The sequence below is a fragment of the Jaculus jaculus genome, chromosome 5 (assembly GCF_020740685.1).
Source record: "Jaculus jaculus isolate mJacJac1 chromosome 5, mJacJac1.mat.Y.cur, whole genome shotgun sequence".
NCBI lineage: Eukaryota > Metazoa > Chordata > Mammalia > Rodentia > Dipodidae > Jaculus > Jaculus jaculus.
In genome coordinates, this window is record NC_059106.1 from 46,449,122 (window position 1) to 46,571,017 (window position 121,896).

The 121,896-nt window shown below is 49.8% G+C and overlaps 4 protein-coding genes across 12 annotated transcripts; 3 read left to right on the top strand and 1 right to left on the bottom strand.

Moving 5' to 3' along the window:
* Positions 1 to 4,385: 4,385 nt before the first annotated feature.
* Positions 4,386 to 12,502, bottom strand: Kiaa2013 (KIAA2013 ortholog). Its single transcript, XM_004657377.2, has 3 exons — positions 11,470 to 12,502; positions 7,336 to 8,189; positions 4,386 to 5,054 (listed from the first exon to the last, which is right to left on the bottom strand). The coding sequence occupies exons 1-3, from the start codon at positions 12,500 to 12,502 to the stop codon at positions 5,037 to 5,039; spliced, it is 1,905 nt and encodes a 634-aa protein (XP_004657434.2). The 3' UTR covers positions 4,386 to 5,036.
* Positions 12,503 to 23,990: 11,488 nt separating this feature from the next.
* On the top strand, positions 23,991 to 66,463 carry Plod1 (procollagen-lysine,2-oxoglutarate 5-dioxygenase 1). The gene is made up of 19 exons (XM_004657635.3): positions 23,991 to 24,129; positions 34,226 to 34,317; positions 35,656 to 35,789; positions 37,287 to 37,450; positions 39,229 to 39,341; positions 40,129 to 40,192; positions 41,453 to 41,550; positions 43,281 to 43,382; positions 43,901 to 44,032; positions 46,304 to 46,425; positions 49,847 to 49,951; positions 50,264 to 50,389; positions 50,682 to 50,823; positions 54,665 to 54,778; positions 55,355 to 55,420; positions 57,540 to 57,644; positions 60,278 to 60,424; positions 62,900 to 63,025; positions 65,646 to 66,463. The coding sequence occupies exons 1-19, from the start codon at positions 24,054 to 24,056 to the stop codon at positions 65,799 to 65,801; spliced, it is 2,184 nt and encodes a 727-aa protein (XP_004657692.2). The 5' UTR covers positions 23,991 to 24,053; the 3' UTR covers positions 65,802 to 66,463.
* A 4,671-nt stretch (positions 66,464 to 71,134) lies between these two features.
* Positions 71,135 to 105,539, top strand: Mfn2 (mitofusin 2). Of its 5 annotated transcripts, XM_045149618.1 has the most exons (20): positions 71,136 to 71,285; positions 72,663 to 72,802; positions 73,197 to 73,263; positions 79,585 to 79,763; positions 82,396 to 82,531; positions 86,063 to 86,225; positions 86,768 to 86,892; positions 88,670 to 88,778; positions 88,882 to 88,989; positions 90,497 to 90,650; positions 91,357 to 91,424; positions 91,562 to 91,683; positions 95,338 to 95,464; positions 95,732 to 95,836; positions 96,018 to 96,120; positions 96,469 to 96,689; positions 97,828 to 97,983; positions 99,575 to 99,771; positions 101,611 to 101,745; positions 104,074 to 105,539. In XM_045149618.1, exons 4-20 carry the CDS (start codon positions 79,589 to 79,591, stop codon positions 104,141 to 104,143), a joined length of 2,274 nt encoding a protein of 757 aa, XP_045005553.1. In that variant the 5' UTR covers positions 71,136 to 71,285; positions 72,663 to 72,802; positions 73,197 to 73,263; positions 79,585 to 79,588; the 3' UTR covers positions 104,144 to 105,539. The 5 variants fall into 5 exon arrangements, with proteins under 5 accessions (XP_045005556.1, XP_045005553.1, XP_045005555.1 ...); XM_045149620.1 differs by lacking the exon at positions 73,197 to 73,263 and having other exon boundaries at positions 71,138 to 71,285; positions 72,638 to 72,802; XM_004657634.2 differs by lacking the exon at positions 73,197 to 73,263 and having other exon boundaries at positions 71,138 to 71,285.
* Positions 105,540 to 106,421: 882 nt separating this feature from the next.
* Positions 106,422 to 116,190, top strand: LOC101595334 (migration and invasion inhibitory protein). Of its 5 annotated transcripts, none has more exons than XM_045149928.1 (10): positions 106,422 to 106,502; positions 108,760 to 108,920; positions 110,042 to 110,398; positions 110,762 to 110,846; positions 113,647 to 113,755; positions 113,851 to 113,903; positions 114,161 to 114,290; positions 114,411 to 114,507; positions 115,557 to 115,706; positions 115,906 to 116,190. In XM_045149928.1, exons 2-10 carry the CDS (start codon positions 108,807 to 108,809, stop codon positions 115,990 to 115,992), a joined length of 1,182 nt encoding a protein of 393 aa, XP_045005863.1. In that variant the 5' UTR covers positions 106,422 to 106,502; positions 108,760 to 108,806; the 3' UTR covers positions 115,993 to 116,190. The 5 variants fall into 5 exon arrangements, with proteins under 5 accessions (XP_045005863.1, XP_045005862.1, XP_045005860.1 ...); XM_045149927.1 differs by having other exon boundaries at positions 106,498 to 106,615; XM_045149925.1 differs by having other exon boundaries at positions 106,500 to 106,638.
* Positions 116,191 to 121,896: the final 5,706 nt, after the last annotated feature.

Here is a 121,896-nt window from a genome sequence, read left to right on the forward strand (position 1 = left end):
CTCTGCAAACGAACTCCAGACGCATGTGCCCCCTTGTGCATCTGGCTAACGTGGGACCTGGGGAACCGAGCCTCGAACCAGGGTCCTTAGGCTTCACAGGCAAGCGCTTAACCGCTAAGCCATCTCTCCAGCCCTTGAATTTTTTTAATTTGAGAGACAGAAAGAAGAGAGAGAAAGAGAATGGCATACCAGGACCTCTAGCCACTGCAAACTAACTCCAGACATATGTGCCACCTTGTGCATTTAGCTTTAACTGCTGAGCCACCTCTCTAGCCCTACTTTTAAATTGTAAAATATTAAGGAGGGGCTGGAGAGATGGCTTAGTGGTTAAGGTACTTGCCTGCGAAGCCTAAGGACCCAGGTTCAACTCTCCAGTACCCACATAAGCTAGATGCATAAGGTGGCACATGCATCTGGAGTTATTTTGCAGTGGCTGGAGTCCCTGGTACACCTATTCTCTCTCTATTTGCTGTCCCCCCGCCCATCATATATATATTGGTTTTTCGAGGTAGGGTCTCACTATATTCCAGGCTGACCTGGAATTCACTATGTAGCCTAAGGGTGGCCTTGAACTCATGGCGATCCTCCTACCTCTGCCTCCCGAGTGCTGGGATTAAAGGCGTGCACCACCACACCCAGCTTCTTAATATATTTTTTTAATATTTATTTTAAGCTGGGCGTGGTGGCGCACGCCTTTAGTCTCAGCACTCAGGAGGCAGAGGTAGGAGTATCGCTGTGAGTTCGAGGCCACCCTGAGAGTACAGAGTGAATTCCAGGTCAGCCTGGGCTAGAGTGAGACCCTACCTTAAAAAACCATATGTGTGTGTGTATGTGTAATTAAGGAGCTGAGGAGATGGCTCAGTGATTGAAGGTGCTTGCTCCACTCAGGAGACAGAGGTAGGAGAATCGCTGTGAATTTTGAGGTCAGCCTGAAGCTACAGGTTAGCCTGGGCTAGAGTAAGACACTACCTCAAAAAAAGAAAGAGTGAGAGAGAGAAAGAGGGAGGAACGAAGGAAGGGACTCTCATTGAGGCATGGGGGTGTAGTTCAGCTGGAGTTGGTGGAGTACCTGGCACGCATGAGGGCCAAGCCAGTCTTCCTCACCTCCACCTTACCCTTCAGCTTACCAACCCTCCCTGTCATCTCCCAGGACACCTGACGACCAATTTCTGTGGTCCCTGGCAACATCTGGAAGCCAGGGGTCATAGTGTTCTCTGAAGCCAGCAAGACAGTCATTAATCTGAGCCCACCCAGGGGATGTGAGCCCAGCCCAGGTTTCCATACTACCTCACCTGTGAACTTTGCTGGGTCACTCTCTCTTTCCGCATTTGTTGTTGTTGTTTTTATGAGGCAGAGTCTTGCTGTAGCCCAGGCTGACCTGGAATTCACTATGCAGTCACAGGGTGGCCTCAAACTCACGGCGATCCTCCTACCTCTGCCTCCTGAGTACTGGGATTAAAGGCGTGAGCCTCCATACCCGGTCCCAGACAATTGTGTCAAATGGAAATATGAACTGTCCTTTGGTCTTAAGAGTTGCGCACGCCTTTAATCCTAGCACTCGGAAGGCAGAGGTAAGAGGATCGCGTGATTTTGAGGCCACCCTGTGACTATATAGTGAATTCCAGGTCAGCCTGGGCTATAGTGAGACCCTACCTCGAAAAACAAACAAAGAAACAAAAAAGAGTTGTAAAGCTTAAAACTATAACAGTAATCAAGGGGGCACGTTTACCCTCTCATGGCCTCATTACAGATAAACAAGGCCCACTGTCTCCCCTCCTCAGCCCCCTTTTCCCCACAATGCTTCGCCCCAGACAAGCAGGTCTTCCCCCTGCCATCTACTTCCTTTCTTCCTTCCTTTCCTTGTGTGGTGATTTGACTCGGGTGTCCCCTATAAACTTATGTGTTCTGAATGCTATAGTGGTCCCCAGCTGTGGCAATTTGGGAACCGGAGCCTCCTGGAGGTGATGTACTGTTGAGGGCAGACTCATGGGTGGCTATAGCAAGCTTCCTCTCCAGTGTTTGGTTGACTCTCCTGCTGCTGTTGCCCATCTAATGTTGGCCCCAAGGTGATGTCTATCCACCCTTCTGCCCTTGTCACATTGTCCCCTGACATCATGGAGCTTCTCCTCAGGTAAGCCAAAATAAACCCTTTCCTCCCACAAGCTGCTCTTGGTCGAGCTTTTACTACCAGCAACATGAAGCTGACTGCAACACGTTCCTTCCTCCTCGCTCTCCTTTTGGAAGCAGATCTCATGTAGCCCAGACTGGCCTCAAAGTCTTTATTTAGCCAAAGAGGACCTTGAACTTTTTGTATATGTAGAACGTGTGCGCGCGTGTGCATATGTGTGCTAGGTGTTCTTTTATTTGTGAGGAGGAGCGGGGCCTCTTGTTACGAATAAATTCCAGATGCATGTGCCACTGTGCTTCTGGCTTTACGTGGGTTCTGGGGAATTGAACCTGGGCTGGTAGGCTTTGCAAGCAAGCACTGTTAACAGCTGAGCCATCTCGCCAGCCACCTTTTGAACTTCTGCTTTCACATCTCCAGTGCTGGGATTACAGATGTGGACCGTCATGCCTGGGTCATGCAGCGCTAGATTATTGAACCCAGGGCTCGATACATGCTGGGCCTCAAAGTGTTTCTTAGACGCCAAGGACATGGGTTCATTTTCACATTCATAGGAGCCTATGACATACCTAGTTCCAAGTTCAACAGCAAGCTGAGCCATGAGTGTAGCATCTGTTTTCTAGAAGCTTCCAACACAGTGGAAGAACTGGAGGGCATGCCACACTGGGTGTAAATAACACCCAGTTGTACCCCGAAGTTCCCACTCCCTGGAAGAGGCAAGCAGCCCATATCCATGTCTGGAAGGAGATGGTGTCTGGCCTCTGTCCCAACCAGCACTGTGGGAGAACTGTGGATTGAAGCATAAAAACCAAGGCCACTCATGACACAGCCCTATATCCTTGTTTACCCTACGACCATCTGTTGTGGCCAACATGCCAGCTCCTCAGCAAGGAGGTGGGGCTCTGGAGTTGTCACAGGGAAACCACCAAACCCCAAGGATGGTGCCCCAGCGGTGGACGGCGACACTTAGAGCAGTAACCGCTCTCCCCTAGGTAGGGTCTCACTCTAGCCCAGGCTGACCTGGCTCTGTAGTACCAGGTTGGCCTCAAATTCACCACAATCCTAACCTCTGGCTCCCAAATGCTGGGAATAAAAGATGTGCACCACCACGCCCAGCTCCTTTTTTATTACTTGTTTTGGTTTTTCTGAGGTATGTTCTTGTTCTAGCCCAGGCTGACCTATAATTCACCACGTAGTCTCAGGGTGGCCTCGAACTCATGACGATCCTACTTCTGCCTCCTGAGTGCTGCTATGAAGGCGTGCGCCAACCATGCCAGACATTTATTATTTTTAAAACTTCCTATTGACTTAACTTTCTTTTAAAAATATTGTTATTTCCGGCCTGGATAGCCATGGCCTCACAGTGCCGGACACTACTTGCCTAAGACCATCGTAAGAGGAGGAAAAGGTCAAGACATCAAAAGTAAAAGAGAGACTGATTGAGATGGGGAGGGAGTATGATGGAGAGTGGAGTTTCAAAGGGGTAAGTCGGAGGGGGGGAGGGAATTACCATGGGGAAGTTGTTAATCACCCTACGCTTGGGCTCTCAGCTCAAATCTGCTCCTCAGTAAAGTCAGTACACTTGACCCTGTCACACACACACTGAGACACACAGAACTACTGGAGGCCCTGCTGACATGTTGGGTTCTTTTCGCCATTAAAATAATCTCCTGACAGAGCTGGGCACAGTAATGTTCACCTTTAATCCCAGCACTCAGGAGGCAGAGGCAGGATCACTGAGTTTATGGCCTCCCTGAGACTACATAGTGAATTCCAGGTCAGCCTGGGCTAGAGTGAGACCCTACCTCAAAAAAATAAACAAAAATTACAATAATCTCCCAAGGACTTTAGGTCTCCCAGCATAAACCCCCTTGCAGTCTGCCTGGCACACCACATGCTGACTTTGGTGTTTTCATAGCCTTCTTGGTATAAAGGTAAGCAATTCTATTACTAGTATGTCAAATGTTGGGTTATGCTGAGTGCCTCTAACAGCCCCTTTCTGATACCTGAAGTGGGCAGAGGCCCAGCAGAGCTTTTCCGCTGCCATCCTACCTACAATCACCCAGAGCTGGAGGATCCAGACCCTTGGAAGGGAAGAGAAGACCCTGACTGGCCAAGCCAGCAGCCACATGGGGACATGACTGGCACTCTCACAGCATGGCAATGTGGAGTGTCCTTCTTCAGACCATGCTAAATCTAGTGATGGAGGAAGGTGTGATCAATGTGTCCAGGGGTTTCAACCACACACAAACCAATCATGGAAGCTTGAAAGATATTTATTTAAAAAAGAACAAAAAAGCTTTGGTATTTCAAAACCCAACAATCATCCATCACTAGAAAGTTGAATACCTTCCCCAAGGCCAGAAGTACAAAATCACAGGTCCCACAGGCTCAAGGTAAGAAAGAGACGTGCAAACCAGGGGAGGGCAGAGAGCCTCCAGGTGCCACCAAGGTGGCAGGGATCAGCCATCACCACCAACATTTACAATCTAAGGTGGACAAAAAGCCACCCAGCAAAATATCAACAAAAATAAATTAGAAATCCATCAAGAAAGAATACATTAAATTAGGAAAAGAACACAATTCTTCCTAAACTAGTCTTTTTAAAAGAGAGTCTATTTCCTGGGATAGAAAAAATAGGGGAAGTGGAAGGAGTGAGTTCAATTTCAAGTATTTTCCCTACAGGTTCATTTTATTGACTGGAAAGCTTACAGAAGTCCACTGGCCCTCCCTCCCCACTGACAGCCCTTCCAGTGCAAATTCTTGTACCCTCAAGTGCTTCTGCGTCACTGTCCCCCACAAGGCACAAAGGGTTGGTGCTTCCAAAGGATCCCTTGTTCACTGCAGTAGCAGGATGCTCAGTGCTGGCATCGTGTGCCGACGGAGGCCGAAAGCAGGACTCGCAGTTCACTCAAACACTGGGATCTTCCTGTTCAAGGATCGAAACAAGGGGTGTTACTGTCCACCATTAAGCCATGGCTCAGCTATAAAAACATACAGGGAATGAACTTGGTGCGGTGGTGCAGGGCACGCCTTTAATCCCAGCACTCGGGAGGCAGAGGTAGGAGGATTGCCGTGAGTTGAGGCCAGCCTGAGAATACATAGTGAATTCCAGGTCAGCCTGGGCTAGAGTGAGACCCTACCTCAAAAAAAAAAAAAAAAAAAAAAAGAAAACAAAACAAAACAAATAACAACAACAACAACAAAACATACAGGGGAAAACCAGTCATGATGACACATCCCTCTAATCCCTCCACCTAGGAGTGGAAGTAAGATCAAGTGTTCAAGTCTAGTCTCTTCTACCTAACAAGTTCTAGGCCAGCCTGGGCTACTTAAGAAGACTTAAACATACCAAGACAGAAACATCCAGAGAAGCAGGGTATATATGGGGACATCCTGGTGGCATCTACCCCAGCTCACAGCCAGCCTACAGATAATTTGTGCCCCAGAGCCAGGCTACAGTTACCTCTTCGAGCTGATGTGGCATGCTCTCTGGACTCTGGCCTGAATGTGAGGGACATGGGCAGTTCCCCAGGGAAATGGTTTGGCTGGTCTTCCCCAGTCATGTGTGGGGGGAATCAAGGGCACATACAAGAGCAAGTACAAAAAAAAGCCAGAAGCCAGCAGGAGATCTGTTCCAGAGGCTGCAGCAGCATCTTTTCTTCCACAGCTGGCCAGGAGAAGCTACTTGGGAATGCCCACTGTCCTGGGCTGTGAGACAGCCACCTTGCTAGAGCCCACAGCAAGGACCTGACTTCGGAGGAGATGGCAGGGCTCTCAGGGATGAGCTCAAGGGCACAACAGCCATTCAGTTAAGAGGTCTGTTGCTTCTAAGTGCTCAGGTATGGGGCAGGGCAATGGCTCACAGGTTAAGAGTGCTTGCTGCTGAAGCATGAGGAACTGGAAGGGCTTGGGAATGCTCAAGTTCGATTAACCAAGAACCCACATAGAAAAGCAGGGCATGGTCACCCACATGTGTAACCCAGTGGTGGCGGAGGACCAGAAAATTGCTGGAGCTTGCTGACTAAAAAAATAAAAAGGCAACCCAGATTGAAGGAGAGACTCCCTGTCTCAAAGAAGTACACAGTTAAGAGACAGAGAGGGCCCTGGAAGTTCTCCTCTAGCTGCAGCCCCACCCCCACCCTGACGCCACACACACATGAACACCACACATAACTCACTACTACACATACACAGAGGAGGGAGGGAGGGAGGGAGGGAGGGCGGGCGGGCGTGCATGTGTGGTGGCACACGCCTTTAATCCAGCACTTGGGAGGTAGAGGTAGGGGGATCGCCATGAGTTCAAGGCCACCCTGAGACTATATAGTGAATCCCAGGTCAGTATGGGCTAGAGGGAGACCCTATCTCAAAAAAGTCAAGAGGGCTGGAAAGACAGCTTAGCAGTTAAGTACTTGCTTGAGAAGCCTAAGAACCAAAGTTTGAGGCTTGATTCCCCAGGACCCACATAAGCCAGATGCACAAGATGGCACATGCATCTGGAGATAGTTTGCAGTAGCTGGAGGACCTGGTGCACCCATTCTCTCTGTCTGTCTGATGCTCTCAAATAAACAAATTTAAAAAATAATTAAAAAAAAAAAAAAAGAGCTGGAAGCCCAGCGTGGTGGAGCATGCCTTTAATCCCAGCACTCGGGAGGTAGAGGTAGGAGGATTGCCCTGAGTTCGAGGCCACCCTGAGACTACATTGTGAGTTCCAGGTCAGCCTGGACTAGTGTGAGACCCAACCTCTCAAAAAACAAAAACAAAACAAAACAAAAAAAGTGGGAGGGTGTCCTCTATTGCTCTTCTGTCTTGCTTCCCTGAGGCACGGTCACTCATTCAACCTGGAGCTCCCTGTTTTTCAGTCAGTGACCCCACTGATCCAGTCCTTGGCCCCTCAGAGCAGGGGTTATAGGCATAGGGAGTCATAACCAGTTGTAGGTGAATCATGCGTAAGCAGCAAGAACACTTATCCACCAAGCCATCTCCCCGGCCCCCCAGGTTTGTCTTGAATTCACAATCTACCTGCCTCAGCCTCCTGACTACTGGGATGACAGGAACGTGCCACCATATTTGCTCCACTCTCTGGTGCCAAGAGCTGTGCGCACCAGCCTGTAAGGAAGGATACACCATTCCTGCCCACCAGGCCACCCTCCCCAGACACAGGACTGGGAGTGGCAGAGCCTAGAGCTGTAAGGACAGGGGTGGCCTACCTTGCTCCTGAAGAAAGGTTTGGCTCCAGGCCCACAGTACTCGTTGTAGATGAGCTTGAAGAGGAAGAGGTGGAAAAGAGTGATGAGGGAGGCCACGCTGAACCAGAAGAGGAACGGCAGCCCGGGGTCCTGCTGGGCCATGTGCTCATCATGGGCCAGGATGGCCTTGAGGTGCAGCGTGTGCCGCAGATCCTGCAGATGTGTGAGGTCAGTGGAGATGTACAACAGTGGTGTGATGGGCTGTGTCACCATGACTGAGAAGGTGTGGCCCCCTGGTGCTGAGGTCAGCTCCACGGGGTCCTCCAAGCAGCCCGCCTTGCACGCATAGACCTTGACAGACTGGCCGCGGGACTCCACGGACACGTGCAGGTAGGGCTTGCCCGCATCGTCCGCCAGCACCGCTAAGTCGATGTGGTCGTTCTTGTAGCGGATGCCGTGCAGTGCGTAGCTGTTGTGCAGCACGTCAGGGTCGGCCTGGAACTGCAGGTGGTTCTCTGTGAACTGAAGGCCTCCGAAGCTGAGCACCATGCCCTGCAGGATGCCGGGGGCACCCACTTTCACCAGCCCCTTGCAGCCACGCTTCTGGAGAGTCAGCTTCCACAGGTCGGACAGCTGCAGGATCTGCTGCACAGAGGAGAGCTGGCCTGGCCACAGGTTCTCGGCGTGCATGGTGGCGTGGCCGCTGAAGCAGTGGTCCTCGTAGTTGAGCGTGGCCTCCATGTGCTCCCGCTCCTTGTGGCTCAGGGAGGGGCTGAGCAGTGGGGCCGGCGAGCAGGAGAGCATGTAGTACAGCGTAAGGTTCACGGTCAGAGCTGATGGCGTGTGGCTGTCGGTGATCTTCTTCATCTCCACACCTGGAACAACACAAAGGCTACAGCGCTGAAGGGAAGCCGGGCTGGGGCAACATGGAACAGAGGGCACATGCAGCAGAGGAGCGGAGCTTGGGCTCCAGTGCGGAAGGCAGCAGTTGCTGTCCCCTCCAGGCATGGAAGTGTCATCCTGCACACCTAACACGACCAGTTGAAGTTGCAGGGCCTCCTGCCAGAGCTGAAGACTCGCACTTAGGACTGGCCCCCAACCTTGCAGCCTGGGACCACTGCCAGTGGTGCCCTGGGCTGTCCTATACCTCTCTCCAGAGTGCTGTAGCTTTTCAAAACATCGACTTACTGATCTTACTGTATTGAGACGGGGTTTCACTATGTAGCCCAGTGATCCTCCTGAGCGCTATTACTGGCATGAGCCACCATGCTCGTCTTAGAACTGTAGCTTTGGGCCGGGAAGAGGGCTCAGCAGTTAAAGGCTCTTGCTTGTAAAGCCTGCCAGCCAGGATTTAATTCCCCAGTACCTATGTAGAGGTCAGATTCATCAGCAATGACAAGAGACCCTGTCTCAACAAAAATAAAAGCCCAAATATGATGGAGAATGGAATTTCAAAGAGGAAAGTGGGGGGGGAATTACCATGGGATATTTTTTTATAATCATGGAAAACGCTAATAAAAATTTAAAAAATAAAAAATAAATAAATAAAAGCCCGAGCACAGACAATTACTGTGACCTCCAGGAGCACACAAATAAATAAATAGGTAAGTAATGAGAGGCTGGGCTCAGCAGTTAAGGCACTTGCCTGCCAGCCCAGGTTCAATTCCCAGTACCCACATAAAGCCAGATGTGCAAAATGGCCCATGCGTCAGTTTGCAGCAGCAAGAGGCTCTGAGGATCTCATACTCTTTCCTTCTCACTCTCAAATTAAAAAAAGAAGAAGAAGAAAAGAAAGAAAAGGAGCTTTTATGACCCTAAATTTTAAAAATCCTTGACGTGAAAGGCATGGTAGCACATGCCTTTAATCCCAGCATTTGGAGGCAGAGGTAGGAAGATCGCTGTGAGTTCAAGGCCACCCTAAGACTACATAGTGAATTCCTGGTCAGCCTGGGCTAGAGTGAGACCCTACCTCGAATTCCCCCCGACAAAAAAATGATCATCTGGTTTTTTTTTTGTTTTTTTTTTTTGGAGATAGCCTCTGTAGTCCAAGTTGGCCTTCCTCAGGTTGTCTCCAAGCAATTGCTCATGAGCCATAAAGTGAGACCTCCAAGTCCCACTTCCCACAGCCAATCCATGCTCCAGTGGTTCCACCCCCGCTACAAAAAAATATTTTCCCTTACTCTCCATAATTACAGCCAAGCTACCTTCTCCCTCTCCTGGGTTCCTGAGAAACCTCTCATCTCCACGCAGCCAGTTTTGTCCCTTCAGTCTATAGGGCATGTAGGGCCAATGACATCTTTTCAAATGTGCATCCGATTCTGTTTCTCCTATTTCCCATCCTTAGGATAAACCTCCCAATCCTTATCCAGGTCTTCAAGGCCACCAACCCTGCCCTTGCTTCTCCTTAGGACTATCTAACGTGTTCCCTCCTGGGGTAGCTTCCAGCCTGAACACTGACTGGCTGCTTCTTGCCACTCAGGCTTAGTGTCTGAGCATCGGTTCAGCTGAGCCAAGGACCCATCCCATTTCATCACACCATTTCACTCTTCTCCACGGCATGCATGTGGACAGAAGATGCTTGGGGTCTCAGTTCCAGCCTTTACCCTGTTTGGAACAGGTCTCTCTTGTTCACTGATCCAAGCATCACACTCACTGGCCCAGGAGCTTTAGGATTCTCCTGACTCTGCCTCCCATTGCTACAGGTCACGGGATTTATGTTCTGGGGATTCGAACTTGGAGGGCTTGCAAAACAAAACAAACACTTTTTTTTTTTTTTTTGGAGAGAGAGAGAGAGAGAAATAAGTAGGGAAAGAGAAAGAGAGAATGGGCACACCAGGGCCTCTAGCCACTGCAAATGAACTCCAGATGCATGCGCCTCCTTGTGCATCTGGCTTACATGGGTCCTGAGGAATGGAACCTGGGTCCTTTGGCTTTGCAGGCAAGTGCCTTAAACACTAAGCCATTTCACCAGTCCAAAACAAACACTTCCTAAATATTTGTTTATTTGAAAGGAGAGGAAAAGAGAGGAGAGGATGGGTGTGCCAGGGCCTAGAGCCACCTTGTACATCTGGGTTACATGGGTACTAGGGAATCGAACCTGGGTCCTTAGGCTTCACAGGCACGCTAAGCCAACCCTCCAGCCCCCATAACAAGCACTTTTAACCACTGAACCATCTCCCCAGCCCTTCAATGGCACTTAAAACAAATTTTTGTTTATTTATTTGAGAGCAACAGACACAGAAAGAGACAGAGAGAAGAAAGAGAGAATGGGCGCACCAGGGCCTCCAGCCACTGCAAACAAACTCCGGATGTGTGTGCCCCCCTTGTGCATCTGGCTAACGGGGCCCTGGGGAATCGAACCTCGAACTGGGGTCCTTAGGCTTCACAGGCAAGCGCTTAACCCCTAAGCCATCTCTCCAGCCCTTTTATTTTTAAAAGCCATTTTTGTTTAATTTCATGTTCCTAGTCTTCAACCAGAAGGAACAACAACTTGCTCTGCCCACTGGTCCTCCATTTGTCTAACAGCCTCGGGCAGAAGCATGTAAACACCTGTCTTATGATCTAAACTCTCTCAGTGCAACCAAACACCAAAGTTCAGACAACTGCACCTCGGGAAACCAAAACCCAGCCCTATGAGAAGCATTCTCTTCCTCACCAGTCATTCAGGGAAAAGTTTTCACTTGGCATGAACATTCCAACCTTCCCAAGAAATAGCAGCACCACAATGGTAGGGCACAAACACATCTCAGCCTCAAACGTCAGGACAAAAGTCCAGGCCAAGCCCAAAGCAAGCACGGAGGCTCAGGAGCCTGGGGATTCCCTGGTGGGTTTATGTTTTACGAACTGACTCTAAAACACTGCACCTGTTCACCCTTAAGAACCAGACAGACCCAACCTTCACACTCACATCTTCATGAAAACCCCACAAACGTCCTCTGCCTCTGCGGCAGGCGTAGAGGTAAGACCACAAATCCGACGTCACACAGCTACCAAATCATGGGGCACATATTCACCCCCAACCGAACACTGAGACCAAGTTAACCTTTAGCGTTAACTAGCACTCACTTCCACAGACCGTGGTGGTGGGGGACAGGATCTCCACAGGGACCCGTGTGCACAGTGGTGCAATTACACTAAGCCCTCTCCAGGCCTCACCTGGGCTGAACAGCTGAGCCCATAGGTGCTGGTGGTCCTGAAGCAACTCAGCCGCAGGCATCTCCAAGAGTTCTAGCATCTCCTTCCGGGCCAAGTCCTGCAGCGTCTTGAGCTCCTTGGTTGCTTTGCTTTTAAGCCCCTGGGGGCTAAGGGGGCCGGAGACATGTACCACCCACAGCACGGTCTCATCCAGCTGTGTCTTGGGAGCCACTTGGAGTCGGTTCACTAGCTTCTTGGCGGCCACCACGACCAGGTGCACCATGCCCGTGGGAAGCGGGGTGGAACGCCCCGAGTAGAGGAGGAACTGATGGTCTCCGACTTTCTCCAGAGTACTGGCGAAGGACTTGGGGACGGGGCCCGCGGTGGGGCCCACAGTCTGCAGCGCGGCCACGCGCTCCGTGGGGTTGTTGAGCTGGATGCGCTGCGCGTAGACGTGAGGTCGGCCCCGGTGCGCGAGGAAGTCCTCCTGAAGCAGCACGCAGTCACGGCCAGAGCCCGAAGCGAGGCCCGAAGCCGAGGCGGGTCCAGGGCCAGCGGCGACAGGACCCGGGCCCGGGGTCCCCAGCTGCAGACAACGCACCCGACGCAGCAGCCCCTCGCGCAGCAGCAGCGCCGTCTCCCCGGCCTCGGCCAGCACGCTCAGCGGACGCAGCTGCACGAAGGGCACGAAGTCCGGCGCCACGGCGGGTTCCCGTTCCCCGGGTGTCACCCACAACCGGTTGGCGGCCACGTCCAGAGCCAGGAAGCCGTTGGCCACCAAGGCCGGCACGCCGGGGCCCAGCCGCACGGCCTCGCCTCGCTCCCGCAGGCCGCGCCAGGCGCGAGTGGCCGCCTCCAGGCAGCCGGAGGGTTCGGCGGCGCCCGGCTCGCCGCGGGCCCAGGACGGCAGGCGCAGGCCCCCGGCCGCCCGCCGCGCCCCGGAGCCCGCGAACCACAGGAGCAGCAGCAGGAGGCCGAGCAGGCCGAGCAGGCGGCGGGCCCAGCTGCTCGACAGCAGCCCCGGCAAACCCTTCAGGCGCTGCTGCAGCCACATCGGGCCGCCGGGCGCGGGCGACGACGGCGCGGGGGGCGGCCGCCGGGCCCGCCGCCCAGCTCACCCGCCCGGCCGCCCCCGCCTCACTCCCCGGCCCAGACCGCCGTGCCCTACCCCGATGCCCGACACAGCCGCCTCGGCAGCCGCCACCACCGCTTCCTCCTCCTCCTTCTCGGTTACCTCTGCGTCGTCGAGTGACGCCGGCCGTAAAGCGCCGCTAAGTCTTTTGCGACAGATGGAAAAGAGGCGGGCGGAGGGAAGAGCGAGAAGGAGGCGGAGTCGTGCAGGGGGCGTGGTGGTCATAGAGCCTCTGGGGGCGGGGCGGGGCGGAGGCCACAGTTGTGCAGGGCCTTGTGGAGAGAGGTGGTGAAGTCCAAATATGTATATGTATATATACCTTTAATCATGGGAAACTGGGCGTGGTGGCGCAGGCGTTTAATCCCAGCACTAGGGAGGCAGAGGTAGAGGATCTCGGAGAGTTCGAGACCACCCTGAGACTGAATTCTACTCAGCCTGGGCTAAAGTGAGACCCTACCAGAAAAAAAATAAAATAAAAAATCATGGGCTGGGTCAGGCGTGGTGGCGCACGTCTTTAATCCCAGAACTCAGGAAGCAGAGATAGGAGGATCGCTGTGAGTTCGAGGCCACCCTGAGACTGCATAGTGAATTACAGGTTAGCCTGAGCTAGTGAAACCCTACCTCAAAAATCTGGAAAACTAAAACAACAAAAACAAAAAAATCGTGGACTGGAAAGATTGGTTAAGGTGCTTGCCTGCAAAGCCAAAAGGACGCAGGTCCAGGGACCCAAGACAGATGCATGGAGTTCTCTAGCCACTGGCTAGAGGACCTGGTGCACTCCCCCCTCTCTATCTGCCTCTCCCTCCCCCCTCCTCTCCCCCCCTCTCAAATAAATAGATAATAATAAAAACTCTTTAAAAGAGAATATCTTGCCAGTAAGTTAAAAAGGAGACATAAAGGGAAGAGAAAGGAAGGGTACTTAATAGGTTGATATTGTATATATGTAAGTACAATGATTGAGACGGGGAGGTAATATGATGGAGAATGGAATTTCAAAGGGGAAAGTGTCAGGGGGGAGGAAGGGAATTACCATGGGATTTTTTTTATATTCATGGAAAATGTTAATAAAAATTTAAAAAGAAAAAACAAAGAATGTGTTGGGAATCCCACTGTACCCATTAGACTGTACGATGACTGCATGTTAACATATAATGAAGTAAAAATAAATAAAATGAGAATGAAAGGAAAAAGAAGAGAGAGAATATCTTGCTAGGTGTATTGGCACACGTCTTTAACCCACCCAAAACTCAGGAAGCTGAGTTAGGAGGATTGCTATGAGTTTGAGGCCACCCTGAGACTACATAGCGATTTCCTGGTTAATCTGGGCTAGCCTAAAAAAGAATATCTTATTATAAAAAAAAAATCATAGAGCAAGCCAAACTGAACACATGTTGGGCTCTGTTTGCTACTGATGGATTCAACAGCTCCAAAGTTAAAACAATAAAACTATGTTTTTGTAAAACCAATGATCCTAAGAAGCAAAGAAAAAAATGTAACTTGAAGCTTATGGAAAAGCACTAGAAAAGGGGGGGGAAGGATAGGAGAATGGAAGAAGAAAGAGAAAGAGAGAAAAAGAAAAGAAAGAAAAAAGTAACCAGTGAAAACTATTTCCTAAGAAATATTTTGTTAACAACTCTTCCAGAGCTGGCTGGCTGCACATACACCAGATGGGGACAAATCCAGCCCAGCCTGTCCATTTTGGCACCACGCAAAGTCATTTTCTTATTGTCATTCCTGAATTTTACCTTTATTTTTATTTTGGGGTTTTACCTTTCTTTTCTTCTCTTTCTTTCCTTCTCTCTTTCTTTCTTCCTTCTTCCCTCCTTCTCTCCCTCCCTCCCTCCCTCCCTCCCTCTCTCTCTCTCTCTCTCTCTCTTTCTTTCTTTCTTTTGTCTCACTCTAGCCCAGGCTGACCTGGAGCTCACTCTGTGGTCCTAGGCTGGCCTCAAACTCACAAGGATTCTCCTACCTGTGCTCCCCAGTGCTGGGATTAAAGGCATGTACCTCCACTGATGGACAGCTTCTGAGTTTAAACTTTAAATAATATGAGCCATTAAGGTCTACGTTGAAAATGCCTATAAACTGTGAATCATCAATGCAAAAAGAAAAAAAGCAATTTTGCTTTCTGTCCGGGGAAGGAATTCAGTGTGAGCACCAGAGCAGACAAAGGGTGATTGTTTCCACTTTGGTTTCTGGAAATTCCAAAGCCAGACAGCCAGGTAAACTTTCACAGTTGACAACTAAATGGTCATTTAAGGTAGCTTCTTATGGGCTGTGAAGAGACACAGAAACATTTGCTGAGGTCTGGGCCACTGCCCCACTGGAAATTGCTGGTGTGGATAATGGCTACTGTATGCTCATCCTGTTTTTAGTTAATTTAATTTTTTTGTTTTTTAAAAAAATATTTATTTATTTGAGAAAGAGAGAGCAAGCAGCGCCTCTAGCCACTGCAAACAAACTCCAGATGCATGTGGCCCCTTATGCATCTGGCTTACGTGGGTCCTGGAGAATCGAACCAGGATCCTTTGGCTTTGCAGGCAATCACTTTAACTGCTAAGCCATCTCTCCAGCCCTGTTCTTCTTCTTTTATCTTTTGATTTTTTCAAGGTAGTCTCACTCTAGCCCAGGCTGACCTGGAATTCACTATGTAGTCTCAGGGTAGCCTTGAACTTGCAGCAATCCTCCCACCTCGACCTCCTGAGTGCTGGTATTAAAGGCAAGCACCACCACCCCTGACTCTTGTGTATTTATTTTTTATTTATATATATATTTATTTATTATTATTTTGTTTGTTTTTTCAAGGTAGACTCTTACTCTAGCTCAGGTTGACCTGGAATTCACTACGTTAGTCTTAGGGTGGCCTTGAACTGACAGCAATCCTCCTACCGTGTGCCATCATGCCTGGCTTTGTTGTCCATTTATGTTTTGAGACTGTGTCTTGCTGTATTGTCCACACTGACCTTGAACTCCTGGGCTCAAGCCATCCTCCTTCCTCAGCTTCCCTAGTAACTAGGATTGTAGGCATGGGACGTGGAGCTGCCACAGGCAAGTGTCAGCCACACGGCCACAGCAGGGGTCATGAGTAAGAACCTGGTATTGGGCAACATGGATTTGATTCTTGGCCTGACCCTTGCAAGCAAGTTAATTAATTAATGTTCCCGGGGCCTCAGTTCCTCCACCCATAAGATGTGATCATAAGACAGAGAGACTGTTGGATAGGTACATGAATAAGAGACTTAAATGGGATAGGTACATGAAAGCCTTAGCACTGTCGCTTGCTCTGGGCATTTGTTATTTGACTTATTTTGACTAAGGTACATAGAATACCTGTGCATGGTATGTAATTCAAAAAGTGTAAAAGACAGCTGGGCATGGTGGTGCATACCTTTAATCCCAGCACTCGGGAGGCAGAGGTAGGAAGGTCACCGTGAGTTCGAGGCCACCTGACGCTACACAGTAGAGTGAAACCCTACCTCAAAGAAAAAAAAAAAAAAAAGCCTAAAAGACAACTGGAAACGTGTTTTCCTGTCATCATGAGACCTTGGGTGCCATCCCCAGCACCCTGTAAGCCAGGACTAAAGACACACACTTGTAACCCAGCCCTTAGAAAGCAGAGACAGGAAGACCAGGCCAGAGTGAAGGGTGACTTGGCTCCCAGGGCTCAGCCTATCTGACTGCTCCTTTCTCCCTTTCCCCTCAATGCTATCTACTTCTTGGACATTCTTCTAGATATTCTACTTGCTTACAGATATAGACTCACATTTTACCCTATCCAGAAATTGTAGCCTAGGACTTAGACTTGTACCCTCCTTTTTTCACTTAAAGAAAACAGCTCAGAAATACTGCTGTTATAACTGGGGCTGAGTGCCAGTGAAAGGGGACAGTGTGCCTCGTGGCTCAGAGTGTGTCTATCCCACAGAGATTGTGACTCCTTCTCAAGCCAATAAAGGAAAAGAGTAAAAGAACAGGACCTCTCATTTTCCCACACTGTGCCTGGAGCTGTCTCACACCTTCCCAGCAAAGCAGAGTCCTGTGCCTTTAAGCGCCCATGGCACGTGCAGCACGTACTAGAAGCAACATCTGGGCGGAGCTACTTAAAAAGACAGACCTTCTTGGATAAAACTTGGACCTGGTCCAAGTTCTAACAATTTGGTGAGACAAACAAGAAAAGGATACCTAAGACATGAGAGACGGCTTTAGCAAAGTGCATCTTTCCTCCTAGAGAGGTGGGCAAGTCTTCAAGAATGACCCCGTTTCTGAGTTATGACTCTGGAGACGGTTACATACCATTGCCCAGGGATTTTCTTTCTTTCTTTTTTCTATCTATGGTATAACATTATAGAGAAGCACCGTGAACTCCAACAGTTGGAGTAGACTCTGACCTCCCTGAGGCAAAGGGGGCGGGGGAGGACTGCCTGACTCAGGGGTCTTGGTGAGTGTGGAATGACAGGGAGCTTGGAAGACTGACCTAGACAGCACAAGCTCCCTGGATCTTCCTCTGCTCATCCCTGCATTTCCTCCAAGGGTTTGGAACCTCAGACTGCGTCCTGAATCCAAAACATCCGCTGGATGCTGGCACAGTGTTCTGCCCCCAGCTGCAGCAGCTCCCAGCCCAGAGGAGACAGAGTCACTGGATTCAGCTCACACCACTTCCCCAGCTTGCCTTTTTTTTTTATTTGTTTATTTTTATTTATTTATTTGAGAGCCACAGACAGAGAAAGAGGCAGATATAGAAAGAAAGGGTGCGCCGGCGCCTCCAGTCACTGCAGACGAACTCCACATGCATGCACCCCCTTGTGCATCTAGCTAACGTGGGTCCTGGGGAATTGAGCCTCGAAGCAGGGTTCTTAGAATTCACAGACAAGCGCTTAACCACTAAGCCATCTCTCCAACCCCCCAGCTTGCCTTTTGACCTTGAGTGTGTTGTGGAGGTGTCCCAGACCTCATTTCCACCACCTGTAAAAGTGAGTAAATTTCTGTAAAATGAGATGACCGCCAGGCTCCCAAACTGTGCCCATCTTCTAAAAAGAACACGTGGGTAAAGAAAGAAAAGAAAATTTATATTTAATTTTTTTAATATTTTATTTTATTTTTTTAGAGTCCAGAAGCAATTTATTTTAAATCTGTTCTTGGTAATTTAACATCATCTCAGAGTCTATGGACATCCAAATATTTAATGACCATAAGCACTAGAACAGTTACTGATTTAGAATTTAGTTACACATAAATACCAGACTACATGAAACAGAACACGTGACATGACATGGCTGGCCAGCATTAGACATGACAAAAGAGCATGATTAGAAAGCTGTCCTTTTTAAGATTTTACTTATACTTCAAATTAATGAAGACTTAAGTTAATACGATATTTTAAAATTCATACGAGTACTCACTTGTGAGCCAATGTTTTCATATCAGCAATCAGCAATATGCACTGTTTTCAGTTTGAATTTAAAAGTGACCCCCCTTTTTTTTTCATGAGAAGCTGGTGTCACAAAGAACAGCTTATGTGGCCACTGTTAAATGATGGCCCACATTGTGGAGAATAAAATACCAAATGTTAGGAAAAACATCTGAGAGTGACGTGAGTGGGAGAAGACGTCCACAAGAGCTGAGGCGGATGCCGAGGGGTCGGAATGGCTGGGCATGGTGAGGGAGAGGCAGCTGTGGCGACAGAGGGGGAGTTTAGATATAGGTCAAGACTTTTTATTGGAAATAAAGGTTGTCTGAAATAAATTTTTTTTCAAGGTAGGGTCTCACTTTAGCCCAAGCTGAATTTTTTTTTTGGGGGGGGGAGTTTAAATATTCTATTTTTATTTATTTAACAGCATAAAAAAGGCAGAGAGAGAAAGAGAGAGAGAGAGAGAGAATGGACGCACCAAGGCTTCCAGACACTGCAAACAAACTCCAGATGTATGTGCCACCTTGTGCATCTGGCTTACATGGGGAATTGAACCAAGGTCCTTTGGCTTTGCAGGCAAGTGCCTTAACCGTGAAGCCATCTCTCCAGCCTGAAAGTTTATATTTAAAAAACGGAGGGCCAGGAGTGGTGGCACACGCCTTTAATCCCAGCACTCGGGAAGTGGAGGTAGGAGGATTGCGGTGAGTTCAAGGCCACCCTGAGAGTACATAGTTAATTCCAGGTCAGCTTGAGCTACAGTGAGACCCTACCTTGAAAAACCAAATACATATATATATGTGTGTGTGTGTGTGTGTGTGTGTGTGTATACACACACACACACACACACACACACACATATAAACATAAACAAATAGGGGGGCTCTGGGCATGGTGGTGCATGCCTTTAATCTTAGTTCTTGGGAGGCAGTGGTAAGAGGATCACTGTGAGTCTGAGGCCAGCCTGATACTATGTAGTGAATTCCAGGTCAGCCTGGGCTAGAGTGAGACCCTACCTCAAAAAAAATAAATAAATAAAAATAAAAAATAAAAAAAAGAAAGAAAGCAAAAAGAAAAAAAAAAAAGAATGGCTAAAGGCACTTGCTTGCAAAGCCTAACAGCCCAAATTCAATTCCCTCATATCCATATAAAGCCAGATGCACAAAGTGGTGCATATGTCTGGAGTTCCTTTGCAGAGGCAGAAGGTCTTAGTGGACCCACCTCCCCCTCATATAAATCAAAACTTTAAAAAAATTATTTTTATTTATTTATTTGAGAGCAACAGAGAGAGAGAGAGAGAATGGGTGCACCAGGGCCTCCAGCCAGTGCAAATGAACTCCAGACGTGTGCACCCCCTTGTGCATCTGGTTAATGTGGGTCCTGGGGAATCTAGCCTCAAACCGGGGTCCTTAGGCTTCACAGGCAAGTGCTTAACCACTAAGCCACTTCTCCAGCCCCAATAAATACTTTTTAAAAGCCTGGGCATGGTGGCACACACCTTTTATCCCAGCATTTGGGAGGCAGAGTTAGGAGGACTACTGTTAGTTCAAGGCCACCCTTGACCTGGTGAATTCCAGGTCAGCCTGAGCTAGAGTGAGACCCTACCTCGAAAAAAAAAAAAAAAAAAAAAAAAAAACAGGGCTGGAGAGGTGGCTTAGCGGTTAAGCGCTTGCCTGTGAAGCTTAAGGACCCCGGTTTGAGGCTCAGTTCCCCAGGTCCCACGTTAGCCAGATGCACAAGGGGGCGCACGCGTCTGGAGTTTGTTTGCAGAGGCTGGAAGCCCTGGCGCGCCCATTCTCTCTCTCTCCCTCCATCTTTGTGTCTGTCGCTCTCAAATAAATAAATAAAATAAAATAAAATAAAAAAAGAATGGGCGCAAGCTTGCCTTAGCAGTTAAGTGCTCTTCCTGAGGGGTTCCTGAAACCGCCCAAATTCCAATCTCCAAAATCCAAGTAAACAGCTGGGCGTGGCTTATACATGCCATGTACACATAACCCCAGGTACACAAAGAAGCAAAAATTAGGCACTCTCCCCGGCTTTCAAAACGCAGTGAGCACCAGTAAGCTCTGGTAGCAGTAAGAGACTCCTGCTCAAACAAGAACGAGCTGGGGAGATGGCTCAGCAGTTAAAAGCACATGCTTGCAGAGCCTGCTAGCCCAAGTTTGATTCCCCAGTACTCACGTAGAGCTAGATACACAAAGTGGTGCATGCATCTGGAGTTTGTTTGCAGTGGCAGGAGCCCCTGGCATTCTTCCCCCCACCCCTTTCTCTACATATATATGAGATGGGAAGAAGAGCAGTGGATCAGGACATCCTACAGCTGCTCCAGCCGCTACAGGTGAGAGCATAAGGCCCCACAAGAGCACATACATGTGCATGCACCACACACACCACATTACATACACACAGCAAAAATCTGGATAGAAGTAAAAAAGAATTGTCTACAAATCATACAATACGTCAGAAAGGATTTTTAGGGCTGGGGAGATGGATCAGTTTGAGTGCTTGTTGTCTAACATGAGGACCTGAGTTCCAATCTCTAGAGTCCACACAAAAAGCTGTGCATGACCAGGCGTGGCAGGTCATGCCTGTAATTTTAGTACTCAGGAGGCTGAGGGAGGAGGATTGCTGTGAGTTCAGGGTCCACCTACACTACAGAGTGATTGGCAGGTCAGTCGAGATTAGAATGAAACTACGCCTCAAAAACAAAAATAAGGAGGCTGGGGAGATGGCTTAGTGGTTAAGTGCTTGCCTGTAAAGCCTAAGGACCCTGATTTTATTTTATTTATTTTTGTTTTTCAAGGTAAGGTTTCACTCTAGTCTAGGCTGACCTGGAATTCACTATGTAGTCTCAGGGTGGCCTCAAACTCACTATGATCTTCCTACCTCTGCCTCCTGTGTGCTGGAATTAAAGGCGTATGTCACTGCGCCCAGCATAATATATTATTAAAATAAATAACTAAAAACTGAGCTTGATGGCACATGTCTTTAATCCCAGTTTGAGGCCAGCCAGGAGCTAGAGTGAGTTCCAAGTCAGCCTGGGCTACAGTGAGAGCCTACCTTCAAACAAACAAACAAAAACACATACACCCATACCACATACATACACACATGCAACACATTACTTGTAAATTGTATATACATTTTTACATAGGTATAAATAAATTACCACAACCTAGAAATGATCATTGCAGACATTTACCTGTAATTAATTTTGTTTTTATTTTATTTTATTTTCTCTGTGTGTGTGTGTGTGTGTGTGTGTGTGTGTGTGTGTGTATTCACGTTTTGAGACAGGGTCTATATTTGCAAGGTCCAGGACAGCCTCAAACTGGCCATATCAAGAGGTTAACCTTTAATCCTTCTGCTTCCACCTCCCAGTGCTGAGATTACAGGCGTGCCCACTGAGTCTTCCTCCTCCCTCTTCTCTGCTCTATTATCTTTCCATAGGCTCTGGCTGTGTTGCCCTGGCTGGACTTGGACCCCTGATCTCCTGCCTCCACCTCCTTCCCAGGTGCTGAGAGTTCTGGTGTGTCCCCTCACGCCCAGCATTGTCTTTTCTATCTATACCGCTGAGAATCAGAATCTATTTTTAACTGAGTGGAGCTTATTGGAGAGCTAAGCTTTTTCCATTTAACATCTTCTGTGTATAGTCTCCTTGCTAATGGGGCAGCTCCTACCCCACCTTCCTCTCCCCCCAGGCTCTGACTCCCTCCTACTCCCCAACCCTGGCCTAGGGCTGCACCCATCTCCCACTCCTCTAGAGTCTGATCTGTGGGAAAGAGACTCCAGGGTCCCTGCTGAGGTCTCTCCCAAGGCAGGGTGAGATCTCATCCACAGACGGATGCCCCTGGCTAGCATCTGGACCAGAAGTCTTTGCTCTAAAGACCCTTGAGAGGTTTGCTGGACCTTGGGTGTCCGTGAAGAGGCCATGAGAAAAAAAATATGTTATCCATCCATCCCACAGTGAACCTCTGCAGCAGGATTTTCCTCAACTCAAAGACTTTCCTTGCCTTAGAAGTTCAAACTTTCCAGGCTTTTGTGTCTACCTCACAGACAGAAAAGCAGATCTCCTTTCCCAGGGCTGGACCAGGATTTCTGTGCTACAGGGGTCTCCTTTCCTCTGTTCCCATGCCTACCCTCCCTTGCCTATCCCTCACCTCTGGCCTTGGGGGAAGAAGGCATAATGAAAATAAAACCCCAAGAGTTGATTTTGGGGAGCCTACAGGTATGGACATTATTCAGAGTCCCAGTGAATGAATATTAAGTCCCACCCCTTTCTCTTTTTAGGCTTGTGTGACATTTAATACTGCGGTTGCTGAACACATCTCACACTTTCAGGAAAGAGAGCTATAGGTGAAGTGCTCAATGCAACAGTGTTATCTGGAAACAAAACGCTCTGAGAAATATTGCCGGCACTGCGTTCATCAGAAAAAAAAAGTGGTAGTTTTTATAGTCGTTTAAAGTGCTATAACACATGTACTGATACTCCTAGCTGTTTAACGAAATTGGTTGTCTGTTCTAAAATCCCAGTGAGGAGGCTGGAGAGATGGCTCAGCTGTTAAAGCGCTTGCCTGAAAAGCCTCAGGACCCCAGTGGCACATGAGCTAGGAGTTCTTTTGCACTGGCTAGAGGCCTTGGTGTACCCATTCTCTCTATCCCTTTCTCTCTCTAATAAATAAATAAAACGTTTAATATATATATATATTCATAGAATCCAAGTAAACTTGTTTTTTTCCAAATGTATATGATCTTTTAAAAAAATATTTATGAGCCAGGTATGGCGGTGCACGCCTTTAATCCCAGCATTTGGGAGGCAGAGGTAAGATGATGGCCATGAGTTCTAGGACATCCTGAGAATACACAGTGAATTCCAAGGTCAGCCTGGGCTAGAGTGAAATCCTACTATGAAAACAAAACAAAAAAAATTATATATATATATATATATGCGCACACACACACACACACACACACATACATACACACACACACATGCTGGAGAAATTGCTCAGCAGTTAAGGCACTTGCTTGAACAGCCCAAGTTCTGTTCCCCAGCACCCACGCAAAGCCAGATGTACAAATGGCGCATGTACTGGTACTGGAGTTTGTTTTCAGTGGCTGGAGGCCCTGGCATAGCCTCAGTAGTTAAGGTGTTTGCTTGCAAAGCCTGGGTCCAATTCCCCAGGAGCCACATAAAGGCAGATGCACAACGTGGTGCATGTATCTGCAGTTTGTTTGCAGCGGCAGAGGCCCTGGCTCCCCCATTCTCCCTTTTGCTTTCTCTCCTTGCAAACAAATAAATAAAATATTAAGAAATATATTTATTTATTTAAGGTGTGTGCGTGTAAGGGCACAAACATTGTTGAGCTTCTGGGAAATTCTGACTCCAGTGGGCACATTGGGATTACAGAATCCCGCCACAACTTTCAGCTTTAAAACAAGAAACTTTTTAACCTTTATTTATTTGAGAGAGGGAGAGAGGGAGAGGGAGAGAATGGGCATGCCAGGGCCTTCAGCCACTGCAAACAAACTCCAGACCCATGGGCCACCTTGTGCATGTGGCTTACACGGGTCCTGGGGAATTGAACCTGGGCTCTTTGGCTTTGCAGGCAAACGCCTTAACCGCTAAGCCATCTCTCCACGCTGCTTCCAGCTTTTTATATGGGGCCTGGAGATTCGAACTCAGCGACAAAGATGCGCAGCTAGTGCTTGATCCAGAGTCATCTCCCCAGCCCTGAGCCTCACATTTCAGGTGAGCAAACCGAGGCTCGGGTGGCTGATTCCGTGACGCCCTGGCTCAGGATGTGGCCTGGCCTCGCTCGCCTCCCACTTGCTGGGGATGGAGATGCAGCCCTGGGAGCCGCGAGGCGGCGGGGACGGGCCGGCGACAGGACCCGGGGGCCGCGGCGGCGCATCTGCAGGAAAAGCCTTCCTCCCGGCCGGCCGGCGGGCAGGAGCGGACCGCGGCGCCGCCCCCGGGGCGGGTCCAGTGCGTGGCAGCGCCCGCCGGCCCGTCGCGAAGTTTCCAGTCTTGCGAGCGCCACGGGGGCCAGCCGATCGTCCGCGGACCCAGCCATGAGGCCCCTGCTGCTCCTGGCCCCGCTGGGCTGGCTGCTCCTGGCCCAGGCGAAGGACGACGCCAAGCCGGAGGGTAAGGGGCGCGGCCAGGGAGCGGCCCCCGGGCTGCCTCGCTGTGGACCCGGGAGGCTGGGCGGCCTGGGCTGGCAAGCAGGGGTGGAGCTGGCTTACTACGACCAATTTGTCCACTTACCCTCCAGTGACCAAGAAGAATCACTTCCCCTAACGGGGCCGCCGTTCCCACGTTCGTGGAGCAGACAGGAGAGGGTAACTGCTAAGTCCCATTCAGCAGAGAGGAGCCCTATATAATAGAAATGATCATCATAATAACCGACCTGCTGCTGTCTGTGGACCACTGGCTGTGACCAGACATCAGCAGCTAAGCATGCTCACTACTGTGGGAGTGGTTCTATTAGCCCCATTTTTCCAGCTTAGCAAACTGAGGCTTCATTGACTTGCTCAAGAAAACACAGCCTGTGGGGCTTTGGACCAGGGTTCATCCACTCCTCCAAGTGAATCTGGTTCCAGAGCCCAGCTCAGAGCCACAAGGCTGTGTCACTTGAAGGGTGCCTCGGGCCTTGGAGCGGGGAGAGGGAGCGAGGCTTGGCTCACTTTATTAGAGCAGGTCTGGCTTCCACCCGGTGCTCTCTGCACCTTTCTGCCAGGTTGGTTTTCCTCTTCACTTAGAAACTGAGGCCCAGGCCCATGGAATGACTGCCCAGGGGTACCCGCTGGGGAGTGCTTAGTCTGAGGTCTGCTGGACTCCCAGGCCAAGTGCTCATTCTGTATCTTCAGGGCACATTGGGGTCCCAAGTGTGCCCCACTCACATGAGTGGGTGCTCCTGTCCTTCTAGCCCTCCCTGGCATGAGCAAGCCACCTCCAGAGCTGCTTGCTGAGGCTCTGAGAGCTCCCATGAGGACAGACTGTGGGCTAGCCAGGCAGAGCCAAACTGCTCACGCCCTCCATCATTATTATTATTATTATTATTATTATTATGTATTTATTAATTTATTTGAGACACAGAAAGGGAGGGGGAGAGAGAGAGAGAGAGAATAGGCATGTCAGGGCCTCTAGCCACTTCAAACAACAGATGCATGCGCCCCCTTGTGCATCTGGCTTATGTGAGTCCTGGAGAATTGAACAGGGATCCTTTGGCTTTGCAGGCAAATGCCTTAACTGTTAAGCCATCTCTCCAGTCCTTGTGTTTTCTTTTGTGTGTGTGTGGGGGGGGGGGTGCATGTGTGCACATGCATGTAGAAGTCAGAGCTGCCTGCAAAGCCAAAGGACCCAGGGTCAATTCCCCAGGACTCAGATGCACAAGGTGGTGCATGTGTCTGGAGTTTGTTTGCAGTAGCTAGAGGCCCTGGCATGCCCATTCTCTCTCCCTCTCTCTCTCAAATAAATAAATAAAATACAAAAAAAAAAAAAACCCTCTTTGTAAAAAAGAAGTCAGAGGTCAATGTAGGGTGTCTTTTTCAATCACTCTCCACCTTATTATGGAGACAGGGTCTCTCTTTGAATCCATAGCTCTCCAATTTGACTCGTCTAGCTAGCCAGCCTGCCCCAGGATCAGCCTGTCTCCACCTCTTGCATGCTGGAATTACAGGCTGGAGATCCAAACTCAGGTCCTTTTGCTTCCACGGCAAGTGCCTTTACTGAGTGAGCCATCTCCCCAACCCAGGACAAAAAGGCAAGTAGAGCCCCAGGCTCCTGGCCAGTGAGTGGATCCAGCCAGGCCCTTGGCACACACCACCAGCTGAACCCGTGGTTCATACTCTCCCCTACTGGATTTGCTTTGACCTGTCTTTCTTCCCTGGGATGGATTCTCCAGGAAGATGACATCCTCGCACAGGGGAGAATATTTTGGTGCCATGGCGTGGCCTTAAATGGAGCTGAGCTCTGGTTAACTAGCCTCACCCCCAGCTTCCTCACAAAATCTCTAAGAAATGAAGTATTAGCACCCCCATCTTGGGGGGGCTAGAACACCAAACCTTGTAAACACTGAACACCACCAATCTTCCCACTGGGAGGCATGCGGCCCTGTGCACACCTTAGCGCAAAGGTGGCAGGCGTGCAAGAAGCAGTGGTCCCAGCCCTCCCTGGCTGGTGGTCACAGAGGCAGGCTTCTTTTGCTCACACTGTCCACCATCCCCCAGTCATCTCCCAAGTTCTCCAATAGGGTGGGCCCCAAGGGAACTCCCTAATAGCTGAGGATGACCTTGAACTTCTTTCTTTTTCTTCTGTCTTGTCTTTTTTTTGGGGGGGAAGGGTCTCACTTTAGCCCAGGCTAACCTGGAATTCACCATAGACTTAGGGTGGCCTCAAACTCATGGCAGTCCTCCTACCTCTACCTCCTGAGTGCTGGGGTTAAAGACATGTGCCACCATGTCTGGCCTGACCTTGGACTTCTGAGCCTCCTGCCTCCACCTCCCTAGTCCTGGGATTTCAGGCATACACCACCACACCTGGCTTATACAGTGCTAAGGATAGAACCCAGGGCTTTGTGCAACTCTACAACTGAGCTATGTCCCAGCCCCTCTAGATGCTTTTGATAGGTAAGGAGTCATTAGGCCCACTCCATACATGGGAAGACTGAGGCTCTGAGAGGTTAAACACCCAGTCTCAGGTTGCCACTGCTGGCTGGAGGTGCTCTCACGCACTGGACTCCGACCCATAGCTCATTCCTGCTGGCCCTTACTTCTAACTGGGGGACTTTTGTCTGGAAATGCCACCAGGAGGAACTGAGTAACTAGCTGAAGGAGGGCCTTCAGCTAGATGGGCAGAAGGACAGAGTGGGCAGGTCATTTTCCCTGCAGGCCTTGCCTGAGTCACTCACTGGTTAGGGACAAGGAGCAGCACCCCTGCTGCCCTTGGGGAGGCCAGCTCCTCCTTCTAGGTGGTTGTGATGGGCAACTGTTGGGAATGCTTAACAGGCAGGTTCTGGGACCATACCAAGTGACCTGGTGGTGCACAGTGAGGCCTGAGGAGGGGAAGGGGCTTTGCTATGGAGTCTCGGGAAATTTGGTGGGTGGGGTGTTCTTGGCAGTGTGTCCAGCCCCTGAACACCCCCATGGACTTGGCTAGACAGTTTTCCCTTTTGTTTTTAGAGGTAGGGTCTCACTTTAGGCCAGGCTGACTTAGCGTTCATGCTGTAGTTTAGGCTGGCCTTGAACTCACAGTGACCCTTCTATTTCAACCCTCCCAAGTCCTGGGATTATAGGCATGAACCACCATGCCCAGCTCCAATTTTCACTTTTGTCTTTTTTCAAGGTAGGGTAAGGTTTCACTGTAACTCAGGCTGACCTGGAATTCACTATGTAGTCTCAGGTGGCCTCGAACTCACGGTTATCCTCCTACCTTTGCCTCCCTAGTGCTGGGATTAAAGGCATGTGCTACCATGCTCAGCTTGTTTTATTTTTTTGAGGTAGAGTCTCACTCTAGCCCAGGTTGACCTGGAATTCACTTTGTATTCTCAGGCTGGCTTTGACCTCACAACGATCCTCCTACTTCTGGGATTGAAGGTGTGAGCCACCACACCCAGCTTGATTTTTACTCTTTTTTTTTTTTTTTGGTTTTTCGAGGTAGGGTCTCACTCTAGCTCAGGCTGACCTGGAATTCACTGTGGAGTCTCAGGGTGGCCTCTAACTCACTGTGATACTCCTACCTCTGCTTCCTGAGTGCTGGGATTAAAGGTGTGTGCCACCACAACCGACTTGATTTTCACTTTTTGAAAACTTTATTTTTTGGATTTTTGAGATAAGGTCTCATTCTGTAACCCGTGCTAACCTAGAACTCACTGTGTAGCTCAGACTGGCCTTGAACTCACAACAATCCTCTTGCTTCAACCTCCTGAGTGATAGGGTTATAGGCATGTACCACTGTATCAGGCCATTTCCCTTCCTTAGAAGCTCTGGCTGATCCCCGCCTTTTCCCTGGTCCAGGCCTTTCTCTTGGGGTTTGATTTGCTCATCATGAGGGGAGGACAGCTGCTGAGGTCAGAGGCTCCTAGAGGGTTCATCTGGAATTCAGAAGGGTCTCCAAGCTGGGCTGTTCCATAGCAAGTAATGGAAAAATACCAGGAATGGGAGGGATGGAACGGAGGTAGCAGCGGTGAGTGATCAGCCAGACCCAGGCGTCAACGTTGACTTCTTGCCAGGGATCCCCACATCCTGCCACTCTGCCAGACCCTGTTTGGAACTTCAGTTTGAGCCGGGGCAGGGGTGGGGATGAGGAAGGGGAGTGGGTGGATTCCCTCTCCTTCGTACTCTCTAGAAAGCACAGGAAGCGTGTCTTAAGACAAGACCATGTACTGGCCACCTGCAGCTTTGTCTGGGCTCTTGCTGTTGGTGTGGGGGTGTTAGCTGGAGCGCAGCCAAATCGGGCCTGAGTATGCGGCTTTCTCTTTAGGACTCTAGAGACCTGTTCCTCCCCCAAGCCCAGCCTCCAAGGGCTGTGCTCCTGTCATCCTGCTCTTTTTTTAATTTTTAATTTTTAATTTATTTATTTGAGAGCGACAGACAAAGAGAGAAAGACAGGTAGAGGGAGAGAGAGAGAATGGGCGCGCCAGGGCTTCCAGCCTCTGCAAAAGAACTCCAGACGTGTGCACCTGGCTAACGTGGGACCTGGGGAACCGAGCCTTGAACCAGGGTCCTTAGGCTTCACAGGCAAGCGCTTAACCGCTAAGCCATCTCTCCAGCCCTGTCATCCTGCTCTTAAGGGAAGGTGGCTACACCCCAGCCCCAATTCCCAGGACAGCACCGCAAGGTGCATAGCTCCCCCTCTTAGGGAGGTGCCAATAAGGATGGAGGTGCCAGTGCCAACAAGAGCCAACGTGCTGCCCCAGAAGGTACCGAGCTTAGCACTTCATATTTTATTTATTTACTTATTTGAGAGAGAGAAAGAGAATGGGTGTGTTGGAGCCACTTAGCCACTGGTAGGAAGGAGCTCCAAACACATGTGCCACCTTGTACATCAGCATCTGGCTTTACATGGGTACTGGGGAATCGAACCTGGGTCTTTAAGCTTTGCCAGCAAGCACCTCAATTGCTGAGCCACCTCTCCAGCCCCGAGCTCAGCACTTCCAACATCACACATGGAGTCCAGAGGAGGATGTCTGCAGGAGGGCATTAACATGATTCCCATGATGCGAATGAGAAGGCTGAAGCACGAATAGTTAAGTCCCCCCCACCCCCCACTGCTGTCTCCTCACCGCCCTGCTGTTCCTTTCATCTCTGCTGACCATCCATCTGGGGGAATCATTGCTGGACTTTGGGCAGCATGTGGGGAGGGTGCCAGGCCTGACGTGGCCCTGGCCTGAGCCCAAGGTGTCTGGTGAGCAGACAAAGGAGGACTACTGGGCAGGTTCTGGTGCAGTGAAACCCAATCCTCCACATTGACACCTTGTGGGCTGGCCAGGGGTCCCGTGAGCCTGATGGTGGGTGGGAGCGGGTTCCCATACCGGATGTCCTGGAGGAGCCCCAGAAATGCTGGCGTCTGTCTCCAGTGGAGAGTCTGCTGCTCCAGGATATTAGGCGCCCTGCAGCTTAGTAACACCAGTGTTATCTTCATGGTGGTGCGTGTCTGTAATTCCAGCCCTCAGGAGACTGAGGCTGGAGGACTGACCGTTTGAGCTACTTCGTGAGACCCTCTATCAAGAAAGAAAAAGAAAAAAAAAAGATGGGTAGGAGCAGGTATGGTAGCTCATGTTTACCATCCCAGCACTGGGGAAGCTAAAGTAGGAGGGTCGCTGTGAGTTCAAAGCCAATCTAGGCTACAGAAGTTCCAGGTTATCCTGGGCTAGAGTGAGACCCTGCCTTTAAAACAAACAAAAAAAAAACCACCAAGGAGCTGGGCGTGGTGCACGCCTTTAATTCCAGCACTTGGGAGGTAGAGGTAGGGAGGGTCATCATAAGTTCGAGGCCACCCTGAGACTACAGAGTGAATTCCAGGTCAGCCTTAGCTTGAGTGAGACTCTACCTTGAAAAAGTGAAAACAAATAAATAAATGAAATAAAATCAGCTTCCTGGGCTGAGGGGCAGGCTCAGTGGTTAAAGGCACGTGCTTGCAGCAAAAGCTGCTGGCTTGGGTTCACTTCCCCAGTACCTACATAAAGCCAGACACACAAAGTGCTGCATGCATCTGGAGTTATTTGCAGCAACAACAGGCTCTGGTGCACTTAAACTAATTCACTCTCTCTCTTCCTCTCTCTCTCAAATAAATAAAAGCCACGCATGGTAGCATACATCTTTAATCCCAACACTTGGGAAGCAGAGGTAGGAGGATCACTGTGAGTTCAAGGCCAGCTTGGAACCACAGAATGAGTTCCAGTTCAGCCTGGGCTAGAGTGAGTCCCTACCTCAAAACAAAACAAAATAAGAGTTGGCTTTCTGTGTTGCTCCTTAAGACTGGACAGAGCACACCGTGCCTTGGTGCAGGAGAAGAAGACCAAGGAAATAAAGGCTGTGGCCCTGGCCTGGCAGGGAGAAAGGCCGCTTCAGTAGTGCTATCAACGGCTGGGCCAAGCACATGGCTCCACTAGGAGATAAGGAAGGCTTCCCGGAGGAGGAAGACAAGGAAAAGAGTATTGAAGACAGGTGAAGGGAGGGGGTGTAAGTTGGGTTACCAGAGACAGTGTTCTGAGGGTCTTGAGTGTTGATGAGGACCTTGTCTTGAGTTCCCTTGCTAGAAACCACCTCCTGTGCTGCAGTAGAGCTGGGTCAGGGGACCTGGGAGGCTTTGGCCCAGAGGTGCCCAAATGTGGCCAACATCAGAAATCACTCAGGTACCAGGGATAAAACTGGACTCTTCCTGGGCACATCTAGACTGGGGTCCAGGACTTGTAGATTTCACAGCTTCCTTGGGAGGAGGCTAATGTGTGACTTGGGTGATCTTGTGGCATCCTCATGGCCAGGAAGAGGGCGCCTTATCTGGCCCAAGGAACCCAGAATTTGTCAGGGTCCTAGGGTGTAGCAGTCAGGAAACTATAGGACAGGATAGAGGGTGTCTGAAAAGTCGAAGGGGCCTGGGCCCTTCCCTCTAGCCCAGCCAGCCAGTTTCCTCAGAGAGATTGACAACAGAGCCTTTCAATAGGTGATGTGACCACTGTCCCAGGCTGAGCAGTGCACACAGTCATAATAAGAGGGGACATTAAATCTAGGCTTCTTATGCCCAAATCCTCATGCCACTGCTTCCTAGCTTCCTGTAGCAACTTGTATGCCATTCCTGAGTTCAATTAAAAAAGGACTGGGGGCTGGAGAGATGGCTTAGCGTTAAAGTGTTTGCCTGCAAAGCCAAAGGATCCTGGTTTGATTCTCCAGGACCCACGTAAGCCAGATGCACAAGGGGGAGCATGCATCTGGAGCTCGTTTGCAGTGGCTGCAGGCCTTGGCACACTTACTCTCTCTCCCTCTCTCTTTCTGCCTCTTTCTCTCAAATAAATAAATAAAAAGTCAGGGCGTGGTGGCGCATGCCTTTGATCCTAGCACTTGGGAGGAAAAGGTAGGAGGATTGCTATGAGTTCAAGGCCACCCTAAGACTACATATGTCAGCTTGGGCTAGAGACCCTACTTCAAAAAACCAATAAATACATTAATAAATAAAAAAATATTTTTAAAAAGGGACTTAGTGGAAGAGGACTTGCCTAACATAAGGCACTGGGTTCCTGCCCCAGTACTGAAAAGAAAAAAAACAAAAAACTGGTTGTGATGGTGCATGGCTTCAGTCCTATAGCTTTTGGGAGGCAGAAACAGAGGTTTGCTGCAAGTTCAAGGCCAGCCTGGGCCACATAGTGAGTTTCAAGCAAGCCACAGTTACACAGAGGACCCTGTGCCAAAAGGGTAGTGGGACTGGGCGTGGTGGTGTACACCTTTAAACCCAGTACTTGGGAGGCAGAGGTAGAAGGATCGCTATGAGTTCAAGGCAAGCCTGGGACTACATGAGTTCCAGGTCAGCCTGAGCTAGAGTGAGACCCTGCCTTGAAAAAACAAAACAAAACAAACAAACAAACAAAAAAAAGAGCTGGGTGTGGTGGCGCACACCTTTAACCCCAGTACTTGGGAGGCAGAGGTAGGAGGATTGCATGAGTTCAAGGCCATTCTGAGACTATGTAGTAAGTTCCAGGTTCCTGGGCTACAGTGAGACTCTACCTCAAAAAACCAAACCAAAACAAAAAAAGAGGGGGAGGGAGAGGGAGAGGAGGGAAGAAAAAGAAAACGGGCAAAGAGAAAAAATAGAAGTTAGCTCTTATTATTGGTGCAATTATTGGGAAGCAGGACCTTGAGAACAGTACAATGGCTGCTTTAGTCCCCTCCTGCCCCCCACACCTAGCCTCATCCTGTATAGACTCCAAACACACACACACACACACACACACACACACACACACACACACACACACGTGCGCACGCGCACTTTATCCATGAAACGTGACACTCTTCCTGTTCCCCTTTTGGCAAGAGGGCCTCAGAGCTGATGATTGTGATTCTCCTCACCTGCGGGGGATAGCGGTGGAATTTAACTATTAGGACAGGAGTTGGGAGGTTCCCTTCCCCACATGTGACCAGCACCTTACTGTCTGGGACTTTTCAGGTCCCCTCCATAGCTGGCTGTCATATCCCCTCCTCTTGCCTTTGCTTCCTTCCACCCTGCTGGGTCTTAGAAATCCCCTTTGGACCCCCCTCCCCTTCCCGGGGCACTGGGCTCTGCTCTGAGTGGCATTTCAGCCTCAGCCAGCTTGTGTGCAAGCTGGCTGGCCCTGCTGTGTTCTCTCAGAAGGCCCAGACTCCTGACTTCCTATGGTGGAAGGAGGGGAAGATCTTACCTGCCTGCTATTGGCCTGGATGTTTGGGAGAATCTGTTCATTTAAGAAAGTGGGAGTCCTGGATGTGGAAGAGACAGTCACAAATGCCTGGTCTCATTTATTACATTTGCAAACTGGATTCTGCCCCTGAGGTTCAGAGAGCCAGAAGTCAGAGTAAGCTTCTGGGAAGTGATGGTGAGAAAGGATGTCACTATACCTGACCAACCTGGAGGAAGGTTAGAGGAAGGGGACACAGAAGGAGCCCTGGCAACGGGGCAAAGGCCAGCGGCAAGACTTCAGGCTGGGGCTGGAGAGATGGCTTAGCGGTTAAGCGCTTGCCTGTGAAGCCTAAGGACCCCGGTTCGAGGCTCGGTTCCCCATGTCCCACATTAGCCAGATGCACAAAGGGCCGCACGCGTCTGTAGTTCGTTTGCAGAGGCTGGAAGCCCTGGCGCGCCCATTCTCTCTCTCTCCCTCTATCTGTCTTTCTCTCTGTGTCTGTCGCTCTCAAATAAATAAATAAATAATTAAAAAATAAAAAATAAAAAAAGACTTCAGGCTGGAGGAGAGCCCGTGGATGCTGGACAAAATACTCGTTTCTTGGTGGTCCATACCACTGTGTCAAGTCCCCCTAGAGACTTCCCATGTCTGATCTTGTTTAATGAGTCCCTGGGAGGTAGGCACTTTGTTGTCCCTACTTCACAAGGGGGAAACTGCGTCTCACAGAGGCCGGGGCTTGCCCATAGTCACACTGTGGGTAAAGAGAGGAGCTAGCGTCTTGCCAGGCATGCCATCTGTATACCTTACATCTCAGACATCACAACCTTACACTGGGGACGGAGAGAAGTCTGGGAATTCTCAGGGTTGCCACAGATGTAGACAGATGGGATTTCAAATCAGTTTCTACCCAGGTCAACTCAGCCTAAAAGCATGGTGTTGAGAGAATCAGGGTCATTGAGGTTTGGTATGGAGAATTGAGGTGGACTGGTTTTGTCTGCCCTGGGTACAGACATGAAGAGTAGTCGCTTTGGGGCGCTGTTTGCTTTCCTGGTCTAATGCCCAGCACCGGTTTGGAGATCTTCCAAGCCACCCCCAAGTGAAGCCTGAACCCTAAGGCCAAAGACTCCATGCCACAAGGCAGTGTACAGACACGTCTCAGGTGGGTGCTGCCTGATTTACCGGCCAGTCAACAGGTAGAAGGAGCCAGGGGAGGGGATTGGGAGAGCTGAGTTATGTCCCAGCTCTGTCCTTGGCCTGCTGAGTAGACCTTGGCTCAACCTGAACCCTTGTCTGTCACGGGCTGAGGTGAAGACAGGTTGCTGTGAACAGCGAACCCCTTTTCCTGCTCACCCCCTACTTCTCTTTCCATAGACAACCTTTTGGTCCTCACCGTAGCCACGCGAGAGACAGAGGGCTTCCGCCGTTTCAAGCGCTCAGCCCAGCTCTTCAACTACAAGATCCAGGTGAGGGTTTCCTGGGCAAGGGTGAAATTGTGGGGGTGCTGGGAGAGTCCGAGGTCTGGGTCCTTCCTTCCCATGTTACTGGGGGTCGTGAGATCGACTCAGGGACCACCAAGTGGCTTCCTGAAGGCCAGCCAGTGAGCATGAGTCAGGAGGGGGAAGAGCGAGAGCAAATTCTGGGAGGTGAATGACAGGTACCCAGATGTCAGTGAGGGGAGAGGACCCTCTTGGAAGACTAGTTTATAGGGCAGGGGCCTAGGAACCAGTTTTCCCACAATCGCCTAAGGGATCTTGGGTTGGATGTGGTCCTGGAGACCTTCTCTGGGATGTGAACATTGTAAAGAAACATGCTCATCCACTAGGCGTGGGCTTGCCGACCTCTGTGGGCAGTCTTTAGGGCCCAGCCCTACAGGGAGACAGCCCTCTGCCCTGCATTGTTCAGAGTACCTCTCTGCATTAGGCACTAGGACCAAAGTGGTGAATAGGACTGGACATGACATAGAGCTTGGTATGAAGCCATAAAGTATATTAGCTGGGGTTAGAGAGATGGCTTAGTGGTTAAGCGCTTGCCTGGGAAGCCTAAGGACCCCTGTTCGAGGCTCGATTCTGTAGGACCCACGTAAGCTAGATGCACAAGGGGGCGCACACATGTGGAATTCGTTTGCAGTGGCTGGAGGCCCTGGTGCGCCCATTCTCTCTCTCTCTCTCTCTCTCTCTCTCTGCCTCTTTATCTGTCTGTCACTTTCAAATAAATAAATAAAAATGAAAAAAGTTTTAAAAGTATATTAGCTGATATGACTCTACATGGAAACAGGAGCCGGGTTTGGTGGCGCACACCTTTAATCCCAGCACTTGGGAGGCAGAGGTAGGAGGATCCCTGTGAGTTCAAGACCACCCTGAGACTACCTAGTGAATTCCTGGTCAGCTGGACCAGAGTGATACTTTACCTCAAAAACAAAAACAAACAAAAATAAGAAACAGAACTGCCTTAGGCACAGCTGGATCCAGGGTTTCAAGCTGCAGAGGACCTTATCTTTGCATTTCTAGAGCCATACTCTCCCAACACTGTGACAAGGTGACTGTCCAACACAGAGCCCCACAGCAGCCTGTCCTTAATTTTAACACAGTAGTCCCAGGGAAGACTCTGACAGGTCATGCTTGGATCCCATGCTCAAAGCTCTGGCTGTGGGAGAGGCAGGAGCAACAGGACATTCTGATTGGCCACTCATAGCAGCCTGGGAAGTCTTGCAGGATGGTTTCTCTGCAGAGGAGGGCTTAACGCCCAAGCAGGTGGAACTTTAGCTGGAAGGCTAAAGGATGTTAAGGGGTCTTTTTCTGCAGGTGCTGGGCCTAGGGGAGGACTGGAGTGTGGACCAGGGGACATCAGTAGGAGGGGGACAGAAGGTTCGGCTACTGAAGAAGGCCCTGGAAAAGCATGCAGACAAGGAGGACCTGGTCATTCTCTTCATTGATAGGTAGGTGGAATGGAGTTTCCTGACCAGGCCCCTCAGGAAGGAGGAAAAAAGGGAGAAGAAAGGGAAGAAGGGAGGGAGAAGAGAGGAGAGGAGAGGAGAAGAGAAGAGAGGAGAGGAGAGGAAAGAAGGGAGACTTTAAAATCGGCCCTTAAGTCAGGCATGGTGGCTGAGGTCAGAGAATTGCCTTTAGCTAGAGGCCAGCCTGGGCTATAGAATAAGTTCTAGGTCAGCCTGGGCTGGAGTGAGATCCTTCCTATAAATAAATACTTAAGATAGGGGGCTGGGAAATAGCTCATCAATGAAAGGTGCTTGCTTGCAGAGCCTGCTAGCCAGGCTCAATTTCCAAACCACCCATGTAAACTAGATGCAAAAGTGGCGCGAGTCTCTGGTGTTCATTTGCGGAGCTGGTGAGTCAAGAAGCACTGGTGTACACACACACACACACACACACACATACACACTCTCTCTCTCTCTCTCTCTCTCTCTCTCTCTCTCTCTCAGGTGCAGGTAAAAAATAAAATAAAGGGGCTGGAGACATGGCTTAGCGGTTAAGGCACATGCCTTGTGAAGCCTAAGGACCCAGGTTCGATTCTCCAGGTCCCACATAAGCTAGATGCACATGGTGGCGCATGCATCTGGAGTCCGTTTGCAGTGGCTAGAGGCCCTGGCACGCCCCTTCTCACTCTCTCTCTCCCTCTCTCTGTCTCTAATAAATAAATAAAAAAATAAGCCAGGCATGGCGGCACATGCCTTAAAAAAAATAAATAAAATAAAAGGCTGGAGAGATGGCTTAATGGTTATGGCATTTGCCTGCAAAGCCTAAGGACCCAGATTCAATTCCCAATACTCATGTAAGCCAGATGCACATGATGGCACATGTGTCTGGAGTTCATTTGCACTGGTCAGAGGCCCTGGCATGCCCAGTCTCTCTATCTGCACCTCCCCCTCAAATAAATAACTAACTAAAATATTTAATAAAATAAAATGAGACATTCCCTAGATACTGGTAATAAGAATGGCTCCTTCCAGCCAAACTCATCTAAGGTTTTAGGGGGGATCCATAGACCCCAGGATAAACCCAATTGTCCTCCCTCTTGGTGAAAAGATGGGAGGAGTGACCTTGGGGGGCTGTTGAGGTAAGGTCTCACTCTAAGCCAGGCTGACCTGAAACTCACTATGTAGTCTCAGGGTAGTCTTGAACTCATGGTGATCCTCCTGCCTCTGTCTCTCAAGTGCTGGAATTAAAGGTGTGCACCACCATGCCTGGCCTGATAAGCCATATTTGAGTTTGACAAGGACAGGGTCATGGGGACCATCTCTTTGCTCATAGTGGGGTTGAAATATGGCAGGTACGTATGTAGGTTAGAGATGCAGATTTGGCATCCAGATGATGGCCCGGGGCTGGAGTGAGAAGAGGGGAAAGAGCCTGAATCCCTGAGCCCACCTCCCCCTCCCCCCCTTGTGCCTGCTCTCCACCATCCCCTGCTGTGGCCACAGCTATGACGTGGTGTTTGCGTCGGGGCCGAAGGAACTCCTGAAGAAGTTCCAACAGGCCAAGAGCCAGGTGGTCTTCTCCGCTGAGGAGCTCATCTACCCAGACCGTAGATTGGAGGCCAAGTATCCGACAGTCTCTGATGGCAAGAGGTTCCTGGGCTCTGGAGGTAAGGGGGCTGGTATAGCACATGGGCCTGGCAGAAAGCTTACCCCATTGCCTTTGAGAGTGTCCCCTTAGGGGCATGGATGCATTTCACAGGCCTCAACTGGATGGAGCGCCTATATTTCCACCCCACACTTGCCCCTTGGCTTGGGAGTCTTCCTCCCTTCGTCAGCTACTAAGCTGCACTGCCACATCACGTAGTCACCCCTGACTCCTCTTTGTCTCTCTCTTTCTTTCTTTGTTTCTTTCTTTCTATTTGAGAGTGACAGAGAGAGAAAGAGGCAGATATAGAGAGAGAATGGGTGCACCAGGGCCTCTAGCCACTGCAAACGAACTCCTCCAGATGCGTGCACCCCCCTGGCTAATGTGGGTCCTGGGGAGTCAAGCCTCGAACCAGGGTCCTTAGGCTTCACAGGCAAGTGCTTACCCACTAAGCCATTTCTCCAGCCCATCCTCTTTGTCTCTTTCTTGGCACTCCTCCTAACAAAAGATCTCTCAGAAACCTGGTGAGGTGGTTCAACTCCTATAATCTCACCAGCATTCAGGAGGTGGAGATAGGAGGATCAGGAATTCAAGGTAATCCTTGACTACATAGCAAGTTTGAAGCCAGGCTGGGCTGCATGAGATCTCCTCTTAAATAAATACATAAATAATAAAATAAATCTTTGGAGCTGCCCATGGTGGCCATGTGTCTTCCAGGCCCAGAAAGCTAGTTCAGTCCCTGCTCTGGCCTAGCCCTGCCTCAGGGCTCAGAATTCTTTCTTTTTCTGGGCTTTATGTAGCCCAGGCTGGCCCTGAACTCACTGTGTAGCTGAGGATGACCTTGAACTTCTATTAAAATTTTTAAAATTTATTTGATGGGCTGGAGAGATGGTTTAGCAGTTAAGACGCTTGCCTGTGAAGCCTAAGGGTCCAGGTTTGATTCTCCAGATCCCACATAAGCCAGCTGCATAAGGTGGCGCATGTATATGGAGTTCATTTGCAGTGGCTAGAGGCTGTGGCGTGCCCGTTCTCTCTCTTTCTCTCTGTTTCTAATTAATAAATAATAAATATTTAATTTTTTAAAATTTATTTGAGAGAGAGAGGGAAAGAAGCAGATTGAGAGAGAATGGGCACGCCAGAGTCTCCAGCCACTGCAAACAAACTCCAGACACATGCGCCACCTTGTGTATCTGGCTTATGTGGGTCCTGGGGTATTGAACCTGGGTCCTTTGGCTTTGTAGGCAAGCACCGTAACCGCTAAGCCGTCTCTCCAACCTGACCTTAAACTTCTAATTCTCCTACCTTCACCTCCCCAATCCAGGGACTATAGGCATGTACTGGGGGTCAAACTCAAGGCTTTGTGCCTACTCAGCAAGCACTTTGCCAATTGAGCTGCCTCACAAGCCTCACATGTCCTGTTTCTCCTCTATTTGCCTTGTACTGCCTGTACTGTAGACAGGGGGTCCCCCCGGTCTTTCCCTACTTGCCAGCGGTCAGATCCCCAGTGTGCTGTGTGGCCTTGGCCCAGCCTCTGTTCTTCTCTGATCGAAGGTTCCAAGCTTAGAAACCCTCAAACCCACTTCCAGGGCCATAGTTCAAAGTGGATTCAGTTCAGTGGGTATCACTGATCATGGGAATGCATCAGCTGGTTACATGAATTAGCTTGCATCCAACCACTCCTAGTCAGGAGACCTCTGAGAGGTGACAGGGTTGTTGAGTGCGGAAGCAAGATGTGAATGGGCTGGAGAAAAAAGGCCAGAAGCTAATAGTCTATTTTCGGTTCCCTACCACCACACCCAGGCTTCATTGGTTACGCCCCCAACCTCAGCAAACTGGTGGCTGAGTGGGATGGTCAGGACAGTGACAGCGACCAGCTCTTTTACACCAAGATCTTTTTGGATCCAGAGAAGAGGGTAAGAGGTGGCATACGGGCTGAGGAGAGGGGACTTGGGAAACGATGTCCCTAGGTCTGGCTGGCTGGGCTGCAGTAGGGACAGTGCCCTGAGGCCTGAGCCCTTAGGTTAGTGTCTCTGGAGTGCCCTGGATGGGAGTATTGTTTAAATAGCACATACTCTCTGCTCAGTTCTGGAGGGTGGAAGGTTGATCTCAGGGTTCAGCTTGGGTTTTGTTATAAAAGCAAAATTAGACAGGCGTGATGCCACACACCTTTAGTCCCAGCACTGGGGAGGAAGAGGTAGGAGGATCGCTGTGAGTTCAAGACCACTCAGAGACTACATAGTGAATTCCAGGTCAGCCTGAGCTAGAGTGAGACCCTACCTTGAAAAACTGAATTAAAAAAGAAAGAAAGAAAGAAAAATTAGGCATAGTGGTACATATAACTCAGGAGCTTGAGGCAGGAGGATCATGAGTTCAAGGTCAGCCTGGGCTACATAAGTAATTCCAGGCCAACCTGTATGTACCAAGACCCTGTCTCAGAAAACCAAAAGGTAATGAACTGACAGCACTATGGAACTTCTTACAAGGATGTTGTGAGGTTCAAATTAATACTTGCATACTGGAAATTGGGACTGGCGATTGGCAGGCAGTGAAGTGTCTTCCCAGTGTGCCCTGTCACCGTGACCCTACGCCTTACGTGGCAAGGCTGAGTGAGTGTGGGGACAGGCTCTCCCTGTTGAGTGTACTGGGACATGCTGGGCGGGGGGCTCTCCCTGCTGCAGCCCAGTGCCCTCATTCCTGCAGGAGCAGATCAACATCACCCTGGACCACCGCTGCCGCATCTTCCAGAACCTGGATGGAGCTCTGGGTAAGCAGCTTGCCCTAGAGGGGAGGGACCAAAGGGAGTGGAGCCCAAGAGGCCCGAGGGGTTGGGGCCTGAGCAGATGGGATCTGAGATGGCGGGAGGTGTGGACCTGAGGGATGGAAGGGCCAGGAAGGAGTGGAGCTGAGAGGGGCAGGAGAATGGAGTTGAGAATTCCTGGCCGGGCTGGAACCCAAGAAGAGAGCAGTGTGATTCCTTCTTGGTCACTGTGCTAGGCTGTCACTAGCCTCCTACTCAGGTCCCCAGAGAGTCCCTGGATGTTTGAGGGCAGAACTTTGTCTCTGAGCTTGGAAGGAGCTGGTGATGCCCACAGCAAGCACCTGTCTGTCTGGTGCCCTGCATGCCACCTCAGCACAATGGGCCCCTCCCCTCCTTCCCAAGCCCTCCCCCCTTCCAGGTGAAGGGTTCTAAAGCAAGGGTGATTGGCAGGAAGCTGATGGGTCACTCAGGTAAAATGGCCACTTGAATCTGCAGACAGCTCAAGGCTGGTGATGAGGCTGGCTATGCCACAGGTCTTTCCGGCTGACCCCAGCAGGTCGCACATGCCTCAGTTTTTTTAGCTTTAAAAGTGGAAGAAAGTAGGGCTGGGTGTGGTGGCGCACGCCTTCAATCCCAGCACTCTGAGGCAGAGGTAGGAGGATTGCTGTGAGTTCGAGGCCACCCTGAGACTCCATAGTGAATGCCAGGTCAGCCTGGGCTAGAGTGAGACCCTGCCTCGAGATGGCTCAGGAGGTAAAAGTGCTTGCTTGCAAAGCCTGCCAATCTAGGTATATCTGGATCTCATCTGCAGGGATAAGAGGTCCTCAGATCTTTTCATGCAGTCAGCTTCCTCTCCATTCTTTTGTGTGCACATGCACAGCATCGGTCAACAGGGGCCTGGTTGAGGCTCTTCCCACTCAGGCCTCCCAGTGTGACTGGCATAGTCTCAGTGCTACACTGCTTGTCCGACGCTGGGATGTTCCGGTCTTTGTTCCTCCATCCTTGCTTCCTGCCCTGATGAGTCAGCGTGCTAAGGATGAGGGGTTGCTGTGGACTGCTTCTCTCATGACAGCGCATCAAGCACTTCCTGGCCATATAGTCCTCCCTCTACCCCTTGAAGGCTGGATTATCCCAATTTTTCAGATAGGGAAACTGAGGCTCTGAGAAGTGATGTGACATGCACAGGGTTATGGCCTGCTGAAAAGCCTGGGGGTCCCCAGCCTTGGTCCCCTGCCAATGGTTGGCTCCGTGTTTTCTGGCTCCCAGATGAGGTCGTGCTCAAGTTTGAAGTGGGCCACGTGAGAGCGCGGAACCTGGCCTATGACACCCTCCCTGTCGTCATTCACGGCAACGGGCCCACCAAGGTATGGAGGGGCCCGGCCCTTGGGGAGCATGGGGGGAAGCTGGAGTCCCCAAGTCTGTTCTCAGTGTGACGCTACTCTGGGGCCAGGGCTGCCTTCCGGAGCTCCTCTGTGGGTTAAACGCCTCTGCCGTCATGTCTGAGCTTGGCGTGGTGTCCTCTCTCACTCCTGTGGTGGTCGGTGGCACTCTCTCTGTCTGTTCTAGACCATAAGACACTAAGAGGCCACTGTTCCCATCCAGGCCTGGGGTATGCTGTCGGAATCATCTGGGTGCTGTCACTGCAGGGTGGAATTGTTCATTCCCTCGCCAATATTTACTGAGTGTTTGCAGGGGGTAGGGGTGGTCAGTGGATAAGGCGCAGTCACAATGAGGACCGTCCCCACATTCATGGCGGCTGGGGACAGGGCAGATATAAGTGGCCCTTGGGAAATGGCCCATAGCTCATAGCATATTTGTGTTTTCAACCATCTTTCTCAGAGCCTCACGGACACGAGTGGAAGGAGAGCCTACCAAAAATGCTGCTCTCGGGCTTGGCATGTAGCTTAGTTGGTAGAGTGCTTACCCTAGCATTCCTGAAGTCCTGGGTTCATTCCCCAGCTCAGCATAAACTGGGTGTTGGTGGTACATGCCTATGATCCCAGTATTTGGGAGGTGAAGGTAGAAGGATCACAAGTTCAAAGCTACATCTTTGGCTACATGAGACCCTGACTCCTAACTCCAAAAAGGATCACTTGCCCTGGAACCCCTTGAGGGCCCAGTTCAGAAATTTGTGGGTTTTTAAAAATATTTTATTTTGGGGCTAGAGAGATGGCTTAGCAGTTAAGGCACTTGCCTGCAAAGCCACAGGGCCCAGGTTCTATTCCCTAGTTTCCATGTAAGCCAGATGCACAAGCTAGCTCACGTGCCTAGAGTTTGCCATGGCTAGAGGCCCTGGTGTGTCCATTCTCTATCTGCCTCTTTCTCTCTCTCAAATAAATAAATAAATTATTTTTTTTAAATAATATTTTATTTACTAATTTGTCAGAGAAAGAGAGAGTGAGAATGGGTGTGTCAGGGCCCCCTTGTGCATCTGGCTAACATGGGTCCTGGAGAATTGAACCTGGGTCCTTTGGCATTGCAGGCAAATGCCTTAAACACTAAGCCATCCCTCCAGCCCCTTTAAAAAAAAATAATTTCTTTATTTACTTGAGAGAGAGGGTCACAGATAAGAGTAGAGAGAATGGGCACACCAGGGCCTCCAGCCGCTGCAAATGAACTCCAGATGCATGTGCCGCCTTGTGCATCTGGCTTATGTGGGTATTGGGTCCTTAAGCTTGGCAGGTGAGTGCCTTAAGTGCTAAGCCATCTCTCCAGCCCGAATCTGGGGTTTTTTTTTTTTTTTTGTTTTTTTTTTTGTTGTTGTTTTGTTTGAGGTAGGGTCTCACTCTGGCTCAGGCTGACCTGGAATTCACTATGTAGTCTCAGGGTGGCCTCGAACTCTCGGAGATCCTCCTACCTCTGCCTCCCGAGTGCTGAGATTAAAGGCGTGCGCCACCACGCCCGGCTGCGAATCTGGGTTTTATAAGCACCCATTGCCAAGCCCTTCCTCTGCTCTCCTGGGGGTAAAGCATTCTCTCCAACATCTCTAGGAGTGTCAGGGGGCTATGCTGTGGGTCCCAACAGAGAGATGGGGCTTGGTGGCTATGGGTGGGGGGGGCCCGGCCCCTCTCATGCCAAAGCTGTCTCCCAACAGCTGCAGCTGAACTACCTGGGCAACTACATCCCACGCTTCTGGACCTTTGAGACGGGCTGTACTGTGTGTGATGAGGGTCTGCGCAGCCTCAAGGGCATTGAGGTGAGGCTGAGCCTGACATCTGGGGCCCTGATGTGGGGGAAGGAGGAAAGGTGATTTTGAATGGATTTCTGCCTTCGGTGGGAGGTAAAGGGATCATCCTGGGATGGGGGTGGGGTCTCCAGGTGCTTCCTCTTGGAAGCCTCATTAGAGTATGCACAGTCCAGCTTGCCTCCAGATGCCAGAGTCTGTTTTCTTCTGCCTGGCCCTTCAGGCTCCTCCCCGTGCCGTGAGCCCTTGTCCTCACTTACGGTCTACCTTGAACACCACACTAGACAAAACCTCCGGGCTGCATGCCATCCCTGGACCCTCGTTCCGTTGTTCAGAGCCTGGATTTCCACCGTGCCCTCTCTGGGCCAGCCTCCCACCTCTGTGTGCCAGCACAGCCTGTTTGGTGCTCCCTGGCCTGGGCACCTGTCCCACTGAGACTCCAGCCTTCGCCCCAGACTCCCGTTGGGCTATGCTAGGGCCTCAGTGGCAATGCAGTGGCTGGACTCTTGTGCCACCTTTTCCCTCTGCAGGATGAAGCTCTGCCCACAGTCCTGATTGGCGTATTCATTGAGCAGCCCACGCCCTTCCTGTCCCTCTTCTTCCAGCGCCTGCTGCGCCTGCATTACCCTCGCAAGCAGACTCGTCTGTTCATTCACAACCACGTGAGTAGCAAGTAGCGGGTGCTGCGGGGCTCCCTGTGGCTTGGCTCAGGGGCCCGCCCTCATGAGCTGGCCTGAGGTCTGCAAGGATCTGACTGGATTGGGTGTACCTGAGCCAAATGAAGTACCGCGGTCCCCAAGTCACTAGGCTGACTCAGGAGTCCGACTGGCTGGGCTTGAATCCCAGATTTTTCCTGGCTGTGTGGCATATACCTCAACTTCTCTCTGCTTCTGTTTTCTCACTTATAAAGTGGGGGTGGTATGTTAATTATTTTTATCATTGCTGGGGCAAAATAACTGATGAGCAGTATCTTAAGGGAGGCAGGGTTGGTTTGGGCTCATGGGAGAGGCATGGTAGCTGCTCGTGAGGCAGCCACTCACAGTGCGTGCAGTCAGGAGGCAGAGAGCAGGGAATGCTGGTGTTCCGCCTGTGTCCTCCTGTTTATTCAGTCCAGGACCTCCAGCCCATGGAATGGTGCTGCCCACAGTTGCAGTGGGCCTTCCCACCTTAATTAACCTAATCTACAAACCCTCTCACAGACATGTCTAGAAATTGCCTCTCATGGAGTTGCAAAGCCAATCAAGTTGGCCATTAAGATGAACCATCACATAAAAAAAAAAAAAAAAGATTTACCATCACAGAGCTGGGGAGATGGCTCAGTGTTTAAAGGTGCTTGCTTGCGAAGCCTGGGCCTCATTCTCCAGTACCCACATAAAGCCAGCACAAAGTGGTGACTGGAGTTTGTTTCCAATGGCAGGAGTCCCTGATAACACCCACTCTCTCTCTTTCTTACCTTGAAAATAAACATGTAAGGGCTAGAGAGATGGCTCAGTGGATAAGGTACTTGCCTGCAAAGCCTAAGAACCCAGGTTTGATTCCCTAGTACCCACATAAAGCCAGATACACAAAGGCACGTGCATCTGGAGTTTGTTTGCAGTGGCTAAGAGGCCTTGGCATGTCCATACACCAACACACACTCTGTCTCTCTCTCTCTATCTATCTGTCTATCTCTATGCTTGCAAATAAATAAATCAAATATTTAAAAAACCTGCAGAGGGGCTGGAGAGATGGCTTAGCGGTTAAGCACTTGCCTGTGAAGCCTAAGGACCCCAGTTCGAGGCTTGGTTCCCCAGGCCCCATGTTAGCCAGATGCACAAGGGGGCGCACGCGTCTGGAGTTCGTTTGCAGAGGCTGGAAGCCCTGGCGCACCCATTCTCTCTCTCTCTCCCTCTATCTGTCTTTCTCTCTGTGTCTATCGCTCTCAAATAAATAAATTAATTAATTAAAAAAAAAAAGAAAAGAAACTAAAAAAAAAAAAACCTGCAGAGGATGCCTGGCTTCTGTGCTGTCTTGCAGCCAGATGAAGTCTTGCCTCCATCTCTGTTTTGTGGCCTCCTTAGCTATCCAAGTCCTTCCTACCCTGTCTGCAGGGCCCCTGGTCTTCTCTGAGCTCTTCTCAGCCACTTAGTCTGTGGCCTTCCATGGACCCTTCATCCCTGACAGGGCACATCCTGCCTCAGGAACCCATGGTCTTGCATTCAGCCCAGCGCCCTGCTTGGCTCCCTGGTGTTCATTTCAGCTGTGCAATGGGCCCTGCAAACAGAAAGGAAATGGTACCTGCCCTTGTGTGGTGTGAAGCTTCCCTGGAGACAGCATGAACTGCCACTCTGTGTAGAAAGAGCTGTCACGGGCGGTCTTAAGTACCTACTGAGTGCTTGCTTATGGGTACTGGGAGGAACTACTGTGGGCTGGGTTTCTCTCACTGCCTGCTTACAGTGACTGGGAGGGAGGCATGGGTGTCCTCCCATTTGACAAGGGAGGAGACATTGTACCCTGAAACTGACACAGGTGAAGGGATCTGTCCAAGGTCACAAGCTTGTCATAGCAGAGCTAAGGTTGGTCTAAACCTTGGGTTGATCTAAAGACTGCTTTTACATGTGCCCGTGCCAGAGCCCCCAAACTGTTCCATCTGTGATGGGATGTATGACAAAAACATTTTCCCTGAACCTTACCCCAACGATTAGCAGGTTGCTGAATGTGGGGTCTTTGGGGCACAGAGGGGAGGGTAGTCCTGGTGACAGCTCTGAAGAGTCCTGTGGGGTCTGGCCTGTGGAAGGGTGGCCAGGGAAAGGCATCTTGGCAGAGGGTCTGTAGTCAGGATCACAGGTGGTCAGGGGTGTGCTAGAGATGAGGACATAGACTGGTGGTGACAAGGCTGAGGTCCCAAGGGTAGGACCTGTGTCCCCACCTTCACCTTGTCTCCTTGCCCCCAGGAGCAGCATCACAAGCCTCAGGTGGAGAAGTTCCTGGCAGAGCACGGTGGCGAGTACCAGTCTGTGAAACTGGTGGGGCCTGAGGTGCGCATGGCCAATGCTGATGCCAGGAACATGGGCGCGTGAGTTGGGCACCGGGATTCTTCTTGCTGATGGTGGCGGGCAGATGGGTCATGGCGTTGGGAGAGGCAGGCTGGGTGATAGGAATTCACAAGGCTCCGTGGACTCCAGCAAGTTCCTGGCCTCAGAGTCTCCACCTGTGAAATGAGGAAACAGTCTGAGCAGCCATCTTCAGGGCTCCCAGCAGCATCATGTGGTTTCAGGAAGCAAATGAGAGAAAGAAGAAGGGATGGAGGGTCAGTAATAGACCAAGGTAGAGAGTCAGAAATGACCTCTGACTTTTTTCTACATTATAAAAAAGACAAAAAGATGCTGGAGAGATGGCTTAGCAGTTAAAGTGCCTGCCTGCAAAGCCAAAGGATCCCAGTTCGATTCTTCAGTACCCATGTAAGCCACATGCACGGGGGCAAATGCATCTGGAGTTCATTTGCAGTGGCTGGAGACCTGGTGTGTCCATTCTCTCTCTCTCTCTCTTGCAAATAAATAAATAAATAAATAAATTTTTAAAAAGGCAGCCGGGTGTGGTGGTGCACACCTTTAATCCCTGCACTTGGCAGAAGTAGGAGGATCGCTATGAGTTTGAGGCCACCCTGAGACTACATAGTGAATTTCAGGTCAGCCAGGGCTACAGTGAAAACCTACCTAAAAAAAAAAAAGTAACAGACACAAGAATTCATTGGTCTAGGACTAGGGATGCAGCTCACTTGGTTGAGTGCTTGCTTGGCATGCATAAGGCCCTGGGTTCCATCCTGGTACTGCATAAATAGGTGTGATGGCAGAGACCTATAATTCCAGAACTTAATTCAAGGTCATCTTCGGCTACATAGCAAGTTCATAGCCAGCCTAGAAGGCTTCATTGATCTTGATCCAAAGCTGGCAAGCTTCCCGTGAAGGACTGGGTATAGTAAAGTGATCTGCTTGGCGGACCTCTTGTCCTGCTGAGCTCTGCCTTTGTAGAACAAAGGCGGCCACAGATGATGCATAATGAATGAGTGCGGCTGTGCTCCAGCAAGATTTTATTTGTGGACACTGAAATTTAGCTTTCTTAAAGGGAGGCATAATTTTCATGTGCCTTTCAATTCTGCACCCCCCTTGTCATTTAAGAATGGGAAACCATTCTTAGCTTCCCTGGCAACAGCAAGCTTTGGACGAAGGACCATATTTTGCTAAGTCCTGGACCAGATGAACAAAAGGCGTGTGCATGTGTGTGTGTGTGCGTGTTTTCAGACCAAGGCTGGCCTTGAACTCCTAATCCTCCTGCCTCTACCTTTCAAGTGCTAAAATTATAGGATGTACCACCATGCCTAAAGCCATATGCTTTAAAAAATCATTTTATTTATTTATGTATCTATTTATATTTATAAGTAAATATTATTTATTTATTTTTATGTGTATGTGTATGGGCATGCCAAAGCCTCCTACCAATGCAAACACCAGATGCTGTGACTCTGTTTTTGTTTTTGTTTTTGTTTTTGAGGTAGGGTCTCACTCTAGCTCAGGCTGACCTGGAATTCACTATGGAGTCTCAAGGTGGCCTTGAACTCACGGAGATCTTCCTACCTCTGCCTCCCAGGTGCTGGGATTAAAGGTGTGTGCCACTACGCCTGGCACTTGCATCTCTTTCTGCGTCTGGTTTCTGTGGGTGGTTTGAGAATTAAATCCAGGCCAGCAGGCTTTGCAAACAAACACCTTTAACCACTGAGCAACCTTCCCAACTCTGGACTGTTTTTATTTATTAATTATGTTCAGGGCTGGGTATGCCTTCATGCACACCAGGCATGTACCCTATCACTGAGCAACACCCTCAGTTTGCTTTCCTTTCCTTTCCTTTCCTTTCTTTCTTTCTTATTTTATTTTATTTTATTTTATTTTATTTTATTTTATTTTATTTTACTGTGGAGTCAAGAACTCACTGTAGCATAGGCTCACCCACAATTTACTCTGTAGCCCAGGCTGGCTTTGAGCTCATGGTGATGCTCCTGCCTCAGCCTTCTAAAATCTGGGATTAAAAGTGTGCACCAACCGGGTATTGTGGTACATATCTTTAATCCCAGCACTCAAGGCCAGTCTGGGACTATGTAGTGAGTTCCAGGTTAGCTTGGGCTAGAGTGAAACTCCATATTGGGAAAACACACACATACCACACACACACAAAACAAACAAACAGGCCTGGAGAGATTGCTTAATGGTTAAATGCTTGCCTGTGAAGCCTAAGGACCCCTGTTCAAGGCTCAATTCTCCAGTACTCACATAAGCCAGATGCACAAGGTGCCACATGCATCTGGAGTTTGTTTGCAGCAGCTGGAGGCCCTGATGCACCCATTCTCTCTCTCTCTCTCTTTCTTTCTCTTTCTCTCTGTCACTCTCAAATAAATAAATAAAAATAAATTTAAAGCCGGGCGTGGTGGCGCATGCCTTTAATCCCAGCACTCGGGAGGCAGAGGTAGGAGGATCACAGTGAGTTCAAGGCCACCCTGAGACTACAGAGTTAATTCCAGGTCAGCCTGGACCAGAGTGAGACCCTACCTCAAAAAACCAAAAAAAAAAATAAATAAAATAAATAAATAAATAAATAAATTTAAAATGTATCATGGAAGCCAGGCGTGATTGTGCATACCTTAAAAAAAAAAAAAAAAGGTGTTCACTACCATGCCTGGTTCCAGCTTCCTTCCCCCCCCCCCCCCAGGTAGGGTCTCACTCTGGCCCAGGCTGACCTTGAATTCACTATGTAATCTCAGGGTGGCCTTGAACTCAAGGAGATCCTCCTACCTCTGCCTCCTGAGTACTGGGATTAAAGGTGTGTACTACCACACCTGGCTCTTCCAGTTTCCATTTTTAAGGTTGTTGGTGCAAGCGATTGACTTGCTCTTGAGACAAGCAGCACCAGCCCCCTCCCGCCTCTGTAGGCTGTGTGCTCCCCTGTCACGTATTTGCTCTTGCCAAGCCCGGGGCCTTCTTGAGAGCGCAGGAGCTCAGGGTCCGGGTCTTGGTATTGTGAGGGATCTCTGAGTTCCCATCCTGTGTCTGGTACATTGAGAAGACAAACTGGTGATAAATGTGGCATCCTCTGGGAAAGTTCTAGGACCCGGCCTAGCTAACCCTGTGTCCTTCCTCCTTCTCACTGTCCTCTTCTTCATCTTTGTCTTCCTCTTTCCGCTTTCCTTCCTCTTCTACTTCCTCTTCTTTCTCATCCTCTTCCTCAACGTCCATGTCCTCCTCCTTCTCATCTTCCTTATTTTCCTGCTCTTCCTCATCCTCTTCCTTCCCCTGCCCAATGCCCATGGCCTCCTCATCCTCCTTGTCCTTCTCTTCCTCCTCACCCTCCTCCTTGTCCTCCTCCTCTTCCTCCTCACCCTCCTCCTTGTCCTCCTCCTCTTCCTCCTCCCATCCTTCCTCTTTGTCCTCTTCCTCCTCCTTCTGCAGAGACCTGTGCCGTCAGGATCGTGGGTGCACCTACTACTTCAGCGTGGACGCTGACGTGGCCCTGACCGAACCCGACAGTCTGCGGATGCTGATTGAACAGAACAAGTGAGTCTGTGGGTGGTGCTCTGAGCCGCCCCGCCCAGCAAGGCCCCCGGCAGGGTGGGAGCCCTTCCCCCCTCTTCTGCCTCTTTGACCACTCATCACTTTGGGACCCCAGCCCGGCGACTCCAGAGGCTGATGGAGAGTTGGGCCTTCTTGAGGTGGTCTCCAGGGTGGGAGGGAAGAGTTCGTGATGAGCCAAACCCTTGTAGGACGGGTCTGCTCCATCCTGGCGGGAGGCAAAGAAAGCTCTGGACGTGAGTGCCCTTCCCCGTCCTCAGTCTGCCTCCTGCTCCCACTAAAGTGCTCCCTCCTCAGGAATGTCATCGCCCCACTCATGACCCGCCATGGGAGGCTCTGGTCCAACTTCTGGGGGGCACTGAGTGCAGATGGCTACTATGCCCGCTCCGAGGACTACGTGGACATCGTGCAGGGCCGGCGTGTGTGAGTATCCACCACCTCCGTGTCTTCCTCCTGGGACTGCACTATCTCCCTCCTCGGCAGTCCTGTGCAAACTTCTATTGACCCTCAAGCAAGGCAGACTGGAGTTAGACACACAGAAGCATTTCCTGACACGCGTCCTGCACCCAGTGGCCCAGAGTGAGAGAGCCAGACCGGCATCCTCAAATCAACCCGCTCCCCAGCCGTGACCTTCCTTTCCTGTCTGGCTGCAGACTTCAGCTTGTGAGCCCACCTGCCAGTCTGTGACCCTCTCCGTCCCCTCCCTCTCCCCCAGGGGCGTCTGGAATGTGCCTTACATCTCAAACATCTACCTGATCAAGGGCAGTGCCCTGCGGGCCGAGCTTCAGCACCCAGACCTGTTCCATCACAGCAAACTGGACGCCGACATGGCCTTCTGCGCCAACGTGCGGCAGCAGGTCAGTGGTCCTACATGGTCACCAGAGTCCCTTGTGCCTGGCCAGTGGGCCTCCTCCATCTCTGATATGTGTGCCGGGCTACCATGTCACCATAGACCTATAAGCTTCCGAGAGGCCAGCAGGGTGAAGGTGCGTGGGGCGTGCGGCCAGTCCTCAGGTCTGCAGGGACCGTTTCAGTAAACCCAGATTGCACACCACCTACTTTATATATAAATGTGTACACTCATACGTATGCGTGTCAGGCTGACCTGGAATTCACTATGGAGTCTCAGCGTGGCCTTGAATTCATGGCAATCCTCCTACCTCTGCCTCCCAAGTGCTGGGATTAAAGGCATGTGCCACCATGCTCGGCTGGTTTTGATTTTTTTTTTTTAATTTTTTGTTTATTTATTTAATAGTGACAGAGAGAGAAAGAGGCAGATAGACAGACAGAGAATGGTTGCGCCAGGGCTTCCAGCCACTGCAAACAAACTCCAGACGCATGCGCCCCCTTGTGCATCTGGCTAACGTGGGTCCTGGGGAATTGAGCCTCAAACCGGGGTCCTTAGACTTCATAGGCAAGCGCTTAACCGCTAAGCCATCTCTCCAGCACTGATTTTTTAATTTTTAAAGAGAATTGGCTCCAGATGCATGCATGTGCAACCTTGTGCACTTGCATCACCTTGTGCGTCCGGCATATGTGGGATCTGGAGAGTCAAACATGGGTCCTTAGGCTTCACAGGCAGTGCCTTAACCACTAAGCCATCTCTCCAGCTTGAATTTTTAAAGGTTTATTATTATTATTATTATTTTTGAGGTAAGGTCTCACTCTAACCTAGGTAGACCTGGAATTCACTATGTAGTCTCAGGGTGGCCTTAAACTCACAGCTATCCTCCTACCACTACCTCCCAAGTGTGGGGGATTAAAAGCATGCCTAGCTTTTTTTTTTCCTTAGGTTTTTAAACATACTATTTATTTATTTGGGAAAGAGAGAGTATGAGCACACCAGGGCCTCTTGCCCCTGCAAACAAACTTGACTCATGTGTCACATTGTGAGCGCAGGCTGGCAGGCGTGACAAGCAAGGGCCTTTAACTACTGGGCCTTCTGCCAGCATCTGATTTTTTTTTTTTTTTTCAAGGTAGGGTCTTGGCTCTAGCCCAAGCTGTCCTGGAATTCACTATGTAGTCTCAGGCTGGCCTTGAATTCACTACAGTCCTCCTACCTCTGCTTCCAAAGTGCTGGGATTAAAGGGGCGTGCCACCACGCCCGGCTTTGTTTTTTTTTTTTTTAAAGGGAAGGCCTGGTACTTTATTTATTTATTTATTTATTTTTGTTCATTTTTTATTTATTTATCTGAGAGCGACAGACACAGAGAGAAAGACAGATAGAGGGAGAGGGAGAGGGAGAGAATGGGCGCGCCACGGCTTCCAGCCACTGCAAACGAAGTCCAGACGCGTGCGCCCCCTTGTGCATCTGGCTAACGTGGGACCTGGGGAACCGAGCCTCGAACCGGGGTCCTTAGGCTTCACAGGCAAGCGCTTAACCGCTAAGCCATCTCTCCAGCCCTGGTTGTTTTTTTTTTTTTTTTTGAGACAGGGTCTCACTATATAACTCAAGCTGACCTTGAACTCATGATCCTCTTGACTGGCCTCCTAGGTGCTAAGTGCTGAGATTATAGGCATGCACCAGCACCTCTGGCTCCCATTCTATGTTTATTTGTGTGTGTGTGTGTGTGTGTGTGTGTGTGTGTGTGTGTGTGTGTAGGCACACGTGGAGGTCATAGGACAACTTTTGGGTCATTCCTCACCTGCCCACCTCATGTGAGACAGGGTGGATTCTCACTTTGCTGTTCTTTGCTGCTGCCCCAGGAGCTTGCAGGAAATTCTGTCATGCTGTCAGTGTCGGCGTACTGAGATTGCAGAAGCCCACCACGGCTTCCAGGTTTTATTTTTTTTGTTGTTGTTTTTTATTTTTGGTTTTTCGAGGTAGGGTCTCACACTAGCCCAGGCTGACCTGTAACTCACTATCTAGTCTCAGGATGGCCTCGAACTCAGCGCTCCTCCTACTTCTCCCTCCCGAGTGCTGGGATTAAAGGCGTGCGCCACCATGCCTGGCTATTGTTTTTATTATTTATTTTGAGAGAGAGAGAGAATGGGCTTTCAGCTGCTGTGAATGAACTCCAGATGTTTGTACCCCCCTGTGTGCGTATGGGACATTGCATGCTTGTGTCACTGTGTATCTGGCTACATGGGACCTGGGGATTCAAACATGAGTTCTTAGGCTTCGCAGGCAAGTGCTAAGCCATCTCGCCAGCGTGGCTTACAGGGTTGTTTTTTTGTTTTTGTTTTTGTTTTTGTTTTTGTTTTTGTTTTTGTTTTTTTAAAGATAGGGTCTCACTCTATCCCAGTTTTCTGGCTTCCAGTTTTTTCTGTGAGGTCTGAATTTGGGTACTCAAAGCTTGAGTGGGGAGTATTCTCCCCACTGAGTCATCTTTCCAGCCCCTCTTTGTGATTTTTATCCTCATGGTAGGGATCAAACTAAGGGGCTTCACTTCATGATTTGTTTGTGCTTTTTGCTTTAAAAAATATTTAGCCGGGCATGGTGGTGCACACTTTTAATCCCAGCACTCAGGAGGCAGAGATAGGAGGAGCGCTGAGTTCGAGGCCACCCTGAGACTACATAGTGAATTCCAGGTGAGCCTGAGCTAAAGTGAGACCCTACCTCAAAAAACAAACAACAACAACAAAAAAATTGTTGGTTGTGGTGGCACATGCCTTTCATCCCAGCTCTGGGGAGGCAGAGGTACGAAGATCACTATGACTTCAAGGCCACCCTTGAAACTACATAGTGAATTCCAGGTCAGCCTGGTCTAGAGTAAGATCCTGTTTCACAATGCCAAAAAAAAAAATAATAATAATAATTAAATAAATAAATAGAAAAGAGAGAGAGAAACAAAGAAAGGAAGAAAAAGAAAAAACCTTTACAGCTTGCCATGGTGGGTGGCTCACCTTTAATTCTAGCACTCCAGAGGCAGAGGTAGGTGGATCATAGTGAGTTTGAAGCCACCCTGAGACTACATAGTAAATTCCAGGTCAGCCCAGACTAGGGTGAGACCCTACCTTGGAAAAAAAAAAAAAGTTCTTATGTATGTGTGCATACGTGTTTGTATGTGAGCAGGTCACACTTTAGAATTGCTTGGTAGTGCTTAATCCACTGAACCTTCTCCTCAGCCCCTTGTTTGGTTGGTTTGTTTGTTTTAATGTGACAGCATTGGGAGGTTTTCCCTGGGACCAGCATGTCAGGATTAAGTCCACCCTTTAGCAGAGCCCTTTTATGAGGCCCTGAGTTCTACCCAAGTAAAAATAGAAACAACCCTTAAAAAAAAAAAAATTAGGATCTGTTGCTGCCAGATGCTTCCTTCAAGTTTTATATCTAGCTTTTTGGTTTGTTTGTTTTTGTTTTTGTTTTTTCTATGGAGGGCCTTGCTCTAGCCCAAGCTATCCTGGAATTCACTCTGTAGTCTCTGCCTGGCCTCAAACTCAAAGTGATCCTCCTACCTCAGCCTCTAGCATGCACCACCATTCCCAGCCATCTAGCTTTTTATGTGGGTGCTGGAGAGAGGAACCCCCAGACCTCTAGGCTTTGCAACAAGCACCTTTAACCACTGAGCAGTATTCTCAGCCCCAGAGCCCTCTCTTATATTTAGTCATCCAGGAACCCTTTTCTGGGCTGGGTACTGGGAACACGCACCGCACTCATGGGTCCCTAATTTAGGAGCTTGAATCTGATAGTAGAGGGGTTGTCCCACCCATCTCAGGGTACGTGAGGTGAGGGGGGCAACTTCATCCATCCATCCACAGGAGGTGTTCATGTTCCTGACCAATCGGCACACATTTGGCCACCTGCTCTCCCTGGACAACTACAAGACCACCCACCTCCACGGTGATCTCTGGGAGGTGTTCAGCAACCCCGAGGTGAGTGAGGCACAGGATGAATGGGACCCTCCCTGTCTGATCCTATGGCCAGATGCATCTATCTGCTGGTCCTGTCCCTGACCCTTCACCCTCTCTCCCATCTCCCACCCTCTCTCCCATCTCCAGGGACCCGTGGTACCTTCGACACAGCGCCACCTAGGGGTGGACGCACCTCATGCCTCAATCCTTCATCCCGCTCCTTACTAGTATGGGTGTACTTACCCAGCCTGGCCAACCCCCGAGGTGTCATGACAGTCAGAGAAATGACATCTGTGACACTGGGGCTTGTAGATGACATAGGCATTTGCACATGCCTGCACAGACATGTACATAGACACACACTTGTATGTACGTGTGCAAATACGGGCTCCTGTGGGCACACTTGTACACCCAGGCAGTGTGCATATACCCAGCAGGCACAGCCCGCCCTGGGCATGCTCATACCCATTCATGGTTTGTGGGGTCTGGAGGCAGGAGGTCCATGTGGGAGCACCTCGTGTGGCCTTGTGCATGTGGTGAGCCCCAGATGACTCAGGCCAGGCCTGGAGCCCTCATCCTCTGTTCTTCTCCCCACAGGACTGGAAAGAGAAGTACATCCATGAGAATTACACCAAGGCCCTGGAGGGGAAGCTGGTGGAGACGGTAAGTGGCGCAGGTACCCTCAGGAGCAAAGCTTCTAGTACGATGCACACCCCACAGCTGGTGCCGTGGGGCGGGGAGGGGGAGGGGAGTACCTTTCTGTGTGTGCTGGCAGTGCTCAGGGCAAGAGGAGTGGGTGGCTGCCTGGCCATCCTGTATAACAGTTGCCTTCTTGTTGCTGGGGAAACATCTAACCAGAAGCAGCTTATGGAAGGAGAGGGTTTATTTTGGCTTACAGTTTTGAGGGGAAGTTTCCTCAGGGTGGGGAAAGTATGGCCAAGGCAACAGTGCATCGCATCCTGTCACATCAGCTGTGAGGAAGCAGCCATGAGTGAGCTTGTGCGCACTGGCGAGCGGGACTGGATTAATGAATTTCGAGGTCCCCCCTCCCCTGGTGATACTCCTTCTCCAGCCAAGGCTCCATCTCCCACAGGCTTCACCAACTGGGGCTTAAGTATGAGGCTCCATCACAAACCTGTGAGACTGGGGAGTGCTTTTTTTTTTAAATTTATTTATTTGAGGGCGACAGACATAGAGAGAAAGACAGATAGAGGGAGAGAGAGAGAATGGGCGCGCCAGGGCTTCCAGCCTCTGCAAACGAACTCCAGACGCGTGCGCCCCCTTGTGCATCTGGCTAATGTGGGACCTGGGGAACCGAGCCTCGAACCGGGGTCCTTAGGCTTCACAGGCAAGCACTTAACCGCTAAGCCATCTCTCCAGCCCTGCTTTTTATATTCAAACCATCATACCCTATCAGCACTTTCCAGCTGAGGCCTGCAGGGGCCTTGGCAAGGAAGGAACTACAGGGGGTGAGGGGTGCATGCTTGTACTTCCAGAGGCCGAAGCAGGAGTATCAGGAGTTCAAAGCCAACCTTAGCTATATAAAGAGTTCCAAGCCAGTCTGGGTACATGAGAATCTATCTTTAAAAAAATAGAAAAGGGGGCTGGAGAGATGGCTTAGCGGTTAAGCGCTTGCCTGTGAAGCCTAAGGACCCCAGTTCAAGGCTCGATTCCCCAGGACCCATGTTAGCCAGATGCACAAGGGGGCACAGGCATCTGGAGTTTGTTTGCAGTGGCTGGAAGCCCTGGCGTGACCATTCTCTCTCCGTCTGTCTATCTGCCTCTCTCTCTGTCACTCTCAAATAAAAAAATAAAAATGAACAAAAAAAATTAAAAAAAAAATAGAAAAGAAGCCATGCATGGTGGTGCATGCCTTTAATCCCAGCACTTGGGAGGCAGAGGTAGGAGGTGAGTTCGAGGCCACCCTGAGGCTACATAGTGAATTCCAGGTCAGCCTGGGCTAGAGTGAGACACTGCCTGTAAAGCCAAAAAAGAAAAAAAAAGAAAAAGAAAGGTGTGCAGGTAGTGTCGCTGAGCAGTCTAAAAACAGAAAAGAGATTGAGGGGGGAGGGGATATGATGGAGAGTGAAGTTGTGAAGGGGAAAGTGGGGGGAATTATGATAGTTTATTGTCTATAATTATGGAAGTTGTTAATAAAAAAATAAAATAAAAACAGGAAGGAGGCTGAGGTAGGAAGGTCATCGTGAGTTTGAGGCCAGCCTGACCTAGAATGAGACCCTACCCCAAAAACGAAAAGAAGAAGGGACCAGGCATGGTGGCGCATGCCTTTAATCCCAGCCCCTGGAAGGCAAGGGTAGGAGGATTGCTGAGAGTTCAAGGCCACCCTGAGACTACATAGTGAATAGCAGGTCAGCCTGGATTAGAGTGAGACCCTACCCCAAAAAACCAAGGGAAAAAAATAAGAAGAATAAATTTAAAAAGGGGGGGGAACCAGCCCCATATGTGGCCTTGAGCCAGGAAAGAGGAGTGGGCGGCCATGTCCTTTTATTCACATCCACCCCGGGCGTGCGCTTTTCTATTGGCGATCCTGGTGGCTGTAGCTCTGGGACCTTGGTTGAGAAAATCCTTCTGTGACTTCTGCTTCCCCTCCTCAGCGGCTCACTCAACCTGCCCAGCATCCACTGCGTCTTTGCTCCCTGGTGATGCTCGAAGGGTTCCCAGAGTCTCGGGGTGTGGGCTGGTGTAGACCACACACAGGGGCCGGGGCACAGTGCAGGGAGGGCGCCATATTGCCACCTGACTGAGTCCTTGCCCTTCCCAGCCTTGCCCGGATGTCTACTGGTTCCCCATCTTCACGGAGGCAGCCTGTGACGAATTGGTGGAAGAGATGGAGCACTACGGCCAGTGGTCTCGAGGCGATAACAAGGTAGGGCGCCATCCCCCAGGCCACCCTTCTGGGCCAAAATAAATTAATTCATTAAAATAAATAGCAAAACATTTAAAAAAAAAAAAACAACAAGACTTTAGATCTGTGTGCTTCAGATTGGCTGACTTTTGAGCTGGGTGTGGCAGCGCACGTCTTTAATTCCAGCACTTGGGAGGCAGAGGTAGGAGAACTGTTGTGCATTCTAGGCCACTCTGAGACTCCAGAGTGAATTTCAGGTCAGCCTGGGCTAGAGTGAGACCCTACTTTGGGGGGGGGAAGATTGGCTTTTTCCTTCCTTCCTTTTCCTTGAGGTAGGGTCTCACTGTAGCCCAGGCTGACCTGGAATTCACTACGTAGTCTCAGGATGGCCTTGAACTTGTGGTGATCCTCCTTCTGAGTGCTGGGATTAAAGGTGTGCACCACCACGCCCAACAGACTGACTTTAAAAAAAAAATACTTTATTTATATTTATTTATTTGAGAGAGAGGAAGAGAGAGAGAGAGAGAGAATGGGTGCATGGGCCTCTAGCTATTGCAAATGAACTCCAGATGCATGTGCTACCTTGTGCATCTGGCTAACATGGGTCCTGGGGAATCAAACCTCGGTCCTTTGGCTTTATAGGCAAGCACCTTAACCACTAAGCCATCTCTCCAGTCCCAGATTGGCTGACTTTTGACTCTGCAGCTGGACCCACTGAGCTGCTGGTCACCTGCCTAATCCATGTGTTTGGTGGCTGGACAGATCCCCAGCCTTCAGTCACTGGGGTAGCTCATGCATTCTGGGGCTCTTTGTGCTCCAGTGGCAGGGCCAGCCTTAGGCCCCAGAAACTTGAGCTAACTGCGGCCCTCTGTCCTAGTTTTCTGTGCTGCATTACAAATGACCATGGACTTGGTGGCCTGAAACAACGCAGAGCTGGGTTATAGCTCAGTAGCTGATGATTTACCTAGCACTGCCAGGCCTTGGATTCAATTCCCAAAATCAAAACTTGAAAAGCAAGTTTTCCTAATTTCTGCAGGTCAAAGACCTGGGCCTGGCTTAACCAGGTTCTCCACTCAGGGTCTCACAAAGCTGTGACTAGGGTGAGGTGGGGGGTGGGGAGAGAGGGAGTGGGTGTCTGACGTCTTAGATCTCACCTGAGTCTTGTGCCAAGCTCATGTGGTTGTTGGCAGAATTTATTTCCCTGTAGCAGGAGAACTTGGAGCATCTGGCTTCACCATGAGCAGCAGGAGACATGGCATTTCTCTCCAAAATTCTTCTTCAAAAGACTCGCCTTAGGGCCAGAGAGATGGCTTAGCTATTAAGTGCTTGCCTGTGAAGCTTAAGGACTACAGTTTGAGGCTCGATTCCCCAGTACCCACATAAGCCAGATGCACAAGGTGGTGCATGCATCTGGAGTTCATTTACAGTATCTGGAGGCCCTGATGTCCCCATTCTCTCTCTCCCTCTTTCTTTCTCTGTCTGTTGCTCTCAAATAAATAAATAAAAAGAAACAAAAAAAATTTTTTTAAACCCTCACCTGATAGTTCTAGCATCTAGGCTCACCTCTGTCCCTTAACCTAGGCTCACCCTGTCCATTAACCTAGTCAGCTGATTATGACTTTTTTTTGTATGCTTTTTATTTTGTTTTTAGGTTTGAGAGACACAGAGAGAGAAAGAGGCGGGGGGGGGGGGGGGAGCATGCCAGAGCCCTTCAGCTGCTGTGAAGAAACTCCAGATGTGCACGTGTGCATCGTTGCCCTTTTGTATTGCTTTGTGTCTAGCTACATGGCACTTGGAGATTCAAAGATGTGTTCTTAGGCTTTGGAGAGAAGTGCCCTAACCACTAAGCCATCTCTCCAGCCCTGAATGTTTTAAAAAATTTATTATTTTTTAATTATTTATTTGAGAGTGAGACAGAGAGAGAGAAAAAAAAAAGAATGGGTTCGCCATGCCTCCAGCCACTGAGAACGAACTCCAGACGCGTGTGCCATCTTGTGCATCTGGTTTACATGGCTACTGAGGAATCAAACCTGGGTCCCTAGGCTTCTCAGGCAAGCGCCTTAATTGCTAAGCTATCTCTCCAGCCCCTGAATAGGACTTTAATCATATCTGCAGTTCCCTTCAAGCTCATTGCTTTAAAAAATGTTATTTATTTATTTATGTGCAAGGAAGAGAGTGAGTTTGTTTGCTGCTCCAGACACATGTACCACTTTGGGTATGTGGTTTATGTGGGTACTGGGGAATCAAACCCAGGCCAGCAGACTTTGCAAGCAAGTGCCTTTTTTTTTTTTTTTTTTTTTTTTTGTTTTTTCGAGGTAGGGTCTCACTCTAGCTCAGGCTGACCTGGAATTCACTATGGAGTCTCAGGGTGGCCTTGAACTCACAGCGACCCTTCTACCTCTGCCTCCCAAGTGCTGGGATTAAAGGCGTGCAACACCACTCTAGGTGCAAGTGCCTTTTAAACTGCTAAGCCATCTCTCCGGCCCTACCCCACCCCCCACTTTTGCCATAGAATGTGACACAGTCCCCTCCTGTCTCCAGCCAGGTCAAGGGGAGGGGTTGAGTCAGAGGCTGTGCCTTATGGCATAGGAATCTGGGGCAGAGTGGGGGCATCTGTGAGTTCTTCCTGTCACTTTCTCCGTGGTCCCTTCCAGGACACCCGCATTCAAGGAGGCTATGAAAATGTCCCCACCATCGACATCCACATGAACCAGATTAGCTTCGAGCGGGAGTGGCACAAGTTCCTGGTGGAGTACATCGCCCCCATGACGGAAAAGCTCTACCCCGGCTACTATACCAAGGTCTGCCTGCCTGGGGGCAATAGCGTGGGGCATATAGTGGGAGCAGTCCCAGCCTTGGGGTGAGGCTGGACATACAGTCCCAAGGGGGACATGTGGTCTCCCCCACCCTTAGGTGGGGTGTTGGGAGGTGAGGTATGAGGAGGTGGGGCCCTGAAGAGACAGTGTGTGTGTGTGCACATGTGAAGGTGTGTGTGAGGGCACAGCCTTTGGGGAGGGGCTTTGGGAGGTGCCTAGGGCCCCTTCCTAGGTTCTGGCCATGCCCTTTATGAATTTTTCCTTTGTCTGTTTTTTTTTCATTTTTTTTTTTTTTTACCCTGTGGTAAGGCCTCACTCTAGCTCAGGCTAACCTGGAATTCACTATGGAGTCTCAGGGTGGCCTAAAACTCACGACGATCCTCCTACTCTGCCTCCTGAGTGCTGGGATTAAAGGTGTGCACCACCATACCTGGCTTATTTTTTTTTTTTTTTAAATTTCACAGTACTGGGGGCTAAACTGAGGCCTTAGTACATGGTAGGCAACCACTCTACCACTGGGCTAGCCTAGTCCCCTCTTTTCTTTTGGTTCACTTATTTGTTTTGGAATTTTTTTTTTTTTTTTTTTAGCTTTTTGAGGTAGGGTCTCACTCTAGCCCAGGCTGACCTGGAATCCACTGTTTTCTCAGGGTGGCCTCAAACTCACAGTGGTCCTCTTACCTCTGCCTCCTGAGTGCTGGGATTATAGGCGTGTGCCACCACGCCCAGCCTGTTTGTTTGTTTAAGGGAGAGTATGGCCATGTCAGGGCCTCCTGCCTGATGGATGTGCCGCTTTACATAGGTACTGGGGAATTGAACCTGGGCTTTGCAACCAAGTGTCTTTATCCACTGAGCATCTCTCCAGCCATCATTCATTCCTACCTGGCCTAGAATTTGCTGTCTAGATCAAGCTGGTCTTGAACATGAGGCTATACTCCATGCCTCTGTCTCCCAAATGCTAGGCGTGTGTCACAACATGCCAATATCTTAGTCCTTTTACTTTTTATTTTGAGTCAGTCTGACTAAGTTGTCCAGGCTGACTGTAAAGTCATTCTTTTGCCCAGGCAGGCCGTGACCTGTTGTTCCTCCTGCCTCCATCACCCAAGTAGATGTGATTACAGATATACACCGTCAGGCCCAGCCCTCTATATCTTTACTTCTCTATTTATTTTTTAATTAATTAATTAATTAATTAATTAATTTACTTATTTATCTTGAAACAGGGTCTTGCTAAGTAACCCTGGCTTGTCTGAAACTCCCTATCTAGCCCAGGCTGTCCTCAAACTTACAATGACCGTGGTGGGGCAGTGACTCAGCAGCTAAAGGTACTTGCTGGCAATGTCGGCTGGCCCTGGTTCCGTTCTCCAGCATCCACGTAAAGTCATGTACAGAGTGGCGCGTGCACCTGTGATGCCAATGCTAAGACAAGGAGAGGTGGAGCCAGGTGGAGCACAGACATCTATCTCTGCATTGTCTTCTGATCTCCACATGTGTGCATGGCACACATGCCTCTCCCATCTAAATATATAGATAAAAATTTACAAACCTTACAGTAATCTTCTTGTCCCTGCCTCCTGAGTGCTGGGATTACAAGCTCGAGCCACTACACCTGGCTCCTTCCTTACTTTTCTCCAGCTACCTGCTCAGGTACGCCTGGGCCCTGCTCTTCAGTAATCTACAGTCTAGATAGTCAATAAGGGACAAGAAGATCATCCCTGTTTTCTTCCCTTCCCTCTCCCCATTCCTCCTCACTCCTTCCCTCTTCTGAACACTTGAGCTGCTGTTTTAGGCGCTGGAGGGCTGCCATTTAGCCGACCTGAGCTCCAGGAGCACACTTCATAGTGGATTTAGATGAGACCTCCCTGCATACTCTGCCTCTCCTGGCTCTTTATGGCCTGTTGCTCTCTCTTTATTTCATTTTATTTATTTTTGGTTTTTTGAGGTAGGGTTTCACTCTAGCCCAGGCTGACCTGGAATTCACTCTTTAGTCTCAGGGTGCCCTTGCACTCATGGCGACCTTCCAACTCTGCCTCCCAAGTACTGGGATTAAAGGTGTGCACCACCATGCCCGGCTTCTCACTTTTAATTTTTTAATTTCTTATTGTGTGTGTGTGTGAGAGAGAGAGAGAACCTTGGGTATGCATGTTCCATGGTACACTTGTAGGCAGAGGACAACTTTAAGGTGTCTGCTGTAGCCTTTGAGGCAGAGTCTCATATTGTTTACTGCTGCTTTTGCCAGGCCAGCTGGTCCTTGAGCTTCCAGTAGATTCTACCGTCTCTGCCTCCCTTCTCACCTGTAGGCATGGCTGGGATCACAAAACACTGGACCCAATGTCTGGCTTTGTTTACATGGGGCTTGGGGGTCTTCACACTTGCATGGCAAGTGTCTTATCCACTGAGCAAGCTCCCCAGCCCCTGTGGCCTCTCCTGACTGAGGCTCATTTGTCCCCTGCCCTGGCACAGGCCCAGTTTGACCTGGCCTTCGTTGTCCGCTACAAGCCTGATGAGCAGCCGTCACTGATGCCGCATCATGACGCCTCCACCTTCACCGTCAACATCGCCCTGAACCGGGTTGGAGAGGATTATGAGGTGAGTAGGGACCACAGGGGTCCTGGGACAATCCATAGAGGGGAGCCAGGCCAGCTGGTGAGCAGAGGGGCTCAGGGGACCCCAGGGCCTGAGAGCTAGAGGAAAAGAGTGCTAGGTATGTGGGTGGGGCTCCCTGGAAGGTGGGATGGAGCACAGTTTGCCAGAGGGTCTTCAGAAGTAACAGAGCAGGAATTCCCGTTCTGGGACAGACTGCCTGGCTGAGGAACCTGCCCTCTGTCCTAGCAGCTCTGTGGCCTGAGGTGTAGTTCTATTTTTTTTCCTCTGAGGTGGGTTCTCACTCTAGTGCTCCTCCTACCTCGGCCTCCCAAGTGCTGGGATCAAAGTCAAAGGCACATGACACCACACCTGGCCTGTTTCTTCTTATCTTTATGCTTCTTCTTTTTTTTCTGAGGTAGGGTCTTGCTCTAGCCCAGACTGACCTGGAATTCACTGTGTAGTCTCAGGGTGGCCTCGAACTCACAGCAGTCTTCCTACCCCTGTATCCTGAGTGCTGGGACTAAAGGCATGTACCACCACACCCAGATCTTTATGTTTCTTTTTTACTTACTTACTTACTTACTTACTTGCTTGAGACAGTGACACACACACACACACACACACACACACACACACACACACACACACCGAGAGAGAGAGAGAGAGAGAGAGAGAGAGAGAGAGAGAGAGAGGAGAGAATGGGCGTGTGGGGCCACTGAAGAAAGAGCTTGGGGTTTTCCTTAGATGAGAAGAAGGTTGCTTTGTTAGTGGCATTCAGCCACTGCAAACAAACTTCAGATGCTTGCCCCCCCCCCCCCCCGTTGTACATCTGGCTAATGTGGGTCTTGGGGGATTGAACCTAGGCCCGTCCTTTGGCTTTGCAGGCAAATGCTTTAACCACGAAGCCATCCCTCCAGCCCATACATTACTGTTTTTTGAGTTCCTTTTGGACTTGGCCCTGGGCCTCTGTGAAGGACACTCATTAAAACAGATGTGAGGGCTGAAGGGATGGCTTAGCAGTTAAGGTGTTTGCCTGCAAAGCCAAAAGATCCCTGTTCGATTCTCCCGCACCCGCGTAAGCCAGATGTACAAGGGGGCGCATGCATCTGGAGTTCATTTGAAGTGGCTGAAGGCCCTGGCGCACCCATCTCTCTCAAATAAGTAAATAAAGTATATATTTTTTAAAAGCAGATATGTGGACTGGAGAGATGGCTTAGTGGTTAAGTGCTTGCCTGTGAAGCCTAAGGACCCCGGTTTGAGGCTCAGTTCCCCAGGTCCCACATTAGCCAGATGCACAAGGGGGCGCATGCATCTGGAGTTCGTTTGCAGAGGCTGGAAGCTCTGGTGCACCCATTCTCTCCCTCTCCCTCTATCTGTCTTTCTCTCTGTGTCTGTCGCTCTCAAAAAAAAAAAAAAAAAAAAAAAGCAGATATGTAAGCCAGGCATGGTGGCACACTCCTTTAATCCCAGCATTCGGCAGGCAGAGGTAGGAGGATTGCCATGAGTTCGAGGCCACCCTGAGACTCCATAGTGAATTCTAGGTCAGCCTGGGCTAGAGTAAGACCCTACCTTGAAAAGCCAAAAAAAAAGCAGATGTGAGATAGTTGGCGTGGTGACACATGCCTTTAATCTCAGCACTCGGGATGCAGAGGTAGGAGGATTGTTGTGAGTTTGAGAACACCCTGAGACTACATAGTGAATTCCAGGTCAGCCTTGCTTCAGGGGGGTGGGGGTGGGGGAAGAAAACAGTAAAAAGAACAAGATGTGAGTTTTGAGAACTCAGAAGCATTTCTGTGAGCTGGGGGTCCTAACCAAGAGGAGTTTTGGGTTCCCAGTGGACACTGGCAATACTTGGAGACATTTTAGGTCAGGGTGTTAGGACATCACTCCCCGCCCCCGCAACAAAGTCTGTTTTATTTTGCTAGGATTTAGTGACTCAGCCCTAAACTAACATATCCCAAGATCCCGGCTTTGCTAAACAAATGCTCTACCTCTGAACCACACCCCAACCCAGCACTAATAAGATGTTTGTTTTGAGTCAGGGTCTCACTGTAGTCCAGGAACTCACTCTGTAGGCCCAGGCTGGCCTTAAACTCACAAGCAATCCTCCTACCTCTGCCTCCTGAGTGCCGGGATTAAAGGCATGTGCCACTGCTATTTCTTAATTATTGAAATAGGGTTTCATGTAGCCCAGGCTGGCCTTGAACTTTCTTGCTATGTAACCAAAGACTTCTGATCTTTCTGCCTTTTTCTCCCAAGAACCCACCCTCCATCTCCTTGTGCCGCCACCTGCAACTAAAACCCAGCTTTTATTATACTATCTTATGTATTTCTCTCAGCTCTGTGTAGTGTAACCTGTACTTCTTAGATGCAGAAACTGAAGTTAAGTGAGTCACAGAGTCAGGGAGGGTGGAGCTGACCTTTGACCAGGCTGCCTGAATTGCAGGTCAGAACTCTGGACTGCTTAGTCTTGCCCAGTGCATTCCTCAGGCAGCCGATGGCTGTCCCCCTCCAAGGCATCTTCCGCTGGCTGGGGTGCTGATGGCTTTTGGCTCTGGTGGAATAGAGAACAGATGCGCAGACATGAGATGAAGGCTCACTGACTTGTCCTGTCTCCTTCCAGGGCGGCGGCTGCCGGTTCCTGCGCTACAACTGCTCCATTAGAGCCCCAAGGAAGGGTTGGGCCCTCATGCACCCTGGACGGCTCACACACTACCACGAGGGACTCCCCACCACCAGAGGCACCCGTTACATTGCCGTGTCCTTCGTCGACCCCTAGCTGGCCAAACCTGACTCCCTTAGGCCTGATCTCTTTGCTGAAAACCACTTCCCAGCAACCCCTGGGGCCTCTGGGTCCCAAGGAATCCGGTCTAACTTCCAGGCTTCTGCCTTCCATTGCTCTTGAAGCTACCAGTCAGAGGGATGGGGCACAACCAGAGATGGGATTGCCCTCCAAGGCTGGGGCTCTCCGTGGTGCTCTCTTCAGTCTGAGAAAACACTGATCACATCCAGTGTCCTGGAAACCCCAGCCCGCTTCCTCTGATTCCCCCATGAGGTCAGACTTGGGCAGAGTGGCCTATCTGAGCCGCCCCCAGAGACTTCAGGGCAGAAGCTCTGACCCAGAGCCCTTCCAACAGAACTGTCTCCTTCAAGCCTTTGGGGGTGATTGAGATGTGGATCAAACTCAAGCCACTCCCCTTCCAGCCTGGGACTGCCAAAGCACCTTCTTCCCAGCCTCCAACACCAGAGCAAACAGCTGTCCCCTGAAGACTCAGAAATCCCTCCCAGGGGATGGAAAAGACATCTGAGCTGAAGCTTGATCCTCTACATATCCTGGGGGGAGGGGAGTGATATGTCCACACTGCACTGGGTTACTCTGTACTCATGCCTCTGGACAGAGCGTCAGAGGCCACAGAGTTCTATTAAAGGTTGTTCAAACCATGGTGTCAGAGATGCTTGGGGATGTCTGTAGGGGAGGCCTGAAGAGTCCCTGGTTGGTGGGAATGGATGGTTCAGCAGACTCTGGAACTCCTGCTTCCCAAGCCCAGTGCCATGTGGTACATGTGGTCTACATGGCATTAGTGTATCCTCTTCCCTTCCCCCCAGCCCCTGGCTGGACATGCCAAGACCTACATTGTATATCCCCTCCAGAACTTCTGCTGACAACCCTTTCTGCAACTGTGAACATGGGACGACAGGGAAAACTGATGCCACCACACCTGGCTCTGGCTAAGTATTTATTTATTTATTTTAAGTTTTTATTTATTTATGTATTAGAGACAGAGAGAGGGAGAGAGATTGAGAATGGGCATGCCAGGGCCTCTAGCCACTGCAAATGAACTCCAAATGCATGCACCACCGTGTGCTTACATGGGACCTGGAGAATTGAACCTGGGTCCTTAGGCTTCACAGGCATGTGCCTTAACCACTAAGCCATCTCTCCACCCCAGCATTTATTTATTTATTTTTTAAAGATTCTGGGGCCAAGATTGGTGGTGCATACCTTTTAATCTCAGCACTCGGGAGGCAGAGGTAAGATGATTGCTGTGCGTTCAAGGCCATCCTGAGACAACATAGTGAATTCCAGGTCAGCCTGGGCTAGAGCAAGATACTATCTCAAGAGGGAGAGAGAGAAAGAAAAAGATCTTCAGACTTGGGGAGATGGCTTAGCAGTTACAGGAGTTTATTTGCAAAGCCTGGCAACCTGGTTCGGTTCCCTAGCCACTTGTGTAAAGCTGGATAAGCATTCAGTTGCAGTTGCAAAATACAAAACTAAATAATTAAAAAAACATATTCCTGGGCTGGGGAGGTGGCTCAACAGGTAAAGGTACTTGCTTGCAAAGCTTGCCAACCCAGGTTCAATTCCCCAGAACCCACATAAATCCAGATGCCCAAAGTGGTGCACGCGTCTGGAGTTTATTTGCAATGACACGAGGCCCTGGTGTGTCTGTTCTCTCTTCTCTCTCTCTCTCTCTAATGAACGAGTAAAAATATTTTAAAAAATATTCTCCACTTTTGTGTGCAGTAGGGCCTCTTTTATGTAGCCTAGCTGGTTCTCATAGATATCTTTCTGCCTCAGGCTCCTGAGTACTGGGATTATAGGCATGAACAACCATGTCCTGCATAAGGTTGCTTTTAACCAACAGTGACATTTTTCTTCCTTCCTTCTTTCTTTCTTTCTCTCTCCCCCTCCCTCCCTCCCTCCCTCCCTCCCTCCCTCCCTCCCTCCCTCCCTCCCTCCCTCCCTTCCTCTCTCTCTCTTTCTTTCTTTCTTTCTTTCCCAAGGTAGGGTCTTGCTCTTGCCCAGGCTGACCTGGAATTCACTATGTAATCTCAGGGTGGTCTCAAACTCATGGCAATCCTACCTCCTTAGTGCTGAGATTAAAGGTATGTGCCACCACTCCCTGCTATGTTTTCCTTTTTTTCTTTTTCTTTTTTTTTTTTTTGTTTTTAGAGGTAAAGTTTCACTTTAGTCCAGGCTAACCTGAAATTCACTGTGTAGTCTCAAGCTGGCCTCGAACTAATGGTGGTCCTCTTACCTCTGCCTCCAGAGTGCTGGGATTAAAGGCGTGTGCCACCACAGCTGGCTCTTTTTTTTTTTTTTTAATATTTTTTACGTATTTGTGTGAGAGAGAAACAGAGAGAGAATGGGCTTCCAGCCATTACAAACGAACTCCAGATGGGTGCATGGGCCACCTTGTGTATCTAGCTTATGTGGGTGCTGGGGAATCGAACTGAAGTCCTTTGGCTTTGCAGGTAAGCACCTTAACCACTAAGCCATCTATCCAGCCCCATGTTTTTCTTTTTAGTCTGTGTTAAAAGGAGTAAATTTGGTCGAGTGTGGTGGTACCTTTAATCCCAGCACTCGGGAGAATCACTGTGAGGTCAAGGCCTGACTGGGACAACAGAGTGAGTTCCAGGTCTGCTTGGCTAGAAAACAAACAAACAAAAGTAAAGTTTAAAGTAAAATGTATAGAAAGCAGAGAGAACACAGACTCCTCCTGGAGAAGGAGACTCTAGTGTTGGAAGATTCCCTACCTTTCTCAGATTACAAATGTAATTGATGTTCAACATGATGAAGTCATCAAGATAGGAAGAAGTGAGCTGGAGAGATGGCTTAGCAGTTAAGTACTTGCCTGCAAAGCCTAAGGACCCAGGTTCAATTCCCCAGTACCTACATAAGCCAGATGCACGTGGTGGTACGTGGGTCTGGAGTTTGTTTGCAGTGATTAGGGGCCTTGGCACACCTATTTCTTTCTCTCCCTGCTTGAAAATAAATATTTAAAAAAATATTTTTTTATTTTTATTTTTTGGTTTTTCAAGGTAGGGTCTCACTCTAGCCCAGGCTGACCTGGAATTCACTATGTAGTCTCAGGGTGGCCTCGAATTCACGGTGATCCTCCCACTTCTGCCTCCTGAGTACTGGGATTAAAGGCGTGCGGTAGCCACCATGCCAGGCTCTAAAAAAATTTTTTTTAAATAGAAAGAAGTAATGTAAGAAAGAGCTTCTGCAATTGTGCCCGAGTCCTCCCTATTTCCATTCCCAATAGCACTGTCTGTGGTCATGTCAGTGAGGGGGTCGGAGCTGTTTGGAGAAGGCCACGTATAGGGCAGAGGGTAAGACTAGAAGCCTGGGCAAGAACTCAGAGGTTCCTGCAGCTGTCCAGGAAGGGAACAGGGCTGGATCAACATGGCTGGGATGCTCCAGAAGAGGAGGAGTAGACAGAAGAGATGCTTAGGGAACACCCCCAAGACCTTTCCTGGTTTGGACAAGATTCTGGGAAAAGGAAAAGGAAATGGAAGCCACAGCCCTGTGATTGGAGAATCCTCCAGGGAGGCAGGAGATTCTGGAGGAGACTCAGTGACAGTGCAAAGCAGGGCCCTCAGAGCATGCCACATTCCTGACTGAGGCACACTCACACCCAGAGGCAGAGCCTGGGTGTGCCCACAGCCCAGAGTCAGACAAAGCTAGCCCAAGGGCAGTGACAGTAGAACTGTTTCCTTTGACTCACCTCCCAGGAGACTGAGGACTCTAGCTCCATCACTGGAGGACTGATTTACCTCTGAGGCTATTTGTGGCAAGATTCTGCTCTGGCTATAGGGCAATGTGGGTAAGTAGAAACTATGTGACAGCCAGGCATGGTGGGGAATGCCTATAATCTTAGTACTCTGGAGGCAGAGGCAGGAGAATCATCAGTTCACGGCCAACCTCAGCCACATAGTGGAAACTTTCTAAGAAAACAAAATAAATACAATATGGGCCACACATTCAGACCACCTTGTAATTTTTTTTTGGGGGGGGAGAGATGTTTTTGAGGTAGGGTCTCAATCTAGCTCAGGCTGACGTGGAATTCACTATGTAGTCTCAGGGTGGCCTTGAATTTATAGAGAACTTCCGCATCTGCCCCACCTTGTAATTTTCGGTAATTTTAAATTCTCTATTAGTCTTATTATTATTATTATTGGTCTTTCGAGGTAGGGTCTTACTCTAGCTCAGGCTGACCTGGAACTTGGTATGTAGTCTCAGGGTGGCTTCGAACTCACAGCGCCCCTCCTACCTCTGCCTCCTGAGTGCTGGGATTAAAGCCGTGCGTCACCATGCCCAGTTTACTAGTCTTATTTAATTTTTTTGTTTATTTTTATTTATTTATTTATTTGAGAGCGACAGACAGAGAGAGAAAGAGGCAGATAGAGAATGGTGCGCCAGGGCCTCCTCCAGCCACTGCAAATGAACTCCAGATGCATCTCCACCTTGTGCATCTGGCTTACATGGGTCCTGGGGAATTGAGCCTGGAGCTGAGGTCCTTAGGTTTCGCAGGCAAGCGCTTAACCACTAAACCATCTCTCCAGCCCTAGTCTTATTAAAAAAAGAAAGAAAGAAAGAAAAGAAACAGTTGAATTTAATTTACACTTAGGTTAGCATTTCAACATATCAATACAAAAATATCAATACTAAGATTTGTGACACCTCTCAGTTTGCAGTAGCTGATTTCAGGGGCTGAACAGCCATGCGTGGTTGCTGACTAGTATTACAGGGCCCAGGTTTGGGAGCCCTCCCTTGCTAGGGTCACCTGCTGTATCCTCGTGGCTGGCACATAAAGAGGGGCCAGTGAGTGACCTGTTAACTTGGATAATCACCCCGAGAGTGCTGGGCCGTGCGAAGATTAAATAAAAGGATGCATGTTAGTGTCCAGCTCAGTGGTTGGCACTGTAGTAATTATGGCTGCTGCTCTGACTTACTTCCTCAATGGCAACTGAAGGGCAGTCACTTCGCCGCAACGCCCCGGTCGTTTCTCTCAGATTACAAAATGCAAGTCTGGATTACTGAATTGGTAGGTGCCCTGGGGTCAGGTTTCTGGGGCTACAAGTGAAAGGGCGCGAACCTCTTTAATCCGCGCCTTTGTTTTTTTATTTTGCCACTTGACAGCTCGAGGCTCCTCCCCGCCCCGCCCCGCCCCGCCCTGACTAGAACTACAACTCCCAAGATGCAGCGGAAGTTTCAGTTTGCGTCATCATCCTGGGACGCCGGGGCAGTAAACGCGCGCGCGGACACGACTTCCGAAGCTCAGAGCCGCCGCTCGGCGAGGCACAGGAGTAGGTCGCGTTGAACGGACCGAGCTCGGAGGCCGGCGGCTTATCTAGGCGGAGCAGCCTGCTCGCGGCGGACAGTGACGCCCACCTCGTCTTCCCCTCCGCCTCTCCCGGGCAGCGCTCGCTAGTGACGTCAGGGTGTGATGGCTGCCGCGAGGCCGGGAAGGTGAAGGTGAGAGGGCGAGATCGCAGGGCTGGTGGGAGCGGTCGGGCCCCGGCCGGAAGAGCCCTGAGCAGCCAGGCCTGAGCTGGTGGGACGCCGGCGCTGCCGGGGCTCGGGATCCTGTCGGACGGGCGTCCCCACGCTCTGTCCTCGCCGCCGGGCCCTCCACGGCCCTAAGGAGGGGGCGGGATGGAAGACCCAGGGCTGGGAGGTGGGATTCTCCAAAGCTCTCTTCGTCCTCCTCTTCCCAACCCTCGCAGCCACATTCCGCCCCTTCCCGTTTCCTGTTTTTCATCCTGTACCTTTATTTTGTTTTATTTTTATTTTTGGCCAGCATTTTCTCAGTACTTGTTCTGTGTCTCATGTCCACTGCTCTGCCTTCCCTTACTTTGGGAGCTTATTGTGCTTTGACACAGTGTCCTTTTCTCTTGTGTGACTTCTCATCACACTGGAGATCAGGGACTATTCTTCCCCTTTACCATATCTTACGCAGAATATTGGAAAAGACAGCTACTTGGATAAAGAAAAGCAAAACTGGCAGTCCCACTCTTCTGTAATACTTTGCCCTGCTTCTTTAAATCTTCATTTCTCATCCTTCCAGGAAAGGGCTCCGATTGCCTCCTTCCTGCTTCCAAAGATGGGGAGGTGCCTCACGTAGTTGAAAAATACAAATGAGCTGTGGAGTTAAAACTGATATCTCAGCTCCCAGCTTGGCCACTTCATTTGCGGTCTATTAATCTTCCAAGTATTCCAAATCTCCATTTGCTGGTGGACTTGACAGTGAAAGGAGATATTTACAGCAGCTCGGGCACGTTGGCTTTCAGTCAGTTCCACTTGTCACCTCACCCCTCCCATCTCTACTCGGCAGCCCTCGGGGCCAGGCCACCTCCCCTCTCCCTGCTTGGGCTGTGCCTTTTCCAGGGTGCCTGCAGAGCCCTCATTGGTGACTTGCACCAGCACATGGCTGAACGTGTGTTTGTGCACACCTGTGCGTTGTGTTTTTCCTAGAGCACTTCCTCACATGCTCCCCAGTACCTCATGAGTAAGCTTCCCTCAGGGGTGAGTTAGTTTGTCTTTGCACCTGATTAGACATGTTTCGCATGCCAGTTGTTTTATTTTTCTCAGAGACGAGGTCTCATGCAGCCCAGGCTGACTCCAGGCTCTCTGTGCAGTCAAAGATGACCTTGAACTTTCTGACTTTCCAGTCTCCACCGTCTGAGTGCTGAGATTACTGACAGGTGCCACCACACCTGGTTTTACGAGGTGCTAGGGGTTGAACCCAGGGCTTTGTGCATGCTGGGCAAGCACTCTACCAACTGAGCTACAATCTCTGCCTTTGTTTTTCCTTTCTTGCCTCCTAGTGACCTCTCCTTTCCTTTCTAAAAGTTGGGACAGGTGGAGTCAACACATTTGATAACCAACACCGACCTGAAACAGCACAGGGGAGACCTTGAATATTTTTCATCTTTTTGACTCCAGCCATGTCCATGATGTCCACCCTGTGAAGGTCTCTTACCATCCAGCAAGTAAGTTGAAGCTGTGACTTCTGGCACCCTGGATCTGGTTGAGCGGAAGGAAGTGTATTCTCTTGGCTCTTGGGTGGCAATCTCAGATGGGATCCTTTTCCATAGAGTCTGTTGCTTCCAACATGTATTGGAGAAAGTTACTGTATCTCCCTTCTACCTTTTGGGGGGATTTCACTGGCTTTAAATAGGTTGAGTGAGCCTGTTTAAAGGCTGGCAGTTCAGAAAGTGGCCAGAATCTTCCAGGTTCTCCCTTGTATGTTTGTCTCTGTGCTAGCTCTTCTCCCTGTCTGCCCGGCAGAAGTTGGCCCCTGTCATGGCTTCTCCAAGAGCCTGCCCTGCCCTTAGTCCCTATATACTCCTTTGTTTCAATTTCTTGGCTTTTCCTCTGTTCCAGTTGTGCCAGCAGACGATCTGTGGACCCATTTTCTTTCCCTGCTAGGAGTGGCTGTACATAAAACTGGGTAAGGAGGTGGTGTGGACTCAGGGACTGTGCTTGGCATCCAAACACTTGGAGCTGAATTGCTGCTCTTGTACAAATACCTAATATGCCTCCGCTAATGGGCAAGCTTCTGATCACCTTCAAGTGCTGCCAGTTTCCATTCCGAACTGGGTTTGTTTCTGGTCTTCCTTTAATGTACTAACACAGCTGGGAGTAGGAGACTGCCAGGGTGAACGAGCTTTTCCCTAAAGTGTGAGCCTTAGAATTAATTTCATTTATTTATTTTGGGTTTTCGAGATAGGGTCTTGCTGTAGCCCACGCTGACTTGGAATTCACTATGTAGTCTCAGGGTGGCCTCAAACTCACAGCAATCCTCCTACTTTGCCCTCTCAATTGCTGGGATTAAAGCCTGTTACACAGAACTACTACTTCTTCTTTTTTTGAGAGAATGGCCCAAGCTGGTCTTGAATTTGCCATGAATGAGGATGTCCTTGAACTTCTGATCCTCTTGCCTCCACCTCCCAAGTACTAGGATTACAGGTATATGCTACCATGCCTAATTGAGGAGTTTCTTCATGGAATACATTTGTTTAATGTGAATCAAATAGAGTTAAACTGTATTTAAGCTGCCTTTCCTTTCTAAGACTTAACTATGTCCGTGCACACCAGTGGACTGCACTTTCTGTGGCATACAGTGTTTTGTAAATAGATTCCAGTATGGAGCCCTTTTTTGTATTCTGTAGGACATGCTTTGAGAAATGCTGTTGTAAACTCCAAAGCCATGATCTCCAGAACAGATGGAGGCTGTCAGCAAAGCTTGGATGGTGCCATTTTGTATGTGACTGATACTGGAACTGGACCCAATGTCCCAGCTTAGGGAACAGGCTCCACATGCCTGTGGCAAGCCCGGTGGTGAAGTGAGGCCTATCAGGGCTTTCCAGAGGAGGAACAGGAGCCCAGCTGCTTCCCACCACCCTGAGGGGAGAGACAGCTCACAGGCCAAGCCCCAGATAGTAGAGACCCTGTTTTGACTTTCCTAAGTATATTTTGCAATTGGTTCAGTTTGCACTTTAGGAGGATTACATTTTAGAATCTGAAAGTCTTGGTTGAGCTCTAAATACTTATCTGAAAATAGCTCTTTAGGAAAGAGTAGATATATGGATTCAGAAATGGAAGATTCCAGTGGTTCCCTGCCACAGGTATTCACTTACTCATCCTAACACTCCCAGCTGTGGAGGAGAAAGGTGGAAATGGAGAGGTAGTTCAGAGCCTTGGTGAGACAAAGATTGTGTGTCCTCTGTGCGAGGGCGTGATCCTTGAGTTATGTCTAAAAAGGCAGTAAGAGTGTGGCAAATGCATGTGAGAGAGGATTCCAGAAATGCAGAAGCTTAGCTTGGGAATTAGAGAAATGAGGCCGAGCTTGGGATTCACGAGGGCAGGGCGTGCAGCTGCAGACTGGTAATGGGGGAGCAGCGTGGCTCCCGCCCAGCTGACCCTTAGCCACCTACCACGAGGCTTTACTGGTGTGCACACCCCTGACCCTTGCACTGAGCACTAATGTTTCTGCTTTCCTATCCTTTGGGCTTGAAGACATTGACCAGCACTTGGTAAGCACCTGCTTGTAAAAGCCCAGCTACTATCAAGGAGCTTGCTTCCTGTAAGCAAGTCACTTCTGAGGTGGGCACTGCTGGTTTCTAGTAGATCCATTTACTCCCATCTCCATGGCTGTGGGTGGGGGAGCCGTGGGTATGTTGGTGGACTTGCCTTCTGTCAAGCTAGGTGTTGGGGGGAGGGTCTTGTATTCGTTAATTTTATTTATTTGCAAACAGAGAGGTAGAAAAGAGACAGACAGAATAGGCGCGTCAGGGTCTCCAGCCACTGCAGAGAACTCCAGATGTGAGGACCACTTTGAGCATCTGGTTTTACATGGGTACTGAGGAATTAAACCGGGGTCGTTAGACTTTGCAGGCAAGTGCCTTAACCACTGAGCCATCTCTCCAGCCCAAGTCTTGTGATTTTGCTGGCACTTTAAACCATGTCACTGCTCTCTTGCCCTCTTACTATGTGCTGGGCACATTGCTTGTGTCATTGTCATATTTGGTCCTTTCACAGTGTGTACCTTACCTGACTTGTTGAACTCAAAGAAGGTAAGGTTCTGAGGTGAAATAACTTGTGTAAATTGTTGCAGCTCAAAGAGTGCAGTGACAATTTACACCCAGGATTGCTAGTTTCAAAAAACTGTTATGTGTAGCCCTGTCTCCTCCCAGACCTCTCTTTTTAGCCTTTCCCTTCCCTACTCCTTGTCTGTCCTCCCCTACCCCTGATTTCAATGCACTTACCTTCTCTGCTCAGAGGAATTGGAGAGTCATTGTATTTCCAGTGCCTTTTCTCCGAGTTCTGCCATCTTTCTTAGCTAAGAAAACATGTCTCAGCCGGGCCTGGCAATACCAGCACATGGGAGGTGGTAGCAGGAGAATCAGAAGTACAAGGTTGGGGCTGGGCGTGGTGGCGCACGCCTTTAATCCCAACACTCGGGAGGCAGACGTAGGAGGATTGCCGTGAGTTCGAGGCCACCCTGAGACTCCATAGTGAATTCCAGGTCAGCCTGGGATAGAGTGAGACCCTACCTTGAAAAACAAACAAACAAAAAAGTAGTACAAGGTCATTCTCAGCTACATAGAGTTTGAGGCCAGCCTGGGCTACATGAGGGAAGGGAAGGAGAGAGGAAGTCTCAGAGTTGTGTTGTCTACAGAGGATGAAGGTGTTAATAGTAGTAAGGTTTCTCTTTCCACCTTGTTCCCCAAGTAACACTGCAAAAGATTTGTAGATTTGCTGGGCATTATGGTGCACACCTGTAAGGCCAGCACTTGGGAGGATTGCAGTTTGAGGCCAACCTGGGCTACCTCGTGAGTTTCAGGTCAGCCTGAGCTAGAGTAAGATCTTGCTACAAAACAAAACAAAGAAAACAGGGCGTGGTGACACACACCTTTAATCCCAGCACTCAGGAGGCAGAGGGAGAAGGATCGCCTTGAGTTTGAGGCCACTCTGAGACTCCATAGTGAATTCCAGGTCAGCCTGGACTAGAGTGAAACCCTACCTCGACAAACAAAAAAAAAAAGAAAGAAAGAAAGAAAGAAAAAGACTACTAACAAAAAATGTTGATAGAGGTTATCACAAAATAGTATTACAGGTTTTTTCCCTTTAATGTTAAATTTTCTTTTAAAAATATGTTTATGCACATGTACATGGGAGAGAGAGGAAGAGAGAGAGATTGGACATATGTGTACTAGGACCTCTTGCGGCTGCAAAGGAACTCCAGACACATATGACCACTCTTTTATGCCTCTGGCTTTATGTGGGTACTAGGGAATCAAACCCAGGGTGGCAGGCTTTGCAAGCAAGTTCCTTAACGGCTGAGCCATCTCCTCAGCCCAAAATATCAAAAGAAAATATCTACAGTGCATGTTTACTATACTAAAAGGAGACCGACCCTTTTTAATTTTTTTTTGAGGTAGGATTTCACGGTACCCCAGGCTGTGAATTCTCTTTGTACTCTGAGGGTAGCCTCGAACTCAGTGATCTTCCTACCTCTGCCTCCCAAGTGTTGGGATTAAAGGCATGCGCCACCACCTCTGTTTGTGTGTATGTGTACATGTCCATGTGTGTGAGTGCAGGCACGTGTGTGCCATGGCACAGGTTTGCAGGTCAGAGGACAAATTTCAGGTTAGTCTTCCCGTGTACGCCAGTTGTGGCGGGGTTCCTCTCTGTGGATTCTTGCTCTGCTGGTCTTTGTTGGGTTTGCCAAGAACTTCTGGGAAATTCTGTTTATGCCTCCCATCTTGCCATCAACATCAGCGTGCTGGGATTATAAGTCCATTGCTTATAGCTTTTTACTTGGGGGGCTAGAGATTGAACTTGAGTTCTCCAGCATGAAAAATCAGCTCTTTCTCCACTGAGTCACCTCCCCAGCGCCCACCCTCCCTCTGACACACGTCTCATGTAGCCCCGGCTCAGGCAGGCCTTGAAATCAGTACGTAGTAACTGGCCTTAGTATTCTGATCCTCTTGCTTCCTCCTCCCAAGTACTGGGGATCACAGGCTCCAGCTCAACCTGTTTGTTTGTTTATTTATTTATTTTTAATTTATTGATTAATTTGAGAGAAAAGGGCACATAGAAAGAATGAGCATGCCAGGGTCTCTAGCCACTGGAAATAAACTCCAGATGTATGTGCTACCATGTGCATTTGGCTTACGTGGGTCCTGGGGAATTGAACCTAGGTCCTTAGGCTGTGCAGGAAGTGCCTTAACTGTTAAGCTCTCTCTCCAGCCCTTTATTTACTTAAAATAAATTTTATTTTATTTATCTTTTAGAGAGAAAGAGGCAGATAGAGAGAATGAGTGTGCTAGGGCCTCCAGCCACTGGAAACAAACTCCAGACACATGTGCTACTTTGTGCATCTGGCTTACATGGGTACTAGGGAATTAAACCCAGGTCCTTAGCCTTCACAGACAGGTGCCTTAACTACCAAGCCATCTCTCCAGTCACTTTTGATTTATTTTTTGAGACATGGTCTCACTCTGGCCCAGATTGAGCTGGAACCCATTCTGCAGACCTAGACCAGCCTTAACTCACAGTGATCCTCCTACTCCCACCCCAGTGCTGGTATCAAAGGTGTGTGCTCAATACATTTTTTAAAAATAATTTTATTTATCTACATATTTGCAAGCAGGGAGAGATAGTAGAGAGACAGAATGGACATACCAGGGCCTCCAGCCATTACAAATGGATTCCAGATGCATGCACCACTTTGTGCATCTGGCTTTACATGGGTACTGGGGAATCGAACTCAGGTCATTAGGTTCTGCAGACAAATGCCTTAACTGCTGAGTCACCGCTTGAGCCCCTTAATACAGTTTAAAAAATATTTTTATTGTGCCAGGCGTGGTGACGCACGCCTTTAATCCCAGCACTTGGGAGGCAGAGGTAGGATCACCGCAAGTTCGAGGCCACCCTGAGACTACTTAGTGAATTCCAGGTCAACCTGGGCTAGAGTGAGACCCTACCTCGATAAACAAAAACAAACAAACGATATACATATATATATATATATATATATATATATATATATATATATATATATATATATATATATATATATATATATATATATTGATTTGAGAGAAAGAGGCAGATAGAGCCAGAGAATGGCAGGGAGAGAGAATGAGCACATCAGCGACTCTAGCCACTGCATATAAACTCCAGATGCTTGCGCCACCTTGTGCTTATGTGGGTCTTGGGGTCCTTTGGCTTTGCAGGCAAGCACCTTAACCACTACATCATCTCCCCAGCTCTCAGTACTTTTTTTTGTCTGTTTTGTTTTTTGAGGTAGGGTCTCATTCTGGCTCAGGATGACCTGGAATTAACTATGTAGTCTCAGGATGACCTCGACTCATGGCAATCCTCCTACCTCTGCCTCCCAAGTGCTGGGATTAAAGGCGTGTGCCACTGCACCCGGCTTCAATACATTTTTTGAACATATTTTTATTTATTTATTTGAGACAGAGAGAGAGAGAGAGAGAGAGAGAGAGAGAGAGACAATGGTGCTTCAGGGCCTCCAGCCACTGCAGACAAAGTCCAGATGCATGCACTACCTTGTGCATCTGGCTTACATGGGTCCTGGGGAATCTAACTTGGGTCCTTTGGCTTTGCAGGCAAGTGCCTTAACCACTAAGCAATCCCTCCAGCCCTTTTTTAAAAAAATATTTTTATTTATTCCTCAATACATTATTAAAAAGAATTTTACGTGTAGATCTTCCTACTGAAGATTTCTCTCTTCCATATTTCTAACCCTCCCCCCTCCCCAAGCAAACATACAAGTAAATCCTGTTAAAGATTAGGGCCACTGGGCTGGAGAGATGGCTTAGCACTTGTCACTTTCCACCTAAGGCTCAGAGAAGGGCTTTGGTGCATTACCTTAGAAATTGGCAGCACCTGGCGTGAACCTGGGACTCTGTAACTACACATCTGTGTGCTTGTGCAGTGTGACAGGGAGAATGAGCCATATTGCTTTTTTTTTTTTCTTGGTGAGGGTGAATGGTAGGGTCTTGTGTAGCCCAAGCCTCAAGCTTGCTATGTAGCCACAGGTGACCTTGAACTTCTGATCCTCCTGCTTTTCCCTCCCAAGTGTGTGCCACCACACCTGGTTAACATGGTCCTGGGCTCACTCAGGGCTGTGTGTGCTAGGTAACTACTGTAACAACTGAGCTACATCCCCAGCCTGTGCCCCAGTAGAGCATGGACAGATGGGTGCTTTTGCACACACTCCCGTGGTCTTCCCTTGCAGCGCGATGTCCCTGCTCTTCTCTCGATGCAACTCCATCGCCACCGTCAAGAAGGACAAGAGACACATGGCTGAGGTGAATGCTTCCCCCCTCAAGCACTTTGTCACTGCCAAGAAGAAGATCAATGGCATCTTTGAGCAACTGGGAGCCTACATCCAGGAGAGTGCCACCTTCCTTGAAGGTGAGATGCACAGCCAGGCCCCATTAGCTATTTGGGTAGCGGGATTGAGTCGGGGTTGGGGGTTCACGCACACACACAAATCATCGTTCTCATTTATGCTGTGCTCTTGGAGCTCTGTGGACCAGGAAGATTAGGCCAGGGAGACTATGGGTTAGGGATTGGCTTACGAGTTCCCCATGCTGTTGTTTCATTGTCCGGAGGGGTAGTGACTTGTCTCTATCCAAAAAGCAAGTTGACTGAGTGTTGAGAGCTGTAGGGTGTCTTGGGAGTGACGGAGCTGGCTTTCCCCAGACATCTCTGACTCCACGTCCATGTGTTTTCCTTGGCCTCACTCTGGCTACCATAGCACCAACCACTGTTTATTTGGGTGTTTGTTTGGGACAAGGTGCCCCAGCTCTGATATTTTTAGATCAGCAACAGGACTACAAATAGGAAACTTATGTCACTGTGCCTTTTCTCCTAGTTACTCATTTGAAGCCAGCCTCTAGTCCCTGCTCTGTCTGAGTACCAACTGCAGCTACCAGCACACTCAGACTCCCTCTCTAGAAGGGCATCCTGGCTGCAGGTCCAGGGTTTATCTGTGAAGACCCAGACACTGAATCGTATCCGCCCTTTGTTTCCTCATTGGTGAAAGAGGGCTCGTGTGAGTTGAGGACTTTTCAGGATTGTCTGTAAGAACTTGACACCGCCAGTGGGGCTCCCCAGAAGTGGATTCCTGCCTCATGTGCACCACCTTCCCTCCAGTTGCCTTTTGGCTAGAGCCATTTGGTTTGTTTCTCATTGTCTTACTTGGCCAGGCTGATACTGAGGACCCCATTGAAAATAGAGACTGCATTAATGAAACCTGTCTTGCCCTTTCCTGTGGAGGGCTTTGATGGAAGAAAATGTGTCCCTTAAATATTATTGAATTAAAACAGATCTGAAGTTTAGTATATGATTGGAGTCACTGTCTGTTTACTTAGCAGTACCTCTGTTCTGCCTGGCCTAGGTATGCAGAGAGAGAGCCATCCAGGGCCCAGGCCAACTCTGATGCCCTGAGTCACTCGCTCAGACGAAGCTGTGACAGTCATGTGCTTTAGCAAGGTGTTTATGTCATGGTACTTTGAAGTATCATTTTGTGAAAATATGAGGCCCTTGATCATTAGCTACATGGAAGGGAAAGAAGCAGAATGATCATGAGCTGGGATACTGATTGCTCTTCGCTGAGGAGGGCAGGGCAAGGAATGAGAGCTTGCCAGTCTGCTGGTGTTTGCTGTTGACTGTAGCTGTTGGAGAGACGGCTTCCCCTCTGAGCATTACAAAGGCTGTGCCCGCGTGCCTATATAAGGGAGGAATGTTGATAGGTCTAGGATGGGGGTGACTGGTGAGTGGGGGTGGGGGCATGTTGTCTTGGTCACTTCCTTTCATGGTACTAGCTACAGGGAAAACTCACTGGATAGTCTCTGACATGCCACTTGTCATACTTTGGATGCTTTGAGAGTGTTTTCAGAGTTGGGACCTGCCAGCCTGGTGGCTCCTAGGCGTGTGCTAAAGGCTCAGACACCCATCTGCCTCCAAGGCAGCTGGAGTGCCCAGCTGGTGCCATGGCTGGGTGGGGTGGGGGCAGGAACTTGGTCAGTTGCTGTTTTCTGAAGTAACTTGTTAGCTGCCTGTCTGACAAGGGCACTGGGAAAAGCCCTGCAGTGAAGCAAGTGCCACTCATTTAGCCAGCCCTGGTGCCCCTGGTGGGTAGAGGACTGGCTGGCTGAGCCCTCCTGTGGTATATGATGCAGAAGGGTGAGCCAGCCAGTTGTATCAGGATGAGGCGGCACCAAGGAGGGAGACGTTTACAGACAGGGATCTGCTGTGGTGGTAGTGGGGCCAGGGAAGGCTTCCTGGCGCTGTACCGTCCAGTGTAGACTGGAGTCCAGGTGAGATTGAGGCCGACTGCTTCATGGCAGTGAGCAAAGCCCAGAGGGGTGAGGAGGCCGGTGAGTTTGGAGAGATGGGGGTGGAAGGAGAGATAGGGGTTGGAAAGAGATTGGGCCAGTAGGCCAGGTCAAGGAGGAACTCATGAAGCAACATGGAGGGTAAGAGCCCGGTTGCCTAGCTCAAATCATGAGCTGTATAAATAATGAAGATCAAATGAGAACTTTTTTTTGCTTTTGATTTTTTAGGTAGTGTCTCACTCTAGTCCAAGCTGACCTGGAATTCACTATGTAGTCTCAAGGTGGCCTTGAACTCAGAGAAATCCTCCTTCCTCTGCCTCCCAAGTGCTGGGATTAAAGCCATGCACCACCATGCCTGGCACAGAACATATTTGAAAAGTGAGCAGTAGTGAAAAGTGTTAAGAAAAAACACACCAGGCAATTAGTGTTCCATATTTTCGCCAGTATTTGAATCACTTATCCGTAGAAGTCTTGGGAAATGGATACTGCTGTTCTGAGGTCAGAAGCAGCATGGGAACCCGGGCAGTCTTTCTTACCTGCCGTCCCACAGGGGCCACAGCAGGGAGTCTGGGACTCCAGCCAGGTAGCTGCGGAGAGCCGTGGAGGCAGTTGTGTCTGGGTGAGTGCAGATGGCACTCTGGCCCTGCCAAGCTTGTGGTGGAAGAACTGACCATGTAATGACCCGTTCATTTCTTCTTTCCCAGACACCTACAGGAATGCAGAGCTGGACCCGGTTACAACAGAAGAGCAGGTTCTGGATGTCAAAGGGTACCTCTCCAAAGTCAGGGGCATCAGCGAGGTACTGGCCAGGCGGCACATGAAAGTGGCTTTTTTTGGCCGGTGAGTCCTTGGAGCCCTCACTGCTTCTCTCTTCCTGCCTGGGAGGGAGGTCCTCCATGGATGGTCATGGCTAGTGTGTGACAGCAGGGAACTGTGACAAGCCTGAATTCGTTTAGCTCTTTTTATTTTATTTTATTTTATTTTACTTTCTTGAGGTAATGTCTCACTCTAGCCCAGGCTTACCTAGAACTCACTCTGTAGCTTGGGCTGGCCTTAAACTCACAGTGATCCTCCTACCTCTGCTCCCCAAGTGCTGAGATTAAATATGTGCACCACCACGTCAGGCATTCTTTTTTTTTTTCCTTCTTTTTTTGAGGTAGGGCCTCACTCTAGCCCAGACTGGCCTGGAATTCACTACATAGTCTCAGAGTGGACTTGAACTCACAGCAATCCTATCCCTGCCTTCTGAGTGCTGGCATTAAAAGTGTATGCTACCATGTCCAGCTTTTATTTTTTAATCGAGTCAAGGTTTTGAGCTGACAGGGATCCTCCCCAGCTTGGTTTTTATTTTTTTTGAGACAGTCTCTTATACAGGCTAGTCTCAGATTACATTGGAGAGCCACCACAATAGACTAATTTTAAGAATTTTATCCTAGCCAAAATGCCTAGAACTAATTAATGATTTAACTGCTGGGCTAGGGAGATGGCTCAGTGGTTAAAGGTACTTGCTTGCAAAGCCTGCTGGCCACAGTTGAGTTCCTCAGCACCCATGTAAAGCCAGATGCAGAAAGTGGTGGATACATCTGGAGTTCATTTGCAATGGCAAAAGGCTCTGGTGTGCCCGTAGTCTGCCTCTCTTTAATAGATAGATTTAGAAAAAGAATTAAACCACTGCAGATACCCCACACAGGTGCAGCCGCGCAGAGTTTCTGTTTTCCTGACTGGCTCATCTGAGCAGTGTCCTCACAGCTCGTCATACAGTACGTACGCATCAGCGCTTCCTTCCCTTCCTTCAAGGCTGAACCCTGTTCCATTGTCCATGTACGCCGCATCGTGTTTATTTCTCTATCAGCCATGGACAGTTGAGTTGCTTCCTTTATCTGTATCAAATAAAGCCAGTATGTACATGAGATGCCCCTTCAGGTTCCTGCTTCCAGTTCTTTTGGATATGCCCCAGTGGGATTGCCAGATAACATGGTAATTTTGTTCTTTTTTGTTTGTTTGTTTTGTTTTGTTTTGGTTTTTGAGATAGGGTTTCACTTTAGCCCAGGCTGACCTGGAATTCACTATGTAGTCTCAGGGTCACAGCGATCCTCCTACCTCTGCCTCCCGAGTGCTGGGATTAAAGGCGTGCGCCACCACGCCCGGCTGTTCTGTTCTTTTTGAGGTCCCACCGTACTGTTCTCCATCCCAGCTGCACCACTGTAGAGTGCTCTTCCTGCCAGTGGTCGGTCCACAGGGGTTCTGTTTCTCCATATCCTTGTCAGCACTAATGGTTCTCCGAGAGTGGCCATGCTACCCAGTGAAGTGATCTCCCATTGGGCTTTTTGGTTGTGTGAGCTGGGGTCTCACTGTGCTTCCCAGGCTGCTGTTCAACTCTGGACTCAGGTGATCTTGTCACCCCAGCTGTGTGCGGGAACCACCGTGTGGAGTTCCCCTTGTGGTTCCCGTTGCCCTCCCTTGTGCTGGCGATGCTTGCTGAGCTGCTTTCTGGTGTTAATGGCCTTTTATGTATCTGGGGAGAAATGTCTGCCCAAGTCCTTTGCCTCTTTGTTAATGAGACTGTTTTCACTGTTGAGCTATGAGAATTTTTCAATATATTCTGTGTTTAAATATTTCACCCATTCCATAGATTGCTTTGGTGCATGGTTCTTTATACTGATGCATCTAATTTTTCTATTTTACCCATTTTACTTGTTCTTTGGTGTCTTATTCAAGCAATAATTACCAGGTCCAATTCAGCACTAGCTGTGAAACTTTCTCCATTTTCTGCTTGGAAAAGGCTGGTCTCAAACTCACAGTGATCCTTCTACTTCTGCCTCACAAGTACTGGAATTAAAGGCATGTAGCACAGTGCCTGGCTTTTAAAGTATTTTTATTTATTTGCAAGCAGAGATAAAAAAGGAAAAAAAGAGAGGGTATGGGTACAGTAGGATCTCTTGCCACTGCAAACAAACTCCAGAAGCATGTGCCATTTTGTGCATCTTGCTTAATGTGGGTCCTGGGGAATTGAACCTGGGCTGATAGGCTTTGCAAACAAGTGCCTTTAATGGCTGAGCTATTTCTCCAGCCCCTCCCCCTCTGTTTCCTTCGAAGAGTTTTATAGTTTTAGCTGACTCTCCCTATTATACTGTGAGATATAATAGGCACTTTAAAGTCCTGTGCAGGCAAAAAGATCCCCCGACAAACTAGATGCTAAGCAAGGAATTACAGCTTAGAGAGTGGGCACTGTGCCTTCTTGAGTCCCATCCTGATGACCTGTGACCTAGGTGTGTTGTCATCTTCGTCCTTTCCTGCATGGTGTGCCCTTGCCCTCACCTGAGTGCCTAGCTGCCAGTCTCACCGGGTATAGAGAAGACTGGTGGCTCTGAAGCAGTGTGGCATGTACAATGAACAAATGTTCAGCACTGAGACCAGAAGTGGATGGGTCTTCTGGGTAGAGCAGTTTGCAGGAGTCTAGGAAAAGGGTGTGGTGGGTGGAATGCAAAAGGATTCTTCCCTTAAGCCTGTCACTGGTGGGTCTGAGATGTGGGCATCACATGTGAGGAAGGCCATAATAGGCAAAGAACAGCATGGCAGGCCCAGTCTGGGTAACAGGACATGGGTTCACTTCTCTGAGGTCATTTGTGCACAGGATGACAGCCCTGGGGTAGAGTTCATGGTTCAAGGAGGAGCAGGTTATATCCTGACTGAGAAGCAGCTGGACTTTGAGGGAAGGTTTTATGCTTGTACTGGCTCCACACTGCACCCAGCTCCTTTGCATATTGGTCTGGCCTGATGAACCTGAGCACATGACTGTCTCAGACTGAGACATGTTTACCTGACTTTGGTTTTTCGAGGTAGGGTCTCACTGTAGGTCAGGCTGACCTGGAATTCACTCTGTAGTCTCAGGATGGCCTCCAACTCACAGCTGGCTTTACCTGACTTAAAAGACACAGGGTCTAGGTGAAGTGGCCCACACCTTTAATCACAGCATTTAGGAGGCAGAGGTAGGAGGATCACTGTGAGTTCGAGACCAGCCTGGTAATACAGATTGAGTTCCAGGTCAGTCTGGGCCTGAGTGAGACCCTATTTTGAAAAATCTAAAAAAGGAAACAAACAAACAAAAAAATTACCACAGAGGTCAGGCAGGCATGGTGGCGCACACTTTTAATCCCAGCACTCAGGGCGCAGAGGTAGGAGGATCATCGTGAGTTCTAGGTCAGGCTAGGCTAGAGTGAGACCCTACCTTGAAACCAACAACCCACCCACCGAGGCCTTCTCGCTGTTGTTTGGGCACCACTGACATTGCAGAAACAAGACTCGGGCCCCCAGGCTGGTCACTGCATGGTGGCTGCTGGTGGCTCTGCTCACCGCTGTTGTTTCCTGTAGGACAAGCAATGGGAAGAGCACAGTGATCAACGCCATGCTCTGGGACAAAGTTCTGCCCTCTGGAATCGGCCATACCACCAATTGCTTTCTCCGGGTCGGGGGTACCGAGGGCCACGAGGCCTTCCTCCTCACTGAAGGCTCAGAGGAGAAGAGGAGCGTCAAGGTGGGTACCAGCTGGCTGCTTTGTGTTCTCGTGGGTGGAGTTGGCTTGGGCCACCCAGCACCTCCACGTGACAGCACTGACTCAGCCTCCGTGCTCATGAACTTTTGGAGGATGCGAGAACATTTGGGAGGGTCAGAAGGGTGGAGCAGTGAGAACAAGGGCCCTGCTGGCCTTGTCAAGACTGTGCAGGCTGTTGACCTGAGCACGAGGAGAGAGGTGAGCACATGCTGCTCTTCGGGGGTTGCTGCCAGGGAGCGGGTTCTGTTGCCCTCTGGGACTCTCTCACCCGAGAGGCAGCAGCATTCTGGCTTGGAGCCAGGTGCTCTGAGGTGTGTGTTTTGATTCATAAGGAATTAATTGCTGTAGCAGCCTCAGCTTCAGGATGACATCAGGGTGAGGGGTGTGCAGAGGGCTGCTCCTTACTGATAACTCCCGTGATCGGGCAGCCAACCTAGGCCTCTGTGCCATGGCAAGTGGCGCAGGAAGTCTCACGGGGGGTGGCTTTGTTTGGCCTGATCTTTCTTTCTCTCCTTCGCTTTCAGACTGTGAACCAGCTAGCCCACGCCCTCCACCAGGATGAGCAGCTGCATGCTGGCAGCCTGGTGAGCGTGATGTGGCCCAACTCCAAGTGCCCACTTCTGAAGGATGACCTCGTGCTGATGGACAGGTAAGAAACTTTCCTAGCCAGTGCAGTCTGGGGCACCACGGCCCCGTTTCTGAGTGATCCAGCCCCATGCCTCTTTGTCCTAACTTTGCACTGCTTAAGTATTGAGGCCTTTCGGATAACTGAACCAAGTTCTCCTGCATCTTGGCTTTCCTCCAGGGTCTGATTATCATGCCCATTGGCATCAGTACCCTGCAGATATGCCAGTGGGCTGTTGGAGAGATAGGAGAGGTGGTCAGAAGTGGGGTGGTGGTCCTGCACCTCAGCCTAGAGCTAGTGTGGACTTTGAGGAGGAAATGTACACAGCGGGGTATTTGATCCTTGCAGGAACACATTGCCTCTGCTTTGTAGACACATTACACCTATGCCAGGAAATGACATACTATAGAGTGTCTTGAATGCACAGAAATACCAAGCTTGGAAGCTGGGAAAGGTGGTGCATACCTGTAATCCTAGCCCTTGGGAGGTGGAAGCTAGAGGGCGGGGAGCTCATCAATTACAACTACTTCTAGGCCAGCCTGGGCTATAGGAAACCCTGTAGAAAGAAAGGAAAGAAAGAGAGAGAGAGAGAGAGAGAGAGAAGGAAAAAGAGAGAAAGACAAAACTTGTATCTCTGAAGTAGAATGACAACTTATTATATTTTTATAAAAGCAATAGATGGGGCTGGAGGAATGGCTTAGCGGTTAAGGCATTTGCCTGCAAAGCCAAAGGATCCCAGTTCAATTCTCCAGGACCCATGTAAGCCAGATGCACAAGGGGATGCATGCATCTGGAGTTTGTTTGCAGTGGCTGGAGGCCCTGGTATGCCCATTCTCTCCCTTTCTCTCTCTCTGCCTCTTTTTCTTTCTTACACAAAACAAAACAAAACAAAAAAAACTCTAAAAGCAATAGATACAGTTGCCTTGAAAAAAAAAATCCAAATCTGGGTGTGGTACTTCATACTATTTTTTTGAGGCAAGCCCAACAGACTGGCCTTCCTTTCTTTCTTTTCTGGCTTTTTAATGCAAGGGAGTGGGGAGGGGGCGGAATTGGTGGGCCTCCAGCCACTGCAGTCAAACTCCAGATGCATGTGCCAACTTGTGTGCATGTTCAATCTTGCGCACTTGCATCATGGTGCATCTGGCTTATGTGGGACCAGAGAGTTGAACCTGAGTCCTTAGGCTTCTCAGACAAGCTCCTTAACCACTAAGCCATCTCTAGCCATGGCTCACACCTTTAATCCAGCACTCAGGAGGCGGAGGTAGTATTGCTCTGAGTTCAGGGCCAACCTGGGACTACAGAGTTTCAGGTCAACCTGGTCTGGAGTGAGACCCTACTTCGAAAAACAAACAGGGCTGGAGAGATGGCTTAGTGGTTAAGGTGTTTGTCTGCAAAGCCAAAGGATTCCGGTTTGATTCTTCAGGACCCACGAAAGCCAAATGCACAAGAGGGCGTATGCATCTGGAGTTTGTTTGCAGTGGCTGGAGGCCCTGGTGTGCCCATTCTCTCTCTCTCTCTCTCTCTCTCTCTCTCTCTGCTTTTATCTCTCTCAAATAAATAAATAAATAAATAAATAAATTAAAAACAAACAAACAAACAAAAGCCCCACACCGTCTAGCAATCTGAAGGGGTATGAGGTGGGAAGTGAGACTCCCCAGTGAGGGCTGGGCCCGGTTTCCTCCCTCCCTGCTTTCTCTCTGCTGCCTTGCTGCTTCACAAGTCCCAGAGCTGGTCCACAACAGAAAAATGGGTTCATTCTCTGTGCCTAACGACATGACATCGATTTACCCATCACCACTAGCCCTGGGATTGATGTCACCACAGAGCTGGACAGCTGGATTGACAAGTTTTGCCTGGATGCTGATGTGTTTGTGCTGGTGGCCAACTCGGAGTCCACGCTAATGCAGACGGTAACTCCTCCTCCACCTTCTTCCTGGGTTGGTTGGGCAGGTGGCTGGTGGGGTCTGGGCTCGCACAGCTCTCCCTCCACCCCAAGGTCCTGTCCTTGTTTAGGAGAAGCAGTTCTTCCACAAGGTGAGCGAGCGTCTTTCCCGGCCCAACATCTTCATTCTGAACAACCGCTGGGACGCGTCTGCCTCGGAGCCTGAGTACATGGAGGAGGTGGGTGCCTGTGGGTGGTAGGTCTGCCCAGGGAGGCCTCATGTTCTCCTGGGCAGTCATGTGTTCCCTGTGGCATCTTCTGCTGGCTTTGATTATACTCTTCCCCTCCCAATTGCTTTTCTCTCCTTGAATTTCCCTTGGGTCTAAAGAGCATCTGAATCATGTTTATGCATTTGTTTTATTTTATTTGTTTTGTTTTGTTTTCATGAATGATGAAGGAGATGTACTGGGGCGGGGGTGTGTGTAAAAACCCCAAAGTTGGATTGGAGACATGGCTTAGCAGTTATGGCACTTGCCTTTAAAGCCTAATGGCCCTGGTGCAACCCATTCTCTCTCTGTCTTCCTCTGCTTTCTAATAAATAGATTAAAATATGAAAATAAAACCAACTATTTTCTCTAAAACAAAAGAAAGCCCCAAGGTGTCATTGTCAAGTATGGTAGCTCAGAGGTAGGAGAGTCACTGTGAGTTCGAGGCCACCCTGAGACTACATAGTGAATTCCAGGTCAGCCTGGGCTAGAGTGAGACCCCTCCTTGAAAAACCAAAAAGAAAAAAAAAGAAAAAAAAACAAACACCACAAAACTCCCCAAACTACAACCCCGAAGTGTCATGGCAAGTATGCTACTTCAGGGCATCCAAATAAGTGGAAAAGAAGGGGGGCGGGGAAGAAAAGAAGTTATACTTTTTTGTTTTGTTGTTGTTTTTCGAGGTAGGGGTCTCACTCTAGCTCAGGCTGACCTAGAACACACTATGTAGTGTCAAGGTGGCCTCGAACTCATGGTGATCCTCCTATTTCTGCCTCCCCAGTGCTGGGATTAAAGGCATGCGCCACCACACCCGGCAAAAGTTACAGTTTCTGAGTTAGAACTCAGAAAACCAAGTATGCTCAGTGGTTAGGGTCTGTGAGTAACTGCTATTGCTTTGAATTTTTTTTTTTTTTTTTTTTTTTCCTGAGGTAGGGTCTCACTCTAGGTTAGGCTGACTTGGAATTCACTATGTAGTCTTAGAGTGGCCTTGAACTCATGGTGATCCTCCTACCTCTGCCTCCCAAGTGCTAGGGTTAAAGTATACTCTTAACCTGAGCTAGTGTGGGGCCTGTTTGAGCATTCTGCTTGTGTACACCTGAAATGTCCTTGGCAGGCTGTGCCTCAGAAACTCCCAGGACATTGGCTTTTGGAAACGTTATGGCTAGAGCAGGGATAGTTGGTAACCTTTCTCTGTGAATGTATTTATACTTATTGGATGTTGTACCATGTGCATGTACTACCCATTAAAAATAAACTGTAGGAAGCCGGGCGTGGTGGCGCACGCCTTTAATCCCAGCACTCGGGAGGCAGAGGTAAGAGGATCGCTGTGAGTTCAAGGCCACCCTGAGACTCCATAGTGAATTCCAGGTCAGCCTGGGCTAGAGTGAGACCCTACCTTGAAAAACCAAAAATAAAAAATAAAGATAAACAGTAGGGCTGTGCATCCCACCCTGCTCACACACCCGTCTGCCCGGGACGCAGGTGCGGCGGCAGCACATGGAGCGTTGCACCGGCTTCCTGGTAGATGAGCTGGGTGTGGTGGATCGAGCTCAGGCTGGGGACCGGATCTTCTTTGTGTCTGCCAAGGAGGTACTCAATGCCAGGATCCAGAAAGCCCAGGGCATGCCGGAAGGAGGTAACTCTTGGAGCAGACATGCTGCTCCTTGTTCTGGGTGTTTGAGATGTTGGGTCTCTTGTTGAGTCAGTCAGTGGAAATCATTCTGGGGAGCAGAATCTGGAGGGAGAAGCCCTGGCTCTCTAACCTGTGCCAGCCCCATTCCTGTCTGCATGCTTGTCTCCTCGCCTGGCTTTAGAGTACCCTGGGTGGCAACTTTCAGTGTGTCTGTAAGGACGGTCCCAGAGATCTAACTGAGGAGTGAAGGTCTACCCTGAATGTGGGTGACACAGGAGAGACAGCAGAAAGCCTTAGCCGGGCGTGGTGGCGCATGCCTTTAATCCCAGCACTTGGGAGGCAGAGGTAGGAAGATTGCCTTGAGTTTGAGGCCACCCTGAGACTACATAGTGAATTCCAGGTCAGCCTGGGCTAGAGTGAGACTCTACCTCAAAAAATTAAAAAAAAAAAAAAAAATCAAGAAAAGAAAAAGAAAGCCAGCTGAGCTCCCGTAGTCCACTTTGCTTCTTGGCCTGATGAGATGTGAGCAAGCCACCATACACTCCTTGCCATGAGGTGTCATATCTCATGTTGCCAGGCAATAAATCCTTCCTTCAGTTACTTCTTATCATGTATTTGGTGGCAGAATGAGAAAAGTAAAGGATGTGGGGGAATTGCTCATCTTCCTCTCCTTCCAAGCTATTTCCTGCTGACAGTATGATTCTCCTAGGGGGCGCTCTTGCAGAAGGCTTTCAAGTGAGGATGCTTGAGTTTCAGAACTTTGAGAGGAGATTTGAGGTAAGTCTTTGATTCTGGTATGTAGTGATTCTGTCCCTCCCAAGCTCTCTGGCTATCTCCTCAGGAATGAAAGAGCCTGGCTATTGTCTGTAGACCCTGTTGGCTCCTACCTCTCTCAGCACCTCTGTCTGTTCCAGGAGTGCATTTCCCAGTCTGCTGTGAAGACCAAATTTGAGCAGCACACAGTCCGGGCCAAGCAGATTGCAGAGGCCATTCGCCTCATCATGGACTCTTTGCACATCGCGGCTCAGGAGCAGCGGTGAGAGCCCAGGACAGGCAGAGGGGTTGCTGGGAAATGATGGTGCTGCCTGCACTCTGCCAGATGTCTAATGGTGGGCTGAGTCTGTGGGCTCCCACCCAGCTCACGGTAGAGCCACCTAGTCAGCCTGGTGAGGAGGGTTGCTGGGTGCCTGATTGTCTCACTCAGCTGGGGCTGTGAGGTCTGCTGTGTTAGAGGCTTTGGCCCTTGCAAAGGTACTGTGTTCACAGCCTGAACATTTGTTTTTTTTTTTTTCCTTTTCATTGACAGCTTTCATACTTACAGAGAATAAACCATAATAATTCCCTCCCCTCTCCCATTTTCCCCTTCACAAATCCACACTCCATCATATCCCCTCCCTCTCTCCACTAGACTCTTTTATTTTGATGTCATCTTTTCCTGCTATTATGAGGGTCTTGTGAAGGTAGAGTTAGGCACTGTGAGGTCATGGATATCAAGGCCAATTTCTGTCTGGCCAATTGCGTTGTAAGCAGTCCTACCTTTCCTTTGGCTCTTACGTTCTTTCTGCTGCCTCTTCCACAATGGAACCTGAGCCTTGGAGGGTGTGATAGAGATGTTTCAGTGCTGGACATTCCTCCATCACGTCTTCTCAGCACTATGGTGCCTTTTGGGTCATCCCAGTAGTCACCACCACCTGAAAAGAGAAACTTTTCTAACCAAAAGTGAAAGTAGCATTAATAAATGAGTATGAATATTAAGTAAGGTGTTTATAGGGCAGTTTGGTGAGCATAATATATGTGTTTATCCAGGTAATAGCAGGTGTTATACTCCTAATGCTCATGACCTCTCCCACCATAGGCTTTTGATTAGTTTTTCAGTACCAGGCATGTAATCCCTTTGATAGAGCAGGCCTCCAGTCCAATTATAGAGCAGTTGATTTCCCACATAACAGACATGCTGCTGTTGCATTCATTGGCTCATTTGGTCTGGCTGGCCAAACTTGAGGCTTGCAGTGTTCACTGCTTTTGCCACTGATGGCTCTGTCTCCCATAAGGCTGCATGCAGTACAGCTTTTTCCAGCTTTCTATCAGCTGGTCTTGTCTGCAAGGAGAAGGTTTTCAGTTCAGCTCCAGCAAGATTTCTCTGTGACCTTGCAGCCCAGGCATATATAGTCTTCAGTAATAGGGTCTTATCATCTATTCCTGGTGGGAAACCAAGAGCCTTGGCAATAGCCTGTAATGTTTTAGAGGCACCAGGGACCTCCCTGGCCAACAACTCAATGGAAGGTATCCCATCCCCGGCACTGAAGTTTTTCTAGTAACAGTCTATGGCTTCTGGGTGTGCCATTTTCCAAAAAAGTAGGTTATCTGAGCAATTTTTTTTTGTTTTGTTTTTTGTTTCTTGTTATTTTGTAAATATTTTATTTTAAAAAGATTTTTTATTTATTAAGTTGAGAGGGAAAGAAAGAAGCAGAGAAAGAGGCAGACAGAGATAGAGTAGGTATGTCAGGACCTCCAGCCACTGCAAATGAATTCCAGATGCATGCACCACCTTGTATACCTGGCTTACATGGGTCCTGGGGAATCAAATCTAGGTTTCTTTGGCTTTGCAGGCAAGCAACTTAACTTCTAAGCCATCTTTCCAATCCTAATTTTTTAATTTTTATATTTGAGAGAGAGAGAGAAAGGTGGATAGAGAGAGAATGGATGCACCAGGGCCTCCAGCCACTGCAAACAAATTCCAGATGCATGTGCTACCTTGTACATTTGGCTTACGTGGGTACTGGGGAATTGGACATGGGTTCTTAGGCTTTGCAGGAAAGCGCCTTAACCGCTAAGCCATCTCTCCAGCCCTGTTTCTTGAATTTTACTGTGTGTGTGTGTGTGTTTGTGTTTGTGTTTGTGTGTAGGTCAGAGGAGTTGTTTATGCACCACCTTCTTTGAGACAAAGTCTCCTGCTACTGCACTTGAGTCTGACCTATGAATGGTTTGATGTAGGTGCTGATAAATTGAACCTGTTTTGGCAGGCTTTGCAAGCAACATCTTTTAACTGCTGAGCTGTCCTAGCTCCTGGTGTTAGGGATCAAACCCAGGGCCTCAGCATGCTAGGCAAGCACTTTACTACTGAGCCACAACCCTAGCTTGGTTTTATTGGTATTTTAAATTATTTATTTATTTTTGTTTTTTTGAGGTAGAGTCCCACTCTAGCTCAGGCTGACTTGGAATTCACTGTGTAGTCTCAGGGTGGCCTCAAACTCATGATGATCCTTCTACCTCTGCCTTCGTAGAATTAAAGGCATGCACCACCATGCCCAGCTGTTGTAGTCAGGTTTGCATTGCTGGTAGAAATCACCCAACCAGAGCAGCTTATGGGGAAAAAAAGAGATTTATTTTGGCTTACAGGCTCAAGGGGAAGCTCCACGATGGCAGGGGAAAACGATGGCATGAGCAGAGAGTGGACATCACCCCCTGGCCAACATAAGATGAACAACAAGGAACAGGAGAGTGTGCCAAACACTGGCAAGGGGACATTGGCTATAACACCCATAAACCCACCTCCCAACAATACACTGCTTCCAGGAGGAATTAATTCCCAAATCTCCATCAGCTGGGAACTTAGCAGTCACCTAAGTTAATGGGAGACACCTGAATCAAACCACCACACTGGCTATTTATTTTTATTTTTGAGACAAGATCTCATGTAGTGCAGGTTGGCCTCAAATTCACTATAGTAGCTGAGGATGACCTTGATCCTCTATGTGCTGGAGTTGTAGGCGTGTTTCACCATGCCCAGTTCATATGATGCTGGGGATCAAACCCGGGGCTTTGTGCATGGTAAGCCAGTACTACCAATGAGCTACATATGCAGTCACTTGCTTTTGATTTTAAAAATATATGTTTATTTGCAAGCAGAAAGAGAGAAAGCATGGGACTGCCAGGGCATCCTGCCACTGCAAAGGAATTTCAGACTCATGTGCCACTTTGTGCATCTGGCTTTACATTGGTACTGGGGAATTGAAGCAGGGTGTCAGGCTTTGTAAGCAAGTGCCTTTAACAAACATTGAACAATCTCTCTAGTCCCATAGCATAACATTTTATATTTTGTTTGTTTTTAAGGCAGGACCTCAGTCCAGCCCAGGTCATCTGAAACTTACTGGGCTGGCTTCAAACTCCTGGCCATCCTCCTACCTCAGTGTCCTGAGTGCAGGGATTAAGGATGTGCACCACTGCACCTGGCTAGCCAGAATCTTCTCTAACTCTCCTTTAGTGTCCTCTGGTACCCATCTCTTCATGTTTTATCTACATTTTCATGCAGGGGATGGGAGAGGGGGAGAGAGAGAGAGAATAGGCATGTCAGGGTCTTCAGCTGCTGCAAATGAACTCCAGATGCACGCCCCCGCCCCCATGCATCTATCTGGCTTAAGTGGGTCCTAGGGAATTGAACCAGGGTCCTTTGGCTTTGTAGGCAAACGCCTTAACCGCTCAGCCATTGCTCCAGCCCCTCTTTGTCTTCATATTAAACTGAGGAGAGGCTGTCTCCTGTCTGGGAAGTAGAATTCATGCCTCTGTGTATGTGTGTGACTCTCTAGTCAGGATGGCAGTGGTACAGGGGGACCCCCCCGGTGTCCCCTGTTGTTCCTCAGCTTAGTCAAGTGGTGACATGAATCTTCTGACCAGCATTCTCTGCTCTCAGGGTTTACTGCCTGGAGATGCGGGAAGAGCGGCAAGACCGGCTGAGATTTATTGACAAGCAGCTGGAGCTCTTGGCACAAGACTATAAACTGCGAATCAAACAGATCACGGAGGAAGTGGAAAGGCAGGTGAGAAACTAGAGGGACTCTGAGGAAATTTGGATTCACTGTCAAGTCAGACATCCTTGGGTTTTCTGTGCTTCCTGGGAGGAAATTGTGGCTTCAATTCAAAAATGCAGAACTTCCCTTTGGGTTCCATTCTGTGTCTCAGCCGTCTCCTTCCTCTGGGCTTCTACTGATCAGCTAGGTGTTTGCAAGCAAGTGCCAGAAGCTCTCACACTGCACACGGAAAGCATGTTCCTCCCGATGCTTAACAGCATGCTTCCCTTGCTGCAGGTATCTACCGCCATGGCTGAGGAGATCAGGCGCCTCTCTGTGCTGGTCGATGACTACCAGATGGATTTCCACCCGTCCCCAGTCGTCCTCAAGGTTTATAAGAATGTGAGTCTTGGAGTCACTGTGGAGACAGCAACTCAACCCCATCTAGTCTCCTTCAGGCCTTCAGTGGAAATAAAAGCCAGGCTTCCTCTGCCTCCCTTGGTCACCTAGCATCCTGGCTGAGCAGCCTCAGCAGCTGTTGATGGAGGCGATGCTTCCCTTAACCTTCCTTTCCTGCTGGCAGGAACTGCACCGCCACATAGAGGAAGGCCTGGGCCGGAACTTGTCAGATCGCTGTTCCACGGCCATCAGCAGCTCCCTGCAGACCATGCAGCAGGACATGATAGGTTAGTGCCAAAGGGAAACTTGGGGCTTGGGCCCTGGGACCCTTTCCTCATCTCTGTCACTTTGGGTGATTTAACTTGTTACCTTTAGGTTGTTGGTGGGTGTTAGGAGTTCATGCTAAATATGGACTGGAGGAACCCATCCCGAGTTGCCATTGGCCCCATTACCAGTTGAGAGCCTGGCAGGGAGGTAGCCTGCCTGGTCCCACTGGCTGAGCTGCCATGATTTGGTATTTGGGCAGAACTCTGAGCACTCATGGCAGTAGCTGGCATGGCTGTTGTTCCTAAGGCTTGGCCCTAGTGACAGAAGCTGGAGCTGATGTGCTTTCTTCCTGTTTGTGTCCCTGACAGATGGCTTGAAGCCCCTCCTTCCCATGTCTGTGCGGAATCAGATAGACTTGCTGGTCCCCCGCCAGTGCTTCTCCCTCAGCTACGACCTGAACTGTGACAAGCTGTGTGCTGACTTTCAAGAGGACATTGAGTTCCACTTTTCCCTTGGATGGACTATGCTAGTGAATAGGTTCCTGGGCCCCAAGAACAGCCGCCGGGCCTTGATGGGCTACAATGACCAGGCAAGCAAAGCTCCTCTCCCCAGGGCATCATGGGAGGTCAGTCTGGACCTTTCCACTGGACATGTAGCTGGTCTTCAGCAGGGGTCCCTCAGGCAGACACTGTGTGTACCACCATGGTGCATTACCATCAGCATTGTTCCCACTTGTTAACTGCCTTTATCTTAATTACAAATGATGTTGTTTTTGTTTTGTTTTGTGTTTTTTTAAGTACATGTGAAAGTAAGTATGATAAAAACGGATGACTTTGAGGCTGGGTGTAGCTCAGTGTTAGAATGTTTGCCTAGTATATAAGAAGCCCTGGATTTGATCGTTATCACCATGCCCCCCCCCAAAAAAAAGAGGAGGGGGGGATTTTTAAATATTCATTTATATACCACCACTTTAAAATTTAGATTTTTTGCCTTTAGTCCCAGTGCTTGGGAAGCCGAAGTAGGAGGATTTCTGTGAGATTGAGGCCACACTGAGACTACATAGAGAAGCCCAGGTTAGCCTGTGCTAGAGTGAGACCCTGCCTCAAAACAACAACAACAACAAAAGCCAGGCATGGTGGAGCATGCCTTTAATCCTAGTACTTGGGAGGCAGAGGCAAGAGTATTGCCATGAGTTCAAACCTACTCTGGAGACTAATTTCAGTCAGCCTGGGCTAGAGTGAAACCCTACCTTAGAAAAGCAAAAAAGAAAAAAAAAAAAAAAGCTGAGTGTGATGGCGCACGCCTTTAATCCCAGCACTCGGGAGGCAGAGGTAGGAGGATCACCATGAGTTCGAGGCCACCATGAGACTACATAGGGAATTCCAGGTCAGCCTGGGCTAGAGTGAAAGCCTGCTTCAACCCCCCCCAAAAAAATGCACCCAGAAAACAAAAAACTTGAATTATTTTGATACCCATCCCATACTGCCATCTGCCTGGGTGGTCGTGGCTCACATTCTGTGGCATCGCATAGTGCTCACCCAGGCTGGCTGGTCTCGTAGGAAGCAGAAATCCACCTGTGCTGCTGCATAGGCAGCACGTTTGCTCTTTTCGCCTCTTGGAAATGGAGGAGCTGTCCTTTGTGTGTCTGTCCCAGCTCCCCTGGCCTTGAGGGTCTTGAACAAGAAACCTGCGCGTTCTTCTCACTGCTGTGTCCTCTCTCCTCTCAGGTTCAGCGTCCCGTCCCCCTGACGCCTGCCAACCCCAGCATGCCCCCGCTGCCTCAGGGCTCGCTCACCCAGGAAGAGCTCATGGTCTCTATGGTTACTGGCCTGGCCTCTCTGACATCCAGGACGTCTATGGGCATTCTTGTGGTTGGAGGAGTGGTCAGTGACAAGTCCTGCTCGGGAAGGAGGGAGGAGCCCAGGGGGCTCAGTGACTGTTTTTTGTCCTGAGATGCTGTGTGACCTGAGCCCTTTCACATATATATGTATTGTCCCATTTAGGCCTCACTCAACTAATGTTTAGATAGATAGCAGTGTTCCCATTTCTTAGATGTGGCTTGCCAAAAACAGAGCTAGAGCCTGAAGCCTTCCTTGTCTGACTCTAGCATGTTCCTCTTCCATGAGGGCTGTGCTCCAGGCAGGTAGGGAAGGACCTAAGGCACTGACGGCTTGGGCTCTAGGGAAGTAGGAATGAAAGGGTGTCCTTGGTTGTGCACAAAGAAACAACAACCTTGTAAAGGATTAAGAGACAAGAGGCCCAGGTTGGTCTAGAACCCTCCTGCCCTTCCTTCAGGTTTTATATCCTGAACCCCAGGCCTGGGTTGCTACTGGTTGTCTTCTGGTCTTGAGAGGTGTTTCACATCGCATCCTGAGTGAAGATATGCTACATTGCAGTCACAATCTCCCGTGCCTGCAATTTCCTTGAGGCTTTGCCCGAGTCCTCCTGCCCTTGTCTATGGTGGGGAGATAGAACAGTGGCAGAGGGTGGCTCTTGAACACTGCCAGAACTGCTTTCCCAGCATGTAGTGCAGGATGGGGCAGCTGAGGACCCCTCCCGCAGGCTGCCACTAGCATGCTGGGTGACTTCCACAGTGTCCTAGGTCATGAGCTGCCCTACACTGCCCCGCATGACCCTGTGCATTGCGCCTGAGCCATGTGCCTTTTTTGTGAATGAATAACCCACTATAAAGAACCAGGCCCAGGCTGTGGATACAGCTCAAATGTCAGTTGTTGTCTAGCATGCACTGATCCCTGGTTCAATCCCCAGCAGCACCACATAAAACAGGATGTGATGGTTTGCTTATCTGTAACCCCAGCACTGGGGAAGTGAAGGCAAGAGGATTAGAAGTTCAGGGTTATCTGTACTACATAGCAAGCTTGAGGTTAACCTGGGCTTCATGAGACTCTGTCTCAAATTTTGGAAGAAAAAAAAAGGAAGAAAGAAACTGGGCCAAATTCAAAAACCCAGGATGACGGGCAATACCAGAGCCTTGGTGCTCAGCTCTAAGCCGCATGCTGTGACTAAAACCACACTCCCTTGAGCCAGTTCTGAGGGGATGCTGAATTCTGTTTCTCATTGTCATCAGAATAAGGTACTGCCTCAGAACACCCCAGTGTTTCAGAAGTCTGCTTACAGACCTGGCGCTGGGGCTGTAGCTCAGTGGTAGAGGGCTTGTCTAGCATGAACAGAGCCCCACGTTCCATCACCAGGACTGCAAAATCTCCTGTTCACCTAGGTCAGGACTCTACATGTCATGTCATGTAGTCAACACTCAGTTTCCCTCACTTCCAACTAGAGATGGTTCCGGGCCTGGGGGGGGGGGGGCGGTCAACGCAGATGCTGGAAGATGGGCTTTTAGTAGAAGTCCAAAGACACCTTTGCTGGGGCTCTCGGAGCAATCCTGGGAGTGACAGACCCCTGGGGAGGTGGGTTCACACAGCCCTCACCCAAGCTGACTGTGTGCCCCTGCAGGTGTGGAAGGCAGTGGGCTGGCGGCTCATCGCCCTCTCCTTTGGACTGTACGGCCTCCTCTACGTCTATGAGCGCCTAACCTGGACCACGAAGGCCAAGGAGAGGGCCTTCAAGCGGCAGTTTGTGGAGTATGCCAGTGAGAAGCTACAACTCATCATCAGCTATACGGGCTCCAACTGCAGCCACCAAGTCCAGCAGTGAGTGGCCCCAGGACCCTGCGGGAGGACTCCTTGCTGGATGGGCTCACCCCATTTTCTTTTTAGCCTGGCCTGAGAACTCCCTATGTCTTGAGCATCATGGGCCATTGACTATGTAATTCCATCTTTTTTTTTTAATTGTTTGAGGGGGGTCTTGCTTTAGCCCAGCTGACCTCGAATTCACTATGTAGTCTCAGCGTGACTGTGACCTTGAACTTACAGCGATCCTCCCACCTCTGCCTCCCAAGTGCTGGAATTAAAGGCGTGCACCACCACACCTGGCATAATTCCAGCTTTTGAGGGCAGCGATGGCAGAGAGGTTTAAGATACTTCTTCTGTCCTTGGCTAAGGCCATATAGGCTTCTGGTGACCCAAGCTTGGAAGAAATGGGAACATGAGGAGCCGTTAAAGGTTACATTGAAAGGCATGGGCTGTGGAGAGAGTTGTGAGGTCCTGGATTGCTGCATGGTCACAGCATTACATAGGACAGAGGACTTGTCAGTGCATCATCAAAGCTCAGGAGTGGCTGTTCTGGCATATTTCTCTCCCACTCTCTCTCTCTCTTTTTGGTTTTTCAAGGTAGAGTTTCACTCTAGTCCAGGCTGACCTGGAATTCACTATTCAGGATGGCCTCAAACTCTCAGCAATCCTCCTACCTCTGCCTCTCAAGTGCTGGGATTAAAGGCGTGCGCCACTACACCTGGCTTTCCCCCCACCCCCCGCGCCTCTTTGTTTAATTGTTTTTATTTATTTGTAAGCAGAGAGAAATAGAAGAGAGAAAATAGGTACGCCAGGGCCTCCAGCCACTGCAGACAAACTCGACACATGTGCCACATGGTGCATCTGGCTATATGTGGGTACTGGGGAATTGAACCCGGGTTGTTAGGTTTTGCAGGCAAGCACCTTAATTGCTGAGCCATTCCTCCAGCCCTCACTGTTTTTTAGTCTTTGTATCTGTGTGTTTGAGTGTGGGCACACACATACCACAGCACATACATGGGGGTCAGAGAACAAGCTCTGATGTTCTCACCTTCTTCCCTGTCTGAGGCAGGGTCTTTTGTTCACTGCTGCATATGCCAGACTGGCTGGCCCAGGAGCTTCTGGGGACTCTCCTGTTTCCTCATCCCGCCTTGCCATAGAAGTGCTGGGATGATAGATGCTTACGTTACCATGTTCAGCTTTACTTGGGTTCTGGAAATCCCTTTTCTCTGTTTTTGTTTTTTCCTTGGAGGATCTCACCTCAACCCATGCTGACCTGAAACTCACTCTGTAGCCCCAGGCTGGCCTTGAACTCACAGCAGTCCTCCTACCTCAGTGTCCCATGTGCTGGGACTAAAGACATACACCACCACACCTGACAGATACTGTTTTTTTTTTGGTGGGGGGGAATCTGAACACAGGTCATCACACTTGTGAAGCAAGTATAAGCAGAGAGAGAGAATGGGTACAATAACTTTTCTTACTGCTCTGAGCTAGATACTGCTTTGTCATATCAGTTGTCTTAAATGAGGACATGGGGACTTGCTATCAGGCCCTTCTCTTGTTCCTGCCACTCATGATGATAAGCACTGGAGTCAGGATCTGAATCCTAGCTTCTTGTGGCCAAGGCAGGTATCCAGTGCGCTGCTGTACCTCCCGTGGTGATGCCCAGTGGCTTTGGTGTGAGTGATTTATGGCTTCAGCAGAAGTCCCAAAAAGGGACTTAGGGAAGGGAAGGGGAGGGCTGCCAGCAAGGATGCAGTCCAGCTCAGCTGCTGCCCTGCCCTGTGCCCATTCAACCTCTGAAGGGGTCCAGCTTGCGCCACCACGTGCCGCTAGTCCCGCCTTTGTTTCTCTCAGGGAGCTGTCTGGGACCTTTGCTCATCTGTGCCAGCAAGTCGACGTCACCCGGGACAATCTAGAGCAGGAAATTGCCACCATGAACAAGAAGGTCGAAGCTCTTGATTCTCTTCAGAGCAAAGCAAAACTGCTCAGGTGAGATGGCCTGGCCAAGAGGGGGATTCTGGTGCTGCCCTTTTGCCTCGAGCATGGACGCTAGCCTCTCAGGTGGGGTTTAGCTCACTTGTGTTAGATTTTTGCCAGACGTAGTGTCATTGCACGGCTCTCAAGGTGCCTGCAGTTGGGTCAGGTGACACTGCAGTGCATGGGGGAGGGGTGTCCTTGCAAACTGCAGGCTCTCAGCACTTCACTTCAAACAGGCTGTCTCACTCAGTCTTTGATATTCCTGGGGGAGCTTGCCATGTCCTTCCCTTCCTTCCTTCCTGGTAGCGTATAGCTCAGGCTGGCCTCCAACTCAGTGATCCTCCTACCTCATCCTCCCAAGTGCTGGGATTAAAGGTGTACGCCACCATTCCTGGCCCCCTTTCTTTTACTACGTCTTTTGTATATTTGTGTCTGTGTGTGTGTGCGCGTGCACACCTCCATGCATGCCAGGGTTTCTTTGCAAGTTAATACTCTTTTGGCTTTATGTTTGTGGATAGGGAATTGAACCTGCTGTGGCAAGCTTTGCAAGTGAATGCTTTTTTAAAAAAGTATTTTATGTATTTATTTATTTATGAGTGAGAGAGAGAAAGAGGCAGATAGAGAGAATGGGTGCAGTAGGACCTCTAGCCACTGCGAGCAATTTCCAGATGCATGTGCCACAATGTGCATCTGACTATGTGGGTTCTGGGGAATTGAACCTGGGTCCTTAGTCTTTGCAGCCAAATACCTTAACCAGTAAGCCATCTCTCCAGCCCCTGTTTTTCCAGGTAGGATCTCACTCTAGCTCAGGTTAACCTGGAATTCACTGTGTAGTTTCAGGGTATCCTTGAACTCATGGTGATCCTCCTACCTCTACCTCCAGAGTGCTGGGATTAAAGGTGTGTGCCACCCAGTTTAGCCCCACTTTCTAAATAGGAAAACTGGGGTTGGAGAGATGGCTCAGCAGTTAAGGTGCTTGCCAGCAAAGCCACAGGACCCAGGTTCAGCTCCCCAGTATCCATATAAAGCTAGGTGCAAGAGGTGGCACATGCATCTGGAGTTTGTTTGCCGTAGCTAAAGGCCCTGGTGTGCCCATTCTCTCTCTCTGCCTCTCTCTCAAATAAAAATTTTAAAATATTTAAATTGGAAAACCAATGCCAGCAGAAGCTGAGTCACTTGTCTAGAGTCTCAGAGGAAATGACCAAGTGGGCTTGGGGTGCAGCGGGCTCTGAACTCCATATTGGGTCTCTTGCCCTATGTTAGACCCACTCCCTGCATCACATTCAGTTCCCCTCTGAGCTCAGGAAGTGGATATGGCTTCACCGTGTCCACCTGCAGGGCAGGATTGGAGCCAGGTCTCTAGTGGTCTCTAAGAATCATGATGCCTCTGTTAGCGGTTTGCTGGAAATGAGATCGTTTGGACGGGCCTGGTCCTCAGCTCAGGTCCTGCTCCTTCCCTCTGCTTTCCAGTGCCCCATTTCCTCTGGGAAGTGGGAGACTTCACAACAGCACAGCTGAAGGTAGAGGTACTCTTAAGGCCTCTGACTACCAGGCACTGATAACATCCGCACATGGGGACCTGTGCTTCCGGCCTGCCTCTGATGTCAGGCTCACTGGGGACAGAGCCAGGGGCGATTGTGATTGTAGGCTTTCAGCTGCAGCCCCCACCAGATCAGTGGACGTTCCCTCCGTGGCCTTGTGTGGGCGGATGTGCCCGTTCTGCGGACACACTGCCCGCTGGAGCTCTTGGAGGGGCCGGGCCATCTGATGCACCAGCACCCAGCCTCCTGTCCGTCATTCAGAAAAGCTGGCTTCCAGCAGCTCAGAGACTTGCCCTGGGCTGCAGCAAAACTAGAAAAGCTTGGAGCTAGGTGTGATGCCTGGCAGGGTGACGGCTATGAGTTCTAGGCCTGACTGGGCTACAGCATTAAGACCTTGTCCCAACCCACCCATTTAAAAGAAGCCTGACTCCACCCCACCACTGGGTGGCCTTGTTTAGCAAGTGATTCTCCCTTTCTGGATGCATTTTTTTTTTTTAATCTACAAGCAAGTAAATGAGATCATTGGAGTATAAAATGAGGCTATTTGGCCGGACGTGGTGGTGCACGCCTTTAATCACAGCAGAGGTAGGAGGGTCGCTGTGAGTTCGAGGCTTCCCCAAGACTACAGAGTGAATTCCAGGTCAGCCTGGGCTAGAATGAGACCCTACTTCGGTAAACAAACAAACAACAAAAAGAAAATGAGGCTACTTGTCATGTGACCTTAGCAGGACCAATGGCAGACAGGCTAGTATCACCTGTTACTGGTTCTTGTGGGTACAAAGTAACCATGTCTTTGCAGGAATAAAGCTGGCTGGTTGGACAGTGAACTTAACATGTTCACACATCAGTACCTGCAGCCCAGCAGATAGTGGGCACTCAGGACAGGGCCTGCATGGAAAGGGGACAGGACTGCCCACCTGCCATCAGTTCCAGTCCCTGGCCGCTGCAGATGGAATGGAAGTACCCACTGTCTCACACTGATTTGAGCCCTTCAGCACCAGTTAATCCCCCACTTCTGAAGGAAGACCCTCTGGCTCAAACCCCAAAGGAGATCTCCAGCAACCAGGCAGCATGGCACCGGAGGTCGTGTGAGGCCCTGTCAGCTTACCAGGTTCACTTGATTGATGGAGCATCCCTGCACTTGACAGGCTCTTGGATGTAGCCCTGCAGAATGACTGACTAGAGCCTTCCTGACTAGCAGGCAGCCCTTGCCCTCTCCAGCCTCAGCACACCTGCCTTCCTCGGCACCCCAGCTCACCTGCCGAGAGGCCATGCTGGAAATGACTGGACTTCTTCCCAAAACACTGAGTCTGCCCGGCAGCTTTAGTGCTTTGGCCCTTGCAGAGTCTTCTAGTTGTACTTTGTGGCCAGGCTCTAGAAGGAGGCAGGAGAGTGGGGACACTACAGCCAGCCCGAGCACAGGGAGGCGCTCAGGAGGGGGGTGTGGGTTGTGGCACAGGTGGTGCTGACAGGGCAGCCGCTGGCACCGTGCTGGAAAGGGACTTGCCTCCCTTTCTTGCCATCATGGCCCTTGGCCGGTTCGCCCTGGTTTCTTGGTAAGAACTGGTTGGGTCCAGGTGGTTAAAGGATGTAGAAGGAGGGATGGTGGAAGATAGGAGCTGCCCAGGATGACGGGAAGAGGTTGGTGCAACACAAAAGAGGGCCGTCCCTCTGACCTTGCTCTGAGACGCTTGCGGGCCCTGCTCCACTAACTTGAACACATCTTCACCTTGCTGCAAGCTCCCTTGGACACCATTCTGTGGGTTACTCCCTGTACCAACAACTGCAGCGGGCCACAAGACAGCAGGGGAAACCTGCTCCCACCCTCCCACCACCTGACCCCCCCAGAGTCTCCCTCTGCACGCTTGGTCTCTCTTGGACTCCTGCTGAGTGTTGGGATTGTTGCTGGTCATGGTGGGGAGGGCTGCAGTCATCAATGTATTGGTTGTCTGGAAAAAGCAGTGTTTAGCTGATAAAGCCTTTGTAGGACAGGTAGAGTATAGAGAAACCGCTGGTCCCTCCCAGAAGCCCACAGCCAGGGGTTCCGGAGCGGGGGTGGGGGGTGGGGAGAGGCACGTATACCACCACGGAAGAGACTTTCCTCAAGAAGTCTAGCAAAGCACTTTAGTTTCATGCTGCTGTGTGTTCATTCGCTGGGGTACAAGTGACCATTGAGCGTGCTTCTGGTGTATCTAAGGTGACATATTTGCCTGGACTGCTCCTGTATCTTATTGGAAACTAAAATAAAGCCCAGTTGTGACCCTGTGTGAGCTCTCTGCCCGGTAAGCCGGCCTTCGACACAGAACCCTGGCCTCCAAAGGACCAGGAGACCCGTATTGGTCCCTACACAGATCTCCATTCATGGTAAACAGTAGAAGACAGACTGCTCACCTCACTGCCTTCTGAGAATTTGCCTATTTGGTGGGTATTCCTGCCCCTCCACAGGCAAATAATATAAACATTTAAACAAGGGGCTGGAGGGTTAGCGGTTAAGGCACTTACCTGCAAAGCCAAAGGACCCAGATTCAATTCCCCAGGACCCGTGTTAGCCAGATGCACAAGGGGGCACAAGCATCTGGAGTTCGTTTGCAGTGGCTGAAAGCCCTGGTGCGTCCATTCTCTCTAAGTAAAAAAAAAAAAAAAAAAAAAATTAATCCTCATATCAAGGGCTGGAGAGATGGCTCAGTGGTTAAGGCGCTTGCCTGAAGGCCTAACGTCCTGGGTTCATTCCCCATTGTTCAACTCAAGTAAACCAGATGCACAAAGTGGTGCATGCGTCTGGAGTTCATTTGCTGCGGCTGCAGGCCCTGGTGCGCCCATCCTCTCTGTCTCTCTTCTCTCTCTGCTTGCAAATAATAAAAAAAAAAAAAAAAAAAAAAAGGGAAAGCGCGCAACCAACCATCACTCAGCAACCTGCCGCTTCAGGCGCTGAAATTCGCAGTGCTGCTGACCAATCGGAGCCATGGAAAAAAGTCGGTCGCGTGCCCTTGGAGTCAGGAGTTAGCCAATCAGCTTTAGCTTTCCCATGAATCCGCTCCCACATTGAAACTGCCGCTTTGGGATATGGACTAATCAGGGAGCGCCGGAGGAAGCCCCGCCCCACATCTGACCAATCAGAAGTGCCGGAGGAGGCCCCGCCCCGGAGGCGATGCACTGGGCGGGGAAGGCGGAACCCGGGCTGCTCGGGAGGCGGCCGCAGGGACTGCCCAGGTCGTCGGCTTCCGGGCGGTGAGTGTGGCGCCCACTGCATCCCGAGCGGCCCGCGGTCTTTTATCCCCTGCGCCCACAGATCCTGTTCTTGGCCCGATCTTTACCTCCTCTGTCCACACCAATGCGAGGGCGTGAGTGCGAGCCCCGTGTTTCTGTTAGTTCCCTGCAACCTGCTTTGGGGCCTGGGTGGGAGGGAGGGACGGCTGGGACAGGGCCGGAGATCCTCCTACCTCTGCCGGAGATGGACAGACTTTCTAAACGCAGGAGTCTGGGCCTGGGGTGCTCAAAAGAAGTGGTGAGCCAGACCAGTGCGGCAGCCGAAGGAGGTTTCCCAAGGTCTTGACCACCTTGAGAAAGGCTGGACAGGGCTGGAGAGATGGCTTAGTGGTTAAGGCACTTGTCTGCGAATCTTAATGACTCATGTTCGACTCTCCAGGTCCCACGTAAGCCGGAAAGGCTGGACAGTACAGGCGTTCCTGACCATGGACAGATAGGGCATCCGCAGCAGAGCAGAGAAACCACCCACCTAAGGCTAGCTTGAGCCAATGAGTTTATGGGGTCATCTTCACCTTCAGGACTGTGGGTGACTCAAAGGCAACCCATCGCTAATAAGCCCACCCAGTATGAGTGAGTGAAGACTCAGAATGCTGCTCAATTTGCAGGCAGCCCTACCCAGTCTCTCCTCCCTAACACGTGTCCAAGGGCCTGTGAGTTTCTTAAGCCTTCCTCCTCCCTCAAGGAGGGAATCTTGCAGTTTGGAGGAAGTAGCTACACTTTGGACCCACATTTTCGTCCCTCAACCCAGACTTTTGCCACTTTCTGGCTATGTGACTTGGTAGCTTGGTGGCAAAGGAGATGCTGCTTAAAGGTGTAAGATTCCCGGGGGAGGGGGAATCTTCCGTGGTGGGAGACCCGCGCCCAAGAACCAAGACCGAGCCACTGGATGCAAAGGCAAGAGGCAGCTTTATTGTTTACACAGGCGCCTGCGGGCACTCCAGTCCTTCGAGAGGCTGAGTGCGCCGGGCAAGGGGAAGGGTCTCTTTTTATAGAGTTAGGGAGAGCAGAAGCAGGTTTACAGAAGCAGAAGCATGATTTCAGTCCCAGCACTGGTTACTGGTTACTTATTAATAGACTTGGAGTCGGTGGGGATCCTCTTTTTTTTTTTTTCTTCTCAGAAGCATCCTGACAGGGTTATCTATAGTACATTAGGCGGAGTTTGTGGTCATGCCTGTCTGCATCTGGGGGTCACAAGGCTGTCTGCATCTGGGGGTCACAAGGCTGTCTGCATCTGGGGCTGTTTTTGGCTCCTGGTATTTTTCCATGGGTTTTACAAAGGCATGCACAAGCCCTGGGTTCACTGTCAGCATGGAAAGAAGCTGGGGAGATAGGAAAGAGAAATGTTACTGAGGTAGATTTACAAGTTATGAAGCTTCCCATTGGCTCTACTAGTCATTCTATAAGGAATTAGATTTCCACAGGAAAAAGAGTGTTCCACTATTGGCAGGCAAGGACACATTCCTGGCCTGGTTAGGACTAAGAGATGGTTGCTATGTAACTGAGTCTGTTGACAGATTAATGTTCACCTTAAAAAATTTTTATTCATTTATTTATTTATTTGGTTTTTTGAGGTAGGGTTTCTCTCTAGCCCAGGCTGACCTGGAATTCACAATGTAGCCCCAGGCTGGTTTCCAAACCTTGGTAATCCTCCTACCTTTGCCTCCAGAGTGCTGGCATTAAAGGCATGTGCTACCACACCTGGCTTGTTAAACATTTTTGTTTGGTTTTGTTTTGTTTTTTTTCAAGGTAAGGTCTCACTTTGGCCCAGGCTGACCTGGAATTAATTATGTAGTCTCAGGGTGCCCTTGAACTCACGGCTGTCCTCCTACCTCTGCCTCCCAAAGTGCTGGGATTAAAGGCGTGTACCACCACGCCCAGCAAAATTTTTGATGTATTTATTTGGGAGAGTATGGCCATGCCAGGGCCTCCTGACTCTAAACGAACTCCAGACATATGTGTATTTGACTTTCTGTGGGAACTAGGGAATAAGACTGTCTAGCAGACTTTGTAAGCATGTGTCTAACCACTGAGCCTTCTCTCCAGCTCTAATGTACACTTGTTTAAACCTAACAACATCCTGGGCTGCGCTGTCTAGCAGATGAGGAAAGAAAGGCCCACAGAGAGGTTAACCGCGTGATGTGGTGGCAGACCTTACTCTGCCATGCCATTCTTCAGGTAGAACCAAGCCTTGAGCACCTCCTGTGTATACCTCTTTCAGCCCAGGGCCAGTGACACTGCTGTGGGAAGCTGTGGTCCAAGTTTGGGATGGCAGAGACTGAAGACCTCACTCAGCTCCGGCAGCTCAACCTGGCACTCTTGAGGCAGCTGTGGGCTGGGCAGGATGCTGTGCGGCGGTTGGTGATCAAGGCAGCTTCAGAGGTAGGTGTCCACTTTGGGAATGCCTAGGGGTAAGGAAGGGGGCTTCCTGTCCCGTAAGATTGTGTCCAAGTCTCCAGAGTCTCATGAGCCTATTTTTTGTCACATTTTGCCTATTTTTTTTATTTTTGTTTTTTTCAGGTAGGGTCTCGCTCTAGCCCAGGCTGATTTGGAATTCAGTATGGGTCTCAGGCCAGCCTCAAACTCACAGCAATCCTTCTGCCTCTGCCTCCCAAGTGCTGGGATTATAGGTGTGTATTACTATGCTGGCCAAGAGAGAATAGACGCATTAGGGCCTCCAGCCTCAGCAAACACCAGATTTATGTGCCACTTTGTGCATCTGGCTTATGTGGGTCCTAGGAAGTCAAACCTGGGTCCTTTGGCACTACAGGCAAGCGCCTTAACCATTAAGCCATCTCTCCACCCCTGTTTTTTTTTTTTTTTTTTTTTTTTTTTTTTTTTTTTTTTTTTTTTTTTTCGAGGTAGGGTCTCTAGCCCTGGCTGACCTGGAATTCACTCTGTATTCCCAGGGTGGCCTTGAACTCATGACGATCCACCTACCTCTGCCTCCCGAGTACAGGGATTAAAGGTGTGCACCACTATACTCAGCTTCCTGTTGTTCTTTTAAAAATATTTTATTTTATTTATTTGAGAGAGAAAGTCAGAGAATGGGTGTGCCAAGGCCTCCAGCCACTGCAAACAAACTTCATTCCCCATCTGGTGCATGTGGCTTTGTGTTGGTACTGGGGAATTGAACCTGGGTCCTTTGGCTTTGCCAGAAAATGTCGTAACTGCTAAGCCATCTCCCCAGCCCCCTTGTTTTTAAGGTAGGGTCTCACTAGCCCAGACTGACCTGGAACTCACTGTGTAGCCCCAGGCTGTCAAGGGATCCTCATATCTCAGCCTCCCAAGTGGTTAAAGGAGTGTACCACCATGCCTGTTCTCAAAGCCTGTTCTCAAAGCCTGTTTTATTGGGGATGCAAAACTGTAGTCTTGGAAGGGACTAAGTGGGACACTGCTGAGATGTGAGCAGGCTGAGGACCTGGGCCCTGGTGTTCAGTACAGGCCAGGTAGGTGGGCACCAGCCAGTCTGACCCTTGGGTGACCTGAACTATTTTCTCCAGTCAAGCCTAGACTCCAGCCACAGCTACAGTTCGGCAACACCATTGTCCCCAAAGACTTCCTCTGCGTCCTCTAGTGCCTCCTGCTCACAGGACAGAAGCCTTGTGTGTGACCCACCGGATGGTCATCGAGGAGACACCTGTGATACAGCCCGTCTTGGTGGGGCCAGCTCCAGGGTGACCTCTCTCTCACCTGCCACGTGCCAGCACCCAGAGTCTCTGGGTGGAGTGAGGCCCCACTCAGCACCGTTGCCAGTCACTGGAGGTCTGAAGGAGTTTTCCACAGGACTGGAACATCCAGGAGTCTGCAAGACACAAGTCCCAAGGTCCATCCTGGGACGACAAAGCAAGCCATCTAAGGTAATCCAGGAGAGCTGGGCATCCGCTAGTGGGGCTGCCTTGAGCCTCAGGACAGCCTCCTTAGTAGGGAGTGAGGCTTCTAGAAGGTACAGTGAATTGGGTCCAGTGATGGCTATTAGTTCTTCGACAGCACCTGCAGAGGTAGAAAGTGAGCCCCGTTTTACGGATGGGAAGACAGGTTCAGAGCCCAGACTTGTTCAAAGCCACATGCATGTAAAGTAGGATCAGACTTATCTTCTGGTTCCTGAGCCCTCAGCTGAGCTTGGGTGGAGGTCAGGATGCAGCCCTATTCTTCCCTGAGGTGGGAGAGACCTTCTCAAGGCTGGGCCTGCTAGCCTAGTCCTTTTGGTCTTCCTTCTTTAGCTCAAGGTGACCTTCTGTCAGGAGTCCGCAGTGCCTGAGAGCAGCTGGCGCTTCCGGCCGTTTCTGGGCTATGACTGGATTGCAGGTGAGGAGGATGGGCCTGCTGCTCTAATGGCAGCCTCAGTACAGATGGAGCCTCTGTTGAATGAGTTAGGACGGCCGCACTTTTGGGGATTAAAAATTGTGTGTGTGAAGGTGATGTGCACTTCCATTTGGAGGCCAGAGGAGGAAGTTCTCCCTGTCTCTCTATCTCCCTCTCTTAGTTCCCTAAGGCAGTCTGTTACTGAACCTGGAGCTCGCTATTTTTTTCAGTTAGACTGGCTGGCCAAGCCTGCTGTGATGGCGCACGCCTTTAATCCCAGCACTCACAGGCAGAGGTAGGAGGATCACTGTGAATTCAGTGAGCTTGAAGACTACGTAGTGAATTCCAGGTCAGCCTGGGCTAGAGTGAGACCCTACCTCAAAAAAGCGAACAAGGGGCTGAAGGGATGGCTTAGCGGTGAGGGCATTGCCTATAAAGCCAAAAGACCCAGGTTCAATTTCCCAGGACCCATGTTAGCCAGATGCACAAGGGGGCGAATGCATCTGGAGTTCGTTCATAGTGGCTGGACCTGGTGCACCCATTCCCCCCCTTCTTTCTCTGTCAAATAAATAAATTAATTAAAATAAAATATTAAGAAAACAAAAACGCAGCTAGACTGGGTGACCAGGGGTGCCAGTGATCCTCTGTCTCTGTCCCTCTTGGTGCTTCGTCTCTGCCCCACAGTGGGGGTTACAGGCATGTGTGGTCATGCCCTGTTTCCTATGTGGGTGCTGGGGATCAAACTCAGGTCCTCATGCTTGCAGAGCAAGCGTTCTTCCCCAGTGAACCATCTCCCCTGTACCTTTTGGAACACTTATTAAGGCCAGGCTCCGCCCATCTCTACCTGGACAATCTCTGTTCTATTGCTCAGCCTCCTTTGGCAACCTCACTCCTAGCTATTCTCGAACACTCTGAGCACCTGCCTGCCCCAGACTTTTGCACACACTCTCTCTCTCTTTTTTTAATTTTTTTTTTTTGAGAGAGAAAGAGAGAATTGGTGCATCAGGGTCTCCAGCCACTGCAAATGAACTCCAGATGCATGTGCCACCTTATGCATCTGGCTTATGTGGGTCCTGGGGAATTGAACCTGGGTCCTTTGGTTTTGTAGGCAAGGGTTTTAACTGCTAAGCCATCCCTCCAGCCTTTGCACACGCTTTCTGCATCTGTTATGGCGGTTCTTCCTGGGAGGTCCATGTGGCGGTCATCAGGTGTCATTTCCAGCGTCACGGGTCTCAGAGAGGCCTCCTCTGGCGCTAGCTGCCTGACTTTGGACTCTTGCTTCCCCGAAAGTGCCAGCATCCAGGCTTGGTAAAAAGAGTGAGCCAGGGCTGGAGAGATGGCTTAGCGGTTAAGCGCTTGCCTGTGAAGCCTAAGGACTCCGGTTCAAGGCTCGGTTCCCCAGGTCCCACGTTAGCCAGATGCACAAGGGGGCGCACGCATCTGGAGTTCGTTGGCAGAGGCTGGTAGCCCTGGCGCGCCCATTCTCTCTCTATTCCTCTATCTGTCTTTCTCTCTGGGTCTGTCGCTCTCAAATAAATAAATAAATTAAAAAAAAAAAAGAGTGAGCCAGTTGTGGTGGCACTTGGGAGGTGGCAGCAAGATCAAGAGTTAGTGCTAAAGCTGGGTGTGGTGGCACACACCTTTAATCTCAGCACCTGGGAAGCAGAGGTAGGAGGATCGCTGTGAGTTTGAGACTACCCTGAGACTACCTAGTGAATTCCATGTCAGCCTGAGCTAGAATGAGACCCTACCTTAAAAAGTGCTGAAGATGCTCAATTTATAATAGCTGGGAAATGGAACCAGCCTAGATGTCCCTCAACTGATGAGTGGATAATGAAGATGTGGCACATATGTACAATGGAGTTCTACTCAGCGGTAAAGAAAAATGAAGTTATGAAATTTGCAGAAAAATGGATGGACCTGGAAAAGATTATACTAAGTGAGGTAAACCAGGCCCAGAAAGCCAAGCGCCACATGTTCTCCCTCATATGTGGATCCTAGCTACAGATGATTGGGCTTCTGTGGGAGAAGGAAAATACTTAGTAGCAGAGGCCAGTAAGTTAAAAAGGAGATATAAAGGGAAGAGAAAGGAAGGGAGGAGGGTACTTAATAGGTTTCTATTGTATATATGTAAGTAGAAAGATTGAGATGGGGAGGTAATATGATGGAGAATGGAATTTCAAAGGGGAAGGTGGGGGGGGGGAATTACCATGCGATATTTTTTTATAATCTTGGAAAATGTTAATAAATATTTAAAAATTTTTTTTAAAAAAGTGCTGAAGAGATGGCTCAGTGGTTAAGACACTTGCCCATAAAGCCTAACGACCCAAGTTCAGTTCTCTAGTACCCTTGTAAAATAAGACGCACAATGGCTCATGTGTCTGGAGATCGTTTTCAGTGGCTGGAGGGCCTGGTGTGCCTCTCTCTCTCTCTGCCAGGCATGGTGGCACATGCCCTTAATCCCAGCACGTTGGAGCCTGAGGTAGGAGAATCACTGAGTTCAAGGCCAACCTGAGACTAACTGTAAGTGAGCCTGGGCTAGAACAAGACCCTTCCTTGAAAAACAAACAAACAATAAGAGTTGGAGGCAGCCTGTGTGACATGGGGCCCTGTCTTGGAAGTGTGGTCCCTAGTAAGAGCTTTGTGCGTTTTGTCTGGAGGACTGCGGCAGGGCAGGCCAGTGCTGAATTAAGCCTGCAGTTACAGTGGGTGGGGGGTGTCCTCTGGCCTGTGTGCGCCATAACGCGACTGAGGCAAGGTTCCAGTCTGTGCCCTCAGCTCCCTGGTACTTTGCCCACACCAGGGTCTCTGGACAGCAGCTCTTTGGTTAGCAGTGAGTCCGAGGCCTTCTTCTCCACCCTGCAGAAGTTCCGGGACTGTAACAAGGAAGACTGTTTTTGTGATTCTCCCAAGTGAGCAGGGGCGGTGAGGGTGGGTCAGAACTGGAGGGCCAGCAGGAGACCCCAGGGCCCGGCCTGCTCATCTCCTCTTCTCTTGCCATCCCCAGAGTTGGGTTCCCGAGACTGCACGAGAGTGACGACATCGAGGAGGACCATGAGTGTGAGCATACTTCAGCCTGGCCCCAGCCCTCAGGCAGCGTCTCAGGCAGCTCGGCAGGCTGAGTGGTTAGGGCCAGGCCTTTCTGGGCTCCAGCCCAGCCCTCAGAGCGCTTGAGTGGATGTAACTCCCCTTCATTGATCATGGACCCCAGGGGCTGGGAAGAAAGGGATCCGAGACTTGTTGTCCAGTGTGTGGTGACCAGTGTGGTTGGGGACAGCCAGGCCTGTGGAAACTGCAGCTTCTCTTGTCCCTTGCAGGCGTATACTGTTACCGTGTGAACCGGCGCCTGTTTCCTGAACCAGCAGATCCTGGTGCTCCCTGTCGCCTGTGTGGGATACCCAGAGACCAGCGGAATCCTGAGACCCTGGCAGAGCCTGCCCAGGTCAGGTGAGTGGTCAGAGCTTTGGGGCCCCTAGGGTCTCACTGGGTGATAGCGGTCAGGGAGACAAACCTGGCTTCGGCTAGCTTTGAGGCTGTGTCCCTTCCCCCCCCCCCCATGCCTCACAGGGTGAGCATCCCGCTCTGCCTCCTGGACCCCCCACACCAGTACCGCGTCCACCGGCGCAAGAGCTTTGATGCCTCTGACACGCTGGCTCTGCCGCGGGTGAGCCACCGTGGGGAGCTGCAAGGGAGTGTGAGCAATACCAGCGTCCCTAGGCCCACAGAGGGAGTGTACCGGGGCTCTTGAGTGCTGGCCGGCCTCTGCCGTCACCTGGGCAGGGACAGTGTGTAGCACCTGCCCCTCACCACAGTGTCCCTGGTGGATGTCTGCCTGCACACTGCTGATGGGTCCCATTTGCTGGGCTCTAGGATGATGGGTGGCCCTTGAGGATTCCCCAGAGTCCCACAGCAGCACCTTTTCCACCCTCTTCCCACGTGGTGACTGAGGCAGAGTTGGGGAAACGTGCTTCCATTGCACTTCTCGTTGGTTTTTTTTTTTTTTTTTTTAAGGTAGGGTCTCACTCTGGCCCAGGCTGACCTGGAATTCACTCTGTAGTCCCAGGCTAGCCTCCAGCTCACAGTGATCCTTGTACCTCTGCCTCCCAAGTGCTGGGATTAAAGGTGTGCACCATCACGCCTGGCTGCTTCTTGTTTGTTTCTTTATTTTTACTTATTTATTTATTTATTTATTTATTTGAGGGAGAGAGAGAGAATGGGCACACCAGGGCTTCCAACCACTGCAAATAAACTCCATATGCTTGCGCCCCCTTGTGTATCTGGCATACGTGGGTCCTGGGGAATTGAACCTGGGTCCTTTGGCTTTGCAGGCAAACGTCTTAACTGCTAAGCCATCCCTCCAGCACCTTTTTTTTTTTGCTTCTTGTTTCTTGATCACAATCAGAGTCAAAGGCAACCAACCCAAGATACCTCCCTGCTCTTGGTTGAGGGCAAGGCAGTTGCACTTGTGGGAGGAGAAGGAAGAGATGCCTGTGTGTTCTCACTGATCTTGGGGTGGACCAGGGTAGTGGGATCAGCAGAGACTGGATACAGAAGAGGCTCAGGGTGACCAGTGTGTAGACATCACCTTCTGTCTCGGGGATACTGACTGCTCAGGGGGTTCCTCCTCCTCAGTAGGGGGACACAGTCCCTCCCTGGAGCACACTGGTTGGGGAGGAGGAAGAGCTGCCTTTTTTAACCCTTTGTTCTCCATAGCACTGTTTGCTAGGCTGGGACATCCTGCCTCCAAAGTCTGAGAAAGGCTCTGCCCTCAAGAGCCTGGATCTCTGGTCCTCTGTCTCCTCTGGGGTCCAGCATCAGCAGCTGCTCGGCCCAAGGTCGTCGTCCTGCCTGGTAGGACCTGGGGTATGTCCCAGCTTGGGGTGGGAGATAGGAGAGACGTGTAAGTTGTTCTTCTGGCTTTCCCACTCTTCACCACCTGTTCTGCTCCACCCAGAAAGATGACCTTGACTCCAAGGGGTAGGAGGAGCTGAGACCAGAGCAGGACACCACTTGTCCCCTGGTGACACCTGCCCCCACCAACACTTCTTCATTCACCTTCCAGGCCATGCTGTCACGGGTCCCGCCACCCACTCCTATCTGGTCAGAGCCTCAGGTCCCTCGACTCCGCATCCCCCAGCAGAAGCCCTGAGGCCTGACCACCCAGAGGAGGACAGTGTTCCTGCTAGCGTTGCCCAGTTGGAGGTGGCTCTGCCTGCCTTTCTGTGTGAAGCAGGTGGGAGGGTCCCGGCCTGGTCTGTCTACTCTTGGTGTCTGGAAGTGGGCATGACCAGGTGGAGGGGAAAGGCGACACTGTGACTAGTTTGTAAATAAAGCTCAGGTTTCTGTAGTGTCTCTGCTTTCCTGCTAGTGCTCCTGGTGCTCAGGTGTCCTCCACCTTCCCTCTGCCAGAGGAGACAGCGGACGACTGGGTAGTGTACACCTGCATTGGTGCATTTTGTTTTGCTTCAGGCAAGATCTTACATAGCTCAGGTTGGCCTCCAACTGTCTGTGTAGCTGAGGATGACATTGAACCTCTGATCCTCCTGCCTCTACCTCCTCAGTGCAACATCTTACCCAGCTCAGGATTGTAACTTCATTTATTTATTTATTTATTTTGCAGTTCCCAGCTCTGGATAAATGGCTCCCAGCTAGGTGAGGATACGAGGTTCCCCAAGACAGGCTGGGGCCAATGTTATGGTAATATTTCAGGAAGGGACTCTGCTGAAGCTGTGTGTTATGTTGAGTAAGAGAGAACTCCTCTTTAAAAAAAAAAATTGTTGTTTATTTTTATTTATTTATTTGAGAATGACAGAGAGTGTGTGTGTGTATGCCAGGGCCCCCAGCCACTGTAGACGAACTCCAGATGCATATGCCACCTTGTGCGTCTGGCTAACATGGGTCCTGGGGAATCGAGCTCAAACCAGGGTCCTTAGGCCGCGCAAGCAAGCACTGAACTGCTAAGCCATCTCTCCAGTCTGAGATCTCTTCTTGATCTCCAATACTAAATCTATCAATAAAAGGGCTGTCTTAGGATCCTTAGTCCAGGTGGCTCCCACAGGCCCTGCTCTGGCCCAGTTTTGGGAGCTGTGGGTGATCCAGACCCCCAGGAAGGACTGACAGGGAGACAGGGCTGAGTACTACATTGGGGGCAGGTTTGGACTCAGAGCGCTGTCCACGGGGACACAGGAGGGTTAGGGTTAGCTAGACCTCCCCTAGCTGGGAGCTGAGGGTGGAAACCGAGGTGCACAGGAAGCCCTGTTATGGTCACTGACAGTGGTCTGAGGTTGGGGTGACAGTGACAGGTGCCTGTTAGTGGCTTCAGTGGTCTTTGGGGACACCCCTGTGTCAGGTATCGAGCAGGGCCCTGACCACAAGTTATCATCAGTCTTGTCTATGAGTACAAACAGGCTTTCCTTCCCAAGCCTCTGAGACAAACTGTTCACCTCTTCAGACCCTGCTGTCTAGACAGGCTGCAGCTCCCATCAGGAGGCCAGTTTTAGCTGTCCAGGGCTGGAGTCATGGCAAGTCTCACCCTGTGGAAGGCAAGAGAATTCTCCAGCTGTGTGTTGGAGAGAAGGCTCAGCAGTTAAAGATGCTAGCTAGCAAATCCTTCAGGCCCTGGTTCAGTTCCCCAGTGCCCATGTAAAGCCAGATACGCAAAGTGGTGGATACATCTGGAGTTCATTTGGCAAGAGGCTCTGGTGCACCCATTCTCCACCCCCCACCCCCCTCCTTGCAAATACATAAAAATACCTTAAAAAATTTTCCAGGTCTAATCATCTATGTAGCAGTTACATTCTTGTTGCTGAGACAAACCACCAGACCAGCTGGGTATGGTGGTTGTAGCAGACAGCTACAGGTTCGCTGAGATGAACTTCCAGACCAGACACAGTTATGGTAGAAGGGATATTTCTTGAAGCTTACAGATCCAGGGGAAGTTCCATAAATGGCAGAAGAAGCTGGCCTGCCTTCATAGGTCCAAGCAGCGAGAAGTACAAGCCTAAAGCCAAAAGCCACAGCACACTTCATGAACTCCAGCTGGGCATACTTCACATATCTTTAAATTGAAATCTGAAACCCACCACCACACCTTAAGATCCACTCAGTGACTCTGCCTCCAGCCAGGTGGCTGCAGATGCAAACTACAAACAATAAAGAACTGAATATATTGGGGGCCATCTATTCAAACTACCACAGTGGCTCACGCCTTTAATCCCAGCACTGAGGAGGCAGAGGTGGCATCACTGTAAGTTTGATGCCAGCCTGTGACAACATAGTGAATTCCAGACCATCTGGGCTAGAGCAAGACCCTACCTCGAATGCCCCCTCAAAAAAAAAAGAAAAAGAAAAAGAAAAGAAACCAACCCAGAAGCAGCTTTTGAAAGGAGTTTATTTCTAGTTTCCGGGAGATGATTGATCACAGTGGGGAAAGCGTGGCAGGAGCAGACAGTCAGACATCACGTCTACAGCAGCAGGGAGGCGGTAGAGTGAGCTGACTGCTGCATGTGGGCTTAGACTGTAACATCCCACAGCCCGTTCCTGGGGATGCTTCCTCCAGAAAGGCTCCACAACCTTTCCAAATAAAACCACTAGCTAGGATTGAGTATTCAAACACATGAAGCTACAGGGGACGTTTGACGTTCAGACCACCACAGGCTCCATTGTGGGCCCAGTGCCGGTGTATGCAGAGCACTGGCCTGGAGCTCACCATCCGCTCCTGCCCTGGGTTAGTTCTGAGACTTGCTGGGTCTTGGTCTCCTTGTCTGTAGATTGGGGCTATACTGCTGCTTACAAAGGGTTGTTTGGGTGGTGGAGTGAGATGACTGGTGAAATGTCAGTGCCTAGCACTTAGCAAGGGTATGTATGGTCAGTGGGAAGCTTGGCCCACCCCACCTGGTCTGATAAGGAATGAGAGGGGAGGGAAAGGAAATTTTCAGGGAGAAGGCATACCACACAGCAGGGGTATGACAGAGCATCTATAAACTGAGGGACCCTGGGGGCAACAGCCTCCAAAAACAAGGAGAGGCATGTTTTCTTAAGAGCCCTTCAGAGACCCAGTCCTGATGTAGAATTCACTATGTAGTCTCAGGGTGGCCTTGAACTCCCAGCAATCCTCTTGTCTCTGCCTACCAGGTGCTGGGATTAATGGCGTGTGCCACCATACCTGGTTCATAACTTTTTTTTTTTTTTTTTGAGGGAGGTTCTCACTCTAGTTCAGACTGATCTGGAATTCATTTCTGTAACCCCAGGCTGGCCTGGAATTCAGTGATCCTTCTACCACTGCCTCCAGAGTGCTAGAATTAATGATATGGGCCACTAAGACTGACTTCTTTTTTATTTAAATTATTTTTACGGGGAGGGTTCAAGATAGGGTCTCACTCTAGCTCAGGCTGACCTGGAATTCACCATGTAGTCTCAGAGTAGCCTTGAACTTACAGCAATCCTCCTATCTCTGCCTCCCAAGTGTTGGGTTTAAAGGTGTACGCCACCATGCCAGGCTAAGAAAGGGTTTATTTTGGCTTACAGACCCGAGGGGAAGCTCCCTGATGGCATGAGCGGAGGGTGGACATCACCTCCTGGCCAACATCAGGTGGACAACAGCAATAGGAGAGTGTGCCAAACACTGGTAAGGGAAAGCTGGCTATAATACCCATAAGCCTTCCCCCAATGATTTACTGCCTCCGGGAGGCTCCAGTTCCCCAATTGCCACCAGCTGGGGACCTAAGCATTCAGAACACCCAAGTTTATTGAGGACACCTGAATCAAACCACAACTGCTAAGCCATTTCCCTAGCTTGAAGCTCTGGATTCTATCTCCAGTGCCTCATAAACCGGAGGTGACGTCTACCTATAATCCCAGTGAGAAGATGCCATCTGTAAGCCAAGGTCAGAGGCCTCAAGAAAGCATCTTGCTGGCCCCAGAACCTTGTGCTCTGCCTTGCAGCGTGCAGTATCACTTGGAAAGAGCACTGTGTGGCTGAATCCACCATCTGTGGCACTTCGTCCTGGTGGCCTGAGCAGATGTATGCACTCTGTATACTACACATGCTATGGGGGCCAGAGGAGGTAGCAAGGAGGAAGGGAGGTGGGGGAAGGAACCTGTGCCAAGTATGCCAAGCACCATACTCCATGGTCCTCAAACCCCAAAGCTGCCTGGCCTGCGCCTTGTCTCACACCTACCAGTGTCAGCCGTTCCAGTCCCATCAGCACGTGCAGGAGAGAGCTGTAGCAGATGCCCTCAGTTAGCTGGGACAAAACAGAAGTAGCTGAAGGGAGGAAAGGGTTTATTTCAGTTCAGGGGTGTGTGTGTGCATGTGTTTTGTGGCAGGGTCTCACTCTAGCCCCGGCTGACCTGGAACTCACTCTGTAGTTCCAGGCTAGCCGTGAACTCAGTGATCCTCCTACCTCTGCCTCCCTGGTACTGGAATTAAAATTGTATGATACCATGCCCTGCCAGGCTTACACTTTTTTTTTTTTTTTGAAGTAGGGTCTCACTCTGGCCCAGGCTGACCTGGAGTTCACTCTGTAATCTCTTAGGCTGGCCTTCAACTCACAGTGACCCTCCTACCTCTTCCTCCCCAGTGCTAGAATTACAGGTGTGCTCCACCAGGCCCAGGCTTATAGTTCTAAGAAGTTTCATTGTGAAGAGGGCATGGCAACCGGCTCACGTTTTTACACATCAATGGCACAGAGAGAACAGTATGAGCTAGCTTTAAACACCCAGTGGGGCAGGACTAATCAACCTCAAGGCCTGTCCCCAGGGACACACTCCTCCAGCAAGGCTCCACCTCCCAAAGGCTCCACCAGCTGAGGACCAAGTAGGAACTTAATCGCAAATACGTGAGGCTATGAGGCACATTTTACATTAAACCACCAGAGGCCCCCACTCTACTCTCACGTCTGCCTGGCCACCAACAATCTGGGCTTTGGTTTCAGTACTCTTAGTGTCTGGTGTGCTGGAGACTGTAACCGCAGGTACATCCATCCCAAGAACTGCTAAGTCCCAGAGCTCATGACCAGTAGAGCACCCGCTGTGTGTGGATAATAACAAGGAAGAAGGTGCCTGTTACAAGCTAGGAGTGGTTCAGAGAGTTCTGAACTCTTCAAACTTCAAAACCTCCAGCCAGGCTTGGTGGCTCTCACTTGTTCCACACTGGGGAGGCTGAAGCAGGAGGATTGCTGTAAACTTGAAGCCAGATTGGCTTATAGAATGAGAGTGTGTCTCAAACAAAACAAGAGGTGGGCATAGTGATGCATGTCTTTAACTCTGGCATTCCAGATGTGCGGAGGCAGGAGGATCAGGAGTTTAAGTCAATGTGACATAGTTTAATAACAGCCTGAACTACATGAGATCCTGTTTCAGAAACACCAGAACCACTGGGAGTGGTGGCTTCTACCTATAATCTCAGTACTCAGGAGGATGAGATAGGAGGATCACCATGAGTTCAAGGTCAGTCTAGGCTAGAGTAAGAACCTACCTCAAAACAAACAACAACAACAAAAACCACACACACACAGGGCTGGAGAGCTGGCTCAGCTGTTAAGGTGCTTGCCTGCAAAGCCTAAGTATGCAAGTTCCCAGTATCCAGGTAGTGCCAGATGCACAAAGTGGCATATGCATCTGGAGTTCATTTGCAGTGGCTAGAGGCATAGCCATTTTTCTCTCCTTCTCTCTTACCTGCTTCTGTCAAATAAAATAATTTTTAAAAAGAGCAGGAGAGCCAGGCATGGTGGCACATGCCTTTATTCACATCACTTAGAAGGCAGAGGTAGGAGGATTGCAGTGAGTTTAAGGCTACCCTGAGACTACATAGTGAATTTCAGGTCAGTCTGGACTAACCCTACTCAAAAACCAAAAACAAAACAAAACAAAACAAAACAAAAACAGAGATGTCAAATATTTTATTTATTTATTTTGGGGTAGGGTCTCATTCTAGTCCAAACTGACCTGGGACTCACTCTGTAGTCTCAGGCTGGCCTCAAACTCACAGTGATCCTCCTACTTCTGCCTTCTGAGTGCTGGGATTAAAGTTCAAATATTTTTAAAAATACTT

Coding starts and splice junctions, on each gene's coding strand:
- LOC101595334 (XM_045149928.1), top strand. CDS start 108,807: ATGGCAGAGACTGAAGACCTCACTCAGCTCCGGCAGCTCAACCTGGCA. Junction 114,508..115,556: donor ACACGCTGGCTCTGCCGCGG/GTGAGCCACCGT, acceptor TGTTCTCCATAG/CACTGTTTGCTAGGCTGGGA. Junction 115,707..115,905: donor CCTGCCTGGTAGGACCTGGG/GTATGTCCCAGC, acceptor TTCACCTTCCAG/GCCATGCTGTCACGGGTCCC.
- Plod1 (XM_004657635.3), top strand. CDS start 24,054: ATGAGGCCCCTGCTGCTCCTGGCCCCGCTGGGCTGGCTGCTCCTGGCC. Junction 40,193..41,452: donor GAACCTGGATGGAGCTCTGG/GTAAGCAGCTTG, acceptor TCTGGCTCCCAG/ATGAGGTCGTGCTCAAGTTT. Junction 57,645..60,277: donor GGTCTCGAGGCGATAACAAG/GTAGGGCGCCAT, acceptor GGTCCCTTCCAG/GACACCCGCATTCAAGGAGG.
- Kiaa2013 (XM_004657377.2), bottom strand. CDS start 12,502: ATGTGGCTGCAGCAGCGCCTGAAGGGTTTGCCGGGGCTGCTGTCGAGC. Junction 8,190..11,469: donor GGCTCAGCTGTTCAGCCCAG/GTGAGGCCTGGA, acceptor GTGTTGTTCCAG/GTGTGGAGATGAAGAAGATC.
- Mfn2 (XM_045149621.1), top strand. CDS start 79,589: ATGTCCCTGCTCTTCTCTCGATGCAACTCCATCGCCACCGTCAAGAAG. Junction 95,837..96,017: donor TCCTCAAGGTTTATAAGAAT/GTGAGTCTTGGA, acceptor TCCTGCTGGCAG/GAACTGCACCGCCACATAGA. Junction 97,984..99,574: donor TTCTTGTGGTTGGAGGAGTG/GTCAGTGACAAG, acceptor GTGCCCCTGCAG/GTGTGGAAGGCAGTGGGCTG.